The 131,467-nt window shown below is 41.5% G+C and overlaps 1 protein-coding gene across 10 annotated transcripts; it reads right to left on the reverse strand.

The window, feature by feature from the left end:
* Nucleotides 1-27,132: 27,132 nt before the first annotated feature.
* On the reverse strand, nucleotides 27,133-121,038 carry Ccser2 (coiled-coil serine rich 2). 10 transcript variants are annotated; one of them, XM_006519606.4, is made up of 12 exons: nucleotides 120,739-121,038; nucleotides 92,009-93,461; nucleotides 90,781-90,977; nucleotides 79,036-79,126; nucleotides 70,631-70,793; nucleotides 61,214-61,409; nucleotides 52,959-53,042; nucleotides 50,361-50,447; nucleotides 48,452-48,541; nucleotides 42,539-42,623; nucleotides 37,948-37,987; nucleotides 27,133-31,959 (listed from the first exon to the last, which is right to left on the reverse strand). In XM_006519606.4, exons 2-12 carry the CDS (start codon nucleotides 93,420-93,422, stop codon nucleotides 31,896-31,898), a joined length of 2,511 nt encoding a protein of 836 aa, XP_006519669.1. In that variant the 5' UTR covers nucleotides 93,423-93,461; nucleotides 120,739-121,038; the 3' UTR covers nucleotides 27,133-31,895. The 10 variants fall into 10 exon arrangements, with proteins under 10 accessions (XP_006519669.1, XP_011243510.1, XP_006519668.1 ...); XM_011245208.3 differs by having other exon boundaries at nucleotides 42,491-42,623; XM_006519605.3 differs by lacking the exon at nucleotides 37,948-37,987 and having other exon boundaries at nucleotides 42,491-42,623.
* Between the last annotated feature and the right edge of the window lie 10,429 nt (nucleotides 121,039-131,467).

Here is a 131,467-nt window from a genome sequence, read left to right on the forward strand (position 1 = left end):
AAGGAGTTACAGAGACAAATTTTGGAGCTGTGACGAAAGGATGGACCATCTAGTGATTGCCATATGCAGGGATCCATCCCATAATCAGCTTCCAAATGCTGACACCATTGCATACACTAGCAAGATTTTGCTGAAAGGACCCAGATATAGCTGTTTCTTGTGAGACTATGCCGGAGCCTAGCAAACACAGAAGTGGATGATCACAGTCAGCTATTGGATGGGTCACACGGCCCCCAATGGAGGAGCTAGAGAAATTACCCAAGGAGCTAAAGGGAACTGCAACCCTATAGGTGGAACAACAATATGAACTAACCAGTACCCGGGAGCTCTTGTCTTTAGCTGCAAATGTATCAAAAGATGGCCTAGTTGGCCATCACTGCAAAGAGAGGCCCCTTGGTCTTGCAAACTTTATATGCCCCAGTACAGGGAAACGCCAGGGCCAAAAAGGGGGAGTGGGTGGGTAGGGGGTTGGGGGGGTGGGTATGGGGGACCTTTGGGATAGCATTGAAAATGTAAACGAGGAAAATTCCTAATTAAAAAAAAATAAATAAAATAAAATAAAAAAATTTAAGCTGGGTGTGGTAGAGCACGCCTTTACTCCCAGCACTTGGGAGGCAGAGGCAGGCAGATTTCTGAGTTCAAGTCCAGCCTGGTTTACAGAGTGAGTTCCAGGACAGCCAGGGCTACACAGAGAAACCCTGTCTCAAAAAAAAAATTAAAAATAATACAAAATATTAAAAAAAAATAACTCCAGCTCATGGACTCTCTAGTAATGGTCTAAACTTGATCTTGGTTCAGCTGGTGGGTCACAGAGACAGGGTCAGAGCTAAGAGTCCAAGAGTGGAACAAAGCTAGGGGGAAGAATAGGAGGAGGTCAGAAGGGAGTCAGGTCTAAGCAGAACAGATACTAAAATGTCCTGATTACATTATGCAAAAGACTGACTCCTGGTTCACATAAAAGGAGCTGGAAACTGCAACTAAGTCAGGACATGTGGTGAAACCAGGCTTAGAATATAGGTAGACTGACTCCAAAGCCCACAAAATCGGGGCTCATCTATGGGGCCAAATAGAAAGAGGAGAAGACAAAGAAGGGGATCTTCTCCAAGGATTAGCTTCATCAAAAATAAGACCTCTTTTTCCCAAAGCAATATCTGCCTATCACATGATTATTACAAGTGACTCCCAAGCAGGGCATGACAAGCAGGCCCTTCTATTTGTAGGCTGCCAGGCACTTGCAGCCATCCCCTCCCTCCCTCCCAGCTGTCACACCCAGCTCACCAAGGCATTTAATTTGGTAGAGCAAACGTTGGTTATCTGTTAGAATGCTTATCAAATGCCAATTAGTACTGTGTGGTAATTGATGTCTAATTAACATGCCAATAATGCTGTTGGGTGTCAATTAAATGCCTAAACAGTCCTTCCTGTTTTATTGCACCAAGACAGTGATTGTGAATTTCTCAGTTCAGTAACTTTGGAGTGAATTTTATTGTACGCTTTTTGGAATATGGAAAGCCAGAGAGAACTTGAGGGCAGATATTTAATTGATGTGACACTCTGGTATTGAAAAATCCTAACTTGTGTTCAGTACCTTTCTGAGAAACTTAATTGTTCGTTTCTGAAAAGGTCAAAGACATAAGGTATACATATATTACCTGTATTTATTCTTAACAGAATTTCAAACATACGCACAATAGAATTTTACATATCCACCCTTCTCTTCCTCTCTAACTCCGTTAGGTTTTCCCTCTTCCAAACTTCATGCCTTTATGTTTTTCCTTTCTCTTTACATTAGCCCACAAATAGTTCAGCCCATATGTGCTTAGGTATGGTGCTGTCCACGGCAGCAGTAGTCAACTTCCAGTGGCCACATCCTCAAAGAACAATTCTCCCTCCCCCGGTTGCCTGTCAACTCTAATTATTCCCTCACTAAGGAGTGAGGTCTTAAGAGCAATCCGATGCATATCTTTATCACTCAGCTTAAAGCACTCTGTATCTCTGTCCTATGAATCCCATAAAAGAGGCACAATCGCTATGTAGGACTCGAAAGCACTGTAGAGATACCAGAGGGGAGCAGACGTGATGAAGATGTAGATGCAGATGAAGAGCTTAGTCTGGAATATGAGAGACAATCGTCAACCTGGGCCTGGGAAGGTGGAGTGTTTAGCAAGTGTCTCAGGTCTAAAGCCCATCCCTATCCAATCTCAGGTTCTAACCTCATGCTCAGCTTGTCGTCTGTTGTATCAGACTCTCCTAAGAGAGGTGCTGGAGAAGGAATGCAAGGATGGAGGAGGGAGTAGTCTTGCTTCCTCCTCTTGGTCTGTTGTGAGCACCACACAGATGCCTCTTTATCTGCACTTTCAGTTGTATCTAGTTTGCACCCCATGCCCCTTCCTGTGTCTACTAGAACCCTAGTACCAGTCAGCATTCTAGGATCTAGCCCTGCATAGCTCTCTGATCTGCTTTGGGAATTTATAATCCTATTTTCTTTCCTTATTTTTCCAGCCATAGGGAAGTATCTACCTTGGAGATGCTTTAGAGTCCTCTGTGTGCCCTTTCAGCTACACAACTCACAACTATATATCACATGATATATTAAATTTTCTCTGATCAAATGACTGATGAGAACTGTCTCCCACTGGAATCCTGACTGATGAAGAAGGATGACCTAGACCTAATGGAAGCCTTACCAAGTACCCCATGAAACATTTGGACCACAGGGAGATGAAGAAATGAGAAGTGAGAGCTGGGAGATGAGAGGGGTTTGGAAGTGGTAAAGCTCACATGCTTGGTGGGTAAGAACCAAACACTTTTTGTTCTCTGTGTGGCCTTGGGCAAGTTGCTTTTCCTTTCTGTGCCTGAGTTTCTCATCCATAAAATTGGACTGATTCAAGTCCTCACCTCACCAGCTGGCTTTGTACGTTGAACATTGTGTGGAAGCACATGGCAGCATGCATAGCATAGGAAGAAATCTGTCATTCACCATCATTGTCATCCTTGTTTTCTCCAGCGGGTGTTTAAAATGAGCAGGCTGTGGTGCATATCACAAAAAGGCAAAATAGCTTCTTCCCATAACCAAAGGGCTAACTCCTGTGACCTGGAGTCAGGACAGCCATGACTGGATGCAGAACTGACCTGTTTAGCATGCCTATCTCAAAAGCCACTGGGAAGGACACAGAGCACAGTGGCCCATGAGAGGTGGCCTGGACAGCTCAGCACATGACCCTTGGCCATTCTCCCCATTCCTCCTGGCCTGGGAGTTTGAAATTGAAGCTGGGTTTTGACACTTCCGGGCTCCTCCAGTTGCATTTGCCCCTAAGAACAGAGCCCCCAGGTAGAAATTCATTCCTCTCTCCCAAATTCTTTGCTTTGTGTTTTAAGCACCTTTAAATACCTTGAAATGAACTGTAAGATGGGAGGGATATGTGCTGTGCAACAAAGACCACTTCAGGAGTCACGGGCTCTGGGAAATGAATCCTGGAGAACTCTAACAATGCAAGATGAAACTAAGAGTGGGGAAGGAAAAAGCAGGGACATGTGTGAAGTGGAGACACTAACACCTTGGTTCCGAGGTTGATTTGAGTCTGTGAGAACTAATTTAAGTAGTAGCATGTCTTCTGGCATGTGTGGAAGGCCAGCAATTGCTTCCTCTTGCCCTACTATGATAAGTAGCATGGCCCTACTGAGGCAGCACACTCCTCCCTTCCATATAACAGGCAGCATTTCTCACACAGGGCCATATTCACTGTTTCTCAATCTTGGATGCTGTGGTGGTTTGAATACACTTGGCCCATGGAAGTAGCACTTTTAGGAGATGTGGAGTCGCTATGGCCTTTTTTTTTTTTTTTTTTTGGAGGAAGTGTGTCACTATGGGGGTGGGCTTTGAGGTTTCCTCCTATGCTCAGGCTCAGCCCAGTGGGAAAGAAACCCTGGCTGCCTGCCTGTGGGAGACAGTCTCTTCCTGGCTGCCTTTGGATCAAGAGGCAGAACTCTTGGCTCCTCCAGCACCATGTCTACCTGCATGCTGCCATGTTTCCCACCATGATGATAATGGACTGAACCTCTGAAACTGTAAGACAGCCCCAATTAAATGCTTGCCTTTATAAGAATTGCCTTGGTCATGCATGGTGTCTCTTCAAAGATAAAACCCAACCTAGGACAGGTGCATTTGACCCATATCTAGGGAAGAAAAGATCAGTGATCTACCTGGCCTGAAAAGCAAGTATGTCTGAGGGGGGAGCACATCTGGCTTTTAGGTTATTATATCTTACTATAGTTGCTATTATACACATCCATAAACATATAAGCAAAGGGGGACTGTACACATGTGGCAACCCTTCCATGGAAGTCTGAAAGCAACTTTCTGAGGTCAGTTCTCTCTTTCCACTCTACATTCTAGAGAGCCAGCTTGGGCTCTCAAGCTTGCACAGAAGATAGTTTTACCTCCTGGGCCTTTTCACTGGCCCGCAGGTGGGTTTTCATACATTCTGGAATGTACACAAATATCACCACTTGTAGTTCCTCTGCTCCAAATAGTCTAACATGCAGCAGCAAGGAGTAAGGACCTGGGGCAGTGACTTCCAACTCAGGCTAACGCATTTGTGGGCCCAATGAGTTCTAAACCTTGAGCCTCTGGGATCTGTTCCCTAGAATTGTTCCCCATTGTCTGCAGTTATCTGAGTTTCCTGGAGATCTTGTTCCCATGGACCAAGGACCCCCCACCCCCACCCCCAGGGCTTCAGATTCATGACATCTGTAGCCTGCGGATATGCAGCTCCAGCTAGTGCTACTGCTTGGCAAACTTCACACTGAGAAGGACAATTCTGATTCTACTACACACAAAGCATGGGATTTGTACTCTAAGTACAGAAATCCTTCAGGGCCAAGTCTCACAACTGTAACCTGGTTTATGATAAGCCAGGCTGTGAGGGATCCCCAAAATCAGTCCCATAATAGGTCTAAGTAGCTACAATAGACTCTGGGTGCTGGCAGACTGGCCTGGGGCTCAAGCTCCACCCTCTCTGAGAATCAGAACAGTTGGTGCTCAGACAGCTCCTCTGGCAGGTGCATGTGACCCTCTGCCAGTTCCAGGCACTGCCTCTTATGAGAGGCTCTCTTACAAAAGTGGACCAAACACAGTGATAGGATTGGAGCATGATTCTCCAAAGGCACAACTTGTTAGGCTTTGAATCTGAAACGTCTCCCACAGACTTGTGTTTTGAATGTTAGTTTCCAGCTTGTGGTATTATTTTGAGTGTTAGAGAACCTTTACGAGGTAGGGCCTTGTTCAGGGATGTTGGTCACTGGGGAAAGAAGCCTGCATCTGTGTTCTAATACAAGTCATGTGACCTAACAGTGCCTCATGTCAGGACCAGGGACAGAGCCATTCTCAGTTCCTTGCCTGATATGGAGAACCACAATCCTGCAGCCTTAATCTGAAAGGGGTTTTGGTTTTTTGGTTTTGTTTTTTGTTTGTTTGTTTTGTTTTGTTTTCGTTTTTTTCATGTTTCGAAACAGGGCTTCTCTGTTTAGCCTGGCTGTCATGGAACTCACTCTGTACACCAGGCTAGCCATGAACCCAGACATCCTCCTACCTCTGCATCCCAAGTGCTGGGATTAAAGGCGTGCACCACCACTGCCCGGTTCTGAAATAAATCTTAATTCCACTAATTGTTTTTGTTATGCATTTGGTTACAGACACAGAGAAATAACTAATGTGTGCCTGTTGCAAACTTGGGCCCCAGTCTGGGAAAGGAGAGGAGTTGCCAAGGAAGGGATTAATGTAATTCCCACAGCATATCATTTCTTCCTCTGAAAGATGGTTATAAAAAGATCGGGTCTGGACCCTGAATCTCTGGCTTCTGATTTCACACTGACTTAAGCTCCTGTTCTGCACTCAAATGTCACATGTCATGAGCCCTTCATCAGAGACTAAACCTATCTTACATTTTGAAACTGTGAGCTAAATAAATCTCTTTTTAAAAAGAAAGTACACAGTTCCTGTCTTTTTTGTTACAGCAGCTAAAAATGAGCTAATACATATGGCCTCTATATACTGGCCTCTAAGTTCTTCATTTCTTCACTTCACTTGAGCTGGAATGAATTATCTCAAAAAGCCTGCTAGCACCAAGCTCAAAGTTTTATATTTATTCTCAAAATAGCTCAAAGCAGCAACTTTTTAGCAGTTTAGAGACATCCTTTGTTTTCCTATACACCTCATTCGGCAGCTGCTAACCATCGATAAGATGTGGCCTTGCAATTGCTAGGCTTGAAGTTGCTAAGGCTGCCCAGAGCTTTGGGCTCAGAGAATTCCTCCCTGATGAGGAGAAAGCTTGTATAGAGGGTGGAACACCCACCTCAGCTTTTCCTCCTTCCTGGAAGGTCCCTTGCCTCCCACTCCTCTAAGGAATGGCCGGTGGGTTCAGTGGTTTGCACGTACACTTCAGCCGGAAGGTGGCTGACTTTCTAACACGGCTTACAATGCTGGGCCTGCTGCCTCTGAGGCTGTGCCTTCTGCAGTGCTGAGCTCCCAAACCTCTCAAACCCCACAGGGCAATGCCTCATGTGCGTGTGGCTCAGAGGCGACATCTGTCAGTGTCAGGGTCTCAGAACCTCTAGAGCTCCAGGGTAAAGGAAATGTGGGAAAGATGCCTCTATGCAGCCATGGGACCAGGAACTGCCGTCTATAATAGCCTTCCCTCTGGACCTGTGATTAATGTTAGTGCATGGGATGAGAACCAACCAATTGCTCTTGTTTTCTAAATATGTTGCCAGAGGTTGCAATAGCATTGCTTCTTTTATCATTTTTCCATTGCTTTGAAATGCCATTTCCATTATGAACTAAATCCTGTATTTTAATATTTCCCGTGACATACCTACTTCTGTATCAGCAACTAGACTCTTTCTATTATTGCCCCTTTAGGGTCGGTTTTAATATCTGAAGCAAGTTTAATATCTGGACTCTTTTCATATGAGGATCTTCATAGCTGTTCTTTTTATGTGGATTGTTTTATTTAAATTTTAGTAATTGTTTGAATTTATGCATCTTCTTCTAAATATTTCTCTCTTTATCCACATGTGTGTCTCTCTGTCTATTTGCGTGTTTGTGTCAGTTTGTGGTGTGTGTGTGGTATGTGTGTATGTAGGTAGGTAATATATATGTATGGTGTGTGTGTGTGTATGTGTGGTGTGTCTATTTGGTGTGTGTGTATGGTGTATGTGTATATGTATGTGTGTGGTGTATATGTGGTATGTATTGGGGTGTGTGTGTGTGTGTGTGTGTGTGTGTGTGTGTGTGTCCCTGCTGTCCCTGTATGTGTCTATGTGTGTGTCCTCAGAGTCCAGAGGTGTGTTCAATCCTCTGGAACTGGAGTTTCAGGTGGTTGCAAGCCATGTGACTCATGTGCTTGAACCTAGGTTCAAGTTAGGTGACTTGAACCTAACTCTGGTCTTCTGGAAGAGCAGCCAGTACTCTGAGTCACTGAGCCATCTCCCCAAGCCCCGGTCCAATCTTTTGAAACAGGCTAAGACCCTGAGGATATTTACTTGAGCTGAGCTATTACTCGTAGATAAACTCAGGGAGAATTGCTATCTATGGTTTTGAATACTCTGACTACTTTATCCACTTTTGTAGATAATTGCTCCTAAGGTTTCCTAGGTGCTGAGAGTTTGGACAACATCAGCCAGGGTTCCTGTCCTCTTAAAGGTGATTTTGAACTTTAATGAATCATATGCATGTAGTTTAGGGTTGAACTCTGGCCACTTGTACTCAAATGATTCTTGATAAATAAGGAAGTGGTCAGGCTTCACCTCCAGCTCACCATCCCTTGACATCTCAGGAGCTCCAGGCCCTCCCCCAACACTAAGCACAGCCGCAGAATCTAAGCCTGAGTTGTGGTCTCTGACAACCAACTGCTGCCAACACACTTTGGGAAGGGATTCCTCCAGATTTCTTACTGCCTCCAGGATTCTAGGAGGTAACCTGAATAGCTGCTGAGGGCAACAAGGCAGGCCAAGAGCTTGTTTGTTCTTCTTAGAGCAGCTCCCTGACCACCCTGGCATCCTCAGTCCTCATACCCTGGCTGTAGCTGCTCACACTACCTTGGCTCACACACCCAAGCCTTCTTTACAGCTAAGGTATCCAACCTTTTGGCTTCTCCCATCCAAGTACTAACCAGGCCCGACCCTGCTTAGCTTCTGAGATCAGACGAGCTCGGGCACATTCAGGGTGGGATGGCCATAGACCCTTTTGGCTTCTCTAGGCTAACTTGACAACAGGTTCCCTTGGGCCACATATTAACTAATGTAGCTCCCCCTCCTTCTCTCTTTACCCTGCCTGGCCATCTTCCCAGTCTATTGTCTAAGAGTCCCAAGGTCTGGAATCCAGGCAGACCCTTTCCTGGCAGGTTCTGCACGACATGACTACATAAGGAAGAGTCCAGCTACCTATATCTAAAACAGGTGAATACAGGATAAGGTTGTTGGTAAAACACAAATTATCATTTTCTCCTGATCACATCAACGTTTTTATTTTACATTTCTGAATAGTGTGTGTCTGCAAGGTTTGTGGAAGCCAAGAACTAAAGTCCCATACGGAACACATGAACAGGGACACTGAGGTGTGGAGAAGCCTCAGCAATGAGGCTAAGAGTGACTGTGCCCCACCCGTGGGGTCAAGCACTTGCTGTGGCTGCTGCTCATCTCTTGTCTATGGGAACAGGAGACAGAGTGCAGACTGCGGCTGCAGGCCTGAGATGTCAAGAGCCAGGACCTACCCATTCGCTGAGGGAGGAAAGGCAAGTGAACAGTGGCTTAGGGACATCGTCAGAGAAGTCTGCTATTATTTCTGTAGGTGCTGACAAAGGCCCAGGCGGTACCCACACTCAGTCCAGGCCTGGCCATCAGAGCTTTGCATTTTGACTGGTACTGGATATGGTGTAGGAAGAACATGAAACACAAGTAGGTCATGGTATTTGCACTGGGCTTTCTAGACAAGGTCCTTCTTACTCTCCCTGGGGCCTAACAAAATGTAACAGTGTGTCAGGGGCAGGACCAAGCCATGGAGAGAGCTGGGAGTAGACCCATCCCAGCAGAGAAGGAGTTCAGAGGAGCATAGTGGTGATGAGCCCTTAGACACCCACCTCAGCCAGTGTGGATGGTTTCTTCCAACTCTCCTCAAAATCCTGTGGCTTCATCTTTCACCAGCTTGGAGTCAGTTTCTCTGTCATCACCTTTAGGACTCCTCATTAGGGCCCATGACAGCAGCCTGCTGTACTGAGGCTGATGATCTGCGGTTTACAGATCCCACCATGACCCTCTTATTACTGTCCTTACCCTCCGCCTAAGCCTAATGCCTGACGGGAGAAGATGAGGTACCGCTTGATTGGCTAGGGTGGGTCCTCGAGGGAGCACTGATACCCTTTAATCCAGAAGCTTGCATGTATATACAAAAGATGCTTGTTCACCCTCTTCATTGAATGGGGTCTGGCTGGCTGCATTGTAACTGGCAAGTTTAATGTCACCCTTTTCAATCTGTAACAGCCATGTCTGCATTCTCTTCTTATTGTCATTAACATAGAAATGGCTGTGTAATGACACCAAGGCCTACCAAGCATGGCTCCCTGGTTATGTCATTATAAATGAAATGCTCTTGTTATTTGGGTAAACTAGAAACAGAGCAATACCCTCTCGTTATTTCAGCACACTGAAAGAGTTGGAAGGCTTCTCGAAAACCTGCTGTCTTCAGGCCTTAGCCCTGTCACTCAGATACGACACCCCTCAGACCTCAGGTGTACTGAAGCCTAGGAGATAATAAGAGACTAGGGACACACATTCTAATAACCTCCTGGAAAGTTTTGTCATTATACAAAGCAAAGCCTCAGAAAGACACAGGGATTGGGAGAGAGCAGAGACAATGGAGGGACCAGATCTGGCCAGGACTCTCCTAATCACCTGCTCTGTTGAGATCTGAAATCACAGCAAGGGAGGAAGGGAACGATAGGCCAACAGTAACCTCAAAATAAAGGGTGTGATGGGCCATCCATCCAGAAGGATGCCAATCAGGGAGCAACCTGAACAGTGCTCTTGGATGCACATGACAGCTTCACTAAGGCTAATTGTTCTCCAGCTCTGTAATGAGCTCCAAGGACTCAGCTACAGGGTTCTGTGGCTCTCAGAAAAGAAGCAACTCATTTGCTCCTTAAACCCGAGGGTAATCTGGTTCATTAGGAGAAGTCACTGCTCTGACATCACATTGTAGGACACACCATGGCTGGAAAGCACTGGTCTAGGTGGCATGGTATCTTCCACGGCCCTGGAATGAAGACACACAAATGCCCAGCCCCATCCAGCTGAGAGCACAAACCAGCATCTACCCACAGACCCTCATCACTCCACAAGAGATGGGTGCTCCATTTGGAGAGGACTGGCACGGACTCACAGCATCAAGTTGAGCTTGTGTGAAGAGTCTGAGTAGTTCTGTCCGAAGGGCAAGCAGGGGTAGCTGGTCCCTCAGTGTCTCATGCTATAGGCTACTTGCCTGAATTCTGACAGGGGGCAGTATCCTCCCTGGTCCACACATAGTATACCACAGGTCTATGCCATACACCATACACATGCTAACACATGCACCATGTATCCTATAACCCACAATGCACCCATATACCACACATACCAAAAAACATTTGAGTACCACAAGCACCATGTATACTACTTCACACACATACCACAAGCACATTTAAACTCATACTATACATACCACATATAACACAGGAGAGAGTGAGCAGGGAAGAGGGGGAGAGAGAGACAGAAAAAGACAGAGAGAGATAGAGATAGAGATAGAAAGAAAGAGGGAGAGGGGGAGGGGGGAGGGAGAGGGAGAGGGAGAGGGAGAGGGAGAGGGAGAAAAAGCAGATATCACACAACTCCTCCATGGATGGGCAGCTCTGTAGCTTACATAGCATTAAAAATATATTATCTCTGTGATAATATTATATCACAGAATGAACCATAATTCACACTGGCTTGACCCAGAAGGTGCCATTGTCATTCAGCTTTGCTGGATGCCCAGCACATAGTAGGTAGTGCTACATGGTAAGCATGGACAACAGATTCTAACTGGGAAGAGTGGTAGGGTGTGCTTCCCCAGAGTGGGCTGATCTGGGATCCACTCCCCATGCTCGTTTTGGAATCCAAGATGAAAGAGCAGTCGCTCCCAGTGAGAGACACCTCTCACTGGACTCAGTCATGAGTTCAGGGAGCAGAGACAGCTTCCCAACACATCACAGAGCTCTACTGGCCTGTATCTGCTGAGAGCAGACTGGTCAAAGTCAAGTGGCCACGGCCAAAGTCCAGGACAGGGAGTGGCTGAGCATGAGACCATGGTGAGGGCAGGTGTGGGGTCCATTGCAGGTTAGTAATGAACTAGAGCCAGTGAGTGGACAGACCTAGGGTATCTCTCAGGATTTATGAGCAAGAACCTCCATTTGGTCGGCTAACAGCTCACAGCAGTCACAAAAACATAAGAATTTTAAACCATGGACAAGATAGAAAATAAATCTTTTTATTGGGGTACAGGAGGAGTAGTTGAGGTTCTTGACTGGAAAACTCAGGCCCAGGGAAATTTATCCCAAGGGCTACAGAAGGGGGATACGTGGCTAGGAAAGAATGAGAGCCAGCCAGTGGGGTAACAAATGGCATAGGTTGAGAATAAGTTAGGAGTCAATAGAGCCCACTGTCAGCCCTGGGAACCTACACATAAAATTGTAAATGCAAAAAGTCAGATATGAGATAACTGAGGCAAACTGCCGCTGCATCTCCATTGCTCAGTCTCCTGATGATCAGAGTGCGCTCTGCAGTCAATAACCCAGGAATCAACAGCCAACCTGCTCCCATTACATCAGAAGCCAAGGTATCAGGGTGTTCTCCAATACACGTGCACTAAAAGGGCTCTGCACCCTCAAAGACTTGACTGCACTACAACATCCCTTACACTGTAGACTTGAATCCCTCTTGTAGGCTTTTCTAGAGGATCATGAGAAGAAATACCAGCCCTAGACATGGCTCTGACCAAAAGAATGTACTCCCAGCTGGTCATTGTCAGGAACAGCAGGATAGCCCAATCAGAACCCTCCACTGGGACATCACATTGAGACCACTGAACCCTTGTTTCCTAGGGGTGTTTTGCCTGATTGTAGCAGAGTCCAGGACAACTGTCAGACAGCTTATGCTACATAGATGGAGTCCACCTAAGGTGGGTATAGTAAAGATTGGGGAAGAAAGGCCAAGGGCAAAAGTGACAAGCTGGCTCCAAACTCTGAAGCCTACACACCCAAGGGCAGCAGCAGCTCTGTCCGTGGGGAACCAATAGACCCCTTAGTAGTTAGAGCAACAGAGAGCGGTGCTCCTCCTTCCAAAGCAGCTCACCTATTCTGCGCTGATCAGAGCTCATAGCCTCACTTGGCAAAGGATGGTGTGCCCTTCCCTGGGCCGAGAAACAAGCACACGGGCAGGCCAAAGAGCTGGTACCGTGGCTGCCCAGAGTAATGGATTCTGTCTGTGCTGCTCTGGCGCAGCCTCAGCTCCATTGCTCTGCCTCATTCCACTAAGACAATGAGGTGGGATGATCTCTGGACAAGGCTGAAGCCCGAGAGCTAGCTGTGTTCCAGGGCCAGGGATGAAAACCAGAAATCAGTGTGTGGGACTACGCTATCCCAATGCCTCCTCTCACACAGATCCTGCCAGGCATATGGAGGGGTGGGATGGGAATGACCTATTGGGATTTACTGTCTGATTCTGCTCTTCTTTAGCTTACAGCCGGCCAGTAAGCGGGTGTCTGTGTGCCATGAAAGAGCACTGAAGTGGGTCAGCTCAGTCTTGAGCACTGGGCTCTGCCCTGGCTGTAGTCCTACTCTCTGGGCACAAGGCAACCAGAGTGAAGCCAGACACCTACCAGAAAGCCACACTGAGTCCTCAGAAAGACAAGAGCCAGTGAGGGCTCGAGACGCCACAAAGCCAGCTCCTGACGTCAAGTAGAATGAGGAATGGTATCCCCTGGCATGCTGTGGTGACTGACACCCTGAGGCCATACATGTGGGCTCATGTATCAAACCTGGGATGACACACTCCCATGGAAATACACTGTCTTAGGGCCAGAGATGCAGCTCAGCTTGAAGAGAGTTGCCTTGGTGAGCACGGAGCCCTGTGTCTAATCATCAGCACTTAGTAAACCCGGGCTTAACTACATGGCTGTAGTCCCTCTACTACATATAGAGAGAGAGACTCACACACTTGTCCAGGCCTGACAGGGTTATCTGGAAAAGGAACTTTTGGTGCTAGCACCAGGAAGTCTGGGTCAGAGAGAGAGGAGAATTAAAGATTCAGTTTGAGGGCATGAGACCCTGCTTGAAAATAAATACATAATACATACATACATACATACATACATACATACATGCATGCATACATACATACATACATACATACATTCCTGCCTATAAAATTGCACACAGCACACATGCTTTCACACACATACACATACTTAAGACAACATACACACATACATGTACATATACAAGTGTAAGCATCTACAGAGAAACCCAAGCGTACAGTTCCACCCCAAACCACAGACGCAAAGATGCATGTTCACACATGACTCGCGGCACAACATACTCATCTCTACCGTCCAAGGGTCTAGGTCTGCCCTCCTCTAACAGCACCTCCAGGTCCTGTGGCAGCCGTGCAACCTCATCGGGGTAATACAGACAGCCAGGGAGCTGTCTTCATACAAAGCTGGCTCCTATCCCTAACCATCAAAAGGTGCGCTCTGGTCAGGAACTGCAGGGATTCAGGAGGAAAGGGCTTTGATAGAAGAAATCTAAGAAGTTTCTAGAGGGTGCAGAGCTGCAGGAACTTCAGGCAAAGAGCAAGAGGAAGTAGAGCCCTTTTGGACTATGAATGCTGGTGTCATGTGACGGACAAGTCTTGTCCCCATGAAGCTATAATTCCCACTTAGCCGTCTAACTGCAATGGGGGAGAGTCAGGGATGAGCACCGGGATACCCTATCACAGGAAGAGCTTAGCTTGCACTTGCTGAGGGAATGAGACTGAAAGGACACCCAGACAGAAGCTTGGGAGGTGAAACCCCTGCATGAGACACAGCACGGCGACTTTTCAGGAAGGACAGGCACAGGCGTGACAGCATCCCTATGGCTTTAGCGTCCTAGGACTATTGAGGGTCAGAGAGGTTAGGTCACTTCTTCATGGTCATACAACAGATGTGGACTGAGGCTTGTGTGAACACAGAACTCTAAATCCTGCATCCCCTAGCCCCGGCCAGAGTGTCCACTGGTGACCTCCCAGCCTTGGTTTCCCTGAAGTTTAAGTCCAGTCTGCTCTAGTAGAACCGGTGTCCTATGAGCGGTCCTCAGCGATTACCCACAGGTCACAGGTGGGAGGCCAAGCAAAGGCCTGGGGAAGATGGCTGGTCCTCACAAGGTACAGCCAGTGTCACCAGTAACCCATCTCACACACTTGCCCAGGTCTGACAGGGCTGTCTGGAAAAGGAACTTTTGGTGCTAGCACCAGGAAAGTCTGGGTCAGATTAGAACTAAATGGAACTCCAAAGGTCACTAGGCTAACTCCATCCCCAAAATGAAGAACATTGGAAGGATAGAGCTGCCCTGAGCAGGAGGCCTGACTTCCTATAGGCCCATACAAGACACTATCAAGGACCTGTATCAGGAATTACGGTGGGACCCTTGGGCTGACCCAGTGGCCCGCAGCTCCCTCTGCTGGCAGAACTCAGTCTGGCAACTACAACCTGATTAGCTATTCAAATTCAAACATCTCTGCCTGTCCTTCCGGATACTATATTCTGAGCGTGATCTAGTCAAGGTATTGCAACTGTGATCTGCTGCCTGCCATCCCGAGGACATTCACCTTCGTGCAATCGCTCATCACAATGCAGCAGTGGCCTTAGTTTTACAGGCATCTCAGTCTCTGGACGTTTCTAGAGCACGAGTCAGTGTTTTTCTGCAGATGCAGTTCTGAGGGCTCCGAGGGCTCCTGGGAAATGTTCTGCATGTGTATCATATCTGTCTGTGTATTGATCCAGCTCTAGCTGACATAAGTGAGAGGGTGGGGAACCCTCTGGGGGCCAATGAAATAGCATCCATTACAGGATTCCTGTCCTGGGTCTCAGATCAAAAACAGGTAAGTCACATATAACTCACAAACACACAGGCGGAACATGACAGTCGGACACACAACACCTGCGCCCCTCCTAGTCTCCAGTGTTTCTGGACAGGTCAACGTGTCTTTAATAGAGGATTCATACTCATTTATTTCTGTGCCAGAATGCAAGCTTCCCAAAGGCTAGGATTAGTGAGGCTTGCCATCCCATAATCCCCAGTATTAGAAATGAGTTTAGCACAGGAACACACAAAGAGAAAGGATGCTATACTTGCAGAGTGGTGCCTAAAATTTCACTTATTTAAAAAAAAACACACACACACACATACACACAAATAAAAATCTCTTTTGTGGTTGCCCTGGTCAGCAGGCCATTGGCAGCAGCCTGTGGTCTCTGGACAATGGTGGGGAAGGGGAAGAAAATAATTTCTCTGAAGTGCTCTACCACCCTCAACTGCCCCCGTGCACCTCACTGCCGGGCCTAGGAGACACAGCAGACCAAGGTGACGTGTTCAGCCAGAAAACAAGAGCAGAGTGCACCAGCTCACCTAGGGCTCATGTCTGACGTCTCTCCTCCTGATTAATCGTGTGTGGCAGTGCCTGCTTGGCCACCTATGGATGGTGTACGCAGACTCCTCAGACTCCAGATAAGGATCACCAGCACCTAAGCCTAAAGTCAAGAATCTACACATCAATCACAGACGGCAAGGACCCGGGGCTGCAGGCCAGTATTGAACTGCTCACCATCCTTCCAAACCACTGGAACTGAGGTCCGCCAGCCTGCCTCTGGGTGCCCAGCCTGGGAAGGCACAGCAGGGCCCCAGTTTGCCGGTGGGACATGTGAAGTGCGACTCTTAGAGCAGGCCCAGAAATCACTCTTCAGAAGACAGCGATCCCCTCCCAAAGATGAATGAAAAAAAAAAAAAAAAAAAAACCTAAACAAACAAGCAAAAACTATGAGGGGTACTACGGGCACCAGGAGATGTGAGCAGCACCGTCGCTTGTTGCTTTGGCCTTTCAGCACATCCTGTTGTGAACTTATTCCCCTCCTCTCGCCTGCATTTGAGAAGGTCTAAGAGAGGCCAGTGCTGTGTGACTCCAGGGTTGCAGCTAGGGTGTGATTTCCAGACCAGCCAGGTGCTCTGCTGCTTGGAAATAGGGCTGTCCACGGTGAGGCATCCGCAGACCTCCACCAGACCTCCAACTCATCCCTCAGCAGGCCCAGAAAGTCACCTGCCTGCAGGTTTCACTTTCTCCAGACCTGAAAACAGTGCGCAAAACTGCTCCGTAGAGTGAGCTGCGCGCCCTCGTGTGGCCGTGTTTGGGAATGCAGGTCTGGCCATGTGATCACACTAATGCAGGAAGCCCCATCTGGAGCAAAACAAAACAAAACAAAACAAAACAAAACACCCAGAAACTCCTGGACACATCTTCGTTGAATTTTGCGGATTAAGAGACCCTTAGAGAAACTGAATTTCTTATAATGTCCCCTTCCTATATAGAGGGCTGCAAGTGGCAAAGCCCAGATTCCTATACCACAAAGTAGCTCTCTTTCTGTATTTGCCAGGGTTCTCTAGAGTAACAGAACATGGAAAGACAGACAGACACTCAGACAGATACACAGACACACAGAGAAATAGACAGAGAGATATAGATATTAAAATCGATACAGATAGATAAATATGTATATGCTATGTGTTGTATTATGACTTATTCGAATCATTTATAGCCTGTGCTACAGCTAATCCAACAATGACTGCCTATGAATCTAATATTTGTTTAGTCCATGAGACTGGATATATCAGCTGGCCTTCAGTATACGCAGGAAAGGACTTGCCAGAGGGCCCCCATCTGCTCATAGCGGAAGGGGAGCGGGAAGGATTTTGGGAGAAGTGACCTGGGGGGGGGGGGGGAGCAGTGAGCAGGATGTAAAGTTAATAAGTAGGAATTAATTAATTAATGTTTTAAAAGAGTAAGAGAAGGCTAGGAAAGTACCTCAGAGACTGAGGTGCAAAATCAAGGTCCCAGGCCCAAGTCCAGCACTGCAAAACTAAACAAACTGGAAAGGCAAGGAGCCCACTCAGGCAAGCAGCCTTCATTATTCCGGCCAACTTTCCTGGGTTTGATGCCACCTTTGATTCCTAGACTTGTAATGTTAGGTGCTCTAGCGGTTTGAATGAGTATGGCTTCTACAGGCTCATATATTATGAGCTTAGGTCCCAGTTGTTAGAACTGTTTGGGGGGGATTAGGAGGTTTGGTCTTGTTGAGAGAGGTACATCACAAGGGGTAGGCTTTGAGGTTTCAAAAGACTCAAGCCATTCTCAGCATCCCTTTGAGGATCAAAATGTGAGCTCTTAGCTGCTACTCCAGCGCCATGCCTGCCTGCCTGCCTGCCTGCCTGCTGCCATGTTCTCCTCCATGAGAACCATAAGAGTCAAATAGACTCTCTCGTCTACAGTTGTCTCAGTCATGGTGTCTTATCTCGACAACAGGAAGATAACTGAGATGAAGGTCAAGGACTTTTCCAGGAATTCTGCTCCACTCGGTCATCATGCAGAGCAGAAGAGAAAAGAAAAAGAGCTGCTGACCGTTTGCTGACAGAGAAGAGCAGGTGAAACTGTGGGCTCTGAGGAACTGACTCTTAACACTTTATATAACACACAACGCATAGCCCCGAGAAAGATGAGCTCGACTAGGGCCGTGGAGGCTTATGGTCTCAATGTGCTTGAAAACACAAGCCACATTTGGCTCTTGAGATTTGAGTGGCAAGAGAAGCATCTTTTGACTCTGTCTGTAGCCTTCTCGGGACCAAAAGGAAGCTTTGGAGGCTGTGCATATAGACCTTACCTGGTCCACTTCACTGTCTCTCTGAACTCAGAAGGGGACTGCCAGATAACGGGAACTAACTCTACAGATACAGGGCTAGGAATGGGGCCATGGCCCGGAAGGTGAATGGTCTTGCAGCCAAGCCCCTGAGTCTCATTGCTGGGCCCCATGAAGGATAGAACTGGCTACCCCAAGTTGTCCTCCCACCTACACACACACACACACACACACACACACACACACACACACAAGCATTCATACACACAAAGAGACAGACAGACAGACAGACAGACAGACAGACAGACAGACAGACAGAGAATAAAGGAAAGAAATACATTGCCAGGCAGATATTTGTTTTGTTATGTTGGGTTTTGCTTTGTGCTTGTTTTATGTTTTTGTGTTGTGTTATCACTGTGATGTTGTGTGTTTTTCTGCATCTTGTTTGTGATACAAGATTTTGCTCTGTAGACCAGTCTGGCCTCAAATCTTTGATGCTCCCCTACCTAGCCTCCCAAGAGCCAGAATTACAGACACACGTCACCACGCCAGACCGTTTATACAACAGCACATTCTTTAGAAGTCACATTTGAAATATTAAAAGAATTAAATTTTTCTGTAATGATCCAATATGATATAGTACACTTCAAAGTGTAATAATTCAAAATTTAAAATGGAGATATTTTAACTTGATTTTTATTTAAAACATGGTGTGGATTTTAAAATTCTAAGACGTCACAGTTCAGAGCAGCTTTGATTTGAATTCTCTGTAGTCACATATAGTCATCACAAGAGCACAGACCTAGTGTTCATCCTTGATTCATGTCACAGAGCCCCACAGTTAGCCACTATGTCAAGGGACAAGGTATTGGACCCTCGGTGCTGCCTTTGACACATAATTGAGCCAAAATCACAGGGCGTTTCCATCTTAAGTGACTGTCCCAGGAAAAAGGGACCAGGGTGGACCAGGGCTCTTCCAGAAATTAAATGAGGAGCCTAGGCTGGCTCTTTCAGTAAATCAGCGTCCACACCACGGTCACACCCAGTGTGCTGTTGTTGAGCGGCTATTTAATTCCAAGACCAGAAACCTGTTATAAACTGTTCGGCTTTTCGTGGACAGTAAAGACAACGAGATGTTTGCTTCCCTATTTGATTTGGACGTCGGAATACACAGGGAAATATTACTCTTCATGAAAAGATTGCTCTGACCCCAGGGCTCTAATTGCATGTATTTTGGAATGCTCTTGATTTTGAAAAGTTAAGAAACTGTTTCCATTTGTGGAAACAGACTCCAGATGCATGCATTAGGAAGTTGTTTGCCAATTTGACCACTAGGTGGCGGCATTATATAATAGAAGACACCAAACTTCAACTCCATGTAGGCCATTTTCCCCAAACTGTAGAGATTACTCAAGAGCCTCTTCAAAGTTCCAACGTGCTATCTTGCAAAACTTGGCAAAATAATACTAAAAGTTACACGGAATTTTAAAACTTAATGAAGCAAGCTATAGAAGCAAGCAGATTTCAAGAGCTTTCAAGTAGCTTTCAAGAGTTGAAATTCACCATGCAGAATGTATGTCAGGATAACAACCTACTGCGGGTACCACAGGTACCTTCTCCAGTGCAGACAGCATCAACCCTAACCCACATGGACTTCCAGTCTTCACTCATAATGTTTACACTGGTAAATGCTTAACTCTGCAAACCATTCTCCACAAATAGTAGTTGCTGGGTAAGCAGGTCTCCACTCACTCAGCTCTACCTACAGCTATACCAGTGGTTTTTTCCTTTGCAGTCTGTGCCCACAGGACTGCTAGCTTTGTACCATGACAATTACAGTCCCCAAGGACCAGGGTGCCTTTGAAACTCAGTCTTTTTTTTTTTTTCCGTTCTCAATTTCACTCTTTAATTTATATTGCACCAAAAGAAGTTCACAGCTGGAGAATGATATTAAAATTATACAGAATATTCTTTCTTTAAATCCCATTTCCCTCAGGCTAATTCTTGCCACTAAAAGTAGTTTAATTCTTTTCTAAAGCAAGTCCCCAAAACAAATACCCATACCCATTCTCCATCTCTTAATGGTCTCTCGTGTGTGTGTGTGTGTGTGTGTGTGTGTGTGTGTGTGTGTGTGTGTGTTTTAAGCCAGATATCAGATCCTGAACTCTTTTGTAAGAGCATTTATATAAACCACAGAGAGCATGGAAGTCCGAGAGCTGAGCCTCCCAAATGCTCTGGCTGAATTTCTAAGAGTGCCAGTGTTTCCCTCACAAATGAGACATAGAGAAATTTTATTAAAGGGTTTCTGGGCACTGTTTAGGGCCCAGTGCTGGCTCCTGCTGTAATATGTGTTTGGGAAAAGAAGATAGGCCCAAGACATTCCATGTGTAAAGGTTCCCAGAAATGGGGTCCCACAAGTGGTCTGGACACCTCATCCTGTCACCCTGGATCCCTGTGACCACCCTGGAAGCAAGCTGGAGCTTTGCCTATCCCATCCCTAAAGTAGAAAGCTGCTTTCAGAAACAACAGGCATTTTTCTAGGCAAAGCTCTGTGGCCCCAGTGAGTCAGTGGGTCTCCCAAGGTGTCTAGCTTTAGCAGACTCACCCCCAGGAGAAAAACAGTTTGTACAATCATGCATGATTAAACGAGGTGACAAGGCAGTAGCCACTAGGAAGAGAAGGCACCACTATTACCTACAGATACGGTCCTGTACACAGACCAGCTCTTGAGGCCCACAAATAGCACTATTGAAACTGATAACAGCACAACCCCAGTCCGAGATCCATATACAACAATCAATTGCCTCTCTTTATACAAGGGCTGAACAAAATCTACAAGAAAGAAAACAGCAATAAAACTTCACGTGCAATGGCATAAAAAGGATAATGTACTGGGAAATAAACATAAGGTATCCTGACAATTATGAGACAGAAATAACTGAAGGAGCGGCGCGTGTTTGTAGACAGGGAGAGGCAGACGGTTAAGGTGATGGTCAACCCAACACCAGAAGACCTCTGCTCTCCCCACTGAGATCGTGTGCTTTTGAAGAACTTGACCAATGATCCCTAAATTTACACAGAACTGTAACGGTGAACGGCCTAAATAGTACTGACTGACGAGGGAGTACTTCCTTCTTTCATAACGACTTACTGTTATGAACAGTGCACACGGGCACAAGAACCCACAGAGAACCTTAGGGCGGATGTCTCTCTGTAGAAAACAAATTCTTCTCTTTACACTCAGTTGATTCTCAGGAAAGGTGACAACACTAGTGCTTTTGAGAACTGGAAACTGATGTCCCACGCAGATGAATGCAAGCCTTTGCTGCATACTTGGTACCAAAACCAGCTGGGTTTCGCACCACGGGGGTCGGTGCAGGAATTCAGTAGCATAACTGCTGCAAGATGTCCCAGAAGATTATCTTTGAGATCTTGCGTTTGGCAAGGATTCGGGTTTGACACCAAAAGAACAATGAAGTAAATTTAAAGAATGTTACATTTGGCTTTATCAAGATGTAAACATCTGTGCTGTGCTCCCTAAGATGTGAAGATAAGCAACCATCTGAGAGAAAATAACTTCCCAAACCCATATCCATTAAGCAGCTTGTATCTAGAACACAGAGTGCAACTTCACACTTCGGCAATACAAAGAATGCCCATAAGAAAAAGCACAAAGATGTCGCTAGACCTGCCACCAAACACCCATAAATGAATAGCTAGTGACAACACAGAAAAATAACCCATTAGGTCTTAGGAAAAGGCAAATACAAAAGCACTACTAGGCATTGATTCGCAGCCACTGACCTGGATACACTAGAAAAGCCCCGTGACAAAGGCTGGCAAAGACAGCAGGGAAGAGGACCACCAAACACTGCCTGTAATAACATGGAATTCTGCGGGCCCCTTGAAAATAGCTTGGCAGCTTCTTGAGAGAGTAAACATAAATGTATCTCACACCCCAGCACTTCCATTCATAGGTGTATTCCCAAGAGAAAGAAAAATACATCCATATGAAGGTCTAACCCCAGATGCTATTGGGGGTCTCTATTCATAATACCCCTAAATGAAAAATAAGTAAATATCTTCCAATTGGTGAATGGACAAACACATTGTATATGCCCACACAGGAAATACTAATGGAATTAAAGCTGTTTATAACTTCCTGTGATAGGATTGCATTGTGAGTCATTTCTGCGGTGACCCAGGTAAGGGCCTGTCTTCCTGACATCAGAACTAGGACTACAGCTTCATGTATTCACTCCTTGTTTCACCCAGACTATCGAAGTTGACAGTGCTGTGTCAGAGATAGTTCAACTATTAGTTGTCCTTTTCAAACGTGGCTCATTTGTTCCCTTGGCACATATAAGCTAGGCATGTCCCTCTCTGGGTTCTCCATGTTAAACGTCCTTACTTATCACACATTTCCAAATAGGTGTGCCAGGGATGTAGATGTACTCTGAGTAGTGATTCCTGGGTTCTGTTGCTAGATGGCTGTTTGCTATAAGGTCCCGGTTGTCACTATATTAGCTTCACCTTCATGCCTGAAAGGACAGAATGCGTACACACATGGGTGGGTTTCTAAACAACGCTTGAATGGTGCTAGACACTAGAGCTGGCCAAAGGAGGGGGTAACGGTTGCTTGGCTCCACAACTCCCTTTGGCTGAAGACTCGGGCTTCCGTGGCTTTGTTCACTAATGCCTGCCATCCCCCCAAGCTTGGATGACTTGAAGGGCAGACCACTGGATTCTGCTGCCTGGTTTTGAGCCAAGGAGGAAAAGCCTAATCTTTATGCTCTTTATTTATACCAAGCAGAGATGGTCAGTCCAGCTCTCAGTAGCACAATACTTCTTGGAGCTTCCTTTATAAAGTTACAGGCTTGCTGACTGCAAACTGTGAAGCAATAGGGGGCAAGACAGCCTACCCCGCTAAAATTCACCGTTGACTTATTTTGTGTAGAGAAATAAAATTCTCACAGTGGCAGCTGTTTTCCTGCCATCGTTTCTATACTCCCTGGCCAGAAGCCAGTCTCACCAATGTCTAATAAAGTTATGCCATTATTTTTTTCTCTGCTTGAGAAAATGGGCATTTCCCTTTGTTTTGGAACAAACTCCTGTTCTGTCACTCAACACTTAAAGAGATTGAAAATGACAAAGATAACGTGCCCTGCCCATGTACATTCACTGTCTTGTTCGTCATTTGGCCTGATGGGAACAAGTGTTTCTGCAGGGCCAGGCATGTGCACACGGATGCCTGCACAGGGGCAGGGACTGGAACAAGTGATGAAGAGATGCTCCATCATCAAGGCGAGGAAGAGCAGGCTAGCACTCTTGGTGTCTTTTAAGCTGGGTGACCTGGGCTTTCTCCAGCCTTTGAGTAGTCTCACCAAGTCAGAGGACTTTGTACTTTATATTGTACATTGTATATTATTTGAGAATTAGGCAACTTTCAAACAAGGCATCATTCACTGGGCCCATCCTCTTTCCCAGACTCACTGGCGAGAAGATAAATTATCTTTATGTCGGGTTGGGTTCCAAAGCTGTCTGTTCTCACTTTATATTTTTGATATTTCCCTAAATTGATATAGCCAGTCATATATATGTACAAACACACACACACATATACACTTATCCTACTACGTGTGTGTGTGTCTTAGGATTTTACTGCTGTGAACAGACTCCATGAGAAGGCAACTCTTATGAAGGATAATATTTTATTGGGCTGGCTTACAGGTTCAGAGGTTCAGAGATTCAGTCCATTATCTTCAAGGTGGGAACATAACGGCAGCATACAGGCACATGGGGCCGGAGGGTCTGAAAGGAGGTGTTCAGGATATGTAAGCAGTATGTGGTTTTCTTTAAGGAATTTGAGCACCCATGTATTTGGGTATTAAGAGCCCCAAACCAATCTTCCTCAGACACCAAAAGACAAATGTACTTCACTGATTTATCCTCTGCATATATACTTTGCATAATCAAGTATATAGTTCAAAAACACCTTAGTGGGTGTATCAGGTATACAGCTCTCATTATAAGTCCACTTTAAAATGTTTCTATCACTCAGTAAGACCCACACACTAATATATAAATACTTTATTCCTTTATGCCACGTTTCCTTTCTGTTTATACATTTTCTACTATATTTTTTTAGATGTAGCATCATACAAGATGTAGTATCTTATGTGAGACTTCTTCCATTTAGCAAGCCATAGCATATGTCAGTTCATTCCTTACTAAGTAGTATTTCCCTGTGTGGGTTTATAAAATGTGTCTATCCATTCACCAACTGGAAGACATTCACTTATTTTCCATTTAGGGCTATTATGAATAGAGGCCCCAATAACATCTGGGATTAGACCTCATATGGATGTATTTTTCTTTCTCTTGGGAATACACCTATGAATGGAAGTGCTGGGGTGTGAGATACATTTATGTTTACTCTCTCAAGAAGCTGCCAAGCTATTTTTCAAGGGGCCTACCCAATTCCATGTTATTACAGGCAGAAAAAGAGTACTATGAAAAAAGTAAATGTATATTATAAAGACACAAATGTGAAATATGTAAAATTGTACCATTATTATTGTTTTATGCAGGTATTTATAAGCATATGCATAGGCCTCTATCTCTTAACTTGCTTATGAATTGTTATAATACAGGTATTTGAATACTGTGAATATAATGGGAATGCTCTGGTAAATATTTAAGACCATTGTCTAGCTGTGGAATTATGTTTTGTGTGTGGAAATTAGCCATCCTCTTGAGATGTGGGTTATTTCAGGATTCCCACACATTCTTTGAATGCAAAGTTGTATCATGACTAGAACGCAATAGCACTATGTATCTTTCATACAGATGGCCAGGTTTTGTTGATTCTTTGTACTTCTATGGTTGTTTTGTTCTGTAACTTTTTGCATCATTCTTTTAGAATAAGGGTTCTCTGGTCTTTCCTACTGATTTCCTGGGAGCCCTGAAAGGCTCCTCCATTGCCCAAGACAAACTCTCTCAGGACAGCAGCAGCCAAAGGCCCAGGCTTCACAGGGCCTAAGGGCTTTCCTGGGCAGTCCAAAGCAGTCCACAGCACTAGGACTCTAACAGTCTCACATGCACATCTCAAAATCAAACAAAGTGAGTTACAGCAAGAATCCATCACAGACTATTCATTGTACCAGTGCAACTCATGTGTGCACTAGACGTACCTTAGTCAGTCATGTAGGTACAGAACATCAGCTACAATTTGCCGCCAAAACTTAGTTTTCTGTACTTTAAAACTGCCGTGAACCAATGTGAACAAAAGGTTCCGATTGGTGAATCTGTTGGTATATGCTAATGATCTTATTTTTAATCAACATTTGAAAAATCCCCATTGCAACTCTTCTTTATAACAGCAGCTGTTTTCAAGGCTGAGTTCCTCTGTGGTGTTCACTGGAGCTCTGTACACTGTCTGGGATGCCACGTCTCTGCTTCTGGATCTCCCCCAAGACCCGAGGCCAGGCACACAGCAAGCATACCTAGTGTTCCCTCTACTGCGGTGACTGATCCTTGAGATGTGACTATGCTGTAAAAAAAAAATATTCATTCTTGGGGGGGGGGGGTCTGGGGGACTTTTGGAATAGCATTTGAAATGTAAATGAAGAAAAATACCGAATTTAAAAAAAATTAAAAAATATATTCATTCTATAGCAATTTTCAGAGCCAGATGACAGAGAATGTATTTACAGGTCATACTTTAGAATCTGGGAAACAGCAATTCCATATTTATAGCCAAGGAAGCAGCAAAGAGCCTGTGAGAAGTTCCTTTTATCATGTTTACAAGAATGGAGGGGTGTGATGACGAGTAGATGTCCCATCAGTAGAGAAAAGGCTGTCCCCAGAGATTCATTTGGGGGAGGGGGGAGCAAGATATTCAAAATAAGTAGATTGTGTCTGCATAAGAGAATGAGGTGAGGGGAAAGAATGGAGCTGAATCTGAATACCAGAGCAAGACGTCAAGATCTTTGACATGAGGTGGTAAAGGGAAGTTAGTTTAAGAGGGTTAAGAAACCTCAGTGTTAAATTCTAAGAACATACAGTAGAAAGCAGGATATTATTTATATGTGGTTAAAAAGCTGATTATACACACACACACATACAGAGTCTGTTTGCAGAGGGCAATAAAAGCATGATAGAACGCCATGTGGGAATTAAAGCACAGGGAATGCAAGGAAGGTCCTCCCTGAAGTGAATGGTGTGCTTGCTGAAACTGAACCAGTCTTTGCTCCAGGCACAGGATCCACTCAGTCACCTGAGCACCGAGCAGCGAGCCACCACCTGGTGAGCACACCACCTCACCTCACCTCACCTCAAACCCAACCCTAGAAGGCAGAACCCACTAACTTATGCTTAGATGTCCTGCGGGGAAAAGACTGCTTTTAGAATGGGACATATTGAGCCAACAGCGTAAGTGAAGGCACTGAAGTGATCATGCTCAGCTGAACAGGAGTTGTGTCACTGTGAGCCTGTACTCACTAAGTCAGCCAGCCTCGAGGGTGAGAGTGGTACCACCTTCTAGCATGAAAAATGCCACTGTCAAACCTAATTACTAATGAAGTGTCCCTCAACTCTTTCTGGGATGCACATATATAAATATAAATGTACATACGTACACATATAAATCTATACTTTAGATCAATGCAATGGTATTATCTTTGTGTCAGTTTTTCATGGCTTATCTGATTAGGAGATACAAATTATACGTTCCCTATTTGCATGCCAAGTTTTATTAAACAGGTTTTTTCATTGAAGGGATTTTGTATATATGTACTGTTTAAAAATGACTGAAAAATTAACGTGACATTTTTTTTCCTTGCATAGCTTTGTAACTGAGGTAGTTTCTTCAGACTATCATAATCCATCCTAGTATTTTCTTAAAGCAGGTACTTTATTCAGTCAGAAACCAAAGCGTGAGACTGTGGCAATCAGTGAGGACGTGGAACAACTGCTCAGTCCTGGAATTCCCAGGTATCACAGCTTGGGGTATAATGTGTGGGGAGGGGAGCTTGCAAATGAAAATCAAAATTTGAAAATAGCAGCATCCTGTATGTTAGTGGGGGGAGGAGATTAGTGCAAACAAGCTGTGGAGACAAGCACACTTTTATAATTATGAACTTTATTTTTTATTTACTAAGCCAACACTTTCAGGAAAGAGACTTTACATCCGGTTTCCATAATTCATTTTACAAGCAAATTCTAATATACATTATGTACTCTGAACTGGATTGTACAATCAATGGGGGGAGAACACTACAGATACTGTTTCTGGTTTTAGTCGGCCATGACCAGATTCTCAAGGCCAGCCTGGCTCATCGTGGCAATGCTCTACCAGGAAGAAAGGGGCAGCTTTTATTCAACAAGGTGAAGACACAATCTTTAATCAATTACATAATTAGAGGAACCTCATAATCATTTGTTCAAATACATCCTCTCAAATTGCTGCAGCAGAAAGTTAAAGGGACCTGTGGAAAGACCAACAGAAAACAGAACTCAAGCATTCGAATGAGGAAAAGAGCAGGTGATCATCTCCAAGGCAAATCCCATGTGTTTATATTACGGCTAGACTTCATTTTCAACTGTGTGCACATGCATGCAAACGTAATTGCCCAAGCTAACTCAGCAACATGGAAGCTACTGTGGAGGATGGAGAGAGTGGAGATGGGGCTGCAGTCTGACTGGACCCCAAAGTGCAACCTCAGGAAACCGGTAGGACCACTCTGGTGGAAAGCCAGGAAGCCCCCTGCATCTGGAACACCATCTATGGCACGGAACCTCAGAAGTGACATTACCAGGCTCAAGTTGTCTTGATACACTGAGTAAAATATTTAAAGGCATGATGGACATTCAAGGAAAATTTAGTGCGATCATGGGCAAAGTGGCATGCTGGGATACAGTTCTGTGAAAAGCTGTACAGCTACCTTCAAACAGCAACAACTGCAGAGAAATTCATTTTACTAAACAAAAGCCACACCCAGAGGAGGCACCTTGATATTTCAGGCACGACTCCAAGCAATTAAGCTCATTTAAAGTGCGTATCTGATATTTTCTTTCATACTCAGATTTTTACTTACTAAAATGCTTAGAAAGTTCCCTAACATCTATATAAATATAGTGAGCAGTAGTCGATGTGCCTGAAAATACTGCACGAATAAAAAATGAGACCCAAAAGAAAAATAACAGGTAGATAAGTCTCAGTGTTTAGAAATCTTCCAAATAATACAACTCTATAGTCCTTTGTTGGATGTCTTGCAATCACCCATACCTATGCCAATGAAGATCTTACACCAAGCAAAACTCTAGCTCAAAAAAACAGCCTTTTTTTTTTTAATACATCCTGTTAAAGAGCTAAGTAAATAATTCTGTGTATTGGTTTCTCTTTCATACATGTGAAAATTAACCAACCTCACCCTTGGGACGTAGACTTCACCTACTCCCACTGTCTTCCCTGACAGAACAGGGTGAGTGAACTACGTTCCCACAGAGGACAGTTGGTAGTGAGTTGATGTGATTTACACACGCAAGCAAGAGAATGAGCCACGTGGAGAACATGACCTCTGCTTATTCAGCAGTGCTGGGCCCTCATTTGGACTGCTTACTATTACTAGGAGCAGACAAGGTGATATCCTTGCAGCTTTTCCAGAAAACTGCAGGCCAATGGTCTATGTTATTTGTGAATGCATCCTAGATATTTTCTCTGGGTAGTGTATTTGAAGCACACAGTATGCTGCAAAGGCATACTCATGAGGGCTGGGAGTGTAGCTCACTTGGTAGAGTGCTTGCAGAGCACACACTGAGCCCTAGATTCTGTCTCCAGTGCCACACAAAACCAGGTGTGGTGGTGCACGCCTGTAATCTCAGCATTCGGGAGAAGGAGGCAGGAGATCAAAATTCCTTTGGCTATCTTTGGCTACACAGTGAATTATTAGAGACCAGCCTGGCATTGTGTGAGGCTCTTATCTCAAGGAGAACAAAATATATTGATAAGACTGTCTATCTTCTATTAAGACTAAGGCCCAACAAAGGTATAGAGAGGGTGAACTGCTGGATAAATATTTCTACAAATTTATCAGGGAGAAAAAATTAAAGTAGGCCAAAGATTAGAATAAAGAAATTATTGGAGTCAACACTGTAACAAAACAGACAACAAAGACATTTCCCTCAGACAAGTGGGTTATAAATAAATTTTAAAAAACTTTCCTTCAAGGATAAACCAATTTGTAGAAGTATTCCATAAAGTCTATAAAAGTCTCTAATTAAAAAAACAAAACCCTAATACATTAATTAGTATGTTCTATTGCAGGGCATAGAGTATGATTGTAGCTGATGTGCGATACATGAGATTCGTTTTCATTCTCCGTAAGGAGAAAGCATATACCCCTGTAGCCAACCTGGCTCACTGTCATGAAGGAAGAATAAGTGCTTTTGCCACAGCAGCAATGACCCAGTACCGTCTAACCCATGCACAGCCTGTCCTGAGCTTCCTCTGACTAACGTGCTGTGGTGTGAGACTATGCTCGTCTGTTCCCAAACTGGAAAAAGGTCTGCCTCTCCAAAAGACAAATCCACATGAGGGGTTCTGACATTTAAGGGAAGACTGCCGCCCCCCCAAACCGCAGCAAATGTGACTTTGTAACTTTGCACTAATGCACTTGATACCACGTTTCTCTTTGTAACCTAGATACATTTAAAAAGGAAGCCATAGACATTTAATTTTTTTGGCCATAATTCCTTTTGATGCATTTTTGGTCAGCTAATCAGATACTGATCTTGTAAGGTTATCTTTCTGAGAAATCTTACTATGAATTAAACAAATTATGACCAGCCTAAAGATGGCATGATTTGGGCAAACATGAGGTAAATTCACTCAACTGCTTGTGAAGTTGCCAGAAGCCCAGCTGGGTTCCTGTACATGGTCACTTGGAGGCCCACAGCCACATCTAGAACAATCTCTCTTAACCCACAGCTACCTTCCATAGGACATCTGGAGCAATCTCTCTTAAGAAAGTATTCTTTCCTACCTACAACTTAATTTCCCCCAAATCTACTTTTCAAGAAACTGTCATTCAACCTTCCACCAACAGAAAAGAGAAACTTAGGAAACCCAAAAAGTGACTTATGATAGTCTTAAATTTATATATTTCTCTTAAAGTGTTTTAACTCATTTTTTATAGAAAATAAGCTTTAAAACCCTCTTTTATATCTCATCAAAATTTTGTGCAAATATTTCAAGTCCATTATTCTAGTCTTCAGACACTAGGAAAAAGTCAATAAATACAAATATTATTATAATTTTAAATTTCCAATGTATGTTATGGAAACTTGAAAGTATGATGGATCCATAAGTTAATAAGATTCAAAACTCAATTACCAGCACAAAACTCTAGCACCAACAGAGTTTACAACTGATATGCCATAGGCATCTCCAGCTCTCCAAATCTACCCAGTAGCAATATAAGCAAAGAGTAAATGTGTACGTAAAACAAGATGTTACAGCAACATATAACTGGTTTACATAAAATATGACAACTGTCAGCATGGGAATTTGTCTGATAAATGGAGAAGCAGTAGGACTAGATTACTGATCCTAGAAAGGAGAGATGAAACTACTAAGGACTCCCCCACTAAAAGCCTGGTCTTTCCTCACTGGGGACCTTTTGCATAGACTTCCTAAATACACAAAACCTGGCCAGAACCCTGCTTACAGACAGCTACCTTCCACCGTCACTTTGAATCTTTAGTTAAAATAGCAGCCATACTCACAAGAAGAATAAGCATCGGGGTGAGATTCTGATAACCACAACAGGACTACATCAGCCAAGTACACATCCTGCCTGATACATGGAATATTTTGACTTTTCTGGTATGTAGAGAGAAGGCTGGATAGCATGAGGAGGGACTTGGGCCTCTGAGATGGATAAGTAAACTTGTGTTTACCTGAGACAAGTATGTGCAAATGGTATGTAATTCAGCCAGGATACAAAATGGAAGAACCAAACTAATAGAAGCTTCTGCATTTTAATTTTAAGATTTGCTGAAATGGAACCTCCAACATAGTAATAAGCTGCACATAAAGCTATTAGAGAGCAGACTGTTTTCAAAAAACAAATTGGCAGGTGATGGCTATGCACTTAATGTATCTTTGGTTTAGGAAGACGAGAATATCGATTAGAGGCCACACAATCCCCAGAATGCAAACCGCTGTGTGGAGCATGCAGCTCTTTTGGCCGTGCTAATGGCCTTGGGATGCTTGTCTTGGCCTGGAAGTTCTGAGGCTCTACTTGGGGGTTACTTATTTGTTTTTGCTTGAAAGAGCCAGAAGGGGGACGGAGTTTAGACGTTTTCAGATTCAAATGATTTGCAGGATTGTTTTGATTCGATGTTGGCTGATGTTTTGAATGGCATGGTGTGATTCCTGGTGCCTTCTTACATGTGGAAGTTCTACTTGGTGAGGAGTCAGAATCTGGAGGAGGTGTCAAAGAACTCAAGTTGGATGGCTTTAAAAGCTGCAAGGACTTGGGCTGAGGACATTGGTTTCTTCCACCCCTCTTAGTCTGGTCCACTGTACTTGACTGGGAAGGGGTCTGAGGAGGAGGAGTTACAAACTGCAAGTCACTAGGTTTTTTCTCTGCCAAATGATGAGGCTCTTGAGCATCCAGAGTCATGCTCAGGTCCGTTTCAGAAGGTATGTACTTCACCACATCCACTGTCAACTGCGGGCTTGACGAAGAAGGACGCTCTTGCAAACCACGGCTGTTGTCCTGTTGCAAGCCATGTGTACAGCTTCCATCTGGATGCGCACCACCCGGACACACGCCTTGAACTGTGTAGTCACTGTGGGCCTCGGTACGTTGTGGCTTTATTAGTTTTCCCTGGGCGTGGTCTGTAGATCTGGGAAGGCTGCTGGAAGGCTGTAGTACTTGAGGCTGTTAAAATTTAAAAACATCACCAATAATTTATATTAAAAATTTACCAAGAATTAATACAAGTTTAATTATAATTAGGCAAAATTGCCACTTATACTTTAATATGGAAAATATATGATTTTTTAAAGAATGAATTGCAATATCCAAGCAAACTCATAACATATAAAAATGATAATGCAAACAAAAATGATACAAGCAGCAAACACTGAACAAGATCCAAAATTAAATGGGACAGAAGCGGGGAGGGAATCCCCTGTATGTACCATTAGATTTATTCATCTTCAGCCTTATCTCCACGGGATCAGAGACATTTCAGTAGCACTTTGACTTATTCTTACATGGCACTCACATCTAAAGGTAATCTTCAGCATATTGCCCACTTTATTTTATACACATCGTTGGTTTGCATATATGTATCTATGTGCACCATGTGTGTGCCTGGTAACTGTGGAGGCTAAACTAGGGCATCAGATCCCCTGGAACTAAAGTTACAGTTGGTTCTATGGTGCCCCGTGGTTGAACTGATCCTGGTCCTATGCACGAGCATTCAGAGCTCTTAACCACAGCGTCATTTCTCTAGCTATTATGGTCTTTAAAATTCATTTTTTAATGTTTGTTGTCAAATGCTATAGCTCTTTTGAGAATTACCAAATACAAGGTTTAGAATAAAAGACTATACTATTTGTTTATGCGAAATTCTAATAGTGTAGTACACAAAAGCATCCAATACACTTAGCCTAGTATGTGCAAAGCACTAAGATCAACCCTTAGAGCCTCCAGCAAGCCAAAAGTCTTTTCAGTGACAGCTGAGAGAGTATAGAGATGCAAGCACCTGGAACTAGAACCGAAGCACAGCAGACAAGTTCTTAAGGCCATGTAGCTTTGTGTGCCCTCATCGGCCAACTGAGACAACACTTTTACACACTCAAGAGAACATATATGACGCCCTTTATTTTTGGCTATCCAGTTTTTATTTTATTTTTTTAAAGGTACAAACTAACATAGGGGTTAGTTAATACTTTTTAATATTTTGGGCTAATGTTTCAAAAACTTTTGAGTCTGAAATGTGAATTTTAATGACTTGTTTTTCACAATTCAATGAAATACTTTTTAACTAAGCAAATCTACAAAGAAGCCTACACAGTGCCTCGCAGTACTCTGCCGCAGGACGGATCTCTCTGACCACATCACTGTGTTCTGTTACTCCTTGGCCAGCACTGAAGTGGCTGCTCAGGGTCAGTAGTTTCATTCTAGAGAGCCACAGCCAGGACTGATTGAGACCAGGACCACCACTCAGTGGTGACGGCTGAGGGCCCAGTACCTCAAAAGGTGGGCAGGAATCATAAAATATGTCAGTCAAAGCTTCAGCATGGAGGACAGACGGGCCACAAACTCCAACTCCTGGGGAGCTGTGAACCAGCTGACAGCTCTGGGGGAAGGTGTCCATTCCCTTTAAGGATGCTACCCCTGGTAAGTTAGCCAAGCTGAAGCGGAAGGCCATAAACCGAGGAGAACGTGGGCAGGCACACCAATTGGACTGATAGGTTATTTTACTTTTACTCTTTAGAAAGAATACAAGGTTGGGTGTAGAGATGCAAGCAAACCTGGGAGGGGTAGGGAGGACCGAGGGGATGAGAATGCGCAAAGCACATGACCTGGGAGGGGTAGGGAGGACCGAGGGGATAAGAATGCGCAAAGCACATGACCTGGGAGGGGTAGGGAGGACCGAGGGGATGAGAATGCGCAAAGCACATGACCTGGGAGGGGTAGGGAGGACCGAGGGGATGAGAATGCGCAAAGCACATGACCTGGGAGGGGGTAGGGAGGACCGAGGGGATGAGAGTGCGCAAAGCACATGGATGCATTCATTACGGTCTTTAAGGAAAAAACCTATTTAAAAGGCAAAACAATAGTCAAATTAATCTGTACAGAGAAATAGATATGACATTAACTCTAACTGTAGAATGTTTAAAATAGAACTATTTACTTTTACCCATTACTGCCCAAAGCTAACTATTCCAGACTTCAAAGTCAGTCACAACCTGTTACCATGGAGATGAATAAAATGTCGCCTAACATGAAAGGTACCAAAGTTCAATGGATCCTCCTGAAGGTGTCCTCCTAAGTATATAAAAGTCATCACAGATGTCAAAAAGATTTAGACAGATCATACATAGCAGGCCGTACACAGGAAGTCAAGATCGCCCCGAGCATGGCCTGGAGAGGAGCCACGCACAGAGCCCTTGTTTCCTTTTCTCATCTCCAAATAGAATAGCGTGTTCTCATACCAACGTAAAAGATCTTAAAACAACTGAAAATATCAGTGGCAATTTTTAAAAATGACTTTTTAATGTTTATTGCCCTAGGAACAAAAACATGCTCCTGGCCTGCAAAAATCTCCTTTTCTTGTTAAGACACAGCAGTCAGAGAGCCGCCCCTCCAGAAGGCCACCAACTGAATCTGAGATGTCTACTCACACTGTAGATTTCTCACGCTCCCTACTTCATAGAGAGAAATACATGGAAAGACAGTAGGCAGAAGACTCACTGCATGTATCCAACAGAACAAAACTCCAGTTACAAGACTGACAAGTAGAAAGTGACAAAGCTTCTAAGAATATAGCATGCTGAGTCTTTATCTGAGGAAATAAGACTAAATAGTTACACAAATAAAATCTAAATTATCATCTAATTAGAAATAAACAGTGATTTCTATAAGGTAATAATGTACATTTTATATTTCATAAAAAAATTATTTTTGGTAATATAACTAATGTTCCTATTCTAAAATGATTGCCTTGTTTGAAAGCTGTAATTCGGGAAATTCCACTATTACGAAGAGTAAAGGTCTCTTTCAAGGAAGTGTAAAAAAAAAATTGCTCTACTGTGCGAGCTAAGGAGACAAGAGTGGGGAAGCACCCTACCATGGACTGGACTGGCACTAACAATCAGCAAGCTACCTGCTAACAGCTGCAAAACACACACGTGTGTTAAAATGCACAGTGCCGAGAGTGAGCAAAGCCGGAGGCGGCCACTCGACAGGGCCATGCTTGACAGAGCTCCTGAAGTAGAGCAGGCAAAATAAGCAACAAAACCACTTCTGACAACATGTGATCCAAAAGGAAATAAAAGCCTGACTGGAGAGAAACATACAAAATGTGCACACGACTGGACGGAGTTTTTAAAGGGCGAGCAGAAATCGTCGGGTTCCTTCCTATCTGGAAAGGAAGGCCTGCGGAGACCTGGCTGTGCCATGACCACTAAGGAGCCCGCACAGTTCTCTCACTTAGATGCTGTGACAGTGGGGAGAACCCTGCTGGGGAACAGGCAAGGCTGGCTCAATAGGCACTCGCCAAGCGGCCTAACTCAGCCTGCTGGATGGTGAGAGCTCCTGGTGAATGCTAAGCCAAGATCTGAGGCTTCAGAGCACTTCAGGATCTCACTTTTGTGGAACCAGAAACACTCAACAAGGGGAAGAACCTCTAAGTATTTAGTCAGGTAGTGAGCTATCAACAGCCCAACTGAGCTATCACCAACAGCTCAAGTAAAGTTTTAAGTGTAAAGTCAGCATACTGTTGGGCAGTAAGACAGGCCACCCAGACTTTAGGAGAAGGAAATTTACAGTATTGCCTGTTATCTGGGCAAGGTCTCCCAGAAAGTACCAACTAGTCCTTGCATTTCATGGCCTTTAGAGGCTCACAGCACCCATAACCTAAAGCAACAGAAATCCACCCGTTGGGGAATTCAGGAATCCTCCTGTTGTAGCAGATGAGTGAGACTTAGTACTCTGTCCTTGGAACATATGGAGGCTTTAGAAGGAAAGTTCTCAATGTAGACTGATGTCCAGACCTCTACCTAGACTCTGCAACTCCAAGTCTCACATAAGAGTTTTAAATAAACGTCACTCTTCTACAAACTGCAAATTCTACAGATTCTACAAATTCCTCAGGGTAAAGGTCATGTGTCAGCAATAGGCACTGCTGGGGAATGGTGCAGAGGCTCGATGGTCTTCTTTGGTGATGACCTCAAAAGCCTACTTGGACTGCTGGCAAGGGTCACAGTGGAGACAACGAGTTTCTTTGTGCAAGCACTATCACACTTTGTTTTTCATACTAGTCAGTGCTCCTAGTATTTGTTCCATAGTAGTGATTGAATACTTGCTAAGTAATGAACTAGGGAACATTAGCTGTGTACTCATGAATGGCTCAATTGGTCATAAACTAGCAAAAATGACTGGTTATGTCAATAATAGATCATTAATGGTTAAATAAAAAATCAACCTCTAAAAGTTAACGGACAAATAAGTCTGGATAGTAGAAAATAACCCTGCTTTTCTTAAAATGTTTGATGTTAATTACATATTAACTTGAACAGAAATATCTTTTATAATGACCTAGGAGCTTAGCCGTCAAGTGGGTTTTGTTTGTTTTGTTTTGTTTTAACTTGAATAGGCATTTCTGGCTCAGGAGGCTGGAAAAACGATCTCAACAGGCAATTAGCTGTTTCTCTATTTCAGCTGAAACCGTTTGACTATACAAGCCAACCATGTTGCACAGGGTTTCCTGACACACGTGTCACCTGTGGTAATTAGAGAGTATAAGCATGAGAGGTTCAAAATGTATGTCTTTTGTAAATGGGACTGGTAAAATAAACAGATCTTTACCACATGAAAATAAATTACTTGCTACAAGACATGAGATTTCTAGATTCAAGCGCATGGCTCAATCAGTTAGCCACAGATATATCAACAGTAGCTGTGTATATTATGATGTCAAAGCTAAGACTCCTTTATTTCCTTCTTGACTGGAGAACTACAGTTAGAACATTAAAGTATATTAAAACTGTGAACGACTTATCAGATGGCTCTACAATGGAGCTAGTTAGTCAAACACAGCACCGAATTACTCGGCTTCTAAAATCAGACCGATGTAGGTTGACTTTGCATCTATTCCTTACAATTGGTGAGATACTGAGCAAATCATCACAGTGCCCTGAAATGAAATTTCTAATTAAATTTCTTCAAATAAAAGCATGACTCTCAGGCTCTTGGCATTTACAGGTACTGGAGAAACGCTCTGCTCCAGACTGGGAAGCAGGGTTTCCTTCTGCAAGCACAGACACCCCAATTCCAAGTATGCATGCATGCTGGCTACTTTTCATGAGACTCTTGATTGGAAGGCTACTAAGAAAGGCCTCTTCTTTTTCTAAATGTGTACACAGACGTTTAATGAAGTAATGTTGAAACATAACACACCTCGTCGGCAAGTGGCAAAGATCTATTTTAAAGCATCAGAGGTTTTTAAATGTAGCACTAAAACATCCTGTCATGTTATCAGGTCACCAGTTATTCATGGGCTTTCACAATGTAATGTGTTGTAGTACATGAAATCTACATAGTCAATACCAGCATACAGGAAATAGCTTTCCTGAAACATCCCACTTGCTTGAGTTGATTCTCACCTAGAAAGAATAACAATTAGACAGACACATCAAGCCCAAACCCACTGGTAGAGCAGTCTGTCTGACTGGACAGAGGTGGCTCCACGATGACTCACTGGAAGAAAGCCCAAGGGAAGCTCTTCATCATCACTGTTTCATCAGAACCCCAAAGTCTCTACAACTATCATGTTGGCTTCCTAACCATCATTCCCCTCCAGTTACTAGCAAGAAGATGGCAGCTAAAGTGTCAGGCCCTGAGAAAAATGTCCAGTCTGAAAAGTAGAAAACAGGAAATAATCAAGTATAAAATTGCTATTACATAATACACATGAAATGCCTGCAATCACTTTCTGGGCTACATACAAGTTTATTGTTATTATTAAATACACTTTAATATTTAGAGGGAAGATGGAAATGAAGCCACCTGTATCATGCCTGTAATCTCTTGCATGCACGCTCTGACATGCACCATGCAAACTGGGAGAAAACAGAAAAGCAAAACGTGACCATGAGGAAGGTGGTGGGAAAAAAATCTGAAATTGTACTGTACCACGCTTTGTCAGAGAAGTAATGGACTAACTTCTCAACTCCTTGCCAATGGCACAATGGGAGAGCAGAGACAAGAAAAAGACAGGACAACGGCATCAGAGACCAGACAGAACACTGAGAATCGCCACGACTGGGCAGCAGCCAAGGGTGTCCACTCTGCCTGGTTTCCTAAGCATTGCTCATTACTGTAAAAACTATAGTTGCACATACTGAGTCATACTTGGTAGATTTATACTTTGTTGCAAAAGTGGTTTACAAGTTAGTACAAAATATTCATGCTCATAAAAAGTATGTTTAATATTTCTTACACAAAGGGATCAGTTGAATTTTACCAAACACAAAACTGAAAAGAATTTTGAAACAACTTTACACTACTATTCCAAAAACCTAAGGAGATTAGGCCTCATATAATCCCTTGGGAAGATAGAAAAAGGTAAAAAAAAAAAAAAAAAAAAATTCAGTAATTAAAAAAAAATGTATAGCACATTATAAAGCTAAATAAACTTAGTATTTGCTAATTTGTTTCTAATGCTGCAATGGCACTAAAGACCTCTTAAAGGTATAACTAACTGTACTTTAACTAAGAAATGATGTTATAAATGATACATGACCTTCCACACATCACTGTAAAGACAAAAATATTTAACTAAGCCCCTCTCTAAATAGCTTCAAATAAATTTAATCATAGTTCCTGGTGATTTTGAAGAATAGGAATACTGTTTTGTCCTCTATATTTCAGAATGGCACCTCCAGATCTCAAAATAAACTTAAGAGGACATATGATTACTTAAAAACTACAGAAATACAAACTTCATAGATTGAGTCAACTGCTTTTAAATTATAGAGAGATTAAGAGTGACTGCATTTACTGCAGAGGCACAGTCACTGGGAGTGACGGACTTCAATCTATCACAGCTACCTAGCAGATGCGGAGTACTGTAGGAGAAAATTTCTAAACTGTTTAGCATAACTAATAGGGTGTGGTCTGCCACACCACCACCTCAGCAACAGGAACCGGCTAAAGGAACACTTTCACCCCACTGGCAGAGAGGGTGTCACAAAAAGCTTCACACAGAAAATGCTAAAGGTTGCCTCTGCCACAAGTTCAGTACTGGCAGAAACTAACACATAGCTAGGTTTACGGGAAGTCCTGCTAGACCATAAGTTAGGTGCACCTTCCTAATTAACCAACCAATAATGATGGCAGAGAGCATCTGGAATTGACTTCAAACGTATGATATTACAGACAAAAACTGGCTTAATGTACAATCGATTTAGTTCAGTTTCCACCAAATTACCCTACTTTCCATTTCAACAAAACATTTTATTTTTATGAAAAGTAACTCCCAAAGCTAATTGCTCATAAAAGCACAAAGCTGATGCAATCAAGCATACAGAATTGATTGACACCACGTCTTGGAGTCAATCATGGTGGGCCATGTACATCAAGCCTACCGGTATGTCTGGCAGTTGGAATATGCATGGTAACTGCCCCTAGTGAGCACACACACAAAGTTTAGCAAATGATTTTCGGAGCTCTGCCTAAGGAAGTGCTGGCACTGGATTGTACAAAGATCAAATGCACTGTAGTCATTTATGTGGACTAGAAGAAAAAGATTCAATTATAATTACTCTCAAATACATTATCATCTACCAAAAAAGAGTGATTTCAAGTTATACTACGTGAAACATGTTTATATGATTCAAAAGTATCAGGAACTACAAAAGATTATCTCTTTATAAAAGACTAGAAGGAAGTACATAAAACTATTTAGATCTTTTAGCTCCTTTATACTGAACCCATTATACTGTTTATCAGAGGAAAAAGTCATCTACAATAAACTGTAAGACGCAGGCTCTGGATTTAGAATGAAATTCAATTGTGGTATGTTTACTTCTCCTGAACAAGTTGCAACATCACTCTGATTAGTTGATTTACATTTCTGACTATAAAATAAGAATTAATAGCTCTATGAGTTATGTGCAGATAAAGTGAGAATTCAAATAAAACACCTACATATTCAATGATATATTTATCCTTTTCTTAAATATGTGGCTATATTTTATAAACTATACATAAATGTTTCCAAATATTTTTGGAAATAATTTCAAAAATGCTGTATTTAATTATTAGATTAAGGCTATGGACCCTGAGACATAATTCTTGAGCCAAAAAAAAAGAGTGAAAAGGCAGAGTAAGTTATAGAAAATAGGCAGGCTATAAATTCCACCATGTCAATATAATTTTGGTAAATATAATTATAAGAATATAAATTTAGGCATCAAGAAACACATCCGAAAATACTGAACTGTTAGGCAGATGGAGATGTACTTTATATGATTTGTGTCCGTTTCTTTCCATTCAAGCTGCTTTACACAGAAAACATACAGAGAATTACTAAGTAATTTTAAGTGACATAAGCAAGAGAAAATTCTTATGTTAGGTGTAGCAACAAATGGGCGTCATTCTTAAATATGATTTTGAAGCACCAAGAATGGCAGGAGACACTATCTGGACTTGTCATTAAGGCCCTCTACTTGCCAGAAGCAATTGTTTTTATTAATTTTCCTACTCTACAGAAGGAATTGCATCATTTTCTACCCCATGCAGGTGGACATTAGCGTGGAAGGAGCATCTCAGGTCACTTAACTGAGGTCTCCACAGACACAGCAGGAAGGGTCTCTGCGTACCTAATCAGAGGTTATTTTCTGTAGCCTATAAAAATTTTATTTGAAATCAAAAGAAAGGTAGTACAAAGTAAGTATTACTATTCATTTTTAACAAAAAATAAAAAAGACTACAACTCATCAGTTCTAGAGAAAGCCATGTAAAAGCCCAGAACTTCTATACTTCTTTCCATTTCCTAGAGTTATTCTTAAATTTAGCAAGATTTCTGGCCAGTGCAGCTTTGTGAAATGGCCTGGGTACATACTCCTAATAACTGATGCTCTCACGCTCTGTGTGCTTTCTATAGGCTACCTTCCATACAGTACCTACCACTGTGGGCTTACTGCAGGCTACCTTCCATACTGTATCTACCACTTCTAACATCTACCACTCACTCTTACAACTCAAAATAAAAACCCAACTGCTGCTTCTGAAGACTCAGCCACACTCTTGGCCTCTGTACTTGATGATAAACATAGTACACTCTAGTCAGTGCTCAAGCAGGTATCAGAAAGAAGCTTTAAAATGAAACATTACAATGAGAGAGATACTCCTTAACTCCTGCCTATTATGTATAATCAACCTCTGTAAAAGCTGAGTGCTGGGAACGGAAAACTACGTAAATGCAGAAACCGGTATTATCATGTTGAATGTTCATTTAGTATAGGAAAAAAACTAAGACCTGTTCTTAACTGTCTCTGAAAAAAACATTGGGTTCATTGCTATGACTTCATGGCCTTCATCTCTCTCTCACACACAACCTAAAGGAAGTAGAAAAATAGCTTTGCTAGCATATGGTAACACCTATCCCCAGGAGTGAGTCTCAGTATAGCAGTTAAAACCTATTTCTCTTCCAAAAGAACCTCTCAAACTCAGTGAGAGACACTGAAGGGCATGTAATGACCCTACAGCTATGGCTGCAAGCATCCTGTAAAAAATCTCTACAGAAAGACATATCCCACTCATTCCTGAGAGGTTACCAGAGCCAAATCATATAACTAATCCTTATTTTAATCTGGAATTCATGCAGCTTATTTATAATTTTGATAAATAAAGACATAATTTTTCAAAAAATAAATTTTATTCTAAATTGATTAAAATTTCCCTTAGGACTCCTGATACTTTACTTAAGGAAAACCAGTGGGAAAAAATGGTAGAAATCACAGAACAAACCATGGAGAAGGTGTAGAACTAGCTCTGATTGACTCTTTTTTTTCACTAATATTAGCTTTTGGGGGTAGGTGACTTTTCAAAAAAAGATAAAATACAGTCAACTTACCAGGTACAGTAAAATATATAATCTAAAGCAGTCAAGCTGTGTGGCAGGTCTTGTAATAACTGAATCATTAAAAGTGTTAGTAAACCATGCATATTCAACGCCACTGCTTCTATGAGGTGAAGCAGCTAACAAATTATAAAAGACATTAGTGGTTTTAAAATGGCCTTGAAATTTTTTAAAAGTTTTAGATGGTAATTAAATACAGGTAAAGCCTTTGATGAGGAGATATTTAAGTGTGCAGTGGTCTAGTAAGCCTGACCCCTAAACAGTATGCATCTGTCCATCAAGTCTGTGCGCATTTTAAAAGTCAATAGGTAAGACGTAATTTTATCTTATACATTTCATGATCTTCGTAAGATCTACTTAAAGACAGATGCATGCCAGCAGGTCTAGGGTCACCAGTGAAAGGTTTCCACAGCATTACAGTGAAATTAACCTCTGGCGGCTTCCAGGAAGCCACAGTGGAGGCTTGTTTGCATGCAGTCAGGGAAAGGTTAGGAGAGCAGAGCACGGGAGTGCTCCTGGAGCAGGTGCCTGCAGATGACTGGGAGGGGCAGAAGGTATTGGAGAGGGAGGGGCCATGCAGCAGGGAAATACCATGGAGGGGAAGCCAGAGCAGGATGGGAGTGAGAGACACAGACTCACTCTGTCTGCGGTGCGGCGGTACAGTCCGTGGCATCCCCTGGAAGGAGCCCTGCCAAGGAGAGAAGGAGGGTGCACAATACCCACCCTGTGCAGAAAGAGATGGGGTAGGGAGGCATAATGAAGAAGGGAACCAGAGAAACATTTGTCTTCGCTTTTAAAATAACACAGCAACAGTGTTAATGAGAAGTAAATTTCATTTTTTAACATACAGGCAGCTCAAACTAATAATACATCAGAATTCAAAATCTAGTTGTCAAATATGTTACAGAAAATATCTCAGAACTCTACACCTCTTCCTAGGCAACACACAAATAAGCCTTTATGGTATGTATAAACCCCACCATCATATACTTGTAAGTATCAGCTTATTATTTTGCAGAAGAGCACTATAGAAGGGAAGATAAATTATATGTATTCACACATAGAAATATTAATTTATGAATCAGGAAATCAAACATTAGCGCAAAATTTTTCTTTTCAAGTTACAGATTTTCAAAAGATTAGAACAAAAAAATAAAGAAAGCTAAGGTTAGAAATAATTAGGATATTGTGACAATAAGTTCTTACAAAGTGTGACATGCAAGACATAGGTGACACATGCTTTTTAGTATGAGTAACTAAAGGTTCTTAATTTAACTTAATCATGTTTTATCAAAATTGGAAGACATCTATCTGTATGTCGGATGTTGAACACCACAGAATCAGAAACACATTATTTGTGGATATTAAAAATAACCACAGATAAAATCATAACACACAAATGAAATGGTCCCAGTACTAGCAAACTATGCTGCTTTAGCCTGTGCTTTCTAAGTCTTCACAGCAAAGGCTGCTTCTTCACACACTCAAGACAGCTTCACAATGTCTGGAACAAATCCAAATTGAATGTCAGATACTTATAAACACATCAGTAGATGGCTATAAGAGTCATGTAGAATGTTATTGGCTTTGAAAAATAATTTCAGTCAGGTACTGATTTCATATATAACTACAAAATGCACAATGTGGCTGTTTTAACAGTGCAAGACATGAACAGTAACCTTTTGTGTGCAGACTTCTACCTGTCAGAATGTGAACTCTCAGAAGCACAGGAGGCTCCAGCCAGTATTTATAAAGGTAGCTGGCACATGCTATATGCAAAACCTGATGCCTGAAATGATTAACATAGCACTATGGAAAAGCAATTGTGTGACCACCTCACAAAAGTTACTTGTTCAAATACTGGTGCAAGGATGTGTGTGTGTGTGTGTATGTGTGTGTGTGTGTGTGTGTGGTGTGTGTATTTTCACACACACAAACCCTTTCGAGTGGCAAATATAAATACAACACTAAATAAATATATAAATAAGACCATTTGGCAACGAAATAAATTCTTTAATTTCCTTTGAGTAACTATCTGCAAATATATCCAAATATACACATAAATATCTCTGAGTTGTAATATGGCAACTCCCAGTGAAGAGGAACAAGGCAAATCTGAGTTTAAAATCAGGATAGTACAGGACAGAAATGTTAACCAATATCCTGTCCAGGTTCCAAATCAGGAAACCATTGGTCTCAAAAGAAAATCACATGGGAGATTACTCAAAAGAGAAATCTGTGAGATATACTGTTGTTTCAGTTACTCTGTCATCCTATCTCCCAGGCCTAAGAAAAAGGAAATAAGTTTCTTGCTAGTAAAATTATAAATATTAATGTTTAAAAACCCATGCCTTTTGGGATGCATCGGTGGTAGGCTTCAGATTTTATAAAAATATACTGGGAAACCTTGACATCATGAGTCTACTGCACAAGCAGGAAAATGACAACACATATTATTCCACTCTTGAATTGATGTTGTATATGTCTCTCCTATATGCAAGGTTATGAATTAAGATTATTATATGTTAGAAATTACTCCAACAGAACATTTTGAAATATATGCCAGATCATTTTCCCTTAACTCTCTCATATGCAATACTCAATTATTAAACCAGTGGAGAGAAGTAGAATTAGGTACAACTGTGAACAGTTTTAACTGGCACAAGCCTTTCCATAGGACATGACAGTCTACATATTCTTCCCACACTTGTTTTAATAGTAACCCAGGGCAGCTGATTGTGTGACAGGACACAGATTCTTTAGACCTTCTTTGCTGTCTGATGGAGACTGAGGATTAATTTGTGTAATTATTTACGTTAAGGTGCTCAAACAAATGACTGACTGGTAACTTAGAATACATCCGGATAATTTTGAATTTAATGTGCAAACTGACTTCCTATATCTAAATATTAAGCTTAAACAGTTTTAAAACAATACTGGAAGTACACAGGGTAATAAAATTTCATTCTTGTCCTATGTTTTTTCATGCGAATAATTTATTTCATAATTTTCTAATGAAATATAATCACATCACTTCCCTTTTCCTAACTTTTCCTATATGCCCCCACTCCTTCTCAAATTCATGCTGTCTTTTTGTTTAATTATTATTGGAATTCAATGTTAAATAATGCTGTTCTTAAGAGTGGGCTAGTACAAGATCAGTAAAGACTACCTCTGAGAAAAGCAACAAGGTCCGCTATAAAGCACAGACTTGCTTTGGACTTGTGGCTATCCTGTTACATCAGCCTACAAGTGCTGGCGTCAACAGGACTGCACCAACCACAGCTAGATCTGTAACTTTATATATTTAAAATGAACCTTCAACTGGGCTTGTTGGTGATTTAATCTCCACACTCAGGAAACACAGGCACTTGAGACTCTGCTGGGTTCAAGGCCAGCCTAGTATTCACAGGGAATTCCAGGCAGCCAGGGCTAAAGAGTGAAACCATGTCTCAAACAAAAAGAAAAACAAAGTAAGATGACCTTTGGTTTCTCAGAGCAGCAGCCTCCCACAGCATTCCTGAGCCATGCAAGTGCTTCTCAGCATAAGCTTCCTTGAGTACAGGGAATTTACCAGCATCTAGACAAACTGTTGGTCACAGTAAACAAGCAATTTTACTGTGAGTTGGGGCCTTGTCTTTTTCTATACTCAGTGGAACAGAGCTTGGCACAAAGTAATATGCATACACGTATGTATATGCTCTTTTTCTTTTCCCTTGGCTCTACTGCCTTGTTTAGTATTTCTTGTGTGTTGTAGCCATAAGGGGATACCATGCCCACTCACTCAAATCTCGAGCGGAGATTCATGTTGGCTTCAAAGTGCTTGCTTTTCTGCCACCCGGCCGACACCCTTAGCCATCTTCTCAGGCAGTCATCTGTCTCTTATTGCCTTTCACATTTCCTTCCTTCTCCTACATGGCTTCTGACAAACCCTAGTCAGTAAACCTCTCAGCCATCAACCCTTTCCATCCTTCACTTCAGGAAGATTTCTTCCTTCATGTTTACATAATGCTCAAGAGAATTCTCACAAGTACATCAAGTGAATGACTAAGCTGTCTCAAGATGTAATGAGAAAATGTGAAGATGAGAGATTATTATCTGCAATCTTCTCAAAGGGCTAGGCAGATTAAAAAAAAAACCAACTCACACTAAAATGATACTTAAATAGCCTTTTCATTTCTAAAATTTCTGCCTTAAAAAAAAAAACCCTAAAGTTTACAAACAAGAACCACACTGCACCCCCACATTTGTATCACCTAAACCTTGCCTAAATACGCTGAACTCCTACTTTTAAAAGATCATCTAAGAGATTGGAGTGCTCTTAACCTTTTTAGCGGTTAAGAGCACTGACTGCTCTTCCAGAGGTCCTGAGTTCAATTCCTAGCAACCACACGGTGGCTCACAACCATCTGTAATGGGATCTGATGCCCTCTTTTGGTGTGTCTGAAGATAGTGACAGTGTGCTCATATAAATAAATAAAAAAAAAGAACATCTGGAGCAAGGTATACTTTTTGAGTGAAAAGAAACTCACTATAATTATAGTAACTGTTTCCAAAATTATGTATTTCAAAGGAAGACCAATAAACAGGGGGAAAAGATCACACAGTAAACTTATTATTAACTAGATACGTAACTATTATTGAAGTAATGAACATGCATTTATTTATTCACTGAATGAACCCCAGTGAAAGTACAGTAATTCCTAGATTAGACTTTCTGACTGTACACACATGAGCTTTCACACTAACTTTCTATTTTCCCTTAGGACTCGTGGGTGTTCCAGCTTAACTGTGCACTTACTGTAGCCACACCCACCCACCCCACCCCACCCCAGCAACCTTGCCTTTACCAGCTGTTCTGTAGTTAAGAATGGTGCAATCCTCCCATTCTAATTTTCAAAACCTCCCCTCTGGCAAGGTTCTTCCATGTGCTTTGTGGATGCGGGACTATGGACCACTGGTTGGGGGTGCTAAATTATAGTATTGTCCTAGCCACTTTTTTGCTATAGACATGTAATGGGCTATTTACTATATACCTTGATTTTTATTCCTATCTCCAAAACAAAGGAATGTGGCCAGGTGATGCCTATAATATAAAAAAGTAATGGAGAAAGCTGAAGTCTGAGTTTTTGACAGTGCTTGGCTACAAGCCCGACCTTTACTTCTCCCAAGATTACTGTAAAAACTGAGTCAGATCAGGAATATGCTGGAGTTGTTTGGTACCAGTTACTTAAAATGGCAGACTAAGATCCTATTTCAGAACAGTGAGGCAGGGGTTGCGGGGGGCGGGGGGGGGGCAGGGAAATTATAAAGTTTAATGGCTTCCCTGAAGAAGCAAAGTGAAGCTTTTCATACTTAACAGAAAAACCAGATAATGATGTTTAAGCCTACAACAGCCTATGGGAAAACTGGAGACCCTAGAAAGATCAAATCCTCATGTAGAGAAACAGACATACTCTTTCATCTCAGACTTGTCTCCAAACATTTACGTTCCCACACCCTTCAACGTCAAAGTAGAATGGTGCTTTCTCTGGCTACACACGTCTTCTCTTAGAGGCCTCCGTCACCTTCCCCTTCCAAACTCCTCAGCTATCTAGACCTTCCCAAGCCCCTGGCCTACACAGATCTTGCACGTTTTTATCAGTGACTCAGTAGTCCACTGGCTGTTTAGGAACAGGAGTCTATCTGTGTATTTCCTTCTCTGATTCCTCACTTTTCCTTCAAGAACCGAAATAATCTTCAAGTAAGATCCTATCATTCCACAAGAATGCAATTACACGTTGTATGAAAAGAAACAAAAGTAACAATCTTGTAAGATTTAAAGGTTTGCAGCTGTGTTTTCTTAGTTGGAGTGACTATATTAGACTTTCTATTTTCCTATTAATCTGTGTTACTGGGACTCTGTTACAATACAGAATACAAAAGGAATCTCAAAGTATACCAAGCTCTAATTAATAGAAGTCTATTCCTTTCTCCATACAGTAGGATAATGTCTGACATCCTGAAGTGAGTTCCAAGTACTCCAGGTACTTTTAGCACTAAATATATTTTGATATATAACACCTTCAAAAAGAGTGAATAATATTTAGGTAGCTATTTCCTACTGCTTCTAATAAACCACCCCAACTATGTTTTCATGTATTAATATTTCTTAGTTCCCTCAATAGCCTATAACTATAATAATAAAACCTATTTGGAAAAGTTTCAACACAAAAGGGAATATGCTTTCTCTATCATACACCTTCCAAATGGACTGTGTAAATGGGACAACAGTATTACTACTCCCATAAAAACATGCAATAAGAAAAGAGCAAACACTCCAATAAGATGGGCCACAGTATGCAGAATGGAAAAGCTATTAGAAGCACATTCGCTTGTATAGAACACACAAGAGAAGCTCTGGAAAGCACATAACAACTAGGAGACAAGCGAAGCGCCACTCACCTAAAGAAAAAAAAAGCTATGGCAGATTCAAAATTATTAGTGGTTAGATTGAAAATCAAAGCAACACACCAAAATAGCAAAGGGCAGGAGTGAAGACGAGGGACTTACAGGAATCCGTCTCCAGGGTGTCTGGGTATATTTATCAGCATATGTACACTTTTCCTCTTTAGATTTCTGCTGACAGTTACATCGAGTTGCCTGGAGAAAACCACAAATGTTTAAAATGGTTTAATTTTGCACATACACACAGGCAGTTAAAGGCTGTCATAGAAGAGCAGGCCGACTCAAGTGGCACAGCACAGTGCAGCTGTGGATACTTTGATGGGAGATGTGCCTCCATCAAACAAGGTCTACCCAATTGTCTCTCCTTTTTCAGGGACTGTGTTTAAGAGATAACTGGTAAGCTAAACTTCAAATAGTCAAAATTTCTCTTGGCAATCTCTTAAACTGTCTAAAAAACTCACTATATATAATTTTATGTGTGTACACACATCTAGATATAAAATATATGTAAAAATCCAGGGCATAAAAGGATTACTACTGGAAACTATATTCTTTTTCTGGTCTAGTCTGACCCTGCTGTTGTAACGCACTGTACTCTACCCTTCACATGGTCTTCATCAGGTGAACTGTAACTACTTGCAGGAGACTTTCAAGGCTGGGCCTGAGGACATCCCTTTGTTAGACAGGGTGGAAAAGTTCCACTAATTCACCTGAGATTCTAGACACCCTTCAGCACCCTCCCACCAGCTATACTAACCTCTGCCCGAATGACTGTGGCCCTGTTGTCTTGAGGGAGTGCTAGAGTTTATATTCTCTGGAGCATTAACTAAGAGGGAATTCCATCTGGGCAGCAGTGGGGTGAGAATTTCCAGGGGTGTAGCCACTGTGGGCTCACCCATGCTCCTTGAAACAACCCTTCACCTATATGCTCTGAAATGAAACTTAACAGACTCATTGGTCCACAAAGTTGGACTTTGGTGGAATTCTACTTCAGGCTGATGATGGTGCCCTATAAGAGAAGATGTTTATCTGTAACTCTCTGGGGAAACTGTTGTGGCAACAACCATCAAAGAGCATTTCTTAAAATGGATTTCGGATGGAACTCTTCTGGGTATTAAATACAAACAATCCAGGTGTCCTGTCTGCTTCTCTGCTCATCCTGCGGAGACTTTAATGACCCACTGACTTTACTGTCCTGCAGTACTATCAATTCAAAAATAAATTCTCTACACAATTCAAATCACCTGCCTCTTTAACCATACCTGATCTGTCTGTTCCTATCCATTCATGAGTTGGACACCTGTAATATGACCTCAGTAGCACAGTTCACTGTTATAGCCTTTACATTCTCCATGAAATCACTATTTTATAAAGCTGAATCTGCTGTCATATTGTTTTTTGGCTTTCAATAAATATTATTTTGATTTTTGAAATTTTATGCAGTTTTTTTACCTAGCCTTTTAATTATTACAAACTATCCAATAACTGAATTCAAAGTACTATAAAATGGTTTTCTTATGAACATTTAAAATTACAACTATAAAATTATAAAGATTCAAGCAAGCCTTACTCTGAGAAATCATTTATCATTGCCACAGACATCAAGTTACGTCTCTAGAATCCCTTCGGCATAACACAATACAATACATAAGGCCAAGTACTTAGTTTCACTCTGCTCACAGAGATAAAATGCCCAAATGTACACATTCCTCAACACGTGTCGGAACAAAAGCCATTTACTTTCCATCAATAAGCAAAGGTAAAATGAAGAACTTGACATCCCCACAAAAGAGGCCATCAACAATGAACCAACAAAGAATAATTCACAGGAATACTTCGTACTTTATGTAAAAGTTCAATCATATATTCTACTGAACATAGGTACTCTGAACACAATGCTACATGAACCTTCAAAAGTCAAAACTAACATCAAACTCCACTCCCATTCAGTCTTATAAAAGCGAACACTGCCCCACTGTGAGGAGCCTTGGCTTTAGTCTGTTATAATACTTACAAGCTGCTGCTCTAATAGTTGGATTTTTTCATCTTTTTTCTTTATTTCCTCTTTAAGTTGTGTTATTTCATTTAGTAAATCTTCATTCTGAAATATGAAAAAAATGCTGCTATATGAAATTTTCTATTGGGAAGTATAACATCAGTGAAGTCAAGCAATGAATGAGTTATTTGTTCGTCTTAAAGGAAATCTTCTACTAACAATTTTAAAGTAGTTTCATGGTCTAATGGCAACTGCATATAATCAATGGGGAAAAGGGAAGGAACAGCTAATATTCACCAAGCTCCCCCCTGGGTCAGCACTTATGATGACCCTGACTACAAGCAGGTATGTGCTTAACTGCTCTGCACTGACCTAATAAAGAAACTGGGCCAAAGGTGATACAGGAAAGGCAATCATCATGGAAAACTAACTTCAACTAAGATTTCAAGGATGCTTCTCAGTTTTCTGTTAGAAAATATCAAGGGCAGGACAGAGGGAACAGAAAATTAATGTATAGTAGAACTGTATAATGCATAGTAAAACTGTATAATTAATGTATAGTAGAACTTTCAAGATTGGCTCAGAACTCAGCAAAAGATAAATAAATATGCCATGTGAGTACCAGGGAAGGAGTGTTCCTCAAACATCCACTGTCCTGACAAGTGCTGCCAGAATTAAAAAGAAAGACACCAGCCAACATCATTAGACATGCCTAGCACTGCAAACCAGAAGCCGCACACAAGGCATTGCAATACTCCAGATGAGAAGCCTGAACCAAGAGTGATCACAGGCAACTTACATCTAGTGGAAGGGGTCAAATCTGTTTCTAGCTTGAATGACATTACAAAATACTATGAATCAAAAGAAATAGAGAACACAGGACACAATAAACTATTCCATCTCCGCTTGAATAAGAAATAAACAACAAATGATCTGCCTAGACACAAAGGAAATAGGACACAAATTAATATCAGTGTCAATATTTAGTATATCATGTAATACTAAACATATGGACAACTAAGAAATGAAAAACCAAACCACGAGAGAACGGCAATGTGAAAAGGTGAAGTTACTTTTGTCTCTTTATAGCAAGTTCCTGGCCCAGTGTGGTGGCACATACTTGTTACCACACTAGTTCAAAGTGACCACAGGAGGATCTGAGTTCTAAGTTAGCCTCAGCTACACAGCAAGGTCGAGAACAGCCTGGACTAACTGAGACCTTGTCTCAAAGTTAATTCTTCGCATATACAAGATTTCATAAAATTTGAGAGAAAAAGGATGTGAGGAAAAAAAGAAGTTAGCCACAAAGCTAAGGAATTTTCAGTATACTTCAAGGTTATCAAGATCACTAGTTTTAAACTAGATGCACATATGAAACTGTTTTATAAAACCGAGTCTTCTGCAGATCTGCTGATGTGAAACACTTTGTGGAATGGCATGGCTGAGAGTAACTGAGTAGCACCAAATGGAAAAGGCCAGATTTCTAACCCATGTAACTACTGTGTGTAATCATGTGTCTTATGATTACCATTCCTTTGTATATTATTTGGCTTTTAGAAGTCAATAAGCAGCCTCTGCGCCTCTGGCCAGCTGTTTCCAGCCTGGGCCATCTGAATCATCTCAAAGCAGCATTTGCCATGCCCAAGGCTCACTTTCCTTTATACTGCAATGCTATGTCACACCACAGGGCTGACCCCTCAGTTTGGCTCTCAGATTGAAGAAGGAAGACACATGAAGCAGAATTTCAGCTATTCTACAGATCATGTGTAATTGAGACTTAGCATTATATTATTTGAAGTCAGTAATGATCTGAGATTATGTCATTGCAATGACAAACAAGCATGGACAATTATACCTTTGAAAAGGGATGTGACACCTTTACTTGAAAAATATTAAATGAACCAAAAGTATCTGTGCATGCTTGAGAAATAGTTGTAAAAGAGCCATTTACTAATATCTAAAAATCATGAGAATTATAATACTTTCAATTACTTATTAAAATATATATGAATTCTATAATTAGATTTTCAAACATGTAAAGGGTAATCTCATTATTTTAATCTTTCTTCAATTCTGTGGATATATGAAATACTTACTACCATTTTAACTTCACTGGAAACCTTATTTTGATAATTATTACTCATGGGTATAAGCAAGAGTAGTTACAGAGGCAAGTTACTTTCCACCTGACCAGGAATGATTTAAAGTGAAGCATCACTGGACTACCATTTTAGTTTCATACAATGGCAAAGGTTCAAAGGAAATCTAATGGTTTTTCCAGACAGCAAAGCTCTAGGTTGGCCTGTTTCCTAGACTAGGAATTGATCTCATGCATGGCCTTATAGATGTTAAACAAGTTGGCCACTGAAGCTACAATCTCAGATCATTTTTGTGACATTATATCACTAAGTTGTCTGGGCTGGCCTTGAACCCACTGTGCAGCACAGGCAGACTTCAAATCTGCTCACTGGGTGGTAGGATCTAAGGCATATGCCACTACAGCCTGCTAAAAGCTTTAGTTTTTTGATACCGCTATTATTCATAGCTTAACATGTTGCTGCTGTATTATTTTATACAAAAAACTCTGAAATCTTCAGTGTAAATACCTAGCCATACCTTATATATCTGATCACCGTCTTCTGGCTCTGGACTGGATGGCAATGAGAGCTGAACATCATGCAATGATCCACTTCCGTCATGCTACCAGGAAAAAAGAGAACAAATGAAAGATGAATACAATAATCACCAGCATCAACTTGAATTCCAATTCCCCCTAAGCTTAAATACAGGAAAAGAACAAGTAAGAGCTAAGAATTCCAAAAGCTCCTCCCCCTGCACTGGCCAAAGAAAATGTGCAAGAAAAGGGAGAGCAGTAGCAAGACAGCCCAAGGAAACTACAGAACAATGAACTTCTAAGAGTTAAAAAACAACCATAGGTAATGAACTAAAGACATTGAAAATTAACTCAGCTAGGAAAACTGGGAAATTCAGCCAAATCTGCTTTGGTTTGGATACATGTTTTGAATATAAACAAGTCACAAGTAAATTTAAAAACTCAACAAAGCCTGGCCATAAAAATCATTTGATTCAATCCTAGCTATCCAAGAACATGTGTCACATGACTCTAAGACACCTGAATAAATGAATATAAGACATCTGAAAAAAGGCCAAGTGATGTTCTGTACTGTAAACCAGGATAGACACAGACAAAGGAGAAACTTCAGGGACATAAAGAAGAGGAAGCTGGAAACATTCCATGTCTTAATGAGTTGGTGCTATATAAGCCCAAATACAAAAAGTTCAATCTTATGATGGATAAGTCTTAGCCATTCTACAAGCTACAGAGAGTAAGAAAAAGTGAAAAAGCAAAGTATTTTGTCTTTAAACTCCAGAGAGAGAGAGAGAGAGAAAGAGAGAGAGACAGAGAGAAAGAGAGAGAGAGAGAGAGAGAGAGAGAGAGAGAGAGAGAGAGAGAGAGAGAGAGAGAGAGAGAGAGAGAGAGGAGATACCATTAAATTCTAGCTTTTTGATGAACTGATTTTCTAGTTTAAAACATCCCATGTTCAATGATTCAAAGAGACAATGTCAAGAAAGATAAAGCAGTGCAGGATGTGCCAGAGGTGATGCTGAGGAACTGAGTCAGAGGAACACAGCACGGCTGCAGCAGCTGCAGGACCACTGCCTCCTCAATCACACATGTTCAGAGCAAGCACAGCCGTGGACTGACCTGACCTGAGGTGGGGCATTTAATCCATTTGTTATACAACAAACGGTTCAATCAGAATCTGCAGAAATGGGCCACAGAATATGTATTTAGCAAAGCTTAACAAGCAATACAGACTGCAGTTAAGACTTATAAACATTTGCCAAATTCTCAGCATTGGATAAATTTCATTTCTACTGGGATATTATGAACACTAAGACCTGAGAGGGCCCTGTGTGTGCGTGTGCGTGTGTGTGTATTGCATGCAAGTATGCATGTGGAAAGTGGGAAACTACCCCATTGTCATCTTCAGGAATGGCATTCATTTCTTTTGAGATGGTCTTTCACTGGTCTGATTTACGAATTAGGCTCCCCACCCCCACTCCCCTGTCTCTACCTTCCCAGGGCTGACACACACCTGGCATGTCACATGACTACTGGGGACTAAACTTCAAATTCTTTTGTTTTCAAAATGAGTATTTGACTGAATGAGCCATTCCCTGAGCCCCAGGACATTAGATGTTGAAATGATTTTAAAGCAGAGAGAGGGAAGGTGGCACAGAGAAGGTACTTATTGTACAACACTCATCTCAGTGAGAAGAAGCCCATCGCTCTTCCCATGGCACAGCATGGCATGGCACAGCATGGCATGGCACAGCATGGCATGGCATGGCACAGCATGGCATGGCATGGCAAATGCAGGGTCTTACCCCCCAAAAAAATGTGTATTTGCGAAAAAGAGGTTCTGAAAATTTAGCCTACTCCAAATAACTAAATATCTTCCTGCCTACAGTACAGAACACCAAAAGAATGGGAGAAAACACAGCACATACTGGTATTCCATGTCTGTGGGTGTATTGTGGGATATTATGCAGCAGGGCAAGAAAAAGAAAAACCTTATCTTCTAGGTGAAAGAAAAGAGAGAGCTCAGCCAAGCTGAAAATACCAGGGATAAACAATATCTGGAAACCCATTAAACTGCATCTAAATTCCTAGGTACACCCCAAGCACACGTGTGATTGAGAAGGGCAGTGGTCCTGGAGCTGCTGCTCTTGAACAGCTTATCCAAGGTTGAAAGACAGTCAAGAATAAACTAAAACTATAAGCAGGTCCCAACTAGCCTCTGCTGAGCACCAAACAGATGCAGACCATAGGACAAAAGCAAGCACTGAAAAAGGAACCATACTACAGTTTCAATCCAGAGTTTGTACCCTGGAGCCTATTAGACTTGTCCCTCTCTAAGGAGGTAGGTGTGTGTGTGTGTGTGTGTGTGTGTGTGTGTGTGCGCGCGTGTGTGTGTGTGTGCATGTATGTATTCACTATGGAACTCAAACAAGATGAAAAACTTCACATATAACACTGAACTATCCAAGACACAATACAAAATCACTACATATACAAACAGAAAAATATCAACTCATATGAACACTGAAGCCTAATGGCACAGAATTTAAAATTAACTAGAAAAGATATATTTATAAGGGTTATCGTTTAAAAATTGCAAAAGTATGGGTGAACTCCTGAAGTAAATAGAAGAAAATATCTCTACCCACAAATAAAATATGCAAGGTAAAAATAATTAAATTTTTTTTAAAATTTAAAGCCTTACTTGAGGTGACAGAATGAATATGAAAACACACTGACCAGGAAAAAGAAATGAATAGAGTCTGCTTAGGAGTGTGTGGGGGCAATAACAAAAGGTGTCCACATTCATTCACTGATGTCACAGAAGAAATGTGCAAGCATAAAACACAGGAGCGGAGTTGAAGAAGCTCTATTCAAGGAACTGAGTTAATCAACAAAACCTCCAATCCTGCATGAGCCTAAAGAGGAAATCATAGGTAAATGAGAAAATGAAGTTCTAGACCAAACTGTATGGAATGGAACTAAAGGGGAGTTAGGGAAAGTGGTGGTTAGAAAGGCTGACATAAAGAAAAAGGTTTCACACCTGTACCTAGAACACAAGAACAAGTAGAGAACAGAAATGAAACAGCAAGGAACAGGAAGTAAAACAACAAAAAATAATCAATGAAACTAAATAACAGTTGTTTTGGCCAAGGTGTGGTGGTAACTGCCTTTAATCCCAGCACTGGGAGGCAGCGAGGCAGGCCAGTTTCCATAATTTCCAGGCCAGCCATAGTTATATAGAGGCTGTCATTAAAACAACAACAACAAACAAACAAACAAACTATAAAAACATGTGGCATAAATGTATCACGAGGCATCACAGGCACAATTCTAAAGTGATCCTATCAATCACATCTCTAACAGCAAAACTACAAAGTGTGTAAGTAAAACATGACCAATATTCTTTACAACTAGGTTGAAAGATTCCTAACATAATTCTGAAAATCAGATTCAAAGTATCCAGGAAGTAAAAATGTCATGAACAAATGGAATTAATTCAATGAATACAAAGCTATTTCAATCACCTACAAGGAATGTAATCACACATATGAACGCAGGAGACCTCAACACATGCCTGTCACCCCAGCACTGTGGACACTGCAGAGGGGTCAGAGGCCTGTCTGAGCACTAAAGCAGAGCTGTGGGAAGGAAAGGTGTGGTGAGGAGGGAGTGGCTAATCAGAGGTGGAGTGAGAGGGACAGGTAGGCAGGCCATGCAGAGTACTCACTGAGAAAGTAAGGGAAGCCATAAGCTGGTGCTATTATTTAATGGCTTCATTTGTAATACTTTTAAAATACACACTATAGCCTCAAAAAGTTAACTTCTGTAGCCCATAAGTGAAACTGTCAAATTCCTGTTCTATTTACAAAGTTATTGACACATCCTTAAGAATTTTATTCATACCAATACTGTTCTTTATTATCAAGGTATAAAGATTAGAAGTTATTTAAAGAAACCAAGGCACCATATACTCAATTTTCTTTTCCCCAGACAGGGTGTCATCGAGCCCAGGCTGGACTCACGATTGCTGCACAGCTAAGGCTACCTTAAATTCCAGACCTTCCTGACTCTACACCCAAGTGCTGGGATCACATGCAAGATGCCACTATGCTGAATTCAATGAGGGTGGACACCAAACCCCGAGCCTCGTGCATGCAGACAAGCACCTACCAACTGTACTATCTCCCCAGCTCCAGCTGAGACTGTAAACACTAGGGAGGAGGTGGGAGAGGATGGCTGAACAGGCTTACCTAAGAAAATTAGCAAGTATTGATAAGTTGTTTCTACATCTTAAATTAAAAAAACAAAACTTGGCTTCTATTTTTAAAAGGCTAGCAATTTAGATTTTAAAAGATCAAAGAGGAAAAAGGTTTTTTTTTTTTAGATCAAAGCATAAGAGCTTAATGATCATCAACATACTCTTTACCTGAATTAATTAAATAAGACACTCACAGTGGTAGTGTTATCTATTTAACCTTGACTAAGGTGCAAGTATCTGGGACAAAATTAGAAAATACTTTGAGACATGTAACAGAAAATTATGAATGGAATGAAAACATTTTATTTTTAAAGAGGTCGCTTCAGGTAAAGGCACTTGCCACTAAGCCTGACAGCCTGAGTTCAATTCCTAGGAACTGCATGGTGAAAAAGGAAACCAACTCTTCCAAGGTGTGCTTTGCTGTCCAGCCTCTACACACACACACAGACACACACACACAGACACACACACACACACACACACAGACATGCACTCACACACACACACACACACATGCACTCACACACACACACAGAGACATGCACTCACACACACACACACACACACATGCACTCTCACACACACACACACACACACACGCACATACACACATTCATACAATAAATTAATTTAATAATACTAAGAAATAATTTCACGCGTGATGCTTTTACTTCATTGCTTTTACCTCATAGCATACATAACAGGCAAGTAACACTGATGTTGGAATCTGTTTTGAATGTCCTGCATAAGAATATTTAACAAATCCAAGAAGAAAATAAGATATAAAGTGTAGCAACTAAAGAAAATATGAACAGTTTGGTTAACTGACTGCCCAAATACTCTAGGCTTTTACTGAGTGAAGTATCAGCTGTTTCTTTAGACTTTGAATTCTAAATGCAATTATAATGCTAATGTATTCATCTACAAATCACAAAATAAGACCTGTTTTCAGACTGCGAGTTGAATCCAGGCTCTTGTTCCCACTCGGAAAGAACTCTACCACAGAGCTGCATTCCCTGTGGACACTGGCATTTTATGAAAGATGAATACCCATTCTCATTTAACAGCATGAAAGGATAACTGCCAGCCAACTTTCTCGCAGTATTCTTTCCTGAGACAGTATGAAAGTAAACTTCTGGACTGCTATCTAGCTTCCACAGACTAACCACTGCAAAACCTGGTACTGCCATCTTACCCAGGAGGTTCTCCCACGGGGCTGCAAAAACTGGGGCCTTCCTATGAGTTCCAGAGCAGCCGCAGTGGACATGAACACGTGAAATGGCTAGGACAGCATTCTGGCAGCACTGAGCAGTCTGTGCTCACAAGCATCATCAGTGATGTCAACAAAGCTGCTTTGTGCTTAGACAGGCTAGTGCGCCTGGTCATGGATAGACAGGCTAGTGCGCCTGGTCATGGATAGACAGGCTAGTGCGCCTGGTCATGGATAGACAGGCTAGTGCGCCTGGTCATGGATAGACAGGCTAGTGCGCCTGGTCATGGATAGACAGGCTAGTGCGCCTGGTCATGGATAGACAGGCTAGTGTGCCTGGTCATGGATAGACAGGCTAGTGCACCTGGTCATGGATAGACAGGCTAGTGCGCCTGGTCATGGAGGCATCTCAGGAAAGCCAGCAGGGGAAAGGGAAAGGGCTTCTTTTTATTTTCAAAAGTAGTTGTTTGTTTGTAAATTCAAAGATACACAAACAGACAAAGCTTATCAAATCCAGTCCACAGTGTCAACTAACAATTTTGAGTACTACTGTTTATAGTTGTTTAAATTACACAGATACAATTTGTAATTATATCTATGGTGTTTAAAATCCAGTAATGCAAAGCAGCATCCGAGGATGTAAAAACTAGGCTTTAAAGCCCAATTTTCAATTTCTCAAAAGTGAGTTGGTCCTAACAGATGCTTGAGGCATAGCATCTTAAACAAAAGAGAAACAGGTGACATTCGAAAATAAGTGAGAGTGTTGAAATACATGAAAAACCTCATCCGAGTAGTTTGAAAAAGTACTATCTGTAAACCTATATTTAAGTTTGTCATTAACCTAAGTAACCCATCTCCGAATATGGACATGGCTTTCTATGTTGCCCTCCCACACACACACACTCCCAGCCAAGCATGGTGGTGCATGCTTGTAATCCTAATAGTCAGGGCTGGATAAATGAGACTAGCCAGCTTGCAGCACCTAATGAGACACTGCTCATCACTCCTGCCCAAAAAAAGGAGGAAGAAGGAAAGGAAGAGAAAAGAAGGGAGGGAAACACACACACACACACACACACACACACACACACACACACACACACTCTAACATACTGCTATTTAAACATTCAGCTCCAAACAGAAGTTTCTATTCTGTCAGTCTGTACTGTTGACTGAACTCAACAATCTTTTTACTGCCGGGCAGTGGTGGCGCAATCCCAGCACTTGGAGGCAGAGGCAGGTGGATTTCTGAGTTCAAGGCCAGCCTGGTCTACAGAGTGAGTTCCAGGACAGCCAGGGCTACACACAGAAACCCTGTCTCAAAATAAATAAATTAAATTAAATTAAATTAAATAATAAGCAGTCTTTTAAAAAATCTTTTTCTATGTCTTTCTTACTTAGTAAATCCTTCAGTATTTTTCTCTTGCTTCCCATTCTCCTGACTCTCATCCACTGCTCTGTGTTATTACAGTAGCCTATCCTGAGCTAAAGGCTTGGTTGCTGGTTTCTTGTTTGTTTTATCCCTCCCCACTTAGTCTCTTTCAGTGTTCACAAAGCTTACCCTTTGTCATTCCCACTTTGGACTCATTTTCACAAATTCTAAATGCAATACTGCCATAATACGAGTTAAAGTTATACCAGACCTACAGGCGGTGCTGCAAGGGATGGCGGTTCACATCATACACCTCAGATCGGCTCTTACAGAGCTTATACAGCACATAATTGTCTATCCTTTATAACACATGATTCTTCTAATTAGCATTTGTATGACATCCCAAACTATAAGCTAGCCATTCTGCTTAGGTGTGTATTATCTATGAATTAAAAAGTGATTAAATGCTCAGGTTTCCTTTAGATCAAACATTTTTCTGCATAAGTTTCTATATAAAACAGCACAATTATCACTCTGTAGACTTACTGAGTTTTTAATGTACCTACATTATTTATCATTCATTCACCTACATTTATAGATTATTAGACTTAAAGCTTTGAGTGCACTATTATTTACCTACTAAGTATGTTCTTTGGGGCCTACATGTGCATCAGGCCTTGAGGCAAAAACACTGTGTAAAAAAAAAAAAAAAGAAAAAAAAACCTCCCTGGTCTGTTTTCATTATTTGCTCTCTTGAGCTTTTGCTTAGAGCACTAATAAGAGTTCACTATTTTTTCAAACAATGTCCAACCTTCTAATTTGTCCAGTTTTTCCTTTCTTACTCTTTTCTCATGTGTTTCACACTTGGTAAGCAGGAGCGAGCACATTTCTGTGAGTTTAAGAACAGCCTGGCCTATATAGCAAATTCCAGGAAAGCCAGAGCTACAAAGAGAGGCCCTACTTGCCTCCCCTCACCAGAAAGATAAATGTAAAAATTTAATGAAAGTCTGCATAGTGATTAAAATTAAAATGTCCAGTGTTACAAACTGAACCCAAAATGCCTCCCATGGGTTCCTATTTTACAATCAAATCTTATTCTCCACCTATGGCATAAAGGATGGAATGTGTAAGAGGTGGAACCGGTGTACGCTAGTCAATAGAGGGGCCTTGGAAGGCTAGTTTGTCACCGGTTCTAGCATTAGTCTGCCATGAGAGAGAGCAACCTCTGGCACACAATCTGCTGCCAGGAACTGAACTGATCCTCCAAGTCTTCCTTCATGTGAACAACTGTAATCTGCTCTTCGAGCCAAGTTATTTCTCTGGGGTGCTTTCATCAAAGTGACAAAAGTAATTAATACAAAGTTCTTTTCTTCTCTTTCAAGTTACAGAGGTGGAGCGGGCATAGTCATTTCGCACTCACCTGGTGTAACAGACGCTTGAGTTTCAGTAACTGCGTTTTCACAGCTGTGCAATCCTGGACCATGTGCCGGAGGGTCATCTCATCCAGGATCACTGTGTTGTCGGGCACATCTACAAACATCTTCTGAGCCTGGAAAAAGGGGGTCCCTCCATAGCTTTCAAAATGACCCAAAGGAGATTCTCTATAAGGAGAGCCTCTGGAAGGGTGGAGAAGAAGGAAGGAAAAGATACACAATTTAAGAAGAACGAAGAAAGAACGGTAAGGCATACACTGCAGCAATCTTTACAACTCAGTTCACAGTTCACAGTTCTCATACTCACCACCATCACCGAATGCCCCTCTGAGCAGAACAATCTGCTTGCCTGTTAGCAAAACTGACTTTTATGATCCCCTAACCCCATCCACTTTGTGTATTCACACATTGGCTGAAGGAACCGTCCTTAAGAGCCAAAACCAAACAGACAATGCTCTCGTCAAAGCTCTCTCTAGTTAGAGGTGCGCTCACTCCTTTCTGTACTGACTGCTCTTCCGCTTCTGACTGGGGTGGCATCTTCAACGGTACAGTACTCTAGATCCACAGCTAGCTGACACAACCACATTACTGCCAATGTGGACACTATTAGACTATCATCTCTTCAATGTCCATCATTAAAGCTGATGGCATTTCTTCCTTATTTTTTTACACTAACAATAACCATCTTTTTAGCAGAGTTTTAAGAGAGTCTGATGTAAACCATGTATTCCCTAATCTCAAACTACACTTTAAAAAAACAAAACTTACTCTTTGAGCCCTGTTTAGAATGCTTGCCCAGCACACACCAGACCCTGGACTTGATTCTCATCACCACATAAACTGGGTGTGTTGGTACTGTCTTATCAGTCCATCCCTTAGGAGGTACAGGCCAGAGGATCGGGAGTTCAAGGTTATCCTCCTCAGCTACACAGCAAGTCTGAGGACAGCCCGAACTAAATGCAAGCCTGTCTCAAAAACAAAACAAAATAAAAACAAAAACAAAACCACAAAAAACAAAACCCTTTAGAACTTTAAGCCAGAAGCACAGCCTGAGGCAAGAGGAATTACCAGTTTGATATTTCATAAAGCTTTACATTTCTGACATTCTAAAAGTCTATAGCTGTGACATGAGAAAAACTTTTTTAGAAATTATTATTTAGGACTAGAGAAATGGCTTAGTAGATAAGAGCACTTTTTGTTCTTGCAGAGGACCTGGGTTCAATTCCCAGAACCACATGTTCTCATAATCCATAATTCCAGTTTCAAGGAATCCTTATCTTCGACCCACTGCAGGCAGCAGATACACACATGCTGCACATACATATATGCAGGCAAAATATTGGTGTGAAAAGTGCTGGGAGAATAGGAGGGTATGTGTAGGGAGGACTGCCCAAAATAAAGGATGCATGGGAAAGCCTTAAGGAAACCCACTATCTTATAACCATGAATGTGAAGAGGTGCATGCGCATGTGTGTGTATGTGTCTGTGTGTGTTTAAATGAAGGTGCCTTGTGTGGGTAGTGTGTGTGTGTGTGTTTAAATGGAGGTGCCTTGTGTGTGTGTGTGTCTGTGTGTGTGTGTCTGTGTTTAAATGGAGGTACCTGTGTGTGTGTTTGTGTGTGTGTGTTTAAATGGAGATGCCTTGTGTGGGTAGGGTGTGTGTGTGTGTGTGTGTGTGTGTGTGTTTAAATGGAGGTGCCTTGTGTGTGTGTGTGTGTGTGTGTGTTTAAATGGAGGTGCATTGTGTGTGTGTGTGTGTGTGTGTGTGTGTTTAAATGGAGGTACCTGTGTGTGTGTGTGTGTGTGTGTGTGTGTGTGTGTGTGTGTGTGTTTAAATAGAGGTGCCTTGTGTGGGTAGTGTGTGTGTGTGTGTGTGTTTAAATGGAGATGCCTTGTGTGTGTGTGTCTGTGTCTGTGTCTGTGTTTAAATGGAGGTACCTGTGTGTGTGTGTGTGTTTAAATGGAGGTGCCTTGTGTGGGTAGTGTGTGTGTGTGTGTGTGTTTAAATGGAGATGCCTTGTGTGTGTGTGTCTGTGTCTGTGTTTAAATGGAGGTACCTGTGTGTGTGTTTAAATGGAGGTGCCTTGTGTGGGTAGTTAAAATGCTTCCTTAAAAAGAAGTGGGTTATTAAATATAAATCTCAGAGACAGGCATGAGACTTCCCTGTGATTCAGGGAAGCTGCAGAAGCTCTCAAACCAATACAGAATATTACTCATCATTTTGTGTCCATACTAACACTAGATGTCAAGTCCCACTGCTGAAGACACAGCACACTCTGGTTGCAGGACAGAAAAATCAAGCTGGAACTGACCTTGAAACTTCTTCTCTGCTGACTAGATACGCTGCTAACCCCAAAATACTGACATGTCAGAATGAGGTGGCCATTAATAGTCATGACAGTTACAGAGTGGCTAACCGTCTTCTAATTGGAATCAAGGCCTGTTCCACAGGAAAGAATTCATGTCTGGTATAAGAAATCTGGTCAAAAGCCCATGGCTGTAGAAGTCATAGGATGGGACTATTACTATTGTTTTGCCAAATGTACAAGGTGTCACACTATCGTCTATGTATCTATTAATACCAATAAATTTAATGGTGCTCTCAACCTTGGTCAGAGAAACGTCTTACTGCAGTGAGTAGCAGGCAGTTGTGAGTAGAGATTCCCAACTGGCCACAGTGTTGAGAATAAGTGGTTGCTGAGTGCTCAGCCCTAAATGGGACACACAAAGGCTCAGAAATCCTACAGAAAGGAGGAGAGGTGGATGCAAGAGCTGGGGACGGACAAGAGTGCTGAGAAAGTCTGTCCTGTGGACATGGCATGGCACTGGCACTCATGACTTCACAGGAGCTACGGTTAGCTGCACACGACCTGCACAAAATCAAACACGTCAGGATTACAGTTCATGAGGCTCCACCCCTAGCTAAAGAGCTATTGTATTTGCTGGCTGCGGGGGAGGTTAGGGGTCTGGCTGAGGGTAAGTTCTAATGGACAGCTTCCTGCCCATGCTCATGCCAGCAGCACTAACTCAGAAGCTGTTATAACTCATAAACTGCGTGATTTTTTAAAAGGAGGAAGAGGAATAAGGAGAAGGGAAAAAAGGAGGAGGAGAAAAAGGAGGAAAAGAAAGGAGGAAGAAAAGAAGGAGAAGGAAACAAGAAAGAAGAGGATGGGGAGGAAAGGGGAATTTGAAGTAGCACTTGACATTAACCCACCAGCCTAAATAATAAAGCAATTGCATTACTAATTAATTATAATTGTAGAGGCATCTTCCCAAATTACACCCTCTATCTGTAACTTAGCTTCTTAATCCTTCCCCACTTCCAAATGGCTCTACATGAGGACGCACTCGTACACTGGCAGTGCAGAGTCTCTGTGAGCACAAGCTTGGGGATGCAAGAGAGGCTCGCTCTTCTCTATTTTCTAAGTCACAAGTTTTATTTCGAAATTAATCTTTAGCATTTTTCTAACCATTAAAAACTTTCATGTAGAAGTTGAATAGACATGCTTTATGGTGATTATTTAATTCTTTAAATGCTATATCTGGCACAATCCTAATCAAGACTCTAGGATTGGTATCTTGTAGAATCACTGAATTGATTTGACGAGTTAGAAAAAGATCAGCCAAAACTGACACTCACCCCCTTAGGGACTTTCTATCTGAAACTAATAATAAAGATAGGATGGAATTTAGAGACCCAACACACAAAAACAATACAAGAAGGCAGCATTCTAAAAATGGATACACAAACACATTCGCCTCCTCTTTGAAAAAGCAATGAAGGCAATTTAATATTGCATGGCCTTTTAACCAAGCAACAGATATCTACACGAAAAGAAGTAACCTCAAAAATTAACAACAGACCTGGAAATAAAATGCACAAGTATAAACTTCCTATGTACCAGGAAAGCAAACCTGGCGTCTCTTGGCTTGCAGATGCATTTTCAGACGCAGTACACACATGTATGCACACACATAGCCATGCAGTCCAATAAAGAAAACAGGTCAATTGAAACCTTATTTCTAAACGTCATCAGCAAACTTTAAAAGTGAGAACACCATTTAAGAAATTAGATAACTCACAGACTGGAAGAAAATATTTCCCATACATGTATCTGATTCAGGACTAATATCTCAAATATACAAAGAACTATTAAAATTCAACAATATAAGGATAACTCAATTTAAAAACTTGGCAAAGATCTGGGCACCTTTAGCAAAGACGAGATATAAATGGAAAATAAGCATCTGAAAAAAATGTTCAGCATTGTATATCTTTGAGAACTGTGGATTAAAACAAGGCACCACTGCACACCAATAATCAATGTCCAAAGCACAACACCTAACGCTGGTAAGAGTGTGGACCACCAAGAACTCTCATTCACTGAGGGCAGGGACAGAAAGGGGCAACAGGCCATAGCAACAACAAATCCTGGAGAGGGGAAAGCTGATTTATTTGAGTATTTCTTTTTCAAACTTTTTATGACAAGAAAGAATGAGATTCAGTTAAGACTTAATGTGACAGACAACAGGAAGAGGAAGGAGCAGGTCAGTGCAGTGGTGGAATAAACAAGTAGTGATCAGAAACTTCCAAAACCTAATGAAATATTAATCTACATATCCAAGAATCTCAACAAACTCTAGACATGATAAGCCTAGTCACACCATCATCTAACTCTGAGAAGCCAAAAGTAAAGTTAGTATTTTTTAGATGACAAAGAAAAGTGACTCCTGATGTAGAAGAACTGTTAAATAAGAGTTGAGTTCTCATCAAGAAGCAAGGGGTCAAAACATGTTAAAAGACTACCAATAAAAAATTCCACACCTAGCACAGCAATCCTTAAGATAAAAAAGAAATCTAAAATAGAAGACACTCCAAGAAAATAAAAACTATGGGAACCTGCTGCTAGCCTACCTTCCTTCCCTACGAGACTGTGTGATGCAGAATACCCTCCCTCTTCAAGTTTGTCTTCAGTAACAAACATATCAAACCAGATGATCAGCAAGGACCCAAAGGACTTGGGTAACAATGTACACTAGACCTTAGAGGCATCGATAGACTATCTACAGATATTAAATTAGTAGCAAAAAAAAAAAATTGCCACAAAGAAAAGTCCAAGTCTAATTTAAAATCAGTAAAAATCCTTCACAAACTGGTCTCAAAAATACTTAAGGGGCTAGCTCCCAATTCATCCTAAATGACCCATAACCAAAACAAAATCCACCTCAAAAAAACTAAACTAGCAAAAAAACTAAACTAGAGAATAGATACATAAGAATCAAAACAATCAGAAATGTAAAAGGTACATGCTAAAAAAAAAACTGACTTGTTCAAGAAATAAATGGCTGGCTAAATATCTCCAAGTCAATATGACATACTGTACTAACAGGATGATAAGTTGGAGAAAGAGTCTACTGAAAAGCCACTAGAGAAAACAGAGTGTCACCATGATAAAAATATTCAACAAAGTCTGAACAGAAGGGAATGTCTTCAGGTTGATAAAGGAAATCTATTTTAAAAACAAAATGCAACAAAACAAACAATACCATTCTTGACAGTAAATAAATGTTTCCCCCCCAGTATCAGAAACAAGGCATAGATAGCTATTGGCTCTCACTATTTCTATTCAACACCATGCCAAAAGATTGCGCAAGAAAGAAAACTACACAGATTGAAAAGAACAAAGTAAAACTACCTGTTCTCAGATGAAGTCAAGTATATACAACATCCTAAAAGCTAAGGACAAAGTTAAGCGCCCTTTGCATAACAATGGAGTTGTTCATGGTTGAATAATTACAATAAAGGAGGACACTGAGCCACAAGGTCACAAGTTTTATAAAGGACGCACAGAAGGATCAATAAAGAGGAGCTGATCCAAGTCTCAAACTAAGAGTAAAAGTGACACACCCCACCTCCAAACAGTATAATACTAGGATTCCTAAAACATAAGGCTCTCACCTATAAAAATGCTACTGGAAAGGAAATGCACATAGTTAAGAGCTAGATTGCAGTTATAATTTGAAAAATAACCACATGGAGGGCAGGGTTGTACGTTTTGTTAGGGTAGCAAGAATTCTATATAACGTAAACGTTTTAGGGGAAAAAATGGGAAAAAATAGGAGTGGAATATTAAGCCAGGGGTAAAAGGAAAAAGTGGTGCTATGATGAGAATAGCGGAAGATCAGGATCGGCGGTTCTGAAACAGTGGTGCCCCGACAGGCCGAGGCTACTGACAAGGCATAATGCTATAATGACCCTAGGATACCAATGGTGGTTGACAGTCTCAGTCTTTAACACTAAGTCGAACACAGAAAATGACAGTTCTAAGGCATGCTGTGGTAAATTTCTTTTTGTGACACCCACCCTTGTAAATAGCTCAGGCAAGCTTAGAAAACCCAGCACAGCCACAGGAAGCTTGAAGGAAAACCACAAACTTCTGGGATCTGGCAATTCACAATCATAAGTGCTTTAAAGCATATCAGTTCTAAGGAGGAATTTATGATCACATTTAGGAAAAAATGCTCTTTCTATATATATACATATATATACACATACACACACACACACACACATATATATATACATATACACACATATATATATATATTTATTTATTTATATATCTTTCACTAAATTCTGCGAAGTCACAATTTATAGAAACAGGTATAATGCAGCCACCATTTAAACAAGTAATTTAATTTGTTCATTCTTAAATTTACCTGAGCAAACACCTCTCTTCTGTACCTGCTAATATATAGGGAATCAGAGTTTAGGGTTCTAAACTTTTGGGAGGAGGCAAGGTATGTTTTCTAACTTTACTGATAGACAATTATACTCAGCCTCAGTTGGGACATTTCTAAGGACAGAGACAATTACCTCCATGTTATCCATTCCATTTCTTTTCTTTTCTACAAATTTTATCTATTTATTTTATGTGTCTAGATGTTTGTTCCTATGTATGTCTGTGTACCTTGTGTACATGGTATATGCAGAGTTGAGAAAAGGTGTGGTATTACCCCTGGAACTGGGATTAGAGATAGTTGTAAGCCACCATGTTGGTTCTGGGACTTGAACTTGGATCCTCTGGGAAAGCAGCCAGTGCTATTAAGTGCTGAGCTATCTTTCCACATCCTCCCCCCATTCCAATTCTAGTAGGCTGAGGTTCAGTTATGGTAAACCTGAAAATACCAGACTCTATCATACAAACTTCTGCATCTGCCCTTGTTCCAAGTTGAACGTCCGACATTAAGACACTAATCCCTGCAGTCTCCAGTCAGCCCTGTAGGACTGATTCAAAGTAACATCACTTACTCTGAGCCATCCTAGATAGAACATACACACACTGCTGCTGTGCACTCACGGTATGCCTTCCCATCCCTTTATCACGCACCCATTATCACAGCACTAACACTACAGTGTAAGTATCCACGTGCTTGTCTCTCCACAGCCTCTATATATTACTCATATGTGCATGAAATGGCACAGACACAAGTCTTTTCCTAGCTTCAGTGTAACGATGTCTACTATTAAGCCATATTAATGCAGAATTCTATCATATTTAACACAATAGTCCAAGAAGCCATTACCAACCCACAACTTTCACTTCTCATACTATCTTCAAATTCATATCAGCTCAAGACTTTCGGGGAGCATACAATATACAGGCTATCAATGAGTATTAAGCAAATAAACACATTTTAAAACTAAGCATTTGTTATGGTTTGAATATGACGTATCTCTCACAGGCTCATGTTCTGAGTATTTGAACCCAGATGGTAATGATATTCTGGGAAGCTGGAGAATGTATGGGAGGAGGCTAGGAAAAATGGTTGAACTTTTGCAGGTTATACCTGGCAGTTAGTTCCAGCCTCAAACTCTACTTCCTGGTGTGTAGTGATGTAAGGAACCTCTGCCATTTGTTCCTCAAACCACGAGCTTTGCCATTCCTTTCCTGCCCTGATTGACTCAAACTTTGAAATAAAGTAAAAACAACCCTATCCTGTCTGTTAGCCATTTCTGTTGGGTGCTATGGTGACAGTGAAGCAAAAAGAACTGACACTCAATGCTTGTCACTTAGGCTTCATACACCAGCCTTAGTTTAACTCACCATAAACACATATCTCAGATTAGACAAGAGGGATGCAAGTAGTAACGAAGGCAATCTTTACACCAGGCTCTTGCCTGGCAGGATCGACTCGGAAGCTGTTCCCATCAAAGCCTGAATGTACAGACATACTGTATGCATTCTGCTAGACTGCCTTCTACACACTTCTGAGTGTTTACTCCAACACAAAGACTCGGGTGGATCCGATTTTTCCTTAATCTACTGAAGAATATTTTATCAGACTAGAACTTGTTCAGCTTATACAGAAGAACATAACAAAGAAGAGTTAAGAATATTACTCGGTCACCCTGGACCTATCCAGTGTACATCCAAACTCACACATGATAGCTCCCTCTGTATTTGTCTTGTACGGTGAATAAATCCTGGAGAAACAAATGCTCCGTCTTACACACAGTGTGCATCTGATGACAATGTGTCAAACTTTGTGCTTTGCTTTGCTTTGCTACAGGACCCTTAGCAACAACCCTGCTTCTTATTTTAGAGAGCACAGAGGAACATGTATTTTTCTTCTATTAATTTTCGTCTCAGTGTAATACACTCCATGATAAACATAAATAGTTTGTGGAATGAGATGTTCAAAAATTTTTAATTAGAAAAAAAATAAAAACAAAACTGCCACTGTTTCCCACAAACCAGCTACAGCACACACCTTCATCCTGATCCATGGAAAATGCTCACAAAAAAGCATTTTTAAGCCGCTCACCAATGGTGCACTGAAGACTGCAGTGTGCAGAGGGTTAAACAGACTTAACTTGCAAAGCTAATCTACAGCAGGTGAACTTCTGCCCCCAGGTGTGAATGGCTGTGAACGCATTATAGGACACGGTCTGATCCAATTTCATACCATTCTATGCTTCAAAATGCAAAGTACTTCTAGTGTCAGATGGCCTCCGTTATCAGTATCTGTGGAATTTTACATTTTTAACTTGTAAGCAAAATAAAACCAATAACTTAGTAGTTACTTTTTACAATATTATTTTTAAAAATTATAAAATAATAAACTCAACATTCATTAATTCTAAAATTAAGAGTCGTACCTCAAGTCAATCACAACTTAAAAGTTTATGTCATAGGCACAAATGCCATTTGCAAACCTGTGATAAAGCTACTAAGAAAAGACTTCAGCTAGGAAATGATTAGTAACTGTAACAATTACATATCACACATAACCTGAACTAGTTTTGGTACTTTGAAAACCAGGCAACATCAGCTAGGAAACAGAATTGTTAGTCACGTTAGGCGGAGGACAGACATGAAGCCATAGTCAGAGCAGACTCACCTGCTCAAGTCACTTTGTCCATGGTGATGATAGTGACCAGGGTGGCTGAGGTGGTAATGGTCCTGTCCACTCCACCTCTGGGGTGGCCTTTTCCAAAATCCGTCCTGCGACTGTCGTACATTTCTGTCTGTTCGGTCAAAGCGGTTCATATTGTCACACTCCACTGGGCAGATTAAAAAGCAACAGTCTATAAATATGTGCACACTATAAAAAGTTAACTACTAAGCCTGATAATTAAATGCTGCTAAAAGTATTTTTTTAATTCTAAATGCACCAACCATGTATGCTAACTAATCAAAAAAAAAAATAGTTTTCCAAAGGAAACCAGTTCTTAACAGTGAAAACTGAACTTCATATCCAAACTGAAGTAAATTACAATACTTCTCTATCAACCACGTAAGTGAACAACGAGCTGTTGGGCTGTTTTAAAATACAGGAAAACTTTCCTAAAATCAACATTACCTATTTCAAATACAAACAATGAGGATAGGAAAACGTAGATCTTAAGAACAGCACAGGACCCATTCTTAGAAAGGAGTGCCTCAATTACGGTTCTCAGCCTCAAGAAGCACAAATTAAACTTCCATCATAGACGATCGTGGTTTTAAATAAAGCTCACACTTTTAAAGTGTAAACTGCTCCAATCTGCCTGCGACAGAGCTGGCTCAGAAAGACTAAATTGTTCCTGAAACCAAAGCCAGCGCTCGTAACAACAAACAGTCCACTCCTGAAATCCGAACACCACAGAACCTCCACAAGAATCCCTGAGGCGGCCGAGCCTCTTCACTCACCCAAATGCAGTGCCCTCACATCTCGGAGCGCTTTCTGAGAAAGCTACTCGGTACAAGGGAGACATTGTGCTGCCGGCTGCCTACTCAGACATAGTTGCACACAAGGCGCCGCTCAAACAGGCCTTCCTTCCTGCTCCACTCCCAGCCCTCCCTGTGGGAAGCAAGCCCAGCCTGCCCTGTGACTCCATCTTCGCTCCGTGCTTACATAGCTACTGAGTTAGGACTGTTACTAAAAATACTCCTAAGCACTAAACCCATGCCACGGAACAGGAAGGGCTTCTCCAGTCCAAGAACTAAACGAAAAGGTTCAGAATTCCTTGTGATAAAAACCTTTACATATCAGTATAATCGTGATTTTTAAAACTTGACTTAACTGTCTGTAATCATTAACCAGATACTTGGCTTTGAAATTTGCTGATTGTCTCATTACAGAAGATGAAAAAGTTGCTCATTTATACAAAGATGATGCAGAAAGAGCATAGCAAACAACTTAGCCTCCCTCACAAGCACACTCAGGGTTGTGTGCAGTCAGGAAGAGTCTGCACACACTTTTCTTTTTTGTTAGAGACAGCTTTTAAAAGTATAACATGAAATTACTTCCAATAATGTCCTGTTCTTTATTGTTAAAATTATGAGGAGCTTAAGTTTGGTTATGAAAAGCCTAAGGATAATAAAGGTCTAATGACTGCTTCGTTCAATGATGGCAGGAGAAGTGCGGTGGCAAAGGAAAACTTTTTAGTATATCTTAAAAGCTTAAAGCATATTTCTGTGTAGCCTCTTCAGTAACAAGCCCAGCAAACTCATGGATGCTCACACTCATGGGTGCAGAGTCCCAGAGCATTTGCACCGGGCAGTAAAACACCCTCCAGTTCAGCTACTTTGACCTTTAATTTGGAAAGAGAAATAGCAAGTACCAAAGAAATCAATGTTGCTATTAGATTGACGGGGTATATTGCTAGAATAAAAATCAGTATATTGCAAAGAGTAGCAAGAGGCACGCAAACAGGCCAGACGGCCACACGTGAGATCAACGGCATCACACAAATTACTATGTGTGCTGCCTTAGTGACCAGACTCCAAACTAGGGATCATTGCTGAAACCTGAACTCAATCCTCATAGAGGGTTAGCTGGACACACATCTGCCACAACTGCAAAAGATCAAAGATCAAACTTGAGACATAACTTTCAGAAGTCCTGAGAGTTCTCCTGGGAGTGCTACTCCTACACTCTCTCCGGCATCTACCCATCCAGCACATCTCTACAAACATCAGAATCGAGCTAAGATGGTAATATTAAAACATTAGTGGTAGTTATCCGGGAAATACTAAGACAGTTCTTTACAGAACAAAAGATACAGAATAGAAAAGGAAATAAAAACAATAGATTCCCGCAGATAAACCAAGTTCTAGGGCCTACAACGAACAGAACAGTGTGACCACAGGGAAGGAAGTCCCCCTGAATGTGTAATGCTGTACGAAGATGGCACCTGTGATAAATCTCAGAGGAGGACAAGCCTAAAGCTACCGCAACTCAAAAATACTAGAGCTAAGTTAAGATGCTGATCTAAAAACACCTTCGGCCAAACGTAACCCTAACCATGACCTGAAGACTTTTTTGGAGAGCAGTTTCCTTCCTTCTGAAGGTGGTCACTAGTTCCAAATAACAAATGGCAGCATACTGTAGTTCTAGTGCTCTAAGAGACAGATGATCATGGTGTTAACCCACTGGAGAGAGAAAAGGATCTAACAGCTAACATGGGGTTGTGGTGTGAGAGTGGCTATGTCAGGCTAGGGATCATTTTCCCTGGTGTGATAAAGGAACACAACATGATACCCAATGTATCCTAGCTTTTTCTCTTACAACTTCCAAGTCCCATGAGAGTAAGGATGACAGAGAGAATAATTGTTGAATAAGTAATTGGCTGAAAGATAGGATGGCATCATGACTCCCAAAGCCTGCGGTGAGTGCACTTTACAGAAGGTTTTATGCTATCAAGAAAGTTTTCAATTGGAATTTAGTTTTTAAAAAGAAAAAAAAATCATGTCAGGGAAAAAAATATACTTGAATTATTTCACAAGTACTGACACAGAAAGAGAAATTCCTAGAATAAACACAAGTAACTAGAAGCAAGCAGAAATAAGATGAGTCTCATGTATCTCAATACAAAGTGTAGCAAAAACGTGACATTATGGATTTGAACATAAAAGAAGTAAAATCTAGTCGGCAAGTGAACTTTGTGTGGGAGTCAGAAAGTGGTTAGAAAAACATCCTTTCAACAAAGTCTAAAGTCTAAACAGAGTGGCTAAAATAATTAACAGTATACAGAGAAGATATTCACTAGGGCAAGCCACTAACCTGAGGATTATACTCTGATGTGCCAAATGCCAGGTGTGTGTTTGTGGGCGATGGGTTGGCCATTAGAATTTCCTAAACAAGAGGAAAGGCAACACATCTGCGTTTCTGACATACCAGAAATATTGTGAAACACACTACAACAGAAAGAGGCATCCCACAACAGAAAGAACCAATTGCAAACATCCAATAGCCTTCCAAAAGAAATTCAGATTGCAAAACTGTTTCCTTATGAAATTCCTTGGTATACTAATTCAGGTCAAGGTTAAAAAAAAAAAAGAACAGCTTGCAAAATTAAAACAATCTCTCACTCAGTACAACTCTTCCTTCCAAGACACAACTCAAGCCTAAATGTTTCATGCTCCCTAGCCCACAATTCCATGCCTCCTGGATTTCCCTCTGAAGCACCTCGCCCTCTGACCTGTTGCCAGTCCCTTTAAACTAGACAAAGGTCTTTTCAGCACAGTATATGGTGAAGCTAAATGCTTTCAGAACAGGGAAAGGTGCACAGTCTGGTCTTCTCTGCTTTGCCTCATGGCTAAAAGGTCTACACGGCACTGGAGGAAACCCAGAATAGTTCTGAGGAGTCATAACATAGTGCTGGCAGATCTGTATCAACTAGTTCAGAATTAAAAGACACTGCACACAAAAACAAAGATGCAAAACACTGTAATGAATATGGCAGCAGTTTATGAACCTACGGTGGGAGCCAGGAATGGTGGTACACACCTTTAATTCCTGTACTCAGGAGGCAGATGCAAGTGAAATCTCTGTGGCATCAAGGTCAGCCTGGTCTACACACAGTTGTAGGCCAACCAAAGCTACATAGACCCTATGTCAAAAAAAAAAAAAAAAAAAAAAAAAACCAAATAAACAAAAAACAAGAATGGAGCACAGAAGACAGACAGTATAGAAAAGGGTTTTCTGACTAAGTCTTTCCTGCAAAAATAGCCTGAGCTCTGAATCAGGCCTGCAAGGACATAAGAGCTGGGTGACACCTTAATTCAGAGCAGGCATCAGGAACAGATGAATACCTTCAGAAAGTATTCACAGGATTCTAAAACAAATACCACCCCATCTTCCTCACTATCTATGAAAAATTTCCACTAAAAAGAAATTAGAGAAAACCATCTAGGTATCTAAGCTTGAAGATCTGGGATGAGCCCAAAATAATAATAATAATAATAATAATAGCAGATTGAGGCTCAAAATAAAATAATATGTCACACAAGAAGAAAGAAGAAAGATGGTCTACCTCAATCACACAGAGGATAAACAATGGGATCTCTGAACGCCCTTAATTTTACAAGGACATTAGGAAAAACAACTACTAACAAGACAGGGAGAGAGGAAGCAAACTGGGCAATGAATGCAAGCCTTGTCGAGGAACCGGAGCACTTGGCTGGGTCAAAGGTAGTCAACCAAACACACACTTGCCCAGTCTCAAAGCCCACACATCTTAAGGACCATCTGCTCAGTTAGGAGAGCCATTCTGAGGCTGTGGGCTCCACCTCAGGCTTGTTCACTTTCACTATTAATTACATTTTTTTCTTCAGGTATCCAAGACAACTTAAGGAAAAACTGTGACAGAGTTAAAGCTAGAAAAATAGTTGACTTTGTCTCCTCCTTCACGACGACCCAGGTGTCCTTTCACCTGTGCTGTCATTCCACATGACCCAGTGCTACTCTTTCTCATCTCCACCACAAATGTCACATGACAGCACTTAGAGGGTTAAGTATGCAAATGTTTTACTTACTTACCGACCAGTAAGTAACCAAATGTTCTATTAGTATACATACACTATAGCATCATCCTAAACTGCATTAGTGTTACATAGCCATCCAAGAGTCACCACAACACTCAGAAGTAGATGTCCCCAAATTCTAGACTGTAACTGTTCAACAACCATTACACTAAGACATTCTTTCCTCCCCTGGCTTGGTACACACATCCCACACTCCAAGACTGGCACACAAATGCGATCATCAGATAAGCCCTCTCTTCCTGACTTCCTCCTTTTACAGAGCCTACAGTGATGGCTCAAAAGGAAACATTACTCTTTTATCAAGAGGCTCGGAGTTCTAAACCTTCATGTACCCACACACAAAGAGGACTTGGCCATGGATGCCTTGTGCCCCCAGCCCAAGGTGCGTGGACACTAGAACATCCTGGAATTCAATGACCAGCTAGTCTAGGCAAAATGAGGAACTCCAAATTCCAAGAAGAGACTCTGTCTCAAACAATAAAGAGGTGAGCAACAGAGAAGCACGTGCCTTATCAACCTCTGGCCTCTGAGCTCATACACACAGACAGGAAAACACACTCCCACATACATGCACATACACAAACAACCCCCAACACACACACAATAAACTTTCTATTCAGTAAAGGAACACCTGTTCTTAATGAGGTCATATAACCTGTAACCAGATCAAGTCCATATGGAAGGTTTCACTGACGTGCCTGTCTTCTTTGGGGTACAAATGCCAATAATACCAGCAGAATTAATGAAGCTGAAACATGTTAGGGTTCAGAGACCCAATGCAACTTCTTCTCAAACTTGTATAACATCCTGAAATAGATGCCAATGACCACTACAGTCAGCAGTCAACAATATGTTAAAAGATCCCTAACCTACCAGTCCTTCCAGCATTCTTATCCTACAGCCAAAAGTATTTAAAAAGTTACTTTCCATCCTCCTGTAAACATGAATACTACTTTATTTTGGGTACCTACAGAAAGAACTAATTTCAGGTCAATACTGGTTTCTTTAGTATTCTTTCAGTGCAAAATAGTCAATATTGTGTTTTCTTCTAGGAAAACATCTGTACCATATATGTAGTGCTACTGGAGTTCCTGTCTACTTCACACTCATGTGGATTCAATAAAGACCTCAAATATTTGCAATCTATCTGACATTCTTCATCTGTCTAACATGAGAATAACTAGGCTATGCTCTACAAATGAGAAAGGTTCTAAGACTGGTTTGATCTGTGCTTCATGCATCAGCTTAGAAAGGGAATAAAATTTCTAAAGAGAAGTTGTAGTAACCCTGTCAAAGTGGCATGCACTACCTTTGCTGTGACTTACTCCAAAGAGAGAAATCCCTCAGCCTTCACTACCAGCCTTGACAAACATGAAAACAAAAGCATGCCACATCTCCTGCAGTATTAGGTCTTGTTATTGTGTGCTCAGTCGTTCTTGATGGTTTACATTTTATTTTCTCTTGTGCTCCAAAGCAGTGTAGCCTTTGATCTCTCAGGTCAGTACCTCAGATTTCCCAGCAGCAACACAGTTTCCATCACCTACTGAACTGCTATACTGTTGTAGGGAATTCCATTCTATATAGCTTTGGAAAGCAGTGTCTACCACTACATCTCCCGGGTGCTCGGTATCATCTCCCAGAAGTACCCTCAGACTGGCAGTTCAGCTTCCTGCTTTTCCTGGTGTTGGCTATAATTTTTCTTTCTTAGGACTGGAACTCCATTCTGGCTGCAGCGGTACCCCAAGTGCCAGACGCACCACAGGAAAGTCACTCCTGTAATAATGCCTTCAGCACTTCACTTGAACAGATTTATAAATCCAAGCTCAGTCATAGCCTACGGAGCTTCTCACTGTTAGCAATTTTAGTGGGGCAGGCTAGGTCATAACACATGCTGTCATCATGGTTAAAATGAGTGTCCTGATTTTAAGCTGTATGTACGATGTGAGTTTCTGCTTACCTTGTTCTACTTCAGTGATTTATCCTAAGAATAATGAGCCCAAAGTAGCTGCAGACTCCTAAAATAATGAACTCCTCAGTAATCTATAGTCTCAGAGGCTATGCCATCCTAGGTAATTCAAGATCCATGAATCATGGAAATAAACACATATTCATTCTTTAGACTGTAACAGAGAACCTTTTCCAGAAATGAAAAAAGGAGTCTAACCAATATGACTGATGTGGTGGGGAGAAGAAAGCACACTTAGAACAAATACACTCTGCTTCTGAAAATACCCACACTGTTCTAGCATCATAAAAAGGAATTCATCCTTTGCACTGTTTTCCCTGCTCCTGGGAAAACCTGAGATGCCATACAAATGTTTACTGACAGGGAACCCTCAAACCGTGTCAGCCATTCTTCCCAGAACAGCAGGACTGTTCAACCCTACTCCCAAGGGTGTCTTTGGCTCTCTTACTATTTCCTAATACAGAAACCCTGGGTATGCATGCTGTACTACTGGAGACAAGAGAACAGAAGATCCCTTCTGCACATAAATTATCTAAAGCCCCACATTGTTGGATACTGGGACACAGCGATAAAGGAAGACTAAAATTAGAAGTTGTGGATTGGTTCTAATGTTATTTGTGTTAATTCAGCCCCCAAAATTACACAGGAACCTGCACGACTGCTTTCAAGACACTAGGAGACCTGCCTCCAGTTGGCTTTGACTGGTAAATAAAGTTTCCAGCAGCCAATGGCTCAGCAGAGAGACAGAGGCAGGACTTTTTGGGAGGCAAGGGACTCAGGAAAGGGGAGAATCCTCATTGCCAAGAAAGGAATAAGATGCAGAATTGAGAGCTACAGAAAAGAGATCGTACAATCATGCAAGAGCTGGGAAGAGAGTAGCAAAGATGGAATATAGGTTTTAGTGAGTAATAATTCAGAAGTATCCAAGGGGAGGCGTTAGCAACGTGGAAGTGTGGGAGTGGCCCAGCCATTCAGCTGATTTAGGCATATTAGATATAAGGCTGTGTGTATGTATGTGTGTGTGTGTCTTTCATTCAAGAATCCAGAGCATCTGGGTGGGCAGCAAGGAACTCAAGCAGCCACCACCAGGGAGATTAGAGCAGATTAACCACCTATCGGTACAGAGGAGTCAAAAGGTAATGTATGGCTCAGTCAGAAGGTGAGTGCTTTCCCAGAGCTGACCTTAAAATAGTTACCAGATATATTATACCGCTTTACTGTACAAATGCTTCTCTACATATATTTCTTTTGAAATTCAAAATAAAGAAGAGTGAGGGAAAACTGGGTTGTTAAACACACATACATACACTACCGTTTGTTTTGATAAAGGTGTAGAAAGTTGTTGAATCATACAGAATTATATTTAAGACAAACATAATCAGGTTTTAAACATGTAACATTCAAGTAAACCTATCTCACGCCAGTAAAGGCTGATTCTCCCTCTAACGGTTCCAGTGAGATTAAGAAGCTGCTACAATGCAGCCATTTGCAGGCATGCATCTGGAGACTTACCACTGACCATCACTTACCATTTTCAAGAGGTGCGTCCTCCGGCAAATCCACATCCAACATAAGGTCATCATCCTCAAGGTCACACGACTCAAGGTTATTCAGAATATCCTGTGAACACAAGGAGTAAGAGTACCATGACCTCATCTGGATACCTATAACTTATATAGGCATTTATTTTGAAAGTATCATCACATAATAACTTAGATTTATCTTCTGTACTGCAAGAATAAAGTAGTTTTAATTTTTAAAACTTTTTTAAAAAATTCATATGTACTATATTTTGAATTTTGGATGTCCCCACCTAGAGGGGGAAATAGCAGGATGCAGGTGATATAAAGGGGGAAATGAGAAAAACAAGAAAGAATTTTTAACTCAGGAGAGGAAAGGGAGGATAATACAGAAGTAAGGAGGAGGAGGGAAAATAACATTAATCACGTTTGAAAATGACAGAAAATAATCATTTCATATTTACCTAAAATTATGTATAATATATATAAGTACACATGTATACATACATTATGTAGTTTAAATTAAGTTGTACCACTTGGAGTGATTAACAGCCCCTGCAAGAGCCATGTCTAATGAAAACCCAGTATCAGGTATGAGAAACCTTTTAAGATGTTGGTTAAGAGTCTAAGAGACTCTCAAAACAACACAAGCTATTGCTGTTGCCCTTTTCTTGCTCCAAAAGTTGGAAGCAAATCCCTACAGCTGAAGATGTCATGCGTTTCAGACACAGGTCTTTAAGGATTTGAGCTGGAACAGGTCTCTTTCCTGAGGACTCGGTATTACACAGCTGTAAAGTGTTACGTAATCCGCTAAAGGAGGGAAACAATCAATGGTCCTCCCCAGCTGTGGAACGTCTGTGAACACAAAGATGCCCAGCATGGCAAGCTATACCTAAGGATGTAACGGTGGTGCTTATGGATTAGTGGTGACAAGAAGCCATCTAATTGGACTGAAGGCTCACTTAACAACAGAGAAATTATGCCTGGTATTAAAAAACTAGCCAAGTAGATGTACCTTCTGAATGCGTTCCTACAGGACTGCTATGCCAGTTTCCTAAATCAGCATGACTCTTAAGTGCATTCTTTGCTTTCTTTTTGTTTTCTTTTGTTTTGTAGACAGGGTCTCACTATAGAGAAAGCTTGTCTTGAACTCATGGTCTTCCATATGAGTGTGGGAATTGCATGCACAAGGTGAAATGAACATTTTATATATTCACTTTGTACTTAGAAAATTTACAAATATTACTATTGAAAGATTCCATGATATGCTCTATAACCATAATGTTATTTGAAAATAAAAATTTGAATTACTTCTTTGTACCTTGCTGTATTGACTAGCCACTGTGTTCAACAAGCATACACTGCGTGAGTCATTTCAGCTAAGGCAGACTCCATATATTAACTCGACAAGTGTTAATCTCTCCTAAGATTGTACAGCCTGATGAAATTATAGCCTTCTTAGTTCATTTATGTACACTCTATGATATTCACAAAATAGCAAAATCACCTATTATATTTCTCAGGACATCTCTCCATCATTTGGCAACAAATAACTTTATGTTGAGTAAGAATGCTGAAGGTTCATTCAGTCATTGTCAAATTAGCATATTCTTCATATAACAGGTGCTTAAAAACTGCTTTTGCTGAAAACTTCTGACTTTTTAGTTAGGCCCACAAGGCAACTAAAAGCAGAATAAGAAAGGCTGGCATTTCTACCCCCAATTTGTGTCTGTCTTCCTTATTTTAAACCAGACCACTCCTTGACTCTACAGACATGACTATCACTTAGGGATAGAAATGACACCAGCCGAGGTGGGATCTTCTCTAGCTGTCCCATAAGTCTCATGGGAAGGCCTTTCTATAACCTGGAGGCCATGCTAGAGCTGGCACGAGGCTAAGCCTTCTCTATGGGAGCCCAGGAACAATGGGGTGAGCCTGTTCACTTGGCTCTTTGAACTGATGTGTACTTTGGCTCTTTCCTTTTGTCTTCAGAGTTGGAAGAACCTCAATCTTCCCGGCAGCCTCTCTTTGTTGTCAAACCTCATTATAGTTATGGAAGTCCCAGGATAATGCCAGTAGGAGGTGACATTTACAGGAGATGCAAAGCTCTCAAAATTGTGCATAGTCCCTTCATCACTGCCCTCCAGTTGAGCCTCTTGTAAGCATCTCATCTGTCCTCCTTTGCATTTGTGGTGTTTCATTTGGATGTGTATACATATATATTTAACACTATTGTGCCCTGCCTTTTTGTCAGTGTGTGTGTGTGTGTGTGTGTGGGGGGGGGTATGATACTTCCAAGTGCTGGGATTTTACAGAAATTTATCTCTATGCCCAAAATCCCTAGGTATTTGTTTATTCTGAAATCTACCAAGCCAACCTAAGCTAATCTTTGATTATCTGTTAAATTTTAAGTTATTCATACTATTTTACTCAAAATTTATTTTTGAACTTTTTTTTAAAGAATTATTTATTAGTATAAGTTCACTGTAGCTGTCTTCAAACGCACCAGAAGAGGGTATCAGATCTCATTATGGGTAGTTGTGAGCCACCATGTGGTTGCTGGGATTTGAACTCAGTACCTTTGGAAGAGCAGTCGGTGCTCTTACCCACTGAACCATCTCACCAGTCCTATTTTTGAACTTTTAATGCAATTGTGTAAAGACAAACAAATAAAAAGAAAATACGGGAACTGGACTATAGACAGGAAGGAAGAATGGGAAACATCCTTACGGGACATGAAGGAAACAATGGCCAGTCTAGGCTAGTGTGTAACTGAGTCAGTCCTGAGAAGAGAGACAGACCACAAGACAGAGAGCAGGTGCTAGAAGAGACGGTAACTGAGAATGCTCACCCACTTAGGCCAGCATCATGTTCATGCTCTGCAGCCTTTGTTATATGTCACAGTCTGTGTGCCCAGGCTTGAACCCCCTAGGCTGTGTATGATTACATTATCACTTTTAAGTCAAACTTAGCCCTGATTAAAGACGCTCAGTTCACTGACACATAGGAGATTGAATATATTTTTTCCAAAAGCTCTTTTTTCATATTTTTTCCAAAAGCTCTTTTTTCGTTTATTAATTTTTCTTTTGTCTTTCTTTAGAATGTTTTTTAAAACTTTAGAAAAATGTTTAGTGTGTGTGCTAATATATTCCACAGGATGAGGATCGAGGTCAGAGGACAATTTGTGGGAGTCAATTACCTCCTTCTAGAATGTGCTTTCTGACCAACAGAGTGCATGTTGTCAGGCCGGTTGTCAGGCATCTTCACCACCTTGGGCCATCTCACTGGCCGTGGGTGACTCTTATTTTAATACAGTTTAACACCATTCAAATTGAAAATTGTATCTTGTTATTTAACATTTAGGCTTGAATTAGCAGTGATTAGCTTTGTGAATACAGAGACCACAGCAAACACAATTCTTTGCCTTCCTCTTGACACTCACAGGTGCAGTGATGTAAGAAAAGGAAAAAGAAGATCTATAAGACCGGGTAGAGGGAGTCAAGAGTAGGCTACAGAGCAGTAGTCTTAGGACACTCAGTGGGAAGACTCTAAAAGAAGACTTCACTCAGCCTTCTCCCTGCCTGACAGTACACAACAGCATACTGTGCTGAAAGCTAGACTTGCTAGAGAACTCAACTTCAAGCAGAACTGAGGTAGATACTGAAAACAAGGTGACTAACAGTGGCTGGCTATGCTTTATTGATTGGCCACTACTTATTCTCACATACATATCCACAGCTACACCAGAATTCGTGCTTTGTAAAAGGACCAGCAGGGTATCTACTAAATAAAAATTATTATCTATTCAAGGGAAACTCCAATTCCTGCGTAGGTGTTAGACAAACTCCAATTCCTGTGTAGGTGTTAGACAACACGCCACTAGAACAGACCCACAAACTGGACAGTATGGCAACAATGTAAAACAAAGATGATTAGAGAACTGAATTGCCAGAAAGACTTAAAGTACTTTTGTTTTTTAAAAAAATCTTCAAAGATTGAGGAGAGGAATCAAGTAAGTGGATAAGGAATTTAAATCTAAGCCAAAGAAAATAATTTTTATGAAATCAACTCAAAACACAGACAAGAGTGTCTGGAGAGTTAGCTCAGCAGTTAAAAGCACTTCCTGGTCTTCCAGAGGACTCAGCTCCTAGCACCTACATGGTGTCTCACAACCATCTCTAACTCCAGTTATGGGGATACAACACCCTTTTCTGTGCTCCAAGGGCAGCAGACACACACACGTTACACAGACATACACGTGGGCAAGCAAAATACACATAAAATAAAAATAGAAATGAAAACATACACAAGTCTTCACAATAAACAAAAAAATCAGTATCTTCCAGCCTTTTATACTATTCCAAGCAAGATCAATTAATGTTTTAGAAACATCATGGAATCTCAGGGGTATACCCAACAGAGAAGCATTAGAGACTTTTGTTTTAGGGTCTGAAGAAATAGCACTCCTTCAAAAAAGTGCTTATAAACTGAGATTCCCAGCAAACCCAGCCCTTTGGAGGCAGACAGAAGGATCTCTGGGGCTCAGTAGCTGGCTCCCTCCACAACCAAATGCAGTAGGGGGAAGGGGGAGGGAGGAGGAGAGGGGGAGGGGGAGGGGGAGGGGAAGGTCAAGACAAGGCTAGCACATACCCAAACACATACGCACACCACACACAAGGCCTTTGCTTCAATCCCACTGGAAAATAATCACTGCAAAACTTAGTCCTTGACCACCTTCTCCCCACCCCTACCTGGTTTTGTTCTGGTTTTGTTTTCGAGACAGGGTTTCTCTGTGTAGCCCTGGCTGTCCTGGAACTCACTTTGTAGACCAGGCTGGCCTCCAACTCAGAAATCCGCCTGCTTCTGCCTCCCAAGAGCTGGGATTAAAGGTGTGTGCCACCACACCAAGGTCCCCTACCTGTTTTTACTAATATTTTAAGTTTAAAACTGAAAGAGGGCTGAGAGAATATCTGATAAGAACTCAGTCTTTAGCTTGATTTTACAGCAACACAGTTATAGCAGAGGTGACACCATACAAAATGGACCCCTTAATCACAGTACTTATTGACACCTTGATAATGGTCATATTCAGTAAATGAAGCACATCACCCCTTTGCCTAGGGTCTTCACTGTGCATGCAGGAGAAAGACAGCTTCTTTGCAGATAAACAACTCTCCAATAGCTTTTATCTAACCCACCAGCTACAGTCTGGCAGCTTTATTTAGTCCTCAGCTACCTGAGAATAACAAGCTGTGTTTCTGAATCCTATGTAGACACCTGTGGTGGCTCAGAAGCAAGCTCTGTCATCTGGTCTGTACTGACCCTGACATCTCTTCCACTACAAAGCAGTCAAAACCAAAACCACAACTTCTAAATTTGTCACTTTCATGCTCAGTTTTAGTAATGCTATTTCTAGATGTTCATGATACAAAGCCCAAAACTGAGACAGTACCTTTCCAAACCACCTTCTGGCTCCAGGAGTTTCTTAGTTTACCCTCATGCCAATGAAGTCCATTCCAAGCAACCAAGTCTAACAATACTGTCTAGTCAAGAGTAAGCTTTCCCACTGGAGTGGGTTAGTAGTCCAAATGACTGAAATTTCATCATCATCAGGATCAGCCCCAGAACTCTCCATGGCTTCCATTACAGAAAACAACACTTCATGGACAGTGTGTTTAATTTCCCTCTATTCTGCCTTTCAGGTTATACTCAGGTGAGCTATAGACACAGGAAGAAGATATTCTGCCCTTTCTAAATCGCAATCCTTTCCTCTTTAGTAACAGATAACAGTGATATAATTTTATAAGACAAGTGACTTAGAAGTCATCTAAGAATCAAAGGTGTGGAGAGACTTTAGGGGCCACTTGGTAGGTTTGGCCAAGGACAAGGAAATGGGCTTCGGGCAGGAATCTGGCATTAGGCCAAGACAAAGAAATATGTTCAGGCAAGAATCTGACATTAGGGCATGACAAGGAAGTAAGTTCAGGCAAGAATCTGATTTTAGGGTAGAACAAAGAAGTAGGCTTCAGGCATGAATGTGACTTCAGGCAAGGATGGGGAAGTCGGCTCAGATATCATGATCATCCTGATAAGCCCTTAGCAACATTGATCTGGGGAGCAGGACTTTGTTTATTGTCTTGCTAGTTCCTTGACGATTTGTGTTTATTGCATTGCTGTTCCTCATTGTACTACTCACCCCTAATACTTGCAGGTAATTAAAATGGTATAAAAGCAGATTGGGAAAAATAAACCTGCTTCAGCGTCAGAACTGCCTGGGGTCGTGCTACAACCTTGTCTAACTGCCTTTTCTCTTTTTAATCTTCACTCGAGCGAGCGAGCGCTGGAGAGCCTGCTGACTGACTGAGCAGGTTTGATCACAAAGGTACTTATCTCCTCCACCTTTCCAGCCTCTCTTCATAAAACACGAGTTTTAGTGACTTAGGGTTGACATACCAAATTGCACTTTTTTCTGATCACATGGATAAGCACTAATCCCTCACATTATTAATGACACTCTGTTATGCTTGCAGATAGAAGTCTAGCATAACTGTCCTGTGAGAGGCTCTACCCAACAGCTGATTGAAACAGATAGAGACCTACAGGCAAATATTGGACAGAGGTCAGAGACTCTTATGGAAGAGCCAGGGGAAGGATTGAAGGCCCTGAAGAACATAGGAACTCCACAGGAAGACCAACAGAACAACCCTGGGAGCTCTCTGAGACTGAGTCATCAACCAAAGAACATACACAGGCTGGACCAAGGGCCCCAGAACATATGTAGCAGATATGCAGCTTGGTCTTCATGTGGACCCCAAACAACTGCATCAGGAGCTGTCCCTAACTGTGAAATCTGTTCCCCAACACAGCTGCCTTTTCTGGCTTCAGTGGGAGAGATGTGCAGAGATCTATGTGCCAGGGTAGGGAGATACCCACGGGGAGCTCCATCCGGTCAGAGAAGTGAAGGGAAGATGATGGAGGGAAGCAGGGGAGGGGATAGAAGAGGGGGCAGCATTTGGGATGAATAGAAGGAGGGAGGGAGGGGGGAAAGAAAGAAGGAAGGAAAAGAAGGAAGGAAAGGAAAGGAAAGGAAAGGAAAGGAAAGGAAAGGAAAGGAAAGGAAAGGAAGAAAGGAGGAAAGATGCTCTGCAAACCACCTTTCAACCTCTGCTTCCCTCCAACCCAAGGCAAGGTACTCAGTTCCCAAGTCTAAAATCAGGCTCCCTGATTCAACCAAGAAAGTGGCAAAAGACTAAAGTAATGCCTCCTTAATGTCCCTAGAAATGGAAGCCTGTGGAAGCAATCAGTCCTGGCATTTGCTTTAGAAAAAACAAAGGAGAGCCTGGGGTGGACTGTTTTAAATATATAAACTGCTCATTCAGAATAGAAGAGCAATTTTACAACTCTCAAAGCCATCCTATTAGTCAAAAGCAGTTAGCTTTACAGATTCAGTGTCCTCTTGAACAAATCTTTAATACTTATCTAATCTAATTTAGAGAAGTTCACACAGTCTTATTAATTAGTTCACACAGCTACTTACCAGGGACATGGTTATAAAAACTGCTTTTTGTTAATAAATTACTTTTAAGTTCACTTTTATCTGATACACAGCCTTTCACCTAGATGTTTAAATACCATACCAACTCTTCATTTATGAAAAAAAACAAATATTCCAAAACCTACTGTGTTCAATATCATAGATACACAAGAAGTATATATCAAAATTTAACATAGAAATATTTATAAACTATTTACTACTATATCGATCTCCCTGCCTTTAAAACATGATTTGTAAATATCTTCAGGCTCAGCTTAGCTTGGAACATCAGGTTTTCCCTGCCTTCCTAGCTCATTGTCCAGCTTCATCCCTACCTGTTCTCCATCTCACACTCACACTCAGCTATGCTGCCCGTCCTCATCCTGACTTGACACCCACACCACTGCACACACTCTACAGATGCACATGTTCACCTTCAGGGTTTACTTGGCCAACAGATCCACTCTGTACAGAGTCTTCAGAACTTCAGTTTAATGTCACTTCCTTTTTAAAACAAATGTTCTCTCTCTCTCTCTCTCTCTCTCTCTCTCTCTCTCTCTCTCTCCCTCCCTCCCTCCCTCCCTCCCTCCCTCCCTCCCTCCCTCTCTTCTCTCTCCCCTCACCCCCTACAACCTTCTCTTCCCCCTCAACACAGTCACATCTTCCATCTGTTATATGAAGCCCTCAGGCAAACTAATAATAACCCATGGCTTAAATCCACATGGTAATCATGTTTATATAGTACCAGAATCAAAAGTTATTAGGATAAATATAGCTTTACCCACCAAAGGCTGCAGAGTTCAACAGTATTCCTGTAAGACAGTAGAAACTCAAAAAATAACTAAGCTTCAGATTGCAATGTAGCTAATGTATTATAGCATCCATTAATGTTAAATGAAAATACAATTATGTTTAAAGGGTCAAAACAACTATATTACTAAATTTAAGCTTATTCAAAACTGAGTTAGTGGGACAGGAAAGAACTTTTGCTGATAATTCAACATGGAAAAACATCTGCTAAGAGAAACAGGTTTCCTCTTCTCCTTGTATCCCATATCTATAGCAGCTACACTGAGCAGTTCGCTCTTTTCTCTCAAGTTCTGTGATTCTGTACTAGGAAACAGTTGGAGAGATGGAGATGAGTCCGAAGTTCCCAGTTACCTATTTTAAGACCGTCTCAGTGTTCTGTAAGCCGTCCCTCACCTGCCCATCTACACTGACACAGCAGTTTAGGTACTTGCAGCTTGCTATTATGACACGTGATGCCTTAGAGACTCACTTTCTAGAGTGGCTATGTCACAATATGCATGGAAAACACTCATCAGCAACAAACAGTAGCTGCAGTTTAGGGGTTTCTATTTATTTTTTTAATCGAATGGCAATATTTGAGGGGCCTTTTATGACAGTTATTTCAATAAACATTTACTGAGACCTTAGCACCTAAAACCTAAATGAGCAATGAGAAACAATAAAATACTAACCATACTCAAGGCAAGAAGTAAGAAGTAGAGAGCCAAAATGAGCAGGCTGATCAGTCAGACAACCTAAAAAGCCTGTGAACACAAGGATAAAGTAGGCTATACTACACTCACACACAGGAATGGGATCCAATCAGAAGAATGGACAAGGGCTGGGAACACAGCTCAGGGTAGAATGTTTACTTCATCATGGAGGAGGGGCACACATGGACCGACAATAATACAAAAAAACCCTACAACTCATTAAAAGCCAGACACAAAATAATATGTGCGTGGCTCCATTTATATCCAGTTTAAAGCAGAACAAGTGATCCAGAGTAACGGAAGCCTTTCTAGCACCTCTTAGCATCTCTTCCTCTGTCTCTTGCTAAGAGGTGACCTTTCTTTGGAATAAGAGGCTCAAGGGAAGGAACAGAGGGGGAATTTTCTGAAGTGACTGAAATAGTCCTCATAACAAACTGGACAACTCCAAAAAATATCTTGGGATGTTTGTAAATTCATGTACTGTACTGAATATAAATTATATACAATAAATACTACTAAGCACATAAACAGCTGAGACTCTGGCTATTAACTTTAAAGGAACCAGTCTCAAATCTCTGTTTATCCTTGACAAGAGAAGAACTTGTGCATGTCTTTAACACTCCGGTCCGTCAAAAACAAAGTCTCACTCTAAAAGCTGTATCAGTTGCAGGAAATAGAGGCTCACTGCAGGGTAGGTACTGCACAGTGCTGGAGTACTTACACAGTGTGCACAAGACCCTGGGATAAATTCACAACAGGAAGGTTAGGGAGGAGGTTCATCTAAATTATATCAGCAGTGACAACTGATGCACAATCTAGAGCAATTCCCTCATATGAACCCAGACTGGAGTTGTCAGTTGTAATGCCCAAGGAAAGGGACAGCACACTAACGTTCATCTGCAGTTATGTTACATATATTAGTGAGAATTATTTTAGCAAAGAAAAAAATGGAAAAAAAGAAAAGACAATTTAAGTAAAAATAGTAAGATGTCAAAGTGTAGTACATCAAAAATGCCAAGTACAAATGAACTCCTTAGTTAAAAAAGACCAAAAAAGTTAAATAAATTATGTGCTAAGGATGAAGTGAGTTTACTGTAAAGGGAAGAAAACTATACAAATAAAATTGGCAAAGTATACTGATATCTGGGCAAAAAGGGGTGACAAATTCATCAGTGGAAACAAAACAGCTCAGTGCAGACCAGTGAAGTGATGTGTCATGAAAACAAAGCAAGCTGGAATTATTCAAAGCAAAACATGTGAACTTCCATCAAAACTCCCAAGAGGATCTTAATGTGCCTTTGTCAGTAAGCCCGTCCTTTCTTGGACTTTGCCTTTCCCTTGGATCAGAAAAGCGCAGTATCAAAGCTGGGCGTGGTGGCGTGCACCTTCACTCAGCACCTGGGAGGCAAGCGGATCTCTGAGTCTAGTCTACATAGAGGCTTATAGGACAGGGAGCCTAACTCAAAAAGCAACAAAGAAAAAAATCAGGAGCCCCTATTTTTTCTAAAGTACAGAGAGAGTATAGCAGATGGACTGGTTGCTTCTCATCTGCTATACTCAAGCATATTAATCAAGGAATATACTGAAGGATTTTAACACCATGGTCACCCAAGTATATTATAAACTCAGTAGAGGGGGCCTTTTGTCAGTTGCAATAATCTCTAAAAATAGCAAGTTCTAAGCGGCTCACTGCTGCCATCTACTGGACAAAATGTTGATAAGCACTTCAATTGTACATTTCAAAATTCTAATAAAGAACACAGTCAAGTCATAAACTGTAACCTTGTTCTGGCCAGATGAAGATACTCCACAAATGGCACATACCTATGTCTGTGCAACTTAAAAGCCTTTCATAACAGTATCTGGTTTCTCCGTGCCACAGGCTTATATAGATATAGAAAGCTTTGCTGCCTGAAAGCCAGTTAGAATGTTATATATTTATAAACCAATTTGATTTGTGAGTATTTCTATTTCATAACCTAAATAATTACCCTGAGCCATTTTAACCACACCAGTTGCATTTTATTAGCGTGTCTGTATCTAAGTTGCTTGTAATGTTTTATAAAAGAACTATGCATTAATATGTGGTGGCACTTGTAGTTCCCTCTTTCCAGACACAGGGAGATTATTTTCCTATCCCCTTAGTACTTATGTGGGACCACAGACAAACTGATTTTCAAGTGTGAATGAAAACACCAGAGCCACTTGCAGGCCAAATTAGATACTGCAAGGGTGTGACTGACAGTCCTGTCTCCTTCTGTCTTGGTAATAAGGGCTTCAAAGACAAGGTCAAACCCAAAGCCAAAGCAGCTTAGGTCATTATAGGCAGCTGTCCTAGAGAGTCGCCCAGACCTACAAAAGACTTTGTTAAGAATAAAAGCCAAAACCTCCCACTGTATTAAAGGCACACTGGACTGGCGACAGAATGGTAGGTAGTCCATCAGCACAGCCTACCCAGATACTTGGTCCTGGATCAACTGGTCCATCAGTCCACCACTCTTTCTGTAGGAAGCGCATGTTAAGCACCATCCCTGACACCCCTTCACCAAGGGGCACTTCTCAATACAGCAACTAAAAGTGTTGTAGATGTCACGTTCTTAGCTTAACTTAACCAATACACTAATGCCTTTATAATAAATTATGTATGTGTGTATTTGTATGTGTTTGTATAAAGAAATAAAAAGAAATCTCCCAAAGGGTAGAGAAATCCATACATACTATGCTGTTCATTTCAGAGGACTCATAGCTGCCAACAGGATGGACACTCCCAATGGGCTCCAGGCCCTCTTCATCCCACATGTACGTTCCATCAGAGCTATCGGACGGAGAGAGTTCAAATGAAGACCCAGCTCTGTAATCCGTATCCGGTGAAATCAAGTTGTTTCCAGATGTATGCTTTGTACATTCACTCCTGTCTTCAAATGATTTTAAAAGAAAGAAAAAAGCGTGAATTTATAAAACACAGTCATTTCTCATTTCTAAAATATAAGCTCTAATAATCCAATCTATTATAACAGCATTTGGTTCAAAAACTATAACTGTAGCATTTTCCTAAATACTAAATAAACTTTTTTTTGGGGGGGAGGCAAAGTTTTCAAAATAAGCCACTAAAACATTTTGTAATAAACATAAAATTCACTCATTTTTTTACATCTTCACATTCCTTTACTATTTCTTAAGGTATTTATTTCATTTTAACCACTGTTTAGGAAACTCTCTTCCTCTCTACAGACTACTTAATCTCACAGATATGTCCTTAAAAGACAACTTGTTCTAGGCATCTTCCAGTTTATAATGCCTGAAGACAGTTTAGTGCATCACTATGAGTGAGCCAGTCCCTTGACTAGACATGCCTTTGTGCACTCCCTTTGGGCTTCTTTTTCTGGGTAGATGAACAAATGACATTCATCCTGCACTAAGTTCCAATATAGCCAAGTCTAATAGGCATTCACTCTCCCTCCTCGGTACCGTCAGTAAATAATGCTTCAGTGAGTAGTACCACATAAGGACTGCTAAACAGAACTGTTCCCGAGGATAGAAAGCTTTCAACTAAACAGGCTTATGTTATCTGACTTGTGTTTGATATAGCTTGACTCCTAGCAGACTGCAATGATGGCTACGGCGAATGGTGTGGTTTAGCGTTTAGTGGCAAGCCACTCCCAGGCAGAGTTGGGAAAACTGTCTGGAAACCATGGCCTACACAATGCAGGACTTGGCATGTATAAGACAGCTCCCAAAAAGGCAAAGTATAAAGAGTTTAACTGATTCTATCCTAGAAAATAATGCAAGATGGAAACAAGCCGCAAGGTTGCTGCTCTGCTGCGCTCTCCTCCAGCCTGAGCCGCCTCAGTCAAACAGCGTCTTACAGTCTATCAAGGCAAGGCTAAATGTTAGCTCTGCTGTAATCACCAGGGAAAGCACGGAAGTTAAGGATAGCCATATTTACCAGAGACACTTATATCTATCCACTCTTCAGCTTTACTGAAGGCCTGCTCACTTTCCTTAGGAGAATCAAATATATCCTTTGATGGTCTGCTCTCATGCTTTTCTTCTTTGAGAGTCATTTCCTCTGGCGTTATTCTAGTTCTGTTGGAGTCCTCTAAGTCTATGAAATCATCGCTGAAATCTTCACTTAAATCATTCTTGTCGGAAGACGACAAGGACGACAAGGAAATATCATCCACGTCATCGCTCAGGTACCTAACTTTAGACTCGTTCTTCCCAGTCTGGTCATTGTCTCTTCGGTAACTTTCATTTTCAATTAGTTCTTGGTCCTTACCCGGAGAGCTGTCCTGGGCTGAAACCATACCTTCTTCCTCTACGCACATGTCAGCAGGTGGGTTTTTATTACTGTCAACTGTCATGGGCCCAGAAAATGGAGGTCGGCTAGATTTCAGTAGAGGGGGATGAGCCATCCTATAAACCAACGTGGACGAGACAGCGGGGCCATTGGATAAGGCCAGTTTCTTTCCAGCAGCAGCATAAGGCCTATTAAAACCAAACCCCACATGTTCGTTCCCATTGAGTACTTCTGACTGCAGAGAACTTCTTGTTAGCATACCTGACCGGAGAGGCACTCGAACGGGGAGCTGTTGGTTCTGATAAGGCTTTGTAAGGTCTACAGCTCTGTTGAAGGAATGCGATCTGGTTATAGATGAAGGTGGAAGGAAGACATTCTGAATGGAATGTGAAAAACTTTGTGACCTTACCATTTTTTCACAAGTGATAGATTTAGCATTGTCTGGGGACTGTGCTAAGCTTTCTCCAGAACTACTTCTGCTGGCACAGGAGTTCACTCTTGGCTTCTGCACGTTACCAGAAGATCTGTTCCCATAAAACGCATTCAAATGTGACTTCGCATTGACCGAAGAATATGAAGTCCTTCCTAGTAATGTGCCTTTGGTAAATTTACCCAAATTAGATGGTCCAGAGAAAGATTTTTGACTTAACTCCTCTGCCGATGACACAAACATGGTTGATGGTCTTGCTAACTTGGATGTGAACAAGGAAGCACTTTTCAAACCTCCCTTTATCCCATGCCCATCCAGCGTTCCTGGAGCAGGTGCATGTTGTTCAGGCTCAATTAGTTTATCATGTGTACTTTGAATATTATTAAGTTCTGCTGTATTTTGTGAACCAAGTTGATATTTATTTGTTTTTCTCCAATTAAATGAATGGGACAATGAACAATCAGAGCCATTATTTTTTATGTAACTTTTGACATTACTACTCTTGGAGGTCCCTAATAAAGTCACAGTGGCGCCATTTGGCATCGGCTGCAATGTACTTCTCACAGATTTCATTCCATATTTCGGCAGCTTGGAACCCAAAAATGTCTTGATTTGTGTTTTTTCTTCCATGGGCTATAAGGTGCATTGGTTCTTAAAACTTGACAGAATCTGAGGGAAGAAAAAGATTAACATTTCTAAATAACATTAATAATGTGAAATATATTAATTACTTCCAGACAATTATCCATGACTCCTATACAAAATAAGCAAAATGTAAAGTTAATTTAATTTTGACATTTCGAATAAACATAGTACATTAATACTGAAAAAATAGACTGTTTTGTAGACCTGTGCTTAGAGATGACTGCTTTAAGCCATTAATGAATGTATCAAAAGGATTGCAAATTCAAATTAGATTCTGCAGTGGTGTCAAGATTAAGCAGCTTTGCCCCACATATTAAAGGGAGAGTAGCAATACCCATGCCAGACAACTGCTGTTCCCATATTTGATAGTGACCGTCACCATAAAACAGACTTCTATATTCATAAGTACTTTTAAAATAGCTGTAAGAAAATCAATAATAATAGTATACATATGTAATGGTCATTTCCCAATTGCTAACTAACAAATAATAAGGATTCCATCACCTAGTATCAGGAGAAAGACTAAGACACCTCCTGCCTGCAGAAGTAGACTGAGGAGATAATCTAGTCCTTTACTTCTCCATGCCTTACTTTCCTGTCTAAAACAAGCATGATACATATTATTCACCAGCACCCGCTAAAGAGAAGCTCAAAAGCCAGACACACTGTCACTACAACTGCTTCAGGGTCTGCAAGTAGAAAAAAAGGGAAAAAAAATGTTTGAAACTGAATGTATACTTTCCTACAATAGTATGTATGGAATTCTAAATGTACAAAATCCTGCAGAACAGATGGTGCCAATCATCTTGAACTGTGGTCTTAGAATGAAATTTTTTTTTATATCTCACGTAAATTTCCTAAATCTGAGCATCTTTGTAAGCCCTGCTATCTCACTGGTAGGTAAATTACCTTCCAGCTGAATGCTCAAGAACCTTCTACTACCTTTGCTATAGCTTTGAAATAAACAAGCACTCTGATTCTGCCACACTTCAGGGACCACGCTACCTCTAATGCACGCTACCTGATACGCACTTAAAGATGCAATCACTAACGATCTGAAAAGGCCCATATTGGCTACATCATCTAATGATGTGATCTGTGAGTTACTCTAGTAAATACTGTTTCTGTGCTTTAATGGGGAACTGAGAATGGATGGCACAGAGCTGGAAATGTCTATAATTCCCTGAGTTCATTCCTATTATATATATTTTTAAGTTATGACATAATTACTGAATTGGCATGGCACACTTGAAAGAATTTTCTAAACTATGTAAGATCTTTTTTTAAGACTAGTAAATCAAAGTTTCTCAGTTAAAAAGGAATCTATATCTGGATAAGAACTGGAAAATAGGGACAAATATTATTGAGCATATACATAAGTAGTGCCATGTTTATTATATTATCATTAATTACCTAATCTCCATAATTATACAGCAATAGATTGTTCCCATCTCCCATAGCTAAATCAAGATTTTGAAAACTAAAGTACTCTCCACAAATCACCAGAAATGATTTGGGTTCACATGTGAATTCAGGGTCAGTGCAGCGTACTCATGACAAAGCAATGAAATATACTGGGAGGCAGACTGTCAGTGGAGACAAGCAGGAAGGGAGGACGTGGGAGGCTGAAGGAACAGGAGGAGCATGAAGACTGTGGGGCCACGTGTTAACAAGTGGGCAGGAAACAGCCAAACCTGCTCCTTTGCAAACTCCTTTCATATCCATTACCTTACCCGCTAAGAAGCCACCCACTCACCTTCATTCAGCATTGCAAATACCATTCCAGAAGGTTACTAATCGCTGAATTTAGGGATTTAAACAAGCACTGCTTAGTCTAGGGGCAATTAACTGAAGAGCAATGCTAATGACTAAACAGGCACAGCAGTCATACCTGAAACCCATTTCCACAGTCAGACTCTGCACCAGAGTTTTAAATAATTTGTTGATTTGTTTTTAAATTTCTATTACTCAGTTATATCTCCTCACATCCTCTCTGCCTAGGTTTTCCTGGCTGTCATATGTAACATACGCTGGCTCAAAGGCTTGATTATGGCGATTAAGTAAAAAGGAAACCTCAAAGATTTAAAACTACATTTCACTTGCGGTGCTTTGTGGATTTAAAAAGAACACAAAAAATTCAATACAAATCCCCATTATTAGGTAAGTTTGACCTTTCCTGTCCTACTGCAACTTAATTCTGCCAAACGGAAGCAAGCTAGCAAGTCAGGCTCAGGGATTTTGTGATATAGGACCATTCATCATCTTAATCAAAGTGCAGGACTTGCTGAACTGAGAGGGCAGTGAGAATACTAGCATAGGAAGTGGAATCAGAGACGCTTCTGCCTGAACGATGAATGTATTTCCTTCAAATGTTACCAGTGTTCAGGTATGCAAACTAACAGAGTGTGCAAATGTCATTAACATGCTAAAGGCTAGGAAAAGAAGTTGGTGTCACTGATGGAACAAAGACCAAGCCTATTAATTAATACCTCTGTAGCTACCTGAGTAAGGAGGGATGCAGACATAACAAATAAATGCAGACTTTTTAAATATTGGTATTTGTTAAATCACAACATTCAACCGCTTAATAGTATGGTCTGTCTGAGGCCTGCTAGAAGAACGGTCCCTAAATTAAATTAAACGATCAGTAAGGTCAGGGCCACAAAACATGTGTAAGAGACTAGCTAGTACTGTGAGTGACTTTAGCATGAATGGATTGTTACTGGCCTGTGAATCCACTACCGGCACATACACTGTAGATTTGATATGGTATGCATTACTCCACCAAGTTTATTCTATATTTTACACACAATCACTAAGTAAGACACATTATGTAAGGATGATATGATGGTAAATCTTGATTGTCAATTTGATAAAATGTGTGATCACTGAAGAGATGTACTTCTGGCACATTTTCGAGGATGTTTCCAGAAAAGATTAGCTGAGGAGCTGTGGTGGCTTAAACAGGTTTGGCCCCCACGGATTCATGTGTTTCCATGCTTGGCCATAGGGAGTGGCACTATTAGGAGCTGTGGCCTTATTGGAGTAGTTGTAACCTTGTTGGAAGAAGTATGGCACCGTATGGGTGGGCTCTGAGGTCTCCTATGCTCAAGCTCTGCCCAGTACAGAATCAGAATACCCACCTGGCTGCCTGCAGAAGGCAGTCTCCTCCCGGCTGCCTGCAGATGCAGAACTCTCAGCTCCTCCAGCACCATGTCTGCCTGCACACTGCCTTCCTTCCTGCCATGAGGATAATGGGCTACACCTCTAAAACTGTAAGCCAGCCCCAATTAAATGTTTTCCTTTGTAAGAGTTGCCTTGGACATGGTGTCTCTTCACAGCAATGAAACTAAGAAAGCGGGCAAGACTCAACCTCAGAGTAAACAGCACCTTCTGGTAAGTAGCCCCATAAAGAGAGGCAAGGAAAGGACAATGCTCCTGCCTACTTCCGCTGCTTCCTAAGCAAGTGTGTGCATCACTACTGCTATTAGCCAACATCAAATTCCCGCTTCTCCAGCCTTCCGAACTAGACCTAAGAATGAGACTCCCAAAGAGCTTCCAGGTCTTCTGCACTGCACTGAACCTGCTAAACCATCCAGCTTTGTAGACTGAACAGTTACAGACTTCTAAGCCTCTCTAGCATAAAGGTGGTCATTGTTGGACTATGCAAGTCCTATCATGGGCTAATATATCTTCTCATAATACATAATAAATCTTTTTACTTTATATATATATATATATATATATATATATACACACACACACACACACACACACACACACACACACACATCACACACACTCTATTCATTCCATTTCCCTAGAGAACCTTGCCAAATTCAGAGAGACATGCATAGAAGTTTTATCTTCAAAAATAATTATTTTAGTAGTTTTGAGAGGCTCCAACACAGAAAAAAAAAACCCACAGTAAAGTAAAATCAATCCTGGCATCCTGTTATGAATGAAGAGGAATGCACAGAATCACCTATGAGGCAAGCGCTCTGAAGCTACTTAAGTCTCCACTTGCCAGTTTACAAGAGAGGTTAAGAACAGGAAAACTCTAAGCAGCACAGCACGTAACCAGTTAAATCTAGAATGTGAAAATCTTGTACATGAAAAATCTTCTACATGAACTCAGATCTTTTTTTCCTCAAGAAAGAGAGATTGCTATAAACTCAGAAGAAACACATTAACCAAAGGAAATGTCTGAGAATTAAAAGCATCCCTAAACAAATTCCCAGTAACAGAAATGTTTAGACCATTCAGGAAAATTAAACCAAGACTAAAGAGTTTACACACTAGGAAGTAGGGGAAGGAAAGATTACTTTGCAGCCCAGGCTGGCCTTCAACTTGTAATCTTCACCTTCAAACTCAATCAGATATGCTTTTTAATTTAGACAAAGCAGTTACGTCCTAAGGCCGGAGACACATCAGTGCTGTAGATGATTCTCTCAATCCTTTCACTCCAAGTGAATAATCCGTGAGGACAAATGCCCCTCACAGTCTCTGAAGCCTGCCACAGCATAGGCAAGCTACTCAGCGTAAGGCAGCATCTAAACATAAGGTAAGTGTACAACTACTTTGAACTCGTGCTCACATAGTGACCAGATTAAACTGACTGAGATGATCTTCTGAATTTACAAGCACAGTTTTGACAATACGTAGTTTTTAACCTAATGCTATAGAAGTTTGGGGTAAGACGTCTTATTCTGTAGTTAAATATATCTTCCAAATCCCTGGAAGCAAAGAAAGCAAGAAATGTTCTCTATGAATTCTATACGTCCAATTCCACCGCCAATGGGGAATACAACACGGCCTGAAAGTTTAAAAAAAAAAAAAAGACCTAGAAAATGGACAACAAAGAACATTCTCTTTTCTAGAGGAATAAATGCATGTTTTCCAAAACACCAGTACAATGTTCCTCATACTATGTGGCAGGATTTTCCCTGTCCAATTACATTCGGACAGAGGAGGTCTGTGATTGGACAGGGAAAAGGGGGAAAGCTAAGAGTTGCAGAGATGAGGGGCTTCTCAGGGTAGGAGGAGAAGATGGCTGCAGATGTGAACCCGCGAGGCATTTGCCAGCCACAAGTAGTTGTGGGATCATAAGGTTAGATGGATTGGAATGAAGCTTTTATCATTATCAATTGGCTCTGAAAATATTGTATTGGCATCTTGTAAATTGTGATATTATTGATACATAAATCTGATTGGTCAATTAAACTTTAAAGAGTCTTGATTTTACTGGGTTACTGGGTATTGTGATATGCAACCACAATGTTGGTGGTTCCATTTAGTTAATGGAGTGTGGGACCACCGGTTACAGGGAGCTATAGCAGAGAGGGAACTAGTGGCTAGTCTGTCACTGTCTCAAACAGAATGTCACGTGATGGAGAACACTGATGAGGAGGACAACCAGCATTAGCCTGTCCCTGACATGCACATGCACACACACTGGAACACCTAGCATGGATGCATGCAAACACATACACCACACTGAGGAGAAGGAAGGGGGGAGGGGAGAGAGAGGGAGGGAGGAAGGAGGGGGGAAGAGAAGAGAAAGACCTGAATGTTGAAAATCCCTGCCTTCTGTATGTAGGAGGGACTTAAAGAAGAAGTTCACCATTGATGTTCCCATCAGGCCCAGCGGACAGCTCTTATCCAAAGCTCACACAGATGACACTCTTTAAACTAAATGGGTCACAAAATAAAAGCATAAGTCATGAATCTGGGAAAGGGACTGGCGGGGGATGAGAGCACTGACTAGGGATCAAAGGGAGCTAAGAGCAGGCAGGCAGAGGGAAGAGTAAGGAGAGAACACTCTATACCTGTATGAAACTGTCAAAGAAGAAAACCTCTTTAAAGGACACCGGCTAAGAAAAGGACTGAAAGGGTTGTGGGAAAACCTTAAGTACAGAATAGCAATATTAAATCTTATGGATTTCTATCATATCATTAGATTCCTTTTGGGAAATAGATGAATAACTCAGCAACTGAGAGGGCTTAGCATCCCAGATTTGTCCAACTGGACAAAAAGTAAAACCCTATCAAGAGCAAATATTATGTAGAGGGATAGAGGCCATGAACTACAAATGTTATGTAGAGGGGTAAAGGCCATGAACTACAAATGTTATGTAGAGGGATAGAGGCCATGAACTACAAATGTTATGTAGAGGGATAGAGGCCATGAACTACAAATGTTATGTAGAGGGGTAGAGGCCATGAACTACAAATGTTATGTAGGGGGTAGAGGCCATGAACTACAAATGTTATGTAGAGGGGTAGAGGCCATGAACTACAAATGTTATGTAGGGGGTAGAGGCCATGAACTACAAATGTTATGTAGAGGGGTAGAGGCCATGAACTACAAATGTTATGTAGGGGGTAGAGGCCATGAACTACAAATGTTATGTAGAGGGGTAGAGGCCATGAACTACAAATGTTATGTAGAGGGGTAGAGGCCATGAACTACAAATGTTATGTAGAGGGGTAGAGGCCATGAACTACAAATGTTATGTAGGGGGTAGAGGCCATGAACTACAAATGTTATGTAGAGGGGTAGAGGCCATGAACTACAAATGTTATGTAGAGGGGTAGAGGCCATGAACTACAAATGTTATGTAGAGGGGTAGAGGCCATGAACTACAAATGTTATGTAGAGGGATGAAGCCATGAACTTAGTATGTTGAGCTGATACTGATGAGCTGACTCTGCCTACAGTAGGCAGGTGATGATAGTGTTTCCTGGTCAAAGAAAGCAAATATAAAAGCAGAGACAGAAAGACAGTCATTTGAGAACTGTCACTACAGAGACGAGAATCAAGTGCTCGTAGTCAGCAAGTGCGCAGTGAAGAACATTCAGGAGAGGAGCCTAAGGCAACTTCCTGGGATCACCAATGAAAAGACGGAAGCACAGTAGGCAACAGAAGACTGACAATGTGCAATCCAATAGCAAAGAAGAGAATAAAAACAAGTCTGGACCAGCATTAAGGTGACAGAAAGTGAAGCCGGGCGTGGTGGCGCACGTCTTTAATCCCAGCACTTGGGAGGCAGAGGCAGGAGGATTTCTAAGTTCGAGGCCAGCCTGGTCTACAAAGTGAGTTCCAGGACAGCTAGGGCTACACAGAGAAACCCTGTCTCGGAAAAAAAAAAAAGACAGAAAGGCTGTGGTGATGTGGGGGAGGGGGGCCTCAGTAGGCCCATGCCGAGGCATGCCTCCCCACACCACGAGGAACCAGCCACACAATGATATAGTATAGAATAGAGTTTAGTCAGGGAATGGGGAGGGGAGTTAAGAGAGCAGTAGAGGCAGAGAGATGGAGAGAGTAGAGAAGTAGAGGCAGGTCATGAGCACATGGAGAGAGAGGGAAGGGAATGGAGAAAGAGGGGAGTAAGCGGACAAGAGGCAAGGGAGAGAAGCAGGAGTAAAAGAAAGAGGAGGGGACAAGCAGCCCCTTTTACAGTGGGCCAGGCCTACCTGGCTGTTGCCAGGTAACTGTGGGGAGGAGCATATCTGGCTACCAGGTAACTGTCCAGACAGAATACCAACACTAATGTGTGAAAGAATGGCTAGACCTAAGAGGTGATAATAGAAGCACCTCTCAGCAGGCAAGTTTCAGGAGAAAAGGTGAACTGGCTTCCAGAATGAAGAAAGAAGGGCTGGAGAGATGGCTCATCGGTTAAGAGCACCAACTGCTCTTCCAAAGGTCCTGAGTTCAAATCCCAGCAACCACAGTGGCTCACAACCATCCATAACAAGATCTGATGCCCTCTTCTGGAATGTCTGAAGACTGCTACAGTGTACTTACATATAATAAATAAATCTTAAAGAAAGAAGGAAGGAAGGGAAGCGAGTCAGGAAGCTCCTAGTCTTACAGAACCAAGACAGACTCAGGCAGTCCCTCGAGGGAATGAAGATAGAGGCAATCACGTTTTGGTTTTGATTTTGAAGCTTTTATCCTTTTCAAACACAAGAACTCAAAGAAGTTAAAAATAAAACATATAGTAGGAACATTTAATACTAGATATGGAGTTTTATTACAAAACATAAAACACTTGACAGGAAAAGCAACAAGAGGTTCTAATTTACCGCAAGTGAAGATGTCACTCTGACGGCACCTTGCTCGTTCATGACTCTAACTCCAGGAGCATTTTGGCCTATATTATCAATACTAATAACAGGTCCACTCACATACTGCAGCCTGAACATCAGAACTCAGAGGATATGTTATAATGCCTGCAGCACAATAGGGCTGGAAGAAGCAAGGTGAGGTCTTACTAAATATTATGAGCAAATTCAACCATCAAGACTATGGAGAACCTGAGCAATAGAAAATTTCAAAATTACAACAGCAATGAGAAAATAATATATTCCCTGAAGCTTAAATAAAAAACAAACTTTTTTTTTTTTAATTCTCAGTTTCTAGCACAGAATACGGCACATGGCAGACATCGATGCATACAAATGAATCAGGCCCAGTCTTGCTCAGATCAACATCCGAACAGACAGAAATACATATAGAAAATGGGCTATGCAATGACGCCATGAGCACCTGAACAAGAAACTCTAGTTCTATGCTACCAAGAAAGTGGAAGGAGGATCCCTGTTGAGAACAAGAGAATATGGCAGTGAGGTCCTTAAAGATCACTTTTACAGACTGTACAGAGGAGTCAGGTTGTCCAAGTTACTACTGAAACTGAATGAGAGGCAACAGAACCTAAGCTAGTGCTTTCCACCTGAGTTACTGCTGCAACCTCAAGAGCAGTTTAGAGTTCTACCTGTTAACTCATCTTCAAAGACTTTCTTATGCATTTGCTTATATAAAATCTTCACAACTACCTTATAAAATTAATATAATCTTTACTTCTAACATGAAGACACTAAACACAGAGGAGCTATATAAATTTGTATTAAGTTAAAGGGCTAGAGAGGTGGTTCTGCAGTTAAGGGAATGTGCTATTCTTCCAGAGGACTCGAGTTCGGTTCCCAGCACCTACATCAGGCAGCATAAAACTGCCTGTAACTGTACCTCCAAATATGATGCCTTGTTCAGCCTACACAGGCATTATAATCATATTTGTAAACCCACACACTGATACATAATTAAAATAATTTTAAAATCAAATGATTCATAAATCAGAGTTGTACTAGAGAATATCACAGTAAAAAAAACAAGCACTTTTGGACAGTAAATTATAACATGGACAGAAATGTCCCAAGCAGGGTCTCACTGTGTAGCACTAGCTGGCCTTGAATTCAGAGACCCACCTGCCTCTTCTCCAAAAGAAGAATCATTGTTTCCTTTATGCAAACAGACCTAAATATAGTAACATGGAACATTAAAAAAAGTCAACTATTACAAACAGAAAAAGAATTTATCCCCTGTTCAGTAAGCCTAAAATAGTTCTTGCCACCTCAAAAAATGAGAGATGGCTAAGAAAGCAATAGTGGAAAGTGAAAAAATAATATCTGATGTAAACAAACAAACAAAACTACTCACATATAGAAGTACAAGTGGCTTATGTGAGAGAAAGGTTTGAAACGCAGACTGAAGGAGAAATCCTACATAAAGGAAAAGACACTAAACTAAAAACAAGTCAGTGGACCATTAGAAATAAGTCTGGCAAGGTCAGTGGCGCCTGTGAGCCCCTGCCTCAAAAGAATACACAAAGTTTGTATTTACAAAGTCTGTACATCAGTCAGTCAGCAAAACACTGCATTAAAAATGGTGAACAGTATTACACTGACTTTGTATCCTTGGGTAAACTAAGTGATCAGAGCAAACAAATAATGTGACTCATGGTCAGCGGTCCTCAAAGAAAGAACGAGAGAGCTGGAGAGTTGGTTCAGAGCTAAGAGTATCTGCTGCTCTTCCCAACGCCCAAGACAGGTAGCTCACAACCATCTCCTAAGGCCAGCTCCAGGGGAACTGAGTTTTCAAGAGCACACGCGCACACACACACACACACATACACACACACGGGGGGGGGGGGGGTGCACAGACAAATACATAAGAGTAATAATAGGAATATTTTAAAAGACACAATCAGTGAGAGAGACAGCTCTCACTCAACAGCAGGTCTTTTGGTAAACTGACCTCATATTTCTTAAGCTCTAAAGCTACAAAGAATAAATTTCCACTGATTTAAGTTATTTAGTCTAAAATGGTTTCTTATAGCTGCTCTGTACCAAACTGATATCTACATAAACAGAAAGTATTTTAAATAAACCTCTTTCCTTTTGCGTTTTACAAGGAAAATTAGCATAGACCTTAAGATAGTTACAACTTCAGCAGACTCATTAATATTCAAGTGTTTCTTAAAATTAATTTTGTTTACCTGAAGCAGTATTTTAGGGGTCCTTGCAACAACAAGAATAGACAGACTAAAACATATGAAAAAGGAATCATAACAGTAAAGACAAATGTTTCAGTGAGTTTCAGTGAGATATGTGTAGACACCATTAAGAATGCATTTCTATGGAGTCACTCAATCAAGACAGTCTGGGAGCACTACACTGCATTGCAAAGTTCAGAAGTCTTTCTCATGGGCATCACAACCAGGCAGAGTACTTCCTAAGAACGTGGGGGTGGAGGGATGGGGTAGGGCTCTGCTCACTGCAGAGCTGACTGACCATACTATTCAAAGTACAACTAATTTCTATTCTACCAAAACTCTCTCTCTCTCTTTTTTTTTTTTTGTTTGTTTTTTGTGTTGTTTTGGGTTTTTTGTTTTGTTTTGGTTTTTCGAGACAGAGTTTCTCTGTATAGCCCTGGCTGTCCTGGAACTCACTTTGTAGACCAGGCTGACCTTGAACTCAGAAATCTACCTGCCTCTGCCTCCCGAGTGCTGGGACTAAAGGTGTGCACCACCAAGCCCAGCTTTTACACTTTTTCCCCCCAAAACTCTCTTTTCTTTCTAATGCAACTCCTTTAAACATACTGAGCACAGTAATACCTAAACACAGACAACATGAAATATTTTATATAACTTTCTATGAAACTTTTTCCTCTCAAGTATTCCTAGACACATAAAGACCCAACAACCCAGTACAAACTTCTCCAGCTAACTTGAGGTGACACTGCCACCTAGTGGCTAGTACAAAGAAGTGAATGCCTTGCTGCCTTATCTGCCCTTCTATTCCTCAACCAACCTCCAGGATTCAGCTGCTTTACCCTCAAAAGGTTACACACTCTAAAAAACTGATCTACCGTCAATCTCGTGAATAATTCCATCCCACACAGTTCTTTTTCCAGCATCACCCACAGAATCTCATAAGACAATATAAATGTTCTATATCTGTTCTATTCACCCATAACCTTGCCAATACAGCAGGTGCCAGCTAGATGTGGTTATCACAGTGCAGTAAGCCATACAAAATGAGAAGCCGTGAACTGTGTTAAAATAATAGGCCTTACTGCTGTTGTCCTTGGTTTTTCCCCCAGAGGCAGAAAGTACATCCCTATCGGTAAAGACTCCACGCCCTTCAGACACAGGACCCAGAGGACCCAAACTGGATCTGACCTGGAAGTCCCCTCCCTGAGGACTAAATTTCATAGTCCCAGAAAGCACACTCAAGACTTCCAAAGGAGGGAAGCAACCAGAAGTCCTACCCAAGTATGAAGTACTCCAGACGCCTCTGCGTAATGGCAGTCAGCCAAGTTCACACACAGGTCCTTGACACATTTACTACACACACACACACACCTCACCACATCACACACAACATAACACACACACACATACCACATACTGCATCACACACAACATTACACACACACCACATACTCAACACTTTTTCAGAATAGTAAACAGACAACTACACTGGCCAAAGAGGCCATGAGTCTTGGAAGAAGACCTAGTAATGCCACTTGTTTAAACAATATAATTGCTTACTGCATTCTAAATACTTATCTCTGTAACTAAAGGAAGTGTAGAGCTGATGCTCATCGAGGAAGTTTCTTTTTGCTGCAGAAGGAAACCATTACAGGAAGCCACAACTAGTCGGAATATAAGCAAAAACTGAGCAACTGATACACCTTCAACACAACTCCTTCAACTACGTACGGTTCAGGGTACAGCTAGAAAGAGGAAGCAGAGGGGTTGCAAGAATCAGGAGCCCAGGAAATCTGTTCTAACTATGTGCTTTCTAACTATGACAGGAAAGCGAAGCTACACTCACGTAAGCTCAACAACATGGCTGCCTGAGGAGCACCTGAGACAACTCCCACAGTTAACATCCCGATGCATAAGTGGCCCTGTTCATGGTGCCTGGGTGACTGAAGAGCTATATGCTGAGAGGGGAAGCATCAGCTTTCCCCAGGAACAACACCCAAGATTGTTTGCCCAATACCAAGGGGTCAACCCTAGAAACAAATTATCTAGAATACTGAACAGCTCAGCACGGTGTAGTTATATGCTGATTTGTTTATAGGTATATGCAACAGCAATGAATAAAAGCAAAGGCTTGAATTGGGGACGGGGACTGGGCATGGGAGGGGTAGAGGAAAAAGGAGGGATAAATAATGTAATTATATTTTAGAGTAAACAGGAATCCGCATGCACAACACAATACACTGTACAATGTTACGCTGAGTACTCTGTCCACATCCGTGTAACTCTCCCAGCTCTTTCAGATATCTCAAGTTTAAAGAATACAATGTATGAGCAGTGTGTCAAAATTCTCAAACACAACCACCGGTCCTTCCAACATCAACCTCATTTCCTAAGCTAGAACCTTACCATCCTTTTAAGAACCGCACTTATCACTACCATTGTGCATGTGTATGCACGCTATAGAGGGCACTGGCCACAGTGCAGGAAGTGGGGAGCTCAGGAGTGGGTTCTCTCCTTCCACGTCCCTGGTTCTGTTACCTCACCTGTCCAAACCCACCATCACTAACCAGTGTTCTAGCACAAGCCAGCCTTAATTCCTTGCTTCCCTTTTGCTCTCTTTGATCCATTTTTTTCTAAAGTTTTTCCAGAACTACTGTTTAAAATTATAGCATACTGGTCTTAAAGTCTCCCTGTGGTTCTCCAAAATGCCCCCCACAGTGCTAAGAGCAACTGGTATTAGCTAGGCATTTGTATGTCAGGTCTTTGTATCTCACACTCCTGCAAGGTTGATAATTTGAGTACTCAGATTTAAGTAAACTGACCCTTGAGGAAGCATCATCCATCCATCTGGACACAGAGATGATTAGTGAGGGCAGCTAGGATTATCAAAGGCAATCTGGGCCTGGTGACACAGCCTATCTCCTAGCAACTGGGAGACTAAGACAGGAGCACCACAGGTTCAAGGCCAGACTATGTAGGGAGTTCAAGGCCAGATGAAGCTACTTAGCCAGATGCTGCCCCAAATTAAAAATATAAAACAGGCTAAGAATATAGCTTAGTAATAAGGTAACTTGCCTAGGATGACACCTGGGTTCAATCTCCAGTGTGTACACACCACATACATATATACACTACACACCACACCACACCACACACACAGACACCACATCACATACAACATTACACACACACCACATACACACCACACACTCACAAATAGCACATACCACATCACACACACTACATACATACCACATACACAACACACACACATACACACATACTCCAAAGCCCTTCAAATTTTAACTTTGTTATTCTTTTTCCATTATTCCCTACCTAGCCTTCAGGAATTCTGATCACCCAATGCCCTTTCAAGGTTCTTTTCCAAAGCACACAGTGTACTACTCAGTTGGCTGAAAATGACTCTCAACTGTGGTGGTCCTGAAATTTTTCTCTGAAGCCTTCTCCATTTCTCTCCTGTTCAATGAGAAGGCCCTAGGTAGACTGATAAAATCCCAAATACACCCCACCTGTGAGTTCAAACTGACATACTACAAACTATGCACAGATTTTCCAAGGAAATATCCAAGTAAGAATCTACTGGCAGCCATGTGACCACCTAAATTTGTCAGAAAATGAATAAGGGTCAGAAAGCAACAGCAACAGCTAATTAAAAAAAAAAAAAAAAACCCTTTGCAAAATGTTCACAAACTACACATTCCATTATTCTGCAGTGAGTGCTAAGTCATTCCAAATACAAGGAACTCAAAGCTTTTGACCTTTTGTTTTTGAGGCAGGTTCTCCCAGTAGAGTTCAGCCTTGAATCCTTCTACCTCAGCCCCCAAAGTGCTGGGATTACAATGTGTGCCACCATGCCAAGCAACCCTTAACTTTTAAAGACTTTACTGTGTAAATGTTACAACTCAGACAAATTCTATCTAAGACTTATTGTTGGCCATCAAAGGACAGTTTCCAGAAACTAAAGAGCTTTTCTATACCTACACCCAGATTCCTAGAGGACTTCTTCAAACAGTTCAGAAACACCCTTAAGAGTGACGTGGAGTTACAATAATGACTTTACTGCCTCTTGTGTAGGTTCCAGGAACATGTAAGAGATTTTCCCATTATCCCGTTACTAACTGACAGCGAAGCAGCTGCTCCTCAAAGTACTACTCAAGAATTAGCTTAAAATTCTCCACACTAAAGCTATGTTCTGTCTGTCTCACAATCTTCCTTCAGTTGAGGCACCGGGAGCCATTAGGGCACTAAGGATCAAGTTCTTACTTGCAAACTTCTAAACATAGTTTTCATTCCACTAGAAATCATGCCTGCTGGGGCTGGAGATATGGCTTAGTAATTAAGAGCACTTACTGCTTCTACAGTGGACCCAAGTTCAGTGTTCCAGAATCTACATCAGGCAGCTCACAGCCTCTCACAACTCCAGCTCCAAGGGATTTAATGCCCTCCGGCCTCTAAGAGCACCTGTGTATACATGGTACACATAGGCTCACTCAGGCACATAAGTAAACAGAGGAAATTAAAAAGAAATGCATAGCCAGGCGTGGTAGCTCACGCCTTTAATCCCAGCACTCGGGAGGCAGAGGCAGGCGATTTTCTGAGTTCAAGGCCAACCTGGTCTACAAAATGGGTTCTAGGACAGCCAGGGCTACACAGAGAAACCCTGTCTCAAAAACCAAAAAAAAAAAAAAAAAAAAAAGAATATGTTTGTAAAACTGTTAAGATTGCTTCCAAAAATTCTCCCAACCAGAAAACAATTTCCATGCTTTTTCCTAATAATCTTAGCAAATAGTATTCCCTGAAATAAAATTTCTGGGAAAAAGGAAAAAAATATATATATAACAATGTATCTAATGGAGATATTGGGAAAGTAACCTTTAGTAGATTGAGAAGAATTATCCTATGGTTCAATTACTATTCTAGGGAGGTCAACACAAAAAATACTATGTTTTTTGTGCTTCTTCTATAACCAGTACCTGTTTCCTAAACACAAATTATATAGAAAATCAGAAACTAAGCAGATTTACTCTGAAGGGGCATTTTATGATAGTCTCTTCAGACAGACAGTCCAAGGAAATGGAGAAAGAACAGATCCATCAAGACTTGACAGCTAATAACAAACAAGAGACAAGAGAACGGAATCCCAGGAGTGATGAAGTAACTGCATCAAGCTTAGCAAGAAAACTGAATACAGGACTCAAGGCCAGTGAGAGCAAATGAAGAGGAAGGAGACACGCTGACACGCTGAAGCCAAGGAATGAGAGGGTGTCGAGGATGCAAAGGCTCACAGTGAGTTTAAGAAAGCAAAAGTGAGACTGTTGGCAGGGGGGAAAGATGATTCAAACAAGAACGGCAGAAAAAAAAAAAAAACAGTGTGGCAAGCATTTGGAGGAGAATGTAAAAGCTTTACTAGCTAGAAGATGTACAAAGCAGAACACAGTGGAGTCTGAGTTAAAAACTTTGCTGTCCAGGTTTTGATGTTTGGGGTCTTTATTCTGTAAACAGAGGGAGAAGGCATATAGTTCCCCCCCCCAAGAAAAATACTCTGAAAATAAAGTATCTGATAAACTGGATGACAAGATAGTTAAGGCCAAAGCTATTAAAAGAGGACTTAAAATCGTGTAAAAATAGTAATAAAGATGTTAAAGTAGCTGGTAGCAAAAGAAGTAAAACCTAAAAAATATATGAGAAAGATATTCACTATCCCAAGATGCCTGCGATATTATATAATGAAAAATACAAATCTGTGCTCTCCCCTGGTCTTCTTGGCAGACAGCTACTAAAAACCCTAGACTCTCCGGAGTACTTCCTTTGTATGCTAACGGGAGTCTGTGCCCTTATATAACCTCAGGGCAGGGGCATGATTAGAAAGGTGGACTTTCAGTTCTACGCCTAAACTTCCAGAGAGGGAAACAGGGCTGAAGGTCAGACTGATCGCTAAAGGCTAACAGTGTAATCAACTGTCCCCACATCATGACACCTCCATAAAGACACAAAGAACAGTGTTCAGCAAATGTCTGGAGTGGTGGACATGAAGAGCTACCTAAAGGGAGATCCGCCCCAAAGAGCAGGAGCTCCCAATGTGCCTGCCCTGGTCCTGTGGCTAGCCACCTACACCTTTTATAATGTCCATTGTAGTATCTATGAGCAAACTGAACTCCAGGAGAGACTCAGGTAAAACCTGATTTACATGGCGTGTCAGTCACAAGCACAAGCCACAAACGGGGGCTTGCTGCGGCCATCTGAAGTAGAAGGGAACGCTTGGAAGGTTAAAGCTTTATCTAGTGGGATCTGATGCTGCCCTAGGAAGGCACAGTCTGACTTGGGTAAACTGTCAAAGGTTGTGTTAGGTAGTATGTGGCAAACACACTTGGCTGCTTCCTGTCTTCCCGGAGTGCCGCAGATGCTCTACCACTAATGCAGTTACTGTATCCACACATGATATGACAATCACCTGCAAACTGACCTTCTCTTCCTCAGCCTCTTGCTCCTAGCACTAACAAGTCAGGACCACAGCAGTTGCCAGAAAATGTCTGGCGAATTCTAATGGAGCACAGTAATTCTAATTGTCAGACCACAGAGAACTCTAAGTGGCCTATGAGATGGTGACAAGAACTAATGAAGCTCTTAGTGGGTAGATCACATTTAAGGAATGAGTTGTTTGGTTTGGGTCTTGTTTTTTTTTTTTTTTTTTTTTTTAATGAGTTTTAAGACAGGCTGACTTTCAGAGTGGAGGATGACTAAGGGCAATATCCTTGGAAATATAAGGGAGAAGATAATGAGAACGGCAGGCGAATCCCAAACACAAATAGATTTGCCATATATAGTAAAATTGTCACTAACTCTTACATTGGCTGACAAGAATATTTAAATATACAATTAGTGCTCTACAGTTATTTCTGTATGGCTCTGTCTTTAAGGAAGCTATATGAGCCAGAGATGGATGAACATGTAGAAGTGCTTTCTGTGCAAGTCTGACCACCTGAATTCCATCTCTAGAACCCAGAGCAGAAGGGGAGAATCAATTTTCAGAAGTTGTCCTCTCATGCCTACACTCATAACTGGATCAATATTGATATTTTACTTAGTCATTCAATGAACAAAAATCCAGAGTATCTATAACCTGGAACTATAAGCTAAGAGGGAGCTGTCAGGAAAGCGAACTTTCCTAGAAGTGACACCTTTGACTCCAGACGGTGTAATCAAGGTTAACATGAACTACACTATGAGATCATAGTGTCTCAAACAACAACACTGAGAAGGATGAAGCAACTGAATGAGGTACTGAGATGCTGAAGGATAGCTTAGAAAATGAGGAATAGCATGTGCAAAAGAATGTGGATCTCCAATGTCTCAGTTTCCTAGAGCCACAACAGACAGTAAGAAAAGGAGCTCAGAGAGGCTCTTCTGAATTTTCCTTGTAAGACTGAAACAGAAAGCATCAGGGAAACAGGAGAGTCCTCAGGGAAATGGGGTTGGCACAAAGTGAAGACAAGGCATAAAAGAATGAAAAGTCGCTTCCGAGGACAAGGAGCCAGAGATGACAACGGACCTGCTCAGATTCAGAAACTCTAAAGTCAAGAACAAAACTGCTAAAACTAATGTTAGTAAATATGAGGCTATTATGCTGATTCCCTAAGAATTTCCTAAAATGTGGTCAACCTGTGTATAAACCTGCAATTCTGAACTGGTGAGAATGCATCAACCTCCACTAGGGAATAATGAAAGGACTTGGTTATTCTACCCTCTTTCAGTCAGCCACGACCTTTATCTAAGGAAAAAAAAAAGGAAGAAAATACACATGGGCATATGTTAGAGTTTGGATGCAAAATGTTCCTCACAGGGTCATGTATTTGATCATTTAGTCCTTCTAGTAGTGCTATCATGAAAGAGAAAAGGAACACTGGTTCAGTTCTCAGCCCTTTGGCTAAGATCAAGAGTACTAATGACGGAGATAGCCTCAAAGAAATGCCCCTTGCATTTTCCCCCTTTTTTTGGATCATTTCATTAACTGTATATAATTTAAGTGTATAAGCAAATACACTATAAAATACCTGTATTTTAAAATAACTGCTGCTTGATTCCACATGCTTCCACAGCTACTTTTCCAAGTTCACTGATTAACTATTTGAAAATACTATTTACCCCACTGTCTCCAATTCTTCTTTGCCACCTCTCCATGTAATCCAAATTAAGTTTTACCTCCACCACTTCCCCAGAAACCTATCAGTTAGACCTAACAATCAACAATTAGGCCTCAATCTAACATAATAAACCACTCACTTATAAAACATTTCATTTGAATTCATGGACACCACTTTCTTAATTTTTTTTTTTTAATCTTTCACTGAGTTTTTGAGACAGGTTTTCCCTAGCTGTCCTGGAACCACTTACTTTTTGCCTCTCTCTCTTTCTCCCTCTCCCTCTGCCTCCCCACCCCCGTGTGTGTGTGTGTGTGTGTGTGTGTGTGTGTGTCTGTGTGTGTGTGTGTCTGTGTGTGTGTTAGAGAGAGAGAGAGAGAGAGAGAGAGAGAGAGAGAGAGAGCGCACATCTGTCTATCTGCCTCTATTTCTCTGCATTCTAAGATCTCAAAGAACATCCCTGGACTTCTCCAGCCAATCACTCCCAAACTCTATTACTCAGTTCTCTGAGCATTAAATGCTGACTGCCAATCCCTGGAAATTTGCATCTTTATCCCAGACCTCTACAGTGAATTGCAGACTCAAGTACACCCAGATACCTACAGTGTCTTCACAGCTAACTTAGCACATCCAAGATTAAAGTCATAAATTATTTTCCCCTTAAGAGCTGCTTCTTATGCAGTCTTACTGATTAGTGTAAACTCTACCTGAGTTTTTTCAGGCCACATCCAATCCATCATCAAATCGTTGTCTCTGTATTAAAAAATGTATGCAGAATTTGTAATACTTCTCCCAACTCCTGTCTAAAATCAATGCCATCACTAACCAGAATTACTGTTGCAGCTGGCTAAATGATCGCATTCTTCCCTTATGCTGACATTCTCTACTTAGCAGCAAGGAGAATCGTTTAAAAAAATCGAAGTTAAAGCTGTCACTCAGTGGTGGAGACCTTGATTTGCAACTGGGAGGGCAAATAAACAAGCAAACGAAGGTGAAATTCTACATTGTCTTTGCACTTTTAGAGTCTAGACAACCAGAGATGGTCTGACTCCCTCCACCCAATCCACCTATCAGACATCACTGTCTGCCTCACTGCCATACTCAGCACTCTGAAAAGAGACCAGGCATACCCAGCAGAGGCATCCTGTTCCGTGGTTATCAAATGTTTCTCTCCACTAAAGGATGGGAAGGTGTCTGGGTCAATAAAGCATGAGGACCTGAATTCAGATCCACATCACCCACATAAGAAGTTAGGCGTAGTGACATGCATCTGTCATGCTAGTGCTGGGCAGGGCAAACAACATCCCTGGAGCTCACTGGTCAATGAGACGTGCTGAGCTGATGAGTTTCAGGTTCAATGAGAGACCCTGCCTCAAAAACAAGGTGGAAATCAACTAAGGAAGATACTCAACACACACACAAATATGCACACCAACATGCACACACATGCACATGGCATAACACACTAAAAACTGTTCATTATAAAAAGCATTTCTTTTCCGGAGTCTGCAGAGACCACACTTTTGCTTGCCTAACCATCTTGAGTGGTTAGCAGCTCCCCACCCATGTTCTTCCCAACTCACTCTGCTTCCTCCACAAGACTGTAACAGTTGAGATACTACATACTCATTTCTTTCTGTATCCTCTCATTGTATGTAAGCTCCAAAAAGGCACAAAAGTTGTTTAGTTCCCTGTCCTATGCCAAGTAAGTGCTCCACCATCTTAAATGGATCGATGACTGTATCTATTCGGACTTGGTCTATTCTTAAAGCAAAGACTGAAAACATCAGCAATGTAAAAGCTCTCAAATCCCAGAGAAGCACAACTGCAAGATAGGCCACACAGTCAAGTACCTAACTCTAGATAATGCCCAAAAAAAAAAGGGTTGACAAGTCCAGACTATGATGAAACAGAAAGTAGGGAGGACAAAGAAAAAGGCCTTTCTGCCTCTCCATCCCTTGAAAAGAAATACCACCTGATTGTTTCCCGTAAGCTGCCCTACCAACATCTCTGTCCAAAATAACACCAACGCCATTCTCCACACTTAAGGGCTGTTATGAAGAGTTCTTGCCTTTCTCAGCTGTGGTCTTCTGAGGAAACTGTAACTCTCAACCCTAACATTGGCTGCCAAGACATAATGGTCTGAGAAAGCTCTCAAATTTCCACAAAGCACTCAGGCTGCAACCAAATATCATTAATATGATGACAAGAACAAGTCAAAGAACCTTTGATGCTGCCTCTTTGTTGTCCCTCGTGTATACTAGCAGCTCACTCATCAGAGATCACATCTTAGTGTGGGGAGGTGGCTAGGCAGGCAACCCAAAACCGTAGGATAGGAGATTGTTCCTAATGCATTTGAACAGGTGAAGAATAAAAAGAAATAGAAAACATGTGGTAGCACAGGATGTCACCTGGCCTTTGCATACCTAACATAAAAACAGAAGCTATGGACCACCAAGCTTCTGCTTCAGCAAGCAAAACGCAGAGGCAAGGGGATCTCTTTAAGTTGCAGGCCAGCCAGAGCTACATAGTAAAACCTCTACTCAAAAAAAAAAAAAAAAAAAAAAAAAGATTCTTCATTGATTATAATAATCAGACCCATTTTAAGGCCAAGAATCCCAAAACTGGGCCACTCATATTCAAATTAAGCTACCAATCAAAAAGAAAAATAGGAAAAAAGTTCTTTCTCATGGATGTAGCCTTTAAGAACCCTCTATCTCCTCATAGCTCACGGCCTCAACTTAAGCAATCAGAAATCTCTAAAACCAAAGATTCACCCTGAAACATAAAGTCAACTAACTCACTAGACAAGAGCAACTCAAGGATTACTCATATTTTCTGCCTGTTCAGTTTACTCATAAAGAAAGGAACATTCTGATTGGCTGCTCTCTCGGTAGGCTGAGTCACACCCTAGCACTGGCAACCTAGCAATCAGAAGTTACAAACCAAAAGAGACCGGAAGCTACAGACTGCTGAGAAAATAATGGGGGTGGGAGGGTTGTCAGTACCAACAGAAACTGTCACATGAGGGCACATCAACCAGAAGTAACTATGGCCTGGAATGGCATTCCAAGTACAGAATGTTATATGTCCTTGGTCTCTCTCACTTATTCTTAAATCTCCTAAAAGTACCATATCCCAGGCCTTGCTTTCTTGGTCACTCCTTTGAACTGGGTGATTTCTTATTTCCCAGAAGTCGCTTCCCTTCTTCCAGTGTCATGTTATCCAGTACTCACTCATACTTTGTACTCAGCCCTTATCACTGACAAGCACACAACTGGATTGGAATTAGATGTGTCACAAAATTAGGTACAATATATCACAGAGCAGTAGGAAAAAAAGAATACGTGTGTGTGTGTGTGTGTGTGTGTGTGTGTGTGTGCGCGCGTGTGTAGACAAACTATTTCAATCTCAGCTCTTTCTAAATTGCCAGTCCACATTCTCATCCTCTTACAAAGAGTTACTCAGTCTTTTATCTTTCAAGAACTATGTTCAATCTGCATTTCCAACTCAGGGTCCAGACTTAACTTCACATGATTTCGATTACCTCCTATGAGAAACACAGTTTAATATATTTCTACACTGTTATATCAGCCGTCTCCCCACGAGATAGCATACAGTATTTTTAAAACCAACTATCCTCAAAGATGACCCTCCAGCCATATTCAATCATACTAAGCTATTAAATGACGCAAAAAGGTAAGCAGAAACTTTTCAACTGTTGTTTTGGTTTTAAATACCTCTTTCAAATGCGTAAAAGAAGTCAAATCTTTAGCCCAGCAATAAGATAATACACATTTGGAAGAGTGCCTTTTAAAGTGAAGGCAGACCAGATCCTAGCCCATAGCTTCCTAGAGACACCTATTTTATCTTCAACAGATTCCTTTCCATCTCACCCATTAAATGATGCTACAAAAAGCCTACCTTCTAAGTTGCAGTAGTTAGAAACAATGGCATGCCAGTGGAGTATACCTGATAACTATTGTTTTGGGCTATCTTATCTACCTAGAATACATCACTGTCCAAAAAAGGAGCAGATAACAAGGTTTTGTTGTGTAGCTTTTTAACAATTCAAGTTAAATCAGAAATGACCTTCTGAACAAACAAAAACTTTCACAAATACACTACATTCATGAACTCTTTGGTTTGTCCAAAATGTACCACAATTTTAATATCATAGATTTATTGTTACTTTAAGCATTCAAAAATAAATGTATACCTTGATAAATATCAAAAATTATAAATCATATAAGCAAAAGCCCGTTAGAGTATTCAAGAATATTTAAAAGTGCAAGGGGGTTCTAAGTCTGAAAAGTCTGGGAACCGTCCTGCTGGATACTCACAGTAATACTTTTGCCCAGAATTCATCTCTCAAAAGCAAGCACCAACCAGAAATATGGCTCATGCCTACAATCCCTGCTCAAGGGGGTTCTCAGATAAGACTTCTAGGGGTACCATCATACACCTCACAATTAAAAGACAAAATTACAAAGTATTTTTTGTTGTTGTTGGGTTTTTTTTGTTTTTTCGAGACATGGTTTCTCCGTATAGCCCTGGCTGTCCTGAAACTCACTCTATAGACCAGGCTGGCCTCAAACTCAGAAATCCGCCTGCCTCTGCCTCCCGAGTGCTGGGATTAAAAGCCTGCGCCACCACGCCCAGCACAAAGTATTTTTAAAAGTCAATTATTCTATAAAATTTTCAAAAGCTACCAAGTGTTCAGTACTAAAAACTAAGTGAGGCCTATAATTCATGGAAGGTAGAATAGGAAGGACCAGGACTCAAAGTCAGACAGGGTTTCAGGAAACTCTGTCTCAATAACTAAATATAAAACATAACAAAAATAATATTTGGAGTGTTAATGCTAATAAAAATTAGTAAAACTATTTCAGTGACTTTGTGGGTAAATGACAACCCATCCACAGAGAGGAGAGAATAAAACTGGGATAAAACCTGCAAGTGTCTTTTTAATTGTGAGACAGAAAGACCTCTTATCCTTATTGTTGAAAAGACTAACTCAAAACAAAAGGCAATGAAAGTATGACAAATTATTCAACTAAAATTCTGCTGGGAGAAGTGCAGATCTTTCTAAAGTAAAGCTAGCAAGAGCTTTTGAAACTGATAAAACGTTCATAGCCTCTGATGCTGTAATTCCTCCCTCCCAAGGGCCTTTAGCCTCAGGGAGAAAAAAAAAAAAGATGACTATGTGGCCATATGTGAACTGCAGAGTCCTGACAGGACAGGGAGTGGCATTTTAGTAAGGCCATCTAAGTCACCTAAATAGACTAACTGCACTGCTTACAAAACAATAACCAAGGCACTTGTCCACTTAGAAGTAAGGAACTATTTCCTGTAACACAGCACAATTAACCCAATGGTATAAAAACTAGCAAAAAGAAAACCATCAAATACTAAAGCCCAGATTAAAGGTTGCATTTATACACCAACCAGTGGTATAAAATTATTTGAAATTGATAAGAAACTAGGAATTGCTTATTGTCTTCTAGAACTAGTGAGGCCTACTACACTATTCGAGTAGTTGAAAACTGATGTGCAAGATGCATAAATCTACAATTATCAACTTTATCACAGGAGTACTCAGAGCAGCTGTTTTCACAACAGGCAAACCATACATGTAATTCTAGCCATGCTATTAACCAGCTGTAGCCCAGTTATACCAAAATCTCACTTTACCACCAGAAGGAACTGTGCAGTCTCCATATGGCAACCAGAGGCTCCCAACACCAACTTATTATCAAGCTCCAGTCAGGAGTGGTAAAGGTCCAGTTTCTCCTATTTTCCCAAATGAGGTGTCACGTTTCCCAGCCACTCAAGGGCTCTGGGTCCCAAGGAGTGGTAGCAGCTAGCGAGGAGGAAAGCACAAACGGACTGCTCTCTGGAACAGTGAGAAGCAAGCAAACAAGAGGTCAGGAACTGTGACACAGAGGTTAGATGGAGACAGAGGCAAGCTACTTGCTTTTTCAGGCTTTAGTTATTCAAAGCTATTTTAGCAGTAAACCAAATGATCTGCTAAATCTTTCCAATTTAATATCTACCAACATAGCCCTTTTATAATAAATATCCATTTCTCTCGTACTGAACCAGGATGGTAAACCCTTCATTAAAAATTAGAAGCTAGGCACTGATGGCTCCTTTCTGTAACCCTGACACTCAGAAGGCTAGGGGGTAAGGTGGGGCTGCAGAGATTTGAGCTCAGACTGAGCTAAGCAACCCATTGAGTTCTGGGCTAGCCTGGGTTACAGTGAGACTCTCAAGGTACTTGTTTGTCATCAAGCCTATCGCCCGCACCCACATGCTGGCAAAAGGGAATGCACTCCCACAGAGGACCTACTCACCCAGGTCCCAGTGCACGCACTGAGCACAGGCGCATGAGCAAGAGCACACTCACAGGATAGATGAATGCAATTTAAAAAAAGAAACGTATTTAGAATTAGGATAGAGGGGAGTAAAAGTAAACTACAAAGATGGCCAAAGGACGCCCAAGTTCCCAGACCTGTCCCTTTCTAGTCATAGCTGTGGGCAAACCCCTGCACCTCAAAATAAAGTTCTAGACTAACCCTTACTGGCCATGGCCTTCATTCCTCCATCTTCAAGTAGAACGACTTTTTTCCTCTCATAACCAGGATGTCATCCCAAACAGTATCAGCTCTTATTTCATCCTTAAACAAATAAAAGTAGTAATGTTGGGGGTGGAGAGATGGCTCAGCAGTTAATAGCACTGGCTGCTCTTTCAAAGGACCCCAGTTCAATTCCCAGCAACCACACGTCATCTTACAACCGTCTGTAACTCTGGTTCCCGGAGATCTGACACCCACACACAGAATAGCAGGTAAAACACCAGTACATACAATTTCTCTAAAAGTCATTTTTTTAAAATACTGATTTTTTTCTTCCAATTTTTCTGGTACTAAGAGAGTCCAAACATATTTAGCTTATCTTAAATCTGCACTCAAGCCTGGACCCTTTCCTCAAAATGCACTGAGTAAATAGATTTTAGCAGTATGTGCTGTAGCAGCAAACATAAGAAGAAACTCAGAAGCCTGGGGAAGACCTATATCAGCAAATCGTTAACTCCTAATTGATGAACTGCTCAGTGCAGCGTGGCCTGGTGCTGCTGGAGCAGTGAAAACAAGAGATGAAATGCCCAGACAAGACTCAAGCTCAATGCTCTAGCGGGGATGCAAGATGTTTACTAGGAAGACAATTCTGGACCCAGGAAACAAAGGAAGATGCCATCGTCTGTGAACTGCAAACAGTCCCATGGAGAGGACATGTGTAACTGTAGACGAAACGAGAACGCAGACAAGCACCAGAAACTGGAAAAGACTGAAGGAATTCTAACCATGAAATTAAAATTCTCTTCTTCACCCACAATAGTAAAAGCAATATGGCAACAAGCAAAAAGATTCTACCTGAGGGAAGGTAGAATAAAAAAGTTCCTGCGCGAAGGGCGGCTTCTGGCTTTCTTGTTATGACGTATTAAAGAAACAGAACAAATTACAGGTTAAGGGTTGTTAAGTATTTTTAACCTAGAGACTGAGGTCAGTGTTGCTGAGAACAAGGAAGAAAACCACCATATAAGAGAAGAGCAATGCACTCTAACAAATTAAGAGAGACAAACATTAATAAAGTCTGGAAAGAAGACTGACTTCATCCAATGCAAACCCTTCATCAACGTTTACATCCCTTACCAATTATACACTATACATTTTAACGCATACTTTATAGTTATCCTTTGCATTAAATTTGATTCCAGTTTTTTAATCTAAATGATGATACTTTAATCAACTGTCTAAATACATATGTCTCACTAATACTTAATGTTCTTGACCCCCCCAAAAAAAATGCTTTTTCAAACGGCTACTCTGAAAAAAAAAAAAAAAGGTAAATGCTTATTCTCATTCATAACCGTCCTCCCCCAGCTTGGGTTTTTTGAGACAAGGTCCAGGTAGTTTTTGCTATTCTGAAGCTTGCTATGTAGACTAGGTTAGCCTGGAACTCACAGAAATCCACCTGCCTCTGCGTCCTGAATGCCAGGATAAAGGCGTGAACCACCTGGTTTTTCTCTCTCCTTAAGTGAAACAGGGCATTCCAATCTTGAACGGCGAAGAGTCTGTGCACTAGTCATTTCCATGGCTAAGGCCTATTTTATGATCAGCAAACCTAATTGGCTAGGTAGCCAGCAAAGATGAATTTGCAATTATTGAAATTCAAAATCAGGCTTTACGAGCAACGACCACCTCAAATGGATTGCCCCCTCCCTTTACTTTGTCAAGAAAGTAGGTACATTTTTAAAAAAAATGTATAAAAATAGACGTCCAAAAGAGGGAGAGGAGGGGCGTAAAGCACCTGAACCTACAGACGCCCCGTAATCCACCAAAGTTCTCAAGACGTGTTTTAGGGCGTGTCTTTGTTTTGACTCAGTGATTTAAAAAAAAAAAAAAAAAAAAAATCCCACTCATTCCGGGCTCTCAGGTACTTTCCCTCACCAACGCGAGCATCCAGGCTTTGAAATCCCAGGGCATCTCTGCCTCGCCCTGATTTCCCGGTGCAGGAAGGCTGCAGCCCGGGCATCCCGCGGCCCCTTCCCGTCACAGCACCACCGAGCAGGGGCATCCGGCCTGCCCGCTGCACAGCAGGCGGCTCGGGAGAGGGGGCGGGGGCTCCGAGGGTCGTCCCAGAGCGCTGCTGGCCAAGGACACCCGGCCCTCCGTCCGCCCGCGCTGCGCCCCGGAGCCAGGCAGCCTCGGGCGCCCCGAGACCCCGGCCCTGACCCCCGACTCTCACCGTGCGGAGGTCGCGTTGCCTCCTCGGCCGCGGCCCGGCTGCCGGTCGCCCAGCGACCTGCCCGCCCGAGGATGGGAGAGAGGCGAGAGGCAGTTCCGTCACATCCCGGTCTGTCCAGCCGCCTGCCCCGCAGCAGCCAGCATCGCCTCCTCGGCCTGCGGGAGCGCCGGACTTCACCGACGCCGCGCCCCCTCCCTAGGCCGGCACCCTCCTGGACTCCGCCCTCCAGGGCCCTCGCACTACGCGTGCGCGGCCCCGCCTCCCGGTCTGTCCTTGCGCAGGCGCGAGTCTCACTGGACTAGACCCCGCCTCCGGGCCCGCCCCAACCTCGCGCCAGCCGTTCGCAGGCTCCGCCCTGATCCACTGACCTTGCCTTTTTACCCCCTGACTCAGGTCTTTTCCTGGCTTGAACCTTTCACTCCGGTCTCTTGGCTGGATTCAAATGTGCAGCTTGACCACAACCAAACCTGTCAGCTCCGGCTCCAGTCTGACAGGAGTGATCTGAACACTGGAGCAAGCATGACTTCCCCACTTTACGTCTTGTTTTGGCCTGACTGTGGCTGGCTATGCCTCAGCCGTGCATACTGAATCTGAGCGGAGATTGCGATAAAACACTGAGAGCTGAGAATTGGAGCTATTTTATGAGGCTGTGGATCCCAATCCCATTCCAAATGCCATCTCTCCCTCCTTCCTAGATGGTCAGACAAGTCGTTGAGAGTCACCATCATGAAAGCCTTCAGTATCTGGCTGTCTATTAAAAGCATTGACGGTGATATTTATCTGACCCTAGACTGCCTAGTCTCCTCACTAGCCCTAACAGCTCAACTGAAATTAATAATATTGAAAGAGAACTTGGAAAGTCTCCACCTGTCCTCCAGACCACTAACATAACCACTGTGGTAGGGGAGGAGACACTAGCGCCCCTCAGGCCATCAGACTGTTGAAACATTATACTCCAAATAATGTTTTAAATTTTAGGTATTTTCATCCTGGAGAAATGGAAACAACACTGAAGGCCTAGCGCTATCCAGAGAAGGAGCTTGCCTCCCAGGATTCGTAGCTCTGACAACTTCTCAGACCACTTTGCAAGATAGACCGGAGTGAGCCGAAACAGTGCTAGGTCAGTCCTATCACACCTTAACCAGGCAGGAGTGCTCAATTTACAACTATCTCTAGCTCTCTATATAGACTTAAACCTCTGGTCAGTACTCCTGACGGTGGACTTGGTGATAACTGTACCCTTTTGCTTCCTCCAATTCCCTATGTGGCCATAATGAGTAAATTTCCTTTTTACCTGTTTCATTATTACTTGTCTCTTTAATTGGTCAATAGAATAATGATAGGGAGACTTAATTTTGTGGATGATAATGTGTATCTTTAAAGTGCTGGAAAAGACTAGGGCTTCATGCAGTATGTTTCTTTTTAGATTAAGTAAATCATTAAGAGAGCAAACACCAGTTCCAGACCTCAGATTCAAACACAACACTCATGCGATGAGGTTGCTAAATATGCTTTGGACTTTACGCTACAATCTAAATTGAGAGATGGAAAAGAAGTGGCTCTCCACAGCTTGTCCTTGGGAGCTAGGCAAGATGCAACTGTTCCAATAGGCTCTATAAAGAATCTGGGAGGGGGCAGGGTGATCTTTCCATTCCCCAAACCAGGAAGAGCTTTGCTTCTCAGAACTGCTTGGCTGTTGTCTTGTGACTCCCTGAATATTTGAGGTAAGTATGTGTTTTCTTTGGCAGTTTGACGTGCTAGGTCACCACTTCCCTTTCTTCTGCAAAGGTAGAAGCCTTACAGAGTGCCTGATGCATATGAATTTTTCAGGCTTCATCAAATTTTCTGTGTTCCCATTTTGTCTTTGTCCCAATTTTCTCACTTCCTTGGTTGGCACCTTGCTTCTATTTCTATTAGGCAAATCTTCCAGTGTATGCCCACAGGATTTTAATTTCCCGGATGACTGTGACAACACCGCGAGATCAATGTACTGAAAGATTATTTTTATGGCTTACATTTCCTGAAAGATGGGGTGCCATGTCATGCAGGGGCATATGGAGAGGCATTGGGTTTGGCTGGGAGTGAAGGGAAAACCCAGACCAAAGCTATTATTGGAATGTATGTGGAAAAGGAAAGGGAGATGCAGGAATATATTGAGGATGTCTAGTGTAGATACTGTCAGCGGATTCTAAACCACAGATACTTGTCTAGTTGTTTGGTAACTGACCGTGGGTTATTTGGATCAGAGAGAATACTGGCTTGGTTTGTGGAAGTTAGACAAAGGGGCGGTTGTAGTTATAGACTTAAAATTGGCTGGAGGCTACATCATAGGATTATTAGATGTTCATGAAAGTTGGGTTGCAAGGAAAGCACAAACAATGTTCGCCATTCTTTGGAAGACTGTATAGACAAATCTAAAAAATATGTATTTAAACATCATTTTAGAATTATGTATAGAAAACAGGTTATATTTTAAAAGTCTGCCACCGGAAGAACTGTGCATTCTTGAGGCTAAGGGTAAGATAGCAGACCAACCTGAACATTGGATTCCCAATGTTTATCATGGCTCAGAATCCAGGAGGAAGGTTTTATAACACAGATTGCTGGCCACCAGCCCTAGAATTTCCAAATTCAGTGGGCCTGGGTGGGGCACAGGAATTTAAATTTCTGACAAATTCCCAGAGAACTGCAAGGCTGCTCTAGGGATCAAGCCTGGAGAACCACATGAGTAGAATACGCCAACAACCAGCCGTACCTGATGGGGAAACTCTCCATCAACTCCTGAAGGATTGTCAAGATACAAAGGTCTAAAGGTCTAAGTGTCATGTGTCATGTGGACAAATATCACAACTGTGTCAACCTTTGATCATTAAAGAACAGCTGAGAGAGCCAGGGTTGACCCCAGTCCTTGAGCTGAGGAGAAAGGCCAATGCTGAAACGGCAGAGGCGGATGGTACAAACTGCTATGATAGGAATGCACATGCTTTGACCAATCTCCTTTGTGGGTTTTTTTTTTCCCTGTACACAAAGTAGTGTCAGAGCACAGAGATGAAGAACCCAGTGATCTTGCAGGATTGTCACTTGGAACTATTTGTTAAAAGCTTAAATGAACAATAATGGCTGGGCCCCCTCAGCAGATAAACTCACTTGCCACCAAGCCTGGCAACCTGAGTTTCATCCCAGAAATTCCTGGATGAAAGGAGAAAAACAACTCTGTTCTCTGTCTTCATTTGTAAAGACCCTTGGACTATGTTGGCTACAGTTGGATGATACAGAATGATCTGTATTTTAGGGTCGGTTAGTAGTATTGATTTCACTCGTAGCCTAATTCCTCCTTGCTTCTGATGCTGAGGTCTGAACTTAGACAGTCACTCGTGCTATGAAAGAAAGCCCATACAACTACTCCATACGCCAGGCCAGAGAGAGAACTTTGCAGAGAGATTTTATGGTTCCAAGGCAAACAGCACAGGGAAACAGTCAGTAAGACTCCAATAAGAATTGGTTCTGGGGGCAATCCTAAATACAACATTAAAGGGTCTAAAGAAATAATCCTCGGGGTGGAGAGATAGCTCAGTGGTTAAGAGCACTGACTGCTCTTCCAGAGGTCCTGAGTTCAATTCCCAGCAACCACATGGTGGCTCACAATCATCTGTAATGGAATCTGATGCCCTCTTCTGGTGTGTCCTAAGAGAGCAACAGTGTACACACATATATAAAATCAATAAGAATAAATCAAAAGAAAGAAAGAAAGAAAGAAAGAAAGAAAGAAAGAAAGAAAGAAAGAAAGAAAAAAAGAAAGAAAGGAAGGAAGGAAGGAAGGAAGGAAGGAAGGAAGGAAGAGAGAGAGAAAAGAAAGGGAGGGAGAGAGAAAGAGAGAGAAGGAAAGAAGGAAGGAGAGAGAGAGAGAGAAAGAAAGAAAGAAAGAAAGAAAGAAAGAAAGAAAGAAAGAAAGAAAGAAAGAAAGAGAGAAGGAGAGAGGGAGAGAGAAAGAGAGAGGAAGAAGGAAGGAATGAAAGAGAGACAGAGAGAGAACAAAAGAAAGAAAGAAAGAAAGAAAGAAAGAAAGAAAGAAAGAAAGAAAGAAAGAAAGGAAGGAAGGAAGTAAGGAAGGAAGGAAGGAAGAAAGAAAGAAAGAAAGAAAGAAAGAAAGAAAGAAAGAAAGAAAGAAAGAAAGAAAGAAAGGAAGAAAGAAAGAAAGAAAATCGTCTTCCCACAGTGTTTACCAACCCCCAGCTGCATGTCAAGTGCTGTCTCAGATATATGGGGTTAGGTCATGAACAAGATGAGAAGTCACTGGGGTTGATTTACTGAAAAAAGCAAAGTACTCCCTCAAAAGCAGCATGATGGGAACTTTTAACCCCATGGACACAGAAGTCCGTCTTTCTTGGTCCAGATCTCTGCCTTAGGGACACATAAATGACGTCTAGGTCCTACCCCATGGATACAGAAGACTGTCTTTCTTGGTCCAGATCTCTGCCTTAGGGACACATGGATGACGTCTAGACCCTTGCAATATTAATAAGCATGTCCAGCTTTAAAGAGCCCTGCATTCAAGACCTGGGTTTTCATTGACGCTCTAGAAACCCTGCTTCTCAGCCATGAAGCTGATAAAAGGGAGCAGAGGTGTGTGTGTGTGTGTGTGTGTGTGTGTGTGTGTGTGTGTGTGTGTTTCATCCTTTAAGATGCCTGGCTCTGATCCAGGAAGATGAGGAGAGGTACCATAGCAGGCAACAGGTACACTTTGTTTGGCCTACACTATGAATTTTTTTGGAAGATGAATGTTACCAACATATAAAAATTGATACATAGATTATAAAAACCTTGTTTTCCATTTTCTCCATTATTTCCCAGCACTGTCATGCCCTATTGTTTTAAGGTGACTACCTTGTTCTAGAGGCCACCCACATTCTTCTTCCTTGTCTCCCACCCTGATTCATATAACCCTTCACAAAGGCTCAGAAGAGTCTGATTGCTAAATGGAAGGAGCTCTCAGGGTGGGTTCACACTCATGTTGTTTCTCTCCCTGGGGAAGGGAAACTTAGTCACCATGACCATGAACTTGATATGCAGCAGGCTGTTTTACTTTCTGTGCTACTTTTTATTGTACATCTCCGTGGTACTAAATATGTGCACTATTAACTACCATCTGTCTACAGAATGGCTTTCATGTTGCAAAAACTAAAACTGTATGCCAATTAAATAATTCTCCATTTCTTCGCACCCTGGCAGCATACTATTAATTTAGTCACATCAGTAACTCTGTAAATTGAACCATGTAGTGTATCCTCAAGATTCATTCATGCTGTGGTATGTGTAGAAGTTCTTTTCTTTTTAAGGCTGAGTAAGATTCAACTATTACCTGTCTACCCATCAGCGCACACCTGCTTGAGACTATCATGAAAATGGTACCAAAATATTGGAGTGGAGGAAACATCTCAAGAATGTTTTTTTGCTGGGTCACAGGATAATCAGTGGGTTTTGTTTTGTTTTGATGAAATGTCATCCTGTTTTCCACAGAGGCTTGGAAAGCAGCAATATGTATTCTATCTAAGGTGAGCTAGAAGAGTATCTTAGTTGAACTTGAGCAAGGCCTAGTGGTACAGACCCATAATCTTAGCTACCTGGAAGACTGAGACAGAAGGATAATGAGGTCATAACCTATTCTGCTCAACGTCAGCCAGGTTAACCCATTCCTTGCTAGGGAGCCCTGGGTTTAGTCCCTAGTACCAGGGAAGTGAGGATAGGAAACAAAAGATTAAACTAATTCAAGCCATTAAATACCACATAAAAAGAATCAACTTGTTAATTATTAGTGTTTCTTAATAAAGAGTAAGTTAATATAACAGCCATGCAGCACGTATTTATAAGTCCAGAATTTTGGAAGTTGAAGCAAAAAGCCTAGAAGTTCAAGGGCATTCTCTGCTAAAAAGTGAGTTCATGGGTTACATGGAACTCTGTCTCAGCACACTCACACACACACACACACACACACACACTCACACACACACACACACACACACACACAGCACACACACACTCACACACACACAAGCACACACACCACAAGCACACACACACTCACACACACACTCACACACACAAGCACACACACCACAAGCACACACACACACTCACACACACACACTCACACACACACTCACACACAAGCACACACATACAAGCACACTCACACACACACAAGCACACACATACTCACACACACACTCACACTCACACACACACTCACACACACAAGCACACACACCACAAGCACACACACTCACACACACACAAGCACACACACCACAAGCACACACACACTCACACACACACACTCACACACACGAGCACACACACCACAAGCACACACACACTCACACACACACTCACACACACACTCACACACACAAGCACACACACCACAAGCACACACACACACTCACACACACACACTCACACACAAGCACACACATACAAGCACACTCACACACACACAAGCACACACACACTCACACACACACACACTCACACACACACACAAGCACACACACACTGTGAGCTATAAACAGAGGCATAAATACTGCTCATGAGAAATTTCTCTGTAGGACTACCTTCATCATTACACATCCAGTAGCTGCTACATAAGAAATGTCCTCCCTCAGATTATGAAATTTGAATGAGGCCTGGAATGTAAAATCAAATTCTAAGAGAAACTGAAGGGCTGTCAAGATATCGCAGTAGGTCGAGTGTTTGCTGTCACTGTGTGTTCAGTTTCCAGAGCCCACATAAAGGCAGAAGGGGAGAACAGATCCCACAAACTCATCCCCTACACTCCTCATGTCCTCATCATAGATACACAAAATAACAGCAAATACGATGTTGTTTTTTTTTAAGTAAACTGAGACTGTTATTTTGAAACCTTACATAATACAGATACTTAGTGTTTAATACTTCATCTGGTTTCACTTGGAAGTATTTTAGTATCTGTTGGTGTGTGTGTGTGTGTGTGTGTGTGTGTGCATAAGAGATATTAGTGGGGTGCTGAAGATTGACCCCAGGCATTTAAACTTGCTGGGAACACACCCCATTGAATATTTGAAGGTAAATTACCTTGTAACCAAGGAAACCACCCCAAGAAAATGATGAATCCAAAGAATTCTAATAATAGTTAAAGAAACCCTACCAAATAATAATGAAGACAAATAGCCAGAATTTTCAAAGAGATAACAGTCATGAATAGACACTCCACAGAAGATCATAAATGAACATATGAAAAGGCGAGTAAAGCCATTAGTCTCTGGGGAAATACAAACTAAAGCCCAATGACGTATTGCTTCACATTCAAGATAGTGGCTGCTGTGGTTCAAGTGGCCTAATATGTAAATGGAGCTGACCTAGAATCTGCAGTCATCTGACTAGGTCTCCCAAGTGCTGGGATGACCTATGTGTACCGCATCCCCAGCTCAAGCTGAACTGTAACTACAGCTGTAACAACAGTAAGAGATGGGGCCTCCAAGAAGGGAGCAGGCTCAAAGGGTCCCATCCCTTTGGAGTCATTGTCATTATCCCAGAAACAGGTTTCTGGTTCTGGATCAATTCAGCCTGAATTCTTCTGGGGGGTACTGGTTACTTCCTCTCCTTGCACCATACATACATGCTTGCTTGCTCTCCATCATAGTGGGATATAAAACGGGAGGAGGGGGAACCTCTCCAGATAGTCTTTTTGTCTAGGACTTCTCAACCTCCTGAACAGTGAGAATTAAGTAATTTATTTTCTCTATAAACTACCCAGTCTGTGGCATCCTAGAAAATTACCTAGAACAGTGTTGATTAAGCATTTTTGAATGTGCGTGTGTATTTTGTTTGCATATTTCCAGGCCACAAGCATTTTTGGTTTCCACAGAGTCCAGAAGCAGGCACAGATCCCCTGGGACCGGAGTTATAGGTGTTTGAGAGCTGCCATGTTGATGCTGGGAAGAAAACCCAGGTGCTCTGTAAGAGCAACCAGAGCTCTTTACTGCTGAGCCATCTCTCCAGCCCAGTTGATCAAGACTTTTGAGAAACTGACAGCACTATATGTATGAAGACTGTGGAGTAACTGGAAGTGTCCCATATTAGTGGTGACACATGGGAACGGACGGTTAAGAATTATAATTCAAGGAGCTAGACAAAGTACCCAAGGAGCTAAAGGGGTCTGCAACCCTATAGGTGGAACAATAATATGAACTAACCAGTACCCCCGGAGCTCGTGTCTCTAGCTGCATATGTATCAGAAGATGGCCTATTCGGCCATCACTGGGAAAAGAGGCCCCTTGGTCTTGCAAACTTTATATGCCTCAGTACAGAGGAACGCCAGGGCCAAGAAGTGGGAGTGGGTGGGTAGGGGAGTAGGGGGGGGTGTCTGGGGGACTTTTGGGATAACATTGGAAATGTAAATGAAGAAAATACCTAATAAAAAAAAAGAATTGTAATGCATTGAGACAGTTTCTGATAAAGTTCAGCCGACCTCTGCCTATGATCGCCATAACTCCATTTTTAGATATTTAATCAAGAGAAATGGCAACATATAACCAAAAAATGGCTTAGACAAGAATGTTTATACTGACCCAAACTGGAAATAATCTTGTATTCATGAATAGTTGCTGTGTGACTACCTAAGAAAACACACTTAATAAAAAAATTAAAAAGAGTGTTTTGACTCACATATTTAGTTTCAGTTCATGGTCACTTGCCCCAGCGGCTTTAAGCCTTTGGTGAGGCACTTCACCACCTACCTGGCAGAGCCTGCAGAGAGGAACTGCATTCAGAGCCTGCAAGGGAGCATCCGCCTCAAGAGCACAGACCCATTGACAGAACCACAAAGAGCAACCAAGCCTTTAGCGTAAGAGCTTGGGAGGGAGACCTTAGATTCAAACCTTAACAACGGGTAGATGAATGAACAACTTGAGGTCTATTGATACACGTGAAAGAAACCAAACACAAGACTAGGTACTGTCCAGTTTTGCCCAGAACATTTTACATCAGAAAACCCCTCATTTCTGATGACAACTATTGCAACAGTGGTAGCCACAAGAAATTACAAGGCCCATCATTTCATCCGTGACTGAGATACTGTCTTTCTAAAGACAGCTGAGTCGTACCTGGATGTTAGAATTCTGTTCCACTGATTTCTCTAAACATAAATTGTCAAACTACTTTACATGCAGAAGAATATAGGCTATTATCTTTTTTAAAAAGATTTATTTATTATATGTAACTACACTGTAGCTGTCTTCAGACACCCCAGAAGAGGGCATCAGATCTCATTATGGATGGTTATGAGCCACCATGTGATTATTAGGATTTGAACTCAGAACCTTCATTCCAAAGAGCAGTCAGTGTTCTTAACCGCTGAGCCATCTCTCCAGCCCTAGGCTACAGCAGCTCCTTAGCTTGCCACTGTTCCCTCTCCCAGGGATTTCTCTGAATTTTTTTTAACATGATTTGACTATATTTCTCGCCCAGAGAGTAGTACTAATAGGCAGTGTGGCCTTGTTGGAGTGGGTGTGACCTTGTTGGAGTGGGTGTGGCTTTGTTGGAGTGGGTGTGGCCTTGTTGGAGAAAGTGTAGCATTATGGGCATGGACTTTAAGACCCTCTTCCTAGCTGCCTAGAAGTCAGTCTCCTCCTAGAGGCCTTCAGATGAAGATGCAGAACTCTCAGTTCCTCCTGTACTATGCCTGCCTGGACACTGCCATGCTTCCTTCTATGATGATAATAGATTGCACCTCAGAACCTGCAAGCCAGCCCCTGTTAAATGTTGTCTTTTATAAGAGTTACCTTCGACATGGTTTCTCTTCATAGCAATGGAAATCCTAACTATGTAGTCCTGATTGGCCTGGAAATTGCTATGTAGATAGACGAGGCTGGCTAAATGCAGAGATCCCACTGCCTCTGCCTCTTGAGTATAGAATTAAAGGTGTTTACCAACATGACTGGCTTTTTCTGACTATTCTTACTTACATGTTCATCTAAATAAATCTTGTAAAAAACTTTCCTAGTTTCAAGAAGAAAATCATGTGTTGTTTACCTTTTTAAGAATGGTTTGGCACTTATAAACGAGATCTACATTTCCTCATGTAAAACTTCATCTTTATGAGATGGAATCTTTCTATTCATCAATGTGGTATGCTTTTCTGGAAATTTTTCAGATCTTCATAATTACTATATACTTCTCATCTTTTTAGTTTTATGTTTAATAGCATATGTAGTTCCTGTCCATCATGTCTCTATTTGCTCCTGGTGGAAGGCCATTGGGTTTTAATACTTTCTTTTTTTTTCAAAAAGATGTTATATCTCTATGTAGTCCTGGCTGTCACAAACCTAACCACATAGAAGAGTCTGTACTCAAATTCACAGAGATCTGCCTCTGTCTCCCAAGTGTTGGGATTAAAGGTATGCACCACCACAGCCCAACAGACATATGTTTCTTGGTGGATTTTTTTTGTTTGTTTGTTTGATTTGGCTTGGTTTGGTAGATTTTCGCTTTTGTAGAGGAAAATTATTTAATTTTTTTCTTCTGCAGAAATGTACTTAAACTTTGTCTATACTGTTGTATCAATTTTAGTAAGTCATACATTTCTTAAAATACCTATTTCTTTCACGTTTTCACATTTATTTACATAGACTTATTTGAACTACTTTTCTTGTTCCTTTTTTCTATTTTCATGCCACATTTCCATTTTGTATTT

Source organism: Mus musculus, chromosome 14, assembly GCF_000001635.26.
Source record: "Mus musculus strain C57BL/6J chromosome 14, GRCm38.p6 C57BL/6J".
In the NCBI taxonomy this organism is placed as follows: domain Eukaryota; kingdom Metazoa; phylum Chordata; class Mammalia; order Rodentia; family Muridae; genus Mus; species Mus musculus.

Bases quoted from the DNA above. Each gene is read 5' to 3' on its own strand.
- Ccser2 (XM_030248048.1), bottom strand. From the start codon at position 93,422: ATGGAAGAAAAAACACAAATCAAGACATTTTTGGGTTCCAAGCTGCCG. The intron at 53,043-61,213 runs GTGAGTGCGAAA...TTTTCCTGGTAG, and splicing joins TCAAGCGTCTGTTACACCAG to CATGACGGAAGTGGATCATT. The intron at 50,448-52,958 runs GTATGGCTAGGT...TTCATATTTCAG, and splicing joins ACGGTGATCAGATATATAAG to AATGAAGATTTACTAAATGA.